The 144,179-nt window shown below is 38.7% G+C and overlaps 4 protein-coding genes across 11 annotated transcripts in view; 3 read left to right on the top strand and 1 right to left on the bottom strand.

The window, feature by feature from the left end:
• arhgap22 (Rho GTPase activating protein 22) overlaps positions 1-44,182 on the top strand; it is a 44,220-nt gene extending 38 nt beyond the window's left edge. The window contains exons 1-12 of one of the 5 annotated variants that reach the window (XM_036574155.1): positions 1-113; positions 322-484; positions 752-846; positions 8,877-9,076; positions 13,439-13,526; positions 32,854-32,982; positions 35,662-35,869; positions 37,674-37,806; positions 38,016-38,089; positions 38,218-38,339; positions 40,088-40,970; positions 42,877-44,182. The exon at positions 1-113 is cut by the window's left edge and continues 38 nt beyond it. In XM_036574155.1, coding sequence (XP_036430048.1) covers positions 8,891-9,076; positions 13,439-13,526; positions 32,854-32,982; positions 35,662-35,869; positions 37,674-37,806; positions 38,016-38,089; positions 38,218-38,339; positions 40,088-40,970; positions 42,877-43,099 — 2,046 coding nt within the window. In that variant the 5' untranslated portion in view covers positions 1-113; positions 322-484; positions 752-846; positions 8,877-8,890 and the 3' untranslated portion in view covers positions 43,100-44,182. Of the gene's footprint in view, positions 114-321; positions 485-748; positions 847-3,127; positions 3,700-8,876; positions 9,077-13,438; positions 13,527-20,002; positions 20,194-32,853; positions 32,983-35,661; positions 35,870-37,673; positions 37,807-38,015; positions 38,090-38,217; positions 38,340-40,087; positions 40,971-42,876 lie in introns of those variants that run through there. The other 4 variants (XM_036574156.1, XM_036574152.1, XM_036574153.1 and 1 more) reach the window with 4 other exon arrangements.
• A 1,489-nt stretch (positions 44,183-45,671) lies between these two features.
• mapk8a (mitogen-activated protein kinase 8a) lies at positions 45,672-57,856 on the bottom strand. 3 transcript variants are annotated; one of them, XM_036574150.1, is made up of 12 exons: positions 57,672-57,856; positions 56,022-56,200; positions 55,799-55,928; positions 55,642-55,700; positions 55,224-55,362; positions 53,609-53,774; positions 53,211-53,282; positions 51,385-51,567; positions 50,737-50,861; positions 49,481-49,544; positions 49,038-49,115; positions 45,672-48,156 (listed from the first exon to the last, which is right to left on the bottom strand). In XM_036574150.1, the coding sequence occupies exons 2-12, from the start codon at positions 56,177-56,179 to the stop codon at positions 48,011-48,013; spliced, it is 1,320 nt and encodes a 439-aa protein (XP_036430043.1). In that variant the 5' UTR covers positions 56,180-56,200; positions 57,672-57,856; the 3' UTR covers positions 45,672-48,010. The 3 variants fall into 3 exon arrangements, with proteins under 3 accessions (XP_036430043.1, XP_036430042.1, XP_036430044.1); XM_036574149.1 differs by lacking the exon at positions 53,211-53,282 and adding an exon at positions 52,231-52,302; XM_036574151.1 differs by lacking the exon at positions 53,211-53,282 and adding an exon at positions 52,231-52,302 and having other exon boundaries at positions 48,040-48,161.
• ptpn20 (protein tyrosine phosphatase non-receptor type 20) lies at positions 57,193-99,577 on the top strand. 2 transcript variants are annotated; one of them, XM_036574147.1, is made up of 48 exons: positions 57,193-57,453; positions 60,476-60,567; positions 64,198-64,345; positions 64,453-64,616; positions 66,212-66,277; positions 66,367-66,546; positions 66,646-66,721; positions 68,630-68,719; positions 69,078-69,156; positions 69,264-69,417; positions 69,554-69,625; positions 69,742-69,916; positions 70,458-70,593; positions 70,698-70,836; positions 70,966-71,118; positions 71,242-71,427; positions 71,695-71,851; positions 71,981-72,212; positions 72,465-72,562; positions 72,668-72,745; positions 73,333-73,440; positions 73,528-73,644; positions 73,949-74,148; positions 74,257-74,358; positions 74,754-74,847; positions 75,559-75,644; positions 77,917-78,106; positions 78,560-78,765; positions 79,449-79,547; positions 79,645-80,066; positions 81,135-81,468; positions 81,572-81,742; positions 82,896-83,070; positions 83,255-83,465; positions 83,968-84,005; positions 85,233-85,319; positions 86,260-86,324; positions 86,620-86,781; positions 87,972-88,146; positions 88,698-88,783; positions 89,196-89,269; positions 89,849-89,997; positions 90,406-90,554; positions 90,730-90,820; positions 94,695-95,029; positions 95,780-95,995; positions 97,570-97,632; positions 97,990-99,577. In XM_036574147.1, exons 3-48 carry the CDS (start codon positions 64,222-64,224, stop codon positions 98,083-98,085), a joined length of 6,660 nt encoding a protein of 2,219 aa, XP_036430040.1. In that variant the 5' UTR covers positions 57,193-57,453; positions 60,476-60,567; positions 64,198-64,221; the 3' UTR covers positions 98,086-99,577. The 2 variants fall into 2 exon arrangements, with proteins under 2 accessions (XP_036430040.1, XP_036430041.1); XM_036574148.1 differs by lacking the exons at positions 57,193-57,453; positions 60,476-60,567; positions 64,198-64,345; ... (31 more) ...; positions 83,968-84,005; positions 85,233-85,319 and adding an exon at positions 85,332-85,639.
• A 38,713-nt stretch (positions 99,578-138,290) lies between these two features.
• On the top strand, positions 138,291-142,440 carry gdf10a (growth differentiation factor 10a). Its single transcript, XM_036574146.1, has 3 exons — positions 138,291-138,785; positions 139,931-140,832; positions 141,195-142,440. The coding sequence occupies exons 1-3, from the start codon at positions 138,566-138,568 to the stop codon at positions 141,384-141,386; spliced, it is 1,314 nt and encodes a 437-aa protein (XP_036430039.1). The 5' UTR covers positions 138,291-138,565; the 3' UTR covers positions 141,387-142,440.
• The last annotated feature ends 1,739 nt before the right edge of the window (positions 142,441-144,179 follow it).

The raw sequence follows: 144,179 nt of genomic DNA, 5'->3' as shown, positions 1-144,179 counted from the left end.
TGGACGTCACATTCTCATATTTCACTGTCGTCAGCCCTCTGAAGCTTTTTCCCTCATGCTGATGGAATCTTGTATATCAGGACATACTCCTTGAAATCGACTGATTTGACATGGTAGGTAGTGTGAAGGTTAAACATATGGTGGCATTCTGACCTTTGTGTTTATCAGGCTCATGATTGTGGAATCTGCTCCTCACTGCCGTTCTTGTTGTGGTTTGGTGACATGTTCACATTCTTTTGTATGCTGCAGCTTACTCTAATTGTTTTTCTACATTGAAAGCTGATTCACTGAATGCTTCTTATTCAATGTCTTCCTGGGCAGAAGGAGAAGGAGTGTTCTACGTAGCTGTGATTTCTCTCCCAGTGCCTACGCAGAGACATTAGGCAGCACTTACAGTGCATGTTGAATGAACATGATGATGAACCAGTTCCAGTTATGAACAACTCAAAGTTTCTGCGGCTGGAGAGACAAAGAAGGCCATTAGGTAAAGACCATTTTTCCCCCTATCGTAGGACCTTAGCTCAATGTCTGACTATTGATTGTCTAAATTAGCAACAATCTGTTGTGTCATTATGATCCACTCTAATGCGTAATGTGTATGTATGATACATGAGTGTGATGACATTGTCAGTTTGCATTGTGGTATATTAGTCTGAATTCATGCCTTAAAAGGACAGTGTATGTCTCATATTCTCCGTTAGGTAATAGCTTGTATACTGCACTGCTTTTGTCTTGCCTTACATGTCAGTAGAGTCCAGAGACTTTGACCTCAGGCTGCTTGATCTACGACAAGCACTGAACAGTTTTACTATATGTGACAGCTCCTGGTACAGGATTCCAATTCAGGTCAGTTGAAAGAGAGTAGGACTAAAAGTTGGATGAATGATGTTGCTGCTATTAAATTTTTTTGTTTATTGTTTTATTATTATTTGTTTATTTTTTTTAACAACACTGGACCCCATTTTTTTTCAATTTTCATCATATACATCTCACTTAGTTTCAGACTTTAGCAAAATTGTGTCTTTCTACAGCTCATGCAGATGCTTGAATATATCATTACAAAACTGTTACACTTAACTGTAAAATCTTTCATGAAAATAAGTGAATATCAATTGGCTAAGTCACAAATGCCATACTGGACAACAGTCAAAGAAAAAAAAATGCCGTAGCTACAGAGACTGCTAATTAAATCTACGGTCTTATGTAAAAGTTTGACTCGAGTCAAATTACATGTTTTGTTGATTTTCTAGATTTTTTTTTATTTCTATTACTTCATTTGTATGTTTCTATAGAGTAAAGATATACCATTCTGTTTTATAATGTTTTTCTGTTATAATGAGTTTTTTAAATCTTTACATTGTAAATTAATTACAATATGAAACAAAACTACAGGGCAAATAATTCTTTACCTATTTAGAGATTTACACAGAATAGTGAACCTTAATGTCAACTGTTTTGAGTATTTCTGTGGTGATTGGGCTGTGATTGACAAAGTATTTCTGTAAGAACAGTAGTGTTGGTGTTTCGATGGAAAATGTTTGTTTTGAGTTTATTATGTGTTTGCAGTATTTTGGTCGCTGTAGAGCATTTTGAGCATAAAGTGAACTGGTGTTGCAAACTGCATTAATCTGCAGAGAGATTTGTGTGTTTTGAAAAGGTGAACTTGGCACTGAACAAAATGCTTCTTAGTGATTGTAAAAAGCTGTAATATGTTTAATATGAAGATTTATATTCCAAAATGCAGTAAATCCATTTGGAGTGATTTTGGATATAAAGAGATTTTGAAAAACATATAGATAAGGGTGATTATTAATCATAAAATAGCAGTGATATTTCTTGTATATGTAAAACCTCCTCCTAACAACGTATATCATGAACGAACGAAAAGTGCTTTAAAGTGTTCTATAATGCATTTTGGAACAAAACTCTTCATATGTGGAAAGCATGGATGGTAAAATGGATTTGATCCCCAAAACCTAGTAATGCTCAAAAAATTATTTATGATCATTAGCAGTCCTGCCAACCTTTACACACTTTGTGTAGCAGGCACTCAGTTTGAGATAAAAGTGCGCTAACACGCTTTGTCACTCAAAACTACGCAAAAACCTGGTGACACCAATGAGTTCAGTTGTGCATGTACAGTACTCAAATCTAACAGCAAAAGGCAACAGTGTCTAGCCTTCCGAAAACTAAAGAAGAAGAGTGCGACCAATCATAGCTCTGTGTTCATTCCCTGGGGATATCTAGAGACTGCAAATTGGTAGCAACACGAAATGTTTTTTTATCCCTCTCGTTCCCCCTCGTTACTCGTCTGGTTGGTTCCACAAGAGAGGATGGTGCTTTTACATCCTTTTCAAAGGTAAACAGGCTGAAGTGGATGCAGAAAGGTGAAATTGTGTGTTGAGTTAAAGCAGACCTGCCAACCTTTGGAAAATATGTAACATTAATAACGTTAGTGTAGCGTTACATTATTTGCAAGCTAGCTTACTTGTTCACCAGGCAGTTAAGTTGGCAAATTAACGTTGTTATATTGTCCGTGTGTGGAACATTGTTAAATGTGACTTTCCACAGTACTGTATTTATATTTGTTATTGCAGCCAAACCCATGATCGTAATAAGCAGATCATGCCAGGACGTAATAAAGCAGGTGCACATGCTGCAGAAATGTGCTAAGCGAAGGGGGTTTTTGTTTTTTTGTTCTTTTTAGGCGTTACACTATTGTGCTACACAAAATATTTTTTAGGTTGGCAGGTCTGCATTAGAGGTGGGCAACATGATATTTTATCATGATAAATTTTATTATCGTGATACACAATATTGTTGATATCGTCCATACTGAAAGAACACTGATTGCATCAAGTTTCTTCTTAAAGAGAGCATAATTAGTCCTGTTTAATTGATTTTAGTGCAGTTTTAGTGAAATATTAAAAAAAAAAAAGTTGTTTTTGGTAGTTTTTAAAATATGCCGCTACTAGTGCAGTGTGTCTGTTTCAAAATATCATTATACATATCATCTTTAAGTATCATGAGATGATATTTTTGCCTAATAATCATGCTGTTTTAGAATTGACATTTTCGGTTGGAAGTGCTGAGTTACTCAGATAGGTTACAAGCAGAACGAAAAAGGAGTGAGAGAAAGAGGGAAGTTGAATGGATGTGCACATGGACACACGCCCACACCCAGCTCAGCAGACGCATACACCAGCAAACATAGACCACAGAGCCAATTAAGAGGAAGGAAGGAGAGAGGAAAATGGCAGAGACCCTTCTGTTTCTGCTCCACTGAATTATTGACAGTAATCATCCAGGCCTTTAATGGCTGGGCCAGAGTGGAATTCATTTGGGTGGTAGGGGGGATAAATAATGCATCATGGGTAAGGGAGGATCTGAGTATGTGTGTGTGCATGAGGTCCCTCTCCTCCAGCTGCCTCTGCATAATGAGAGTGGGCGGGGCTTGGGAAACGAGTGGCTCAGAGCAGTGGGCTAGTGGGACATGAGTGAGAGAGGGAGGGAGAGACAGTAAGGAGGGAGGAGGGGGGGATGCTGCCCAGAGCTGAAAGATAAGGTGCAACAGGGCGAGGCAGTGGACGGGAGTGGACGAGGCAGTGGTCTAGTGGAGATCCAAACATGTGGATGGACAGGAGCGCTGTCCAGCGATGAGCACTATGCTGAGCCCCAAGATTAGACAGACGAGGAGAGGTAAGCACTGCATAGCCTCTCTCTCTCTCTCTCTCACTCTGCCTTTTTCCATCCACTCCCATCCTCAGCAGCAGCCTCTGTACTCCCTCATTGCACTCCTCCTGCACTGCTTCTGCTGAGAGTACTGCTTTTTATCTCTTAAAACAGAACACATATGCTGGATACAGTGGTCCTGCATGGCTTAGGCTGGACGGTACTGCTGTGTTGCTTGGTAACGTCTTTTTTGACTTAGTACGGGTATTGGCGTAAATGATGTCCGGCTAAGTGTCACATCTTTCATTTGCCTCGTTGAGGAAGTGGAGATGAGCTGTCCCGATGAGCTGATGTGCATGTAAGACCAGTTATGACTTAATGAGCCTGGTTAGAACAAACTACTTATGACGATGAGCAAAAGCAAGAAAAAACCCTTAGAAATATGTTCATATCAGCACCAAACCGTGTAAGTATAGTCTTTTTATGCAAGTTCTTCTGACCCAAACTTTGTAAAGATTGCCATTGCTATTTTTTTTGATAAATTGCGCTTTCAGCATCCCTGCACCCACAATAAATCATAACAGCTCATAATCAAAGTTACACTAAGACAGTAAAAAAGCCTGTGAAAAAGTGCACAGACATGAATGTGATAAACAGTTGAAGCTGATTAACGATAAAAGGATAGGAAATATCAAGATAAACCACTGTACAGGGTTTACTGTACAGTAGGTTTAGTCTACATAGACAGAGTACATGGAGTGTTTCGCTCCTGAATGCAGGTTACAGGCGTGGTTGCTTGTCTGCTTCAGCACTAATGCTTTCTGGCTGTAAAAGGCTATTTGTGGATTGATCCGCTGCCTGCTGTGGAACATAATACAGGCGAATGGAGCTGAAGCACACTGCTTTGCTGCCTCCCTCTGCCTCTGTCACCCTGCATATGGAGCATGTCACCTTTGATGAGTGTTCTGGCTTCACCTGCCATGTCAGAGGCTCCACCAAACACATTTTTAGCATGCTGAGCAGAGTGCCCAGGACACATTTCATTTGTTCTACAGTGATATATTTCAATTGGAGCTCCCCCACTCGGTAATACAGATCAGCTGTTAGACACTGCTTTTTTTCTTACTGACAAAATGTGGGTTTGTGCTGTACTGAAGAGAAGTAATGCATTGGAGTTATTGTTTTAAATGTGTATGTGATTTTCAGGTGGATAATATCTTTCATCACCACATTTTTTGCCAATAATTGTCTAGATACATTGTATTCATGTGCACATCTGAATCAATGCATCACTTTTTTTTCTGTGGACTGATGGGAAAGATGTTCACAGGAGCTTGTTTGCTAATAATTGAATACATGTTGTGATTGGAATCAGAATCACTTTATTTTGCCAAAGGAAAGAAGGTTTGAGTAAACATGCACTGTAAAATATACTCTAAAAACTATTATTTACAGCATATTACATAATGATATGATTTGTAAAAAATCGTACATTTGTGCAAACAGCAGTGGAGTCATGTTCGAGCTGTCATGTACTGCTAATGAGGCGTGACCTCCCAACCCTGTCTGCCAGCTATACTCATGACAACAGGATTTGTGGCTCAGTCAGCTAATGTAATGGGTTTACACTGTTTTTTAAGAAATTGACTGAAAAGACTGAATCTGATCCGATCCTGTAACAACTCTATCATGTAATAGCTCACAATCATATTGTGTGATGTGATGTTAGCTGTGTAGTTTTTCCTGTAGAGTGTTTGTGCAGTTTGAGCATGATAGCCTACTTTCAGATGCTCATCTTAAGTGAAGCACTTTAGTTAAAAATAGCTAATTTTAAAACTTGGTAGTTTTTAAAGATAAAATATCGGGTTAGTATTGGAAAAGTGGCATCTCTAGGAGGGTCATATTAAGTATAGGTTTGTTTGTATTTATAACAGCTGTAATACTGTGAGATCATTCATAGAAGCTTAGATCATTTTATTGATTTCTGTAGAACAACCGTGGATCAGTGCCATTACAAATAGAGACAATTCCATGTGTTGATGCACTCGATTGTGGATCTATCTGTGAACACTCACCTATATTTCTCCCTGTGGCTATTGCACGGCAGATCATGACATGAACTATCCGCTGCTTTCAGAAGGCAGATAGACATTTATGTACATGCCTGAGATGAGATTTACTACCTGCCGTGAATGTGGGACCACCTTGAGTGTCTTCACTCTTCAAGTGCTCTGCTGGAAAAAGTGCATGAGTCATGTGCATTTCCCAGCATGGCCATTCCCTTGTCTGGAATCGGAAGGTATTTGATTTGCTTCTGCATTAGACTTGCCTGCAGTAAGAACAGTGTGGACCCAGAATGAATACGAAGCTAAGAGCTAATGTTGATTGGTAGGATTCCTTGGCTCTTGGGAAGAAAGAACAACAGCAGAGCTTAGCCCAGAGCCATGCAGTATTCATTATTATGCTGTTCCTCATGCCATCCTCAAGGTGTCCTCATGAAATGATGATGAGACTTTTTCCAAACTTTTTTCTCCCATCCTCTTCTGTAATTGCACTCCCTCTGGTGGGCTATTTTAGTTTTACTGCAGGCAGAAATTAATGTTAAAATAAAATATTCATATTGCCATATTAAAGACAGTGACACACAGAAAAGATAAGAAAGAATGAATGTCCTAAAATGAGCATCAATGAAATATGCATAGGCCTAGCCAGACGTCTCTTATTTTTAGCTCATCGGCCAATGAGCAGACAAGCAGATAAATAGAAGAACATGTGATCCAGCTTCTCCATTGCAACCTGTGAATCCTTCAGCTGACTGACTAGGTGGCTGGCAGGCAGGTTTTGGCCTTAATATTTACTGCTAATGAGGAGAGACAGCACTGGGACTGTCCCTGAAGCTTGGTGTTTTAAGGAGTGAGTGATTTTAGGAGTGCCACCCCACCCCCTCCTCGCTTCCCTTGGGCAGAGAGGAGAACACTAACACTGATGAGGCTTCCATTACCCACAGTGATTAAATGAGATTCTGGCAGTGTCTGCAGTCCTTCTTCATACAAATGGACTCAGGGAAAGGAATGGCCATTATGACCGGAGACCACAAAAAGCAATTGTGACTTTGCAAATAAGAGACATAAGAAAAGAAGTACAGAGTCAGAGCGTGGCAGAGTTGGCTGGTGAGAAACGCCTGGAGAAAAGGAAACCTGATAGTGCTCTCAAATGCTGATGTCCTCAGCCTACTGCCCCCAGCTGAAAGAGATGGAATAGATGGGAAAGGGAAGATTGATTTTTTCCTCCCTCAGGCCTGCTGCTGTTCCTCTTACATATGAAATATGGCTCTCAAATGATTATATTATATCCACATTATGCCAACCTTTGTGGCTACCTACAGCTTTCACTGCGAGTTTACTTATTCATAGAGCAGCCTATGAATTGTTTTTCATATAAATCTTTTGCTTTGCTTGAATTCCTGGTCAAATACACTTGACATATCTTGTTTTTGCTAGCAGTAAGAGAAGTGCATGCACTGCTGAATGTATCACGCCAGTTCTATAAATGTTAATTGGCATAATGGTTAATTGGTTAATTGGTTAATTGGGACGCTGTGCAAAATGTAATGCAATGATGTGCAAATCATTTAAACTACATTTAATTGCAAATACTACGTAGACAACATATCAAATGTTGAAACTGAGAAATTTTATTGTTTTTTGAAAAATATATGCATATTTTGAATTTGATGCCAGCAATGCTTTTCAAAACGTTGGGACAGGGGCAACAAAAGACTGGTAAAGTTGTGTAATGCTAAAAAAACATCTGGTGATCTTTGGGCCCTCCAGCGGATTGCATTAAAAACAGACACGATTTTGTTGTGGAAATCACTGCATGGGCTCAGGAACACTTACACTTACATCACTGCATCCACAAATGCAAATTAAAACTCTACCATGCAAAGAAGAAACCGTCTATAAAATGAAACCAGAAATGCCGCTGCCTTCTCTGGGCTAGAGCTCACTTAAGATGAACTGAGGCAAAGTGGACAATTGTCCTGTGGTCCACACATGCTTTCTAGGCCGCTTATCCTGCTGGGTCATGGGGGGAGCTGGAGCTTATCCCAGCAGTCATCGGGTGGAAGGCAGGATACATCCTGGACAGGTCACCAGTCCATCGCAGGGCAGACAGACATATACATTCACACCAAGGGGCAATGTAGCATATCCAATTGGCCTGACTGCATGTCTTTGGACTGTGGGAGGACCCCTAACCCTAACCCTAACCCACACAGACATGGGGAGAATGTGCAAACTCCACACAGAAAGGACCCTGGTCGCCCAGCCGGGGAATTGAACCCAGGCCCTGGACATGGACACTGCGTCCTCCAGGCTAAAGACCACCCAGCTTGTTATCAGCGCGCAGTTCAAAAGCCAGCATCCGTGATGGTGTGGGGGTGCATTAGTGAACATGGCATGGGTGACTTGCACATCTGTGAAGGCACCATTAATACTGATAAGGGTTTTGGCAAAATGTACTGACACCCAGAAGACCTTTTTTTCAAGGGAGGCCTTGCTTATTTCAACAATACAGTGCAAAACCACATTCTGTATGTATTATAACATCATGGCTCTATAGTAAGAGTAGGGTGCTAAACTGGCCTGCCTGCAGTCCAGACCTGTCAGCCATTGAAAACATTTGGCACATTATAAAACAAATAATGCGACAAAGAAGACCTGAACTGTTGAGCAGTTGAAACACTATCAGGTAAGAATGGGAAAACATTTCACTTTCAAAATTACAGCAGTTGGTCTCCTCAGTTCCCAAACACTTACAGAGTGTTGTTCAAGGAATTGGTGATGCAACCCAGTGGTAAGCATGTCCCCATCCCAACTTTATTGGAACGTGTTGCTGGCATCAAATTCAAAATGGACAAATATTTTTAAAAAAATAATACAGTTTCTCAGTTTCAACATTTGATATGTTGTCTTTGTCTATTTTCAATTAATTATAGGGTTTATATGATTTGCATATCATTGCATTCTGTTTATATTTACATTTTGCACAGTGTCCCAACTTTTTTGGAAAGTGGGGTTGTAGATGACTCTGGAGGTTCTTGTTTGCTGAAAAACTTAAGACATTGAAGTGCATTAAACAATCCACAATTTTCTGACTGACTAATCTGTCTTTGTGTGTTCACATATGTGTGTTATATGTAGCCAGGTCCAAGAGCATGGTGATGGGGGAGTTGACGAGGGGCTCGAGCCGGCCATCCTCCCCGGGCCTCCAGGAGAGGGCAGTGAAGGCCGGCTGGCTGAAGAAACAGCGCAGCATCATGAAGAACTGGCAGCTGCGCTGGTTTGTGCTGCGCACTGACCAACTTTACTTCTACAAAGATGAAGAGGAAACCAAACCACAGGTAAATGTTAAGGGCTACAGTTTCAAAGCCTGGCTGTAGCCAGTTTGAGATATTACTGATGTAACCAAACATTGGATCATTTGAAACATCTCAAGCAATTACATACTGCCTTTTGTATTTTGCTGCAGCAAAAGTTTTGCTTAAAATAATTACTACACTAAATCAGACCTTTACCGCTGCATCTTTACACATGAGAGATGATAGACAGATGTAGATACCATTGTGTAATGTTTAATCAAGATTATATGACACATTATGTCTGTTATAGATGCCACAGATCATTACATCAGAATCAGAATGATTTATCAGCTAAGTACATTTTTACATACATGGAATTTGTTCTTGGAGTGTTCACACAAAGACATAAAGTAACAAGAACACAAAATGTCATTTATGTGAAGCACCAGCATGTGATACCCCATCAGTAATATTTTATCTTCTTGTTTTTTTTTTTTCTTTTGTTTTTTGCCAGTTGACATAACCATAACCCAGCTGTCTTATGTATGCTGGGGTAGAATAATGAGAGAAAGTGAAACTCTTCCTAAGTTAAATGTATTCTTGTATATGTCAGATGATATTTATTGTGTGTTTTTTGTGATTTTTTTATTTTTAATACTGGAGAGAAAACAAGATTCAAAAGGATAGCATAGATACAAATAACAAAGGCTCTCCCACCAATCTTCCTCCCTCCAACTCATCTACACTCAGCTGGTGCGTTGACACAACAAAGTTTACATAGAAACAAAACATAAAAACCATAAACCAAAGATAACTTAGTATATATACATGCATTGCATTTTGTAAAATGTGTTTAAAATGTTAAAATGAGCATTTATTGATGTTCAACATAGAAATATTTTTATCCAATAATAAAAGTATGTTTTTAATGTCTTCTGCTGTACTTTTGAAGAAAATACAACTCTGTCAGATCTTTCTGACTGTGGCTTTCATATGATTAGATGAGCAGTGGAAATCTTAGTCATACAGAGAGCATCATGGTCAGAGAAAAAAATTGGGCACCAGCAACACTGCTGTGTCTGATCCACATGTACCATTGGAGCACATGCTAATGTGCCACTACTATGTCAGTGCTGAGAATGATTCACCACTCAAATAATACCTGCTCTGTGGTGGTCCTGTGGGGGTCCTGACCATTGAAGAACAGGGTAAATGGGGGTGAACAAAGTATGCAGAGGGACAGATAGACTACAGTGTGTAACTGTAGAACAACTAAATGGTAGGTGGAGCTGATAAAATAGACAATGAGTGTAGATACAAGGAGGTTTACTCAATGAAGTGGCTGGTCATACATATAATAGTGGTTTACAAGTTATAATAAGCCAATGTATTTTATTGTCTCCTCCTTCCCTTCTATCATTTTGCAACATGTACGTTGCAGCTAAGTTACATGAATGCATCCTTGAGCAGATTTAGATGTAGCTTGTCCCTTGCAAAGTGTAAAATGTCACACAAGTGGGCAAATTCCTTACTGTTGGCAACTAAGCTTCCAAAAGTGCAGTATAGCTCTAGGAGAAATTTGAGATTTGAGATTAAGCGAAGTTCTGTAAATCTCAAAATGTACTGGTCTCTCCACACCTCCGCCACCCAATATAATCAAATATTTTAACTAATTGTCTTGTGTAAATATAAATACATATATACATATAAACATGTATGTACATTTTTTCCTATATTTTTTTACATCATTTCATCATGACAGCCTTCATTTTAACAGGGTATCCATTGTGTGAAAATGTAATGACTAATGGACTAATTAAAATGCTCTAAAATTACTTGGCTTAAAACTGCTCTCTATTTACTTAAAAGAATGTTTTTGCCCTTTCCTGTAGTGACCAAACCGGAGTTACGTGTTTTCTTTTGGAAAGCGAAAATATGCCTATATCACTATTATCTAATGACAAAAAACTAGATCTACAGACCCCAAAAAGTCCTGTCTTTTATAGCTTTGGTTTAGGGCTGGGCGATAAAATGATAACGATAAGTATCGCGATATAACTTTTCCTCGATAGAGCAATAAGACAGGTTCGATAAATGTTCGATATAATACACCATTCTCACACTTCCACGTTTTAGCGAAAGCCGTGGTGGCGGTTTCTACTGCAAGGAAAGCGACACTACTCTGCTGTCGCCAGGAGAGGGCACACTTCTGAGTTTTTCGACATGGTTAGAGAGGGAGGGGGCCACAAGTAAAAAAAGGGTCGCCAAATATACTTCAGCAACATCTGAAACGTGGAGTTATACAGTCCCTGTTTGAACGGAGCGACCAGTGATCTATTCTCCAGTGACCGAGTGACGAGATCAGTGACCTAACTGTACTGTCCTACGGTGAACTCACCTCTTTCCTTACATCCTAACAACTTTAGCGGTGTTAAATCACATCTGCAGCGCCGTGTTACAGCGCCAAACTGTCATATTTTAGTATTAGTGCATTCTCGAGCAACGAAAGTGAAAGAAAGAAGTGGGTTCATGTGAGTTACAGCCCTGATTTAAACGACAGTAAACGGAGGAAGCTATGAGGCGTTGGAGAGCGGGAGAGCGCTATCTTTCCAGGCTAGCTGTTTTTAGCAGCTGGCTAATTGAAGCAGCGCTCCGGCACAACATGGTGAATTGATGATACTGTAGATCAAACAAGACACAAAATCACCGCTTTTAGTTTAAACATACCTAAAAGGAGGACTCCGTTTGTCTGGTGTGAGAGATTCACACTGCAGATAATGCTTTTACACAGCAAACGTCAGATATACTGCGGTTCACCCCTTAAGCAGAGAAACCCAGTCGTCGCTAGTTGGTGTCTGAATACTGTGATATGCTCTGACATGGATGTGGTAGGAGTGACAGCAGTGACCTACTGAACCGAGTTGTCGTTGTTGAGAAACTAAAGAGTTTAGCACTGTTGTTGGCCACTTGTTTAGCATTTGTAACTGGATAGCCGAGCGCTCGTCACCAGACAGCTAAAATAATCTGTTTTCTTTCTTAAATAATGACTATTACAAAAATTGCAGCGGTGCTTTTCCAGCTGATAAAAACAGCTCAGAAACTTTCTCCCACTGTCCCAAGACAGATTTGTAAAAATGTTCCACTGTTTGTCGAGTGTTTGTCGTGTACCGACCATAAGTGTTAGTTTAAAACCACAATTAACCACCCAGGAGCAAAATCAGCCTTCAAACGTGAGAGAAGTAATGATTGACATTTATCGCGATATGTATCGATATCGAACGATATGAGTTTTGTTTATCGTGATAACGTTTTTGGCCATATCGCCCAGCTCTACTCTACTTTGGTTGTATCATGCTTCTCCGACACGTCTCTTTTACTGTATGTATTTATTGAATTGATTGATTCTGAGGGTGCGGACATGTCCGGATCACATGGGTTTAAATATCACAGCATACTGAGAGCCCTCTCATTCTGGACACTTCGTCCAGATGTCTTTGGAAAAGCTGCATGTACATGATGTGCTGTTAAGTGTGTTAAGGGCATTACCTTGTCTCCCTCTACCTCTGTGCTGGCGTGGCAGCCACACGCTCTTGGCCTGACAAGCTAATTTGGTAACAGCTTGCCCTCCTGCTCGACAGCATCGTAAGTCACTGTGTTTAGCTGATGCAGAGCGTCTGACCTTTGACCCGCAGAGGAGTAATGCTGCAGGCCGGGGGATGAGACAGCACGTCTCCATCTCCACAAACTGACCTGATGCATCCACCTCATCCATCTTGAAGCCTCTAAAATGTGTGTAATTCTCATGTGAGCCAACTCTCTCTAACCTCTAACCAAATCCAATCTCTGCTGCAGAAATTTGTCCAGCGGTTAAATGGATAAATCAGTATTTTAGCCTTATCAATGCGTACCTGCTGAAATTTCATTTAGCTGAAGCTGTATAGCAAAGAAGCAATTTGGTTTAGTAAGCATATTCTGCAGCGCAGCTCTATGGCCGTTAGGGCGGCTATGCAAAGGCTTCAATTCTGAGGATGAGTTCAGAGCCGGAGGTGCATAATTTATAATGTGAAAGTGGTTTAGTCTAATTGTGCATGACTCAGCAATGCTGATTAGAGCGTAAAATAGAGCATTGCATATAACAGGGCTAGCTGCACTCACACTGCCTTTTATCAGCCGATTATGCCAGAGGGGTAGCTCATTTAGTAATAACCACAAAAAATCAATTTTCCATTTACAATGTCTTGATGGAGAACTAATCTGTAATAATCCCTAGAGAATAACTATTAATTCCACAAATAATTAAATAGATAAAACTCCATTTCAAAGGGGGAGGTATGCACCAATGTAGATTCACACATTTTGTCCTTGAACTGGTACACATGCCCTGTATTTTGTCTTTTTTTCAAGGGCTGTATCCCATTACATGGCTGCCAAGTGAATGAGCTGACCGCCAATCCAGACGAGCCTGGACGGCACCTTTTTGAGATAGTTCCAGGTGAGTGAGAACGAAGCACTTTAGCAGCCGTCTGTGCTGTTTGAAACTCTCAGTGATCGCCCTCCAGGTCAGCTTTCATACAAGCAAGGAGGATTTGGGGGGAAACAAGCTCACAGTCAGGGCAGTGTGCTGAAAAGAGCCTGTATATTGTAGCAGATGATAGACTATTTCCTCATTACTGCTGCTATTCACTAGAGGGCACATGGTATCCTCTAGCAAGAGCCAAAAAGCTGTCTGAAGGACGTTTGTGGCTGTGGCAACATCTAAAGCTTCTCCTTAGTAACACGGACAGTTATTATCCACATAAAAAGTCCAACTAGCAGGTCTGATATGTTCCATCGTAATATATAATTCATTAAAATATGAGGTTTAATGCCCACATTTAGTTTGTTTGTGTGAATATGGTGTATTATCCACTGTTTTTGTTCTCACCAAACACACCAAATTAGAAAAAAACCCTGCAAAGTAAACATCATCCCACGTGGTCTAGCTACAGGTGCACAACAGTACTTTCCCATGGATTCACATTTGCTGAAACACACTGTTTAAGTCCTCTGGGAACTCCCACAAAGTTTGACTCATCTGCTTCACACGACGGGCACTGAATTTTGTGTGTGTGAAACCACACAAATCTATTACAACTGATCATTTATGGTAGTATGGTATTTCTCTCTTGCAGGTTGCTGTAATCAGTCATTTACAAATAAATAATAAATAGATAAAATAATTAGTACATTTCTGTAATTCAGAAATGTCTCAAATCCTGAAACTTATTTCAATGAACTAAGATGTCTCTTTCCTTATGTGTAATCTACAGTAGTGATCTATAGAGAGTAGTTTGAGCTAGCTGTTTTGTTTGGGCATAAATCTCTGACCTGACAACAATTTGATTGTCTATTCTTTGATATGATTCAGTGCATTGTGAAATCTCAAATTTTACTGCAGTTCCTTTCAGTTCAATTATTCTGATTCAGGGCGGCATTAGATGATGTGTGTATGTATGTATTCTGATTCAGAATTATTTTTAAAAATGCTCTAAATGCACAAATGTATGGAGGAACTATTTACATAGTACACACTTAAAAAAGATGCTTCGTCAGGGGTTCTTTCGTAAAGAAAATGGTTCTGTAAAGAACCATGAACATTCAGAGAACCCTTTGCATGATTAAAGGGTTATTTGCATGATGAAAGGGTTCTTCAGATTGTTGGAGAGTGGGTTTTTATATGGTTCTACTTAGAACCTTTTTGAAAAGAGTTCTATATAGCACCAAAGAGGGTTCTTCTGTTGTTATGAATTTAAGACTCCTTTTTGGTGCTATATAGAACCCTTTGTTAAAAGGTTCTATATAAAACCATCTACAGCACATTCTCCGTCAATCAGAAGAACCGTTCAATGATGCAAAGAACCCTTTAATCATGCAGTGAGTTCTCTGAGTGTTCATGGTTCTATATGGAACCATTTTCTTTACTAAAAAACCCTTGAAGAACCATCATTTTTAAGAGTGTAGTGTAATACAGACAATGAAACAATTACACCAAGCTGCTTTTTGGATTTTAACATTCTCAAAAACAAAAAGCACATATCTCTATAGCCTTTGTGCTCATCTTTCTCAGGAGCGCCAATACTTCTGGAGGGGATGGTGTGCTGATAAAGCTGATAAATGTTTTTAAAATGTTTCTGGTCAAGGTTAAATGCTGTCTTCATTCACGGCCAAAAAAAGCAATGCAGGCAGTTTTGTCTGTGACAGCCATTCTGTCTGTGATAACCTTTTACACACATAGCTATCTAACTGTAGCCACTTTACTGTATATTACTACACTGTATACTGTCATTATTGTGTCATATTGTCAGGTCTGAACTGGTCACAGTGCACTTATGTAGCTTTGCTGTGCATGCAGATCTACAGTCTCTTGCCACGGTATGTCAAAACATGCAGTGTTTTGCCTGTTTATTGGAATACTTTATTTCTGTGCCTAGCAACATGTGGATTGATGTAAAGCGCTCCCCCTTTTTGTTGTAACCTGCTGATGAGGAAATTCCTTCATTTACACCAAGTAAATATCACAAGCTGGTGCTATATCCATCAGCCTGCAGACCTAAAATACTGCTGCTACTGCTCACTTGTGGTCACACTTAGAACTGAGTGATGAGGTTTCTGAGCATTAGCCATACAGTAGACTTTAACTTCACTTCTCTACATTGATTATATGTAAGCAGGGCTCGATTTGAGGTAAGTGAATGCTGCTCCCCTGGTCAATACAAATGACACAAATCGTCCGCTTTGTAAAACACCATTCCCCTTTCCATCCTCTTCGGGTTAATGTATTATGTGATCACCTTATATGCCTATCGTTGATAATTTAATCCCATTCATATGTAGGATTTGCACCCCAAATTGCCTTTGATGTACATAATGTACCTAAGTCCTCAAAAATCAACTTAGTAGTTCAAAGTAGTTCAAAATGGGGTGTAATATCATTGTATAAAAGGCCTGATTTACTGCTGTCTAGGCAATCTAATCACAGTATAATCTGAAAAAATTTCACAGTATAATCTGGAAAAAAAATAAATAAATAAAAAAAGATGAAGTATACATACAGTTCATAACCACCACTCCACCGCCCCCTTGATTTTTCCACACTTCAACCACTAGATATACGTCTTTGTACAAAAGAATATAGCAACAAAGGTATGACAGTGTAGAAGCATAATGTCTTACAAATTAAAGCTGCACTAAGTAACATGTGGGAACTTGGAGACCTCTCTGGTGAAAATGTGTAGTTGCATGCAATTTGCAAAAGAGCATTTTGTAGCATCGGTTGTGCTTCAAACCCCCACGCATGGATGAATCTGATGTTTGCCAGTGCTTTGAGAGAGTATTCAAAGAGAACTTGGTCAAAACTTGGCGAAGGACGTGTCTTCTGAGGATGTAAATGAATGATCTACTATTGGCATCATATATCAGTATAATGTTGATTTGCATTTGAGATCTAAACATCGAGCTGGACTCTTTTGACTCTGTGTTTTGTGCTGTTAATATATAAAGATATATGATATGTTCCAAAAAAACTCCCATGAGATCTGACCCGGCACCCAATTTTAAATTATTATTTCAGACTTTACAGGGCAACTCACAGCATCACACAGACACGATATTTTGGCCTGCCGTTTTTTTTCCTCCTGACTTAATAATGCTACTTCTTTCATTTTTAACAAAAAATCTTGCATAATGCTGCTTTAATAATCAAATGACAATAATATGTTATGAAATATTCATACCTTCTATAACAAATATTTGTCACTTTACTTACCTAAACAGTTAATTTGTCTTTATTCTGTTTTATAAGGCTGTATTGCACTTACATAAGTCCTTCATAACAACCAGTATAAATATAAACATTTATAAACATTTAAACATTTTATAATACATAATACGTATCAGTTTGACTTTCCTATTGATAATAGCAGGCTTGATGGTATCAGGCAGTAGTTGGAATCAGCCTTTATAAATGTATGCTTATGTATTTTATCAGCGTTTATAAATGTGGGCTTATGTAATTCATCATGAAGGGATATGAATTGCTTACATAGGCATCATGTAGTCTTATGAACAGTGCCCTTAACTAAAGTGTTAACCAAATAATTAAACCCAGCTGCCAATACCAGTAGGTATTTTTTCTCAGTGCATGCTGTAATAGTGAAAGCTTTTGTAACTGCCTGTGCATCCAAACACAAAGCCGAGGCTGGTCCGTAAGAGGCAATTATGTTGAGTGTGAAAATCTCTCATAATAGCATGAATTTGCTGAGTCTTACACTTTATCATTATTTAGGGAAGTTTTGTCTTGTTTGAAAATTGCACTCAGGCAGCCAAGTGCTGTGTCATAGCATACAGTGACTTGTGTCTTGAGGTGGACACACAGGGGATCCTGCGCTTCTTGGTGGTCTTTTATCCTGGATTATCTAAGGCCAGATGAGCTCTTGTCTGTGTTCTCCTCCCATAAAGGGCTTTGATGCAGTAAAAGGCAAAGCAAATAGAAAGTCCAGGCAAATATGTCTCCTGAGAACAAAATGCTGGGTCTGGTTGTTGAGAATGAGTATTACTCTCTTTTTCTTTTATAGTTTTTTACTAAAATTTTACTACAGTCCAAGAGGAAAAATTGTCTTACATGCTACATGGCTTTTTGCAGTTTTACTTGCAGTTGTATTTCTTGCAATACATGTAATGGAATACTTGTAATACCTACAGTACTGTGCATAAGTCAGGGACCACCCTTCATTTACTTAATTTACAGTCAAAACAGTTAAGTATTATTATATAAGTTGTAATTTTTTAGAGTTTAGAAGAAAAGTGGAAAACATATATTTAACTGAAAGTTATACAGAAGCATTAACAACTAAATATAATATTAGATTTTTCAGAATTTAGTGTGTCCACACTTTGCCTTTATTAAAGCCTCCATTCTTTTCTGGAGACTTGCTTTTGGTTTTTCAAAGAAAGCTGCAGGGATATTTTCCACACCTCCAAAGTTCAGTCTTAGAAGTTGGTTGCATGTCCTGCTTCTCACGATCCTAAAAATCCCAATTACAAATGACTCATCAGGTCTGTAAAACCTTACTCCAAGTTTGAGGTGCTCAAATATTATGTTCTAGTGCAAATTTTCTTCTTTTTTGTCCATTTCCTTTTCTCAGTAATGGCATCTTGACAGTTAGCCATCTTTTCAGAGCCATAGCATTGAGTTGTCTCACAGTGGAAGGATGGATAGAAACACCTGTGAATTTTTTCAGATGTGAAGCAAGTGTGGATCTTGATTTTCTCCTGTCTCTCAAAGATGAAAGCTTCAAGTACTGTTTATCCAATGGTGATAGTTTTGGTGGTCTACCACGTCCTGCATGGTTGTTAGGAGTGTCATTTTCTCTATATCTTTTAATCACTTTTTGAACTTCAGTTTAGAATACTCTTTGTTTGTTTGTTTGTTTGTTTTTGATTATTTTCCCTTATTTTTACTTATTTTCCTTTGACTTTTCCCTTCCTTATGCAAGTGGATCGTGTTATATCTAACACCCTCAGAAATATCTCCTGAAAACTCCATAACATGGTACCTAATGGCCAGTTTTATTGGTGGGAAGACTCTGAATTTTGCACACTACTGCATACAAAAATGAGAAGCTGAATTAACAATTATATACCACTTCAGATATATAAAAAGAGTCCAGGTTATTTCAGCTTAATATCTGTCTGCCAGATCTGTATTGTACTGTCCATGGACAATAATTTTTATGTTTCCTTGTACTTATAAAAGAACAGAATGCATGTTGATTCAATCAGATGTCAGTGGGCAGTGGCTTGAGCATTATGTGTGTTTTAAGTCCACTGATTTTTGTCCTATTTTTAAGTACAAGGAATCTTGCTTAATGATCGACTGTATACTACAAATGAGGCAGATAGACATTAGGTTGAAAATGTTGGACTATTCCTTTAATACAGAAACATTTGCAGTTTTATTTTTTTTAATTTTGGACATCCTAAGTGGTACTGTAAAATCACAGTGATACAATGAAAAGCTGGAAAACAGCCCCGTTTAGCCCTTTAGTGTACCATCACTTTGTGTTTAAATGTCCGTCTCTTTTCACTTGGCATGCACTAGATGTCAGACACTTGAACAATGGCTCTATTTATGCCTGTTCTTGACACAAAGGCAGGAGCAGTGACTGGAGTGGGGCTGCACAGTGGAGGTCTGCACTGAGCATGTGCTTGTGGCTGACAAGTCATTTGAAGAAGGTTCATGTCTTCTCTGTAACGAGTGCTTTACTGTACATTGTGAGCTCAGAAACAACCCCCCCCCCCAGTGCTGTACAATAAAGGCATCTGTGTAACACACAATTGCCGTGTGGTCTCCAAAAATGTCTTCAAAGAGGGGTCGAGCGTAATTAATAAGCACTGGAGTTTAATAGGGGAAAAAGATCCGGGCGACATGCAGAGATACGTGCGTTAGGCTTGTGGAAAAGTTAACCCACCCCCATGTGGAGTCACGTTTTCTTCTGCTCCATACAAACACACACAGTTACGCACACACACAGATTGATTAGCTGGGTCTGTTTGTGTTTGGGGGATGTTCGCAGTGTTTGGCAAAGATGAGCTCGGTGGTGGCGTGTCTCATGAGGGTGAGTGAGGGCAAGCCAAATCTCCACTCCCAGTCTGGAGGGGCTGTGTGTGTGTGTGTCTGCTGGAGCAGGGGGGCAGGGAAAAAGAAAAGGAAGAAGAAAAAAAAGAAAAAAACAACTTCTTTTTTTGAATGAATGAATGGATGAAGCAAGTGAAAGACTTGTTTTTTGGTTTTTCTGGCTGTAATGCTACATTTTTGGGGGTTCTTTGGCACTCTCCCTCTCTTTCTTTCTCCCTGTTTCTTTCTCTCTTTCTCTGTTTATATATCTCTCTCCCTTTCTCTCTGTCTCTCTCTGTCTCTCTCTCTCTCTCTCTCTCTCTCTCTCTCTCTCTCGCCCCCCCTCTCGCTATTGAGTGTGTGCCCCTGGCACATACCTGTGTAAAGGATTCACCTTCCGGGCGGGCCATGGGTGGAACTGGCATGGCATTTGTGTAGCCGCCGTGTTCCGACATGGGGCTCAGCTGCTGCAGGCTGCAGGAGCAACACGCTGCTCAGCCCAAGGGTAAGCACACTGCTTTCTTTCCTCCTAGATCTATCCGCTATCCTACTCCTTTATCCAGGAAAGAAGAGACTGGTACAGAAGCCAGATCTTCCTTTTCGAGAAAACAGCACTTGCTGGGATTTGCAAGACTTTATGGTTAGTTGGAGTTGGAGTTGTTCATTCTACTGGAAGTCCTTTAGTTCTGGAAAGAGCTGCTGGTGGTAAAGGCTGTAACATCTGGAGCGGCAAATGCATGAAAAGAATCCAGGAAGCTGCGGCTTCAATGCGTGAGCCATTTTACATGTATTTTTGGAACACGTTGCAAGAAGCACAAGGGCTGTTGGGGAGACAGTCTTGCATGAATGTGCCCCTGTAATTTGACATGAAGTGTGCTGAAAGGTGTTTCTGCATTTCTGCTGCTCTCTGATCTGGCACTGCCACTTTAACCCTTTTCTTCCCGTTCACTTACATGCAGCCAGACAGGAAAAAGCAATGCATTAAATTTGCTTTGATGAATTTACTTTGACTTTAAAAGGCAAATGTAACAGGGCTAATGTTGCAGAAGCTTATGACTCCCACTCATGCTTAAATTACCACAAACACATCAAACTGCAGTTAAGTTGACTTGCATATGCGTTTTTTGATACTGTGTGGCATACTATTATATCTGAACATGGACAAAACTGAAGCAAACTTTAGATGCCAAGCTGATGAATTGCATTTGGAGAAGTGTGTAAACTTGACTGCTTTAATGTATGCATATGACAACACCACAATTATTGCCAAAAATAATTAAACAGAAGAAAAATTATGTTCACATATATTTCATTGACATATAAAAGAAGTACACATTTAGATCAAGTAATTCATTACCTTTTTCAATGCAGTTATAGCACCTGCTATAAACATCCCACTGATATTCAAAGTGTCTATTATTCTGTGATTTCTCTGTGACTCTTTTTGAGCCAGTTTTAAAATCCCTTAACCCTTAGAGGACCAATAATTACATAAATTATATTTTAGTTTCTTAGTGGTTCCTAAATAATATATAAGAGATACTGGTTAGTAAGGGTGATTTTCAAAATGTCCGCACAATTCAGTCACTGAGATGTAAACAAAGTCATTCAGAGAGGTTTGATGTGAGATGGTTCTTACCGATTTTTTTCCAGGGATCGGTGTCTACAATGCAAATACAGCCATTTTATTTACTATTCAAAGCTACCAGTAAACTTTAACTCGTCTTCTGAGTTTGTATATGTAATATTGAAAGATAAAATATTGGTAAATCTGAAAAAAGAAGTTTTCTTTGGGGACTATTTTGCCTTAAAATACCCTGCATGTACCTCTCTACAATGAATTGGTTTTAAAAATTATGTTTAAAGTCAGAAGCTTATCACAAAACTATCATGAAACAATATCGTAGACATCAGACAAAGTATTCATAACTGTTTCATGAAATAGCTCTCTGTGATGCAGCTTTTAGGGCACTGAACTCTTCAGACGTCTGGTTCCTATCATCACTGCTATAAACAAACCTGACTCCATACATTTCTCTAGAATAGAGCATTTCACGTCAACCCACTTTAATACACTTTGTTTACATCTTAGCCATTTCATTATGCAGAAAGTTTAAGAAATAGGCAGAATTCCTCTTTAAGATTCATAACAGACTAATAAGTGTAAAGTTTAAAAGGGTTAAAAGAATAGACTGAACATGCTAATGTGGCTAACAGAGAATGGAATCTAGTAGTAACGGATTATCATTATGCTAACTGGTGGCTGTTCATGTTCATTTACTGTTAACAACATTAGGTATTTTGACTTTATAGTGTAAATCATGCAGACAGAACCCTTGCATACATTATTGTCGCCTGAATCATGCTGTATGTAGACATGCTCACTACAGTGCTAAGCTACTTAATGTCACTAAGTTCACTGCACATTAAGTACGTAACATCAGCGATCTGTAATGTAAAGACAGGGCCCGAAGCCACTGCATGAGGGTTGGAACCATATTGGAAATAAAGTAAGTAATTGCAGTGTAGGCTATAGAGTTACGACTCTTTCCTGCGGCCTCCCTCTAAATGTTATCAGGGCTGTGATAGTGTGACTTCAAGCACTGCTGAGTTTGCATTTTTTTGTCTGGATATCGGATGATCATATTGAAAAGGGGAAGCCTCCAAAAGTAATGAAAAACAAAACAGAGACATTACTAATACTGTAAACATGAGAGAGCAAAGGTCAATGCTGTTTTTTCACTTAATAAAGTGAAAAAAAAAATGTAGTCAGTCAGACACCTTTGGTGTCTAAAGGTTGCTTTATTAGTTTTGCACAAGAACTGCAAGGCTGGTGTTCAACCCTGTTTTGAAAAAACGTTGGGATGCTGTACAAAGCGTAAATAAAAATAGAATGCAATGATATGTAAATCATGTAAACCCTATATTTAATTGAAAATAGTACAAAGACAACATATCAAATACACACAGACACACATATAATCTAAATCGCTTATCCTCCTGGGGGGAGCTGGAGCCTATCCCAGCTGTCATTGGGTGGAAGGCAGGATACACACTAGACAGGTCACCAGTCCACCGCAGGGCAGACAGACAGATGTATACACATATCAAATATTGAAACTGAAAAATTTTATTGTTTTTTGAAAAGTACATGCCCATTTTGAATTTGATGCCAGCAGTATGTTCCAAGAAAGTTGAGATAGGGCTACTGTGTTGCTTCACCTCTTCTTTAACAACACTCTGAAAGCATTTGAGAACTGAGGAGACCAATTGCTGTAGTTTTGAAAGTGAATTGTTTTTCCGTTCTTGCTTGATATGGGATTTCAGCTGCTCAACAGTTCGGGGCCTCCTTTGTCAGGGAGTTCCCTAACTCTTTTACTGTAGAGCCATGCTGTTATAATACATGCAGAATGTGGTTTTACATTGTCATGCTGAAATAAGCAAGGCCTTCCCTGAAAAAGATGTCGTTTGGATGGCAGCCAAAACCTGTATATACCATTCAGCCTTCACAGATGTGCAAGTCACCCATGCCATGTACACTAATGCACCCCTATACCATCATGAATGCTTGCTTTTGAACAGTGTGCTGGTAACAAATCGGGTGGTCTTAAGCCCAAAGGACACAGTGTCTATGATTTTCAAAAAAAATTTTCAAATTTTGATTCATGGGACCACAGGACACTTTCCCACTTCACCTCAGATCACCTCATCCTAAATGAGCTCGGGCCCAGAGAATGTGGCAACGTTTCTGGATCCTGTTTATGTATGGTTTCTTCTCTGCATGGTTGAGATTTAATTTGCATTTGTGGATGTAGTAACGAAGTGTTTTCACAGACAGTAGTTTTCGGAAGTCTTCCTGAGCCCATGTAGTGATTTCCACTACAGACTTGTGTCTGTTTTTAATGCAGTGCCACTGGAGGGCCCAAAGATCACGGCCAGCGAAAACTGTTTTTTGACCTTGTCCCTTGCATACAGAGATTTCTCTGGATTCTCTGAATCTTTTACTGGTATTGTGTACTGTAGATGGTGAAAGCCCCAATTCTTTTGCTATTTTACGTTGAGAAATGTTTTTTTTAATTGTTGCATTATTTGCCTGCGCAGTCTTTCACAGAGTGGTGAACCCCTCCCCATCTTTACCTCTAAGATACTCGGCCTCTCTTTTTATACCCAATCTTGTTACTGACCTGCTTTTAGCATTCCGCAAATTTACCAGTCTTCTGTTTTGAAACCTGTTGCTGGCATCAAATTAGAAATTGGCATATATTTTTCAATAAAAAGTAAAATTTCCGTTGAGTTGTTAAGTAATTTCACATAGACTTGCTTATCGCTGCTGTCAGAACCTTGTATCTCCAAAATGACAACTTTACTGGAGAAGGAAAAAGCATTCTTTACATTTAATGTAAGTCAATGAAACCAGACATTTTTCCAAGTAATTTTGGCCCATTTCTTTTGGTCCATTTGTCATGAAATTCACATAATGTAAAGGGCAAAATGCATTTTCAAATAATGCCAAAAACTGAAAAACGGCAAAGATGGAGATACAAGGTTTTGTTGCCAACAGCAGCGATATATAATTTCTGACTAGTTTCTGTTAAAATGGACAAAAATTAAGTACAAAAACTAAAAAAGCCAACTTCAGATACCAAATATGTCTTAGGTGATTGATTACGTGATTGTTTTTTGTGGATGACTTGTTTAGCATGTGTCGTCTGGGCTAAGGCATCTGTGCTGTCTGATGAGCGAGCCTCAATACCAGCTGTCATGAGTGACATCTGTATCTAGCATAAATTTACTGTGGCACTGAGCAGAACAGTTCTGATTGGTTGTGTGCACAAAACATGGACTCACAGCAGTATCTCACCTTGCCATGTTGCCATGGCTATTTTATTAGCCACAAGAAAATGACTGACGTGTGCTTTCTTCTAAATGGGAGGGCTGTTTTCATGGTGGTGGCACTAGGTGTGTAGGGGTGTGGCTGTGTCCTGAAATATCCTGACTTTGTAGGATTGTAGAAAAAAACGAGAAAACAGGGTAATTCTACAAGGTAAGTACCAACAAAATGGTTCTTTTTCCTTTCCTCTTTTTATTTTGTAGATGCTTACCTTGCCATTAATTTACATGCAACTAAATATTTTCCCGAACCCTACAACAGAACGCAAAATAAGTAAGGCAATCAGTTGTGTATTTGAAAGTTCATAAACTCAAAACTCAAAAAGTTTATAGGACTTACTGCTTAATATTTTTTTCCTCAATGTAATTCTTTCAATCACATGATTGACTACTTATTGCCCTAAATTGACTGAGCTGACAAATTGACAAATGGCTGCTTACTCAAAACATTTAAGCTCTCCTTCTGCGCTTAGATGTAAATACTTGAATGATAAGAGCACTGCATGAACATTGACGTCAAACAATGCTAATTAATGGACTACTCCATAAGTAACAAACAACTGGCTTCAAAACAACCAGAATTAACCATTTCAGGAGATTATTTTGATTTTGTGTGCTCTTACCAGTCTGTTTAGAAGCTGGCCACAAACATTTGTTTAGTTTTGTGTTACCAGTACAGGCTAAACTGTTAAACACTGTCATGGTTAAAAAAGATACCTGTAAAATGCATCCAAACCAAACATTTAGTATTAAGATAACATATTACAATCCAGAATGAACTTTCTTTGAAGATTACTGGGGGGAAAAAAAGAATAATATCTAACAGCAGCCAACAACACCGCTAAGAATGCTGAGAAGCACCACCTTTCAGCTTGTTTTCTATCTAGTGGGACCAAAATTCTTATTATGTATAGGTAGTTACATATACAGTGGAGTCCACAATGAAATCTGGTGTTTTTCATTTAAAACTAGAAATAAACAACAGAAATTTGTAGAATCTTAAAAAATATGAAAAAGTTATGACAATCAAAATGGAGTAGACATAATCGAAATTTCTAGGTCACTTTTCAAATTGAAGCAAATTTGTGAAATAGACCGTGTTGAAGCCTTTGAACAAAAAGGTCAGATTTTTTTTGTCCCATTCATATCTTTGAAACACAGGTTCGGTTCAGATGACTCACAGAGGGTTTGTTCTACTGATCAGAGGCTTCTGCCATTTGGTCACACGCCGTGTTTACAGCAAAAGGGGGACATACCAAATACTAAGAAATTCTGAAATTCACGTGAACATTTTGAAAATTCTACGTTTCACTCAAATTGTTATGCTGATATTATCATTTTGTAATGGAAATCTTTGTATTAAATTAGAAAGAAATGCAAAATAGAAGCATTTTCACCAGTCTTGGACTTTTGGACCCTACTGCATATAATACACATGAGTGATATTTATGACTCCACATCTCATAAATTAAAATAAATCTGTGCATGTGTGAGGGTAAAACAGAGAGAGCTGGGGGCTGTGCCACACAGGGAACTTTGATGGTAGTCAAATGCAGGAGAGGCAAGGTAGGCCAACTGATGTAATGCAAGCAGAAGTAGTAAGAACCTGGAAAGAGAGGTAGAGAGACAGACTTTTGACCACACAGTAGCTTCCATCTGCCTGCTTCTGGAGTTGCAAGAAGAAAACCCTCCAACAGTCAGGCCCTGAAGCAAAAGCTCTCCCAGATGAAAAAGATAGGGAAGGTGAACGTCTGTTCCTTTACATCAGTGAGGAATAAGGGAGTTAAGAAATAGTTTTGAAAAATGAAGGAAATCGTGAAGTTTGTGAGAAAGACTGTGGCCTAAGCTCCTTCCTTCTGCCTAATTTCCCTCCCGCATCACTTTCTGTTCTCTGTGACAAAATATTTGCACTGCATCACTTTTTCCTCTCAAACCTTTTTCTCCACAACTCCTACGCAAAACAGACGCCACTCAGAACTCAAGTCCAAGTTCTCTTGACCTCTACAGTTTCATATTCACTTCTCAAACCACTATTAATGAACTGAAGACATGGACTACACCGACATACTTGGCTTTACCAACCTGTACACTGAAAAAAAGTCATGCATTGAATTTACTTGATTAAAATCTGCACACTTTCTCTAAATGAATAAAATATGCTGAATCAACACAATTTTGTCTTTCACTTTACTTACTTTTGGCATTAATTGTGTTGATGTAATATATTGCAAGCACAAAAGTGACTCTTCAGCAGGTCAGTAGCTCAAATAGACTGCTTTGTAATTAGAACACCGGACCCCCTTGTGCAAAATACATTCACACACTGTCCCTACGCATAGCTTTGAGCTTTTGATTAATTTCATCGTGTTTTGTTCTCTCAAACGGTGCAGGGGTTTGATAAGACTTGAGGAAATTAAAATCACTCCCTTTCAAATCACTGGTTTGATCTAGATTCACATTTCTCATGTGGAAGTCTCAGGAGTGTGAGGAGGCAAAGGCAGAGTTCCACCTCTTCAAAGCCTGTGTGTCTGCGGTGAGCTGCATCTAAGATAATGCTTTTCATCTTTAAGCCTCAGGCCCAGAGTGCTGGATGTCCTCCCAGTCCACTCTCACCACTGGCCAAGCCACACCCTCCCCCTTAGGTCTCTCTCTACCTCGCTCTGTGTGAGGGGGGGTGGGGGGTATCTAGGATCTGCTGATTGAATCTTTTTACACTCCATGTAGTCGTTTACTGTAAGAATATGACATTATTATGGTGTAATGAATTAGTTGCTGCAAATGGTAATTTGCAGTAGCATTTTCTTGGTCAGTACAAGTATTGCTGTAGGTCTACACAGCCATTGAATGGAAAAATTTAACTATTGTCACTTGCCAGGTGAATGCATTCGAATGTTTTATGTTTTTACGTCACAGAATTCTTAAATAGGCTTTTGAAAAGTGAATCACTTCTTTGGTCCCTAAAGAATCTTTCAGTGGATTGTTCTGTACAGAACCGTTTTTGTAAATGAGATGTGAGAGTGTGAAGAACCTTTTTCCACATAATGTAAACCTTCAGGATCAATTAAAAGTTTTTCCTAGAACCATATGTCTAAGACAGTAACCATTTAGGAACATTAGGCTGATTATTCAGTTATTAATAGGACTCACCATCCAGTAACTATAAATTATTTGGTAACTATTGTGAAACTGATATGTAAGTTATGAGAGCGAGGAGCTGAAATGTGGACCCATATACAGGCTATTAGTATGTAAGGGGTTAACAATAGGAGTGGGCAAGATGATGGCGTGGTATTTGGGGTGTAATGATGCATCATCACACTGTGATATAACAATGCAAAACTGTGACAATTTGCATTATGGAGATGTGTCAATGCCTTGTGAACATTCTATTGATTATGGCATTTCATGCAACTTCATGGCCTGGACACCAAAATTTGCATATGATCTGGACTATATTATATTTTTGCACTATTGTCCATCTTTTTGGACTGGTGACCTGCCTTTTAGCCCAGTGATCGCTTGGATAGGCTCCAGCACCCCCCCGCAACCCAGAAGGATAAGCGGTTTAGAGAGTCTGTGTGTGTGTGTTTGTATGTGTGTGTGTGTGTGTGTCCATCTTTTTTAATAACAACAATAATAATAATAATAATAATAATAATAATCATGTCCATTAAACTGACAAGTAGCAGTGGCAAAATCTTGGCAAAACAAATGATAAATTACTACCACTACAAACATCTTATCTCAGCATTTTCATGCATTTCAAGCATTTTAACATTTCCAAGAGCACACTGTAAATATCTGATCCAGAGAGCGATCCTCCATGTTCAGATCTGTTTTGTACTCAACAATGCATCATATAATAAATAATGGGCAGAGTCTTGACATTGTTCAGTGCTCACCACCCCCGGAATGTTAAAAATGCACATCACAGCTTTGGCCTCCCCCTTATAAACAGTCCACAGCCATGACCTTCCATCACAAGGGAAAAATGCTGGCTGTCATAGTAAAAGCATTGTCCACTGAGGACGCACAATTCATGCATGCTTGCTGGGAAATTGGTGGTGTTAGCTGTTTTGGCCCAAGGCTGAGCTGTACTTATGGGCAGGCATGGCTCTCTGAAACAGAGGTAACTCCACACTGGTGCAGATATGGAGCCTGTCTGTTCTCTGGTGGGAGTGGAGAGTGATAAAGCTCAGGGTTGGCTGATCAGTGCCGCCTCAGAGACGTGAGGCCAGTGGGTTGTGTGGGCAGCGAAAATGTTGACCCAGATGGGCAGCGTTCATGACCATGCACCAAAACCCGCCGAGTATTTCTCAAGTGTTAATTGCATTAATGCACTGCATTTCTGTCTGTGCTGCATATATGCTTTGCTCAATTGAATGTATGGCTCAGGTTCATACATTGTAAACAAGATTAATAATACGTAAAGTTTTTGTGAACAGCAGTGTGCAAAAGTCACTGACCATCCTTCATTTATTTAGTTTCGAGTGAAAACCACCATTAAGTGCAAGGAATTCATTTTTCAGGATATTTCTGATGGGATTAGATATCCGATAATACACTTGCATAAGGAAGGGGAAAGTCAAAGGACAGTAAGTGAAAAACCCTGAAGTTTTAAAATGATTAAAAGATATGGAGAAAATGGGACTCCTAACAACCATGCAAGACCTGGTAGACCCCCAAAAGTGTCCCCATCACATAAACAGCACTTAAAGCTTTCATCTTTGAGAAAGGGGGGAAAATCAAGCTCCACTTTTGTTTCAGATCTGAAAAAGTTCTGTGCATCCTTCCACTGTGAGAACACAACTCAACACTATGGATCCAGAAGAATGTGTAGTTATCAAGAAGCCGTTACTGAAAAAAGGAGACAGGTTTGCACATTTAAAAAGCTGCTGATGGATTGGACGTATGGAAAAATCTCCCTGCAGATCTCTTTGAAAAACTGAAATCAAGTCTCCTGATAGGAATGGAAGCTGTGATAAAGGCAAAGTGTGGACACACTAAATACTGAAACATTTGGCTTCTGCATAGTTTTCTGCATTTTCCGTTTTTACTACATTTAACTGAATAACATGCACTTAATAACTGTTTTGTCTGGAAAATAAATAAATTAAGGGTGGTCTCTAACTGTTGTACAGTATTGTATGTGAAGAAGAAGACACTTCCATTCTTTCATTTTTCATGTTTGGTCACATTTCTCATTTTTGCTTGTCAGACATCAACCTCTGAATATTTCACACAACACACAAATGCAAGCTAACAAACTAGTACTTTCAAAGATATTTCATAGGATATGTGGATTACAAAGGTATTTCATGATGTATGTTAGCTGTTATGCAGAGAACAGAGGGACAGAATGTTTTATGTTATTGCCTTTTTTCTATTTTAATACTTTCTTTTTTCGTTTTACCATTTTACTTTCACTTTTTTTATACACCACTATTACCACTTTTTTACTGCTTTATTTAAATATATTGTGATGCACTTTGAGCTGCATTTTAATGTCTGATAGGTGCTACTTAAATAGTATTATTGTCTGTAGTAGCAGTAGGAGTAAGACTGTGTCCTACAGAGGTCATGCACACAGACTTTATGGAGTCATCCCTCAGGCTCCTGATTACGGGCATTGCAAAAAAGAAGAGGGCTGTATGCTGTAGGGCTAAAAAGCTCTGTTACTGCACCTTCCACTCTGTCTACCCCCCTTTAGTCAGCCCCTCAGACAGGGCAGGGCAGGGCAGAGCGAGGCTGCAGCGTCCTCAGGGAGCTGTATGCGCCGAATGTGTGTCATCTCACACAGCCCCATTGCTAGCTGACAATAGCCAGATTATTCAGGGGCTTTTCTTTAATAGGTACTAAAGGCACATAATGCAAGCAGCCATCCACAAAGCATGGCCTGAACATACAGTGAACAGAAAGGAGGTGTGAGGAGGGGGTCTCTCAATACAAATGGGTAAATCATAATAAATTAAAGAATGTCACAGACTGCAAGCACAGATATGTTACTATGTATGCCATCTGATGAACATATTGTCAGTATCTGAATCTGAGAGTCTCAAACTCTGGTGGTGTTAAGATCTCTTAGGCTACAAAGGACTTCCCCTTTTTCTTGTTACTAAAACTGATAGCTCAATTTTAGATGCAAGTTCTGCTTTTGTCTGATGTGCATGTCTGAGAATGGGGATGACATCATTCCTGCAACTTATGCTCCTTTTACTTTGATTCCATCTAGTGGTTGGTAACCACATTACAACCATATTGTTGAGTTCATCCAGGTCGTTTTAGCATATTCTACAGACATTAGGTGTAGCTGTGGCAACATTTAGAGGGAAAGAAGTCATTTGATTAGTGTAATGGCTGTTTATATGTAATTGTGATTTAGCTGTGTAAGTAATGTGAGTGTCTTGGCTTGGGGAATAGGGCTGAGTGTGTTCCTGCCGTTGATTGACAGAACCCTGACTCAGCTTCTTGGACAAATGGTCTCAGTTTTTCATGAACTCATTATTCATGACAGTGTGTGACTTACTGTGCGCTATCTAATCTTCTATACATTGGAGAATATACTGGTTTCAGACAGCTGTCTGTATACAGTATCACCATTATAAAATACATATTCTTTCTCCGTTTTGTTTTATGTATTACAAATAAAAGATCAAAAGTGATCATGTGAGTAATTTTAAAGTTTGTCAAATTAATGATTCACATTTTCTCACTGATAAACAAAATAAAACAACTAGCACTGATTTAATCATCTTTTTGAGCTACATTAGAGCACATCTAATAACTGATTCTTTAAAAACCATGTATGTAACAGCTATGTATTTTTTTTACTTAAGAATTAACTTAAGAATGTTCTTACATATTTAAGAATATTAAGAGAACATAGAGTTGTTCAGTTTCAGTTCTAGAGAGCTGGCGTCCAGCACAGTTTGGTGATTTCCCTGCTCAAACACACCTGATTCAACTCATCCATTAATTGCCAGGTTTAGTGGGTGTGTTTGAGCAGGGAAATCACCAAGCTGGACACCAGCCCTCCAGGACCAGGACTAAAGAACCCTGGTGAAAGAAAACAATGTTTGAACCAATCTTATTGAAGCTTAGAGTGATAGGTTGGTGAAAAAATCAGTTAACACCCCAAATGTAGTTTGCCATCTAAGACATATTTGGTGTCTGAAGTTTGCTTCTTTAGTTTTACAGTTGACCTCTGAGGTAATGTACAATTAAAGGGAGTCACCAGTTAGCATTGAGCTAAAGCATGCCTAACACACATGCTCACAACTTACTTGCCTCAAAGAAAGTTAAGTTGTTAAGTAACCTCAAAAAGATTAGCTTATGTGGTTTCTGACACTGTATGGCATTTTATTATCTATTAACATGGATAAGATGTGCACAAAATTTAGAGTTCAAGACTGCTGCTACTGCTGTCGTAAGCTGTGCTACAACAGCTATATACAGTACCCTGCAGAAGTGTAGGCACCTGAGAAAATGATATTCTAAAAAGCTATTTATCTGGGCAAAAAGCAATATTTCTTCAGGAAACACATTAGAATAAATACTAACAACATTAATGCAAAAAGTAGTCATGACAGTGTGTCAGTAGTCATGTCATTTAACCAAACCTCTTCTTGTGTCAGCCCAGTGTTTTCTGTAGTTATACCTAATTTGGCTAATCAATGCTCTCAATCAGTAAATTTAATCAGGTGTGCTGGTGATGGAATTCTACAAATGAATGTGATGGCTTTTCACTACACGTAGTTGTTTGTATTTATTCTGGTGATATATTGTGTTTTTACAGAAATAATACAATAATAGTTATGGTTGAGATAATTTAAACAGTTTGCTTAGACTTTTTCACAGTACTGTATTTGTCCATTTTTGTAGATAACTATGTTATTCAGTATGTCATGAAGTTCGTATGGATTTTGTTAATACAGCACTATAATAACAGTTAAAAAAGAACAACAGCAGTCTGATTTCTATGTGGATTTATTTCAATTATTAGCTTATTTACTTTCCATTTGAAGTGTCAGGAAGTTCTCGCTGTTATCATTATTTTGATCAATAAGTGAAAACTGAAATGGCTTACTTTAGAATTTAGAAAGGTTTAGAAATGTTTTTTACTTGAATGAGTAAGTCTCCACCTCTGTTGCTGTTTCAGTCTATCTCTAAGTCTCCCTCTTTCTTTCTCTCTCTCTCTCTCTCTCTCTCTCTCTCTCTCTCTCTCTCTCTCTCTCTTTCTCTCTTTCTCTATCTCTCTTTCTTACTCTTTCTGTAGGTGGTACGGGAGAGAAGGACAGATCAGCTCTGAGCCATGAGGCCTTCCTGCTTATGGCAAACTCCCAGAATGACATGGAGGACTGGGTCAAAGCCATCAGGCGCGTCATCTGGGCTCCTTTTGGAGGAGGTAGCACATTCAGCGGAACTACACACATACACCACATGCACGCACACACACAGTCAGAAAGTTCACCCTGCCAATTTGTCCCACCATCCAGCGTTGTTTCAGACTCCCATTTTTTCTGTTTTTGTCCCCCATGTTAATCAGTGTGAACACAGTGGAGCATGTGCCTAGTTTGCTGTTCTCACCCTGTTGAGTGATGGCTGTATCTGGCACTGTCTGCTTGAGATGAGATCATTTGCCATCAAATGCCTTCACTGATGAACAAGCACACCAAAATAATATCACAATGTACAGAGCCAAAACGTCTGTAGTGTTAGGCATGCTGTTATTAACAGTGGGGATATTTTTGATGAGACTGTAGACAAATCTCAAACAACACTATTGCTAATTAAATAAACTTATCAGTGAGCTCACACTTTCTTCCACTATTTAAGTGAAAACTATAATTGAAACAAAATATAGTCGAGCATCCAAGCCATGTTTAGTGTCTGTTGTTGGCAGTGGAGCTACATGGACATAGACTTCTATCCGTTGTTAGCTCTATTAGCCTCATAGCTCCAGTGTAAAACTAAAGAAGAAAACTTTGGACAGCAGACGTGTCTTGGTTGATCAACTAAATCTGAAATAAGGGTACATTGTGTAATTTTGATTCCTTTAACAGTGATGCATATTACATTTCAAACAAATTGTTGCAGCGCACATCCGTGAAGAGACAAGTGCTTATACTAAAAACATCACCACTTGTCACGCTCTGCCTTAATCCTTATAATCCTCAGCCATAGAGAGGAGCTGTCAACTGTGCCATTATAAGAGCATCCCATTACCATTTGGGATCACTGTTTATAATAGTACAAAACCAGTTTAGTTGCAGAGAATATATACAATTATTATATTAAGATGATACTACTCTACAACGTCATAGGGTTCAACTTATTTGTACTAGAAACTAGAAATCTTAAAATACCCTAGTGTCCTTACTAGTGTTTCAACACTGTAGAAGTTATTACTGAATAAAATAATAGCTTATAACAATTATTAATATAAAAAGTGATACCAAACTTTTGAAGACGAGTATGTGCAAACAAGCCTGACTATTTGACATGTATCATCTCTGCTTCGCAGAGTGTCAGTCTCTACTCCACGCACTCATTTGCTTTTCAAGCTTACACAGTTCACAAGGCTCTCCTTATTATCACAAATAGCACTGTCACTTATTTAGGGACTGTGTGGCTGACAGACATCCTGACCACAGCTTGTCCCTCCACTGTTTACAGTCCTTTACACCAGCTGGACCAATCACAGGCAAGATGACACCCGCCTGTCTGAGTGCCTGTGGCTCATTCTCACTCGCTCTTCCAGCTTGCATTACAGCTCGTATGGAAGAAGGCAGAACAAATACTTCTTTGTGGATTAATTGGACATCCGTAACACATCCATCTGCACACATATGCAGACTGCTGTAGGTTTCTATGTGACCTGGATGTCTGCCAGCTTGAGACACCCTAAATGGATCTGTAATGTATCTCATGCCTCAAGTTGGGGCTCTGCTGCTGTGTAGCTCCTGTCTGTTCACGCAGTCTGGGCTGTGTGTGCTTCCCCGAAGCAGAGCTATGCACCACAGTCACCACAAAGGCAGAGGTAGGATGGCAGAGTCGAAGTTAGCAATGTGCTTAAGATTACTAAGGATATTTGTGGAGGCAGGTGCATGCTGTGGAGTGTTGTTGCACTCTTAACCCCTTAAATGCTAGACTTATTATTCAGATTTATATCGATCTTAAGGCTTGTTATCGAGCACTAAACTAGTATAAACTATTCAGAAACTATGATGAAATGCGTATGTAAGTTATGTAGTTTCTATAGTAAAGAATTGAAATATAGGCCCACATGCAGGCTCTTAGGGTTTTAAAGGGTTAAAGGTAATACCACATTTGTGTGTATTTACTAGGGCTTCACACTGTGTCATATTTTTATTGTAATCGCAGTATGAGTTTCAGCAATAAACACATCGTAAAAGGGCTGTGATAACAGAACAGCTGAATTCATAAAGTCTTAAAGTTGGAAATGGGCCAGTAGCACCACTCAAATTACATTTATATGTTGTGAGTTTAGACTGATGTAGAGTATGACCAAAGAAAGGCAGAGAGCTGTGATGTGGACATATGTGAACTGCTAGCCCATGAAAATGAGTACTCCTAGGCCAAGTGCTGAAAAAACAATGGAGACTGAAAAAGTAAGTGAAAAACTACTCATTTTCACTTACTTTTTTGCACACTTATTGCACATCCAGTCAGAGACAGATCGAAGTTGTCAAAGTTGCATGTTGTCACTGTTAATCTTTAATGTCTAATTTTGATGTTTTTATTCCTAAACATTATTTCATAAATCCAGCTGCTCTTTAGGCTGTGTCAAACTTTCATGATTATAGGACCAATAAAAATGGTTAAAAATTACTTGGAACAAAATCTTGTTACATTAAATTACATTGAAAGTTAATTTTTTTTCCCTTTTTCCATAAAAATGACCATTTTGGAGAAACAAGGTTATGTTCCAACAATGACAATGTGTTAATTGCAGTTTAGCACATCTCTCTTTTCATCTATTATCATCACAATATCCAACTTTAGTACATTATTTCCATATAATATATTTCTAGTACTAATTTTTTGAATATGTGATTCCTAGGGATCTTTGGCCAGCATCTGGAGGACACGGTGCAATATGAGAGGAAGTTTGGACCCAGGCTGGCCCCTCTGCTGGTGGAGCAATGTGTGGACTTTATACGGGAACAGGGTCTGAAAGAGGAGGGCCTCTTCCGAATGCCAGGACAGGCAAACTTAGTCAAAGAGCTCCAGGACGCTTTTGACTGTGGTGATAAACCTCTGTTTGACAGGTAGGATGAGGTCTTTCAGTTATTGTCCCAAACTGATCTGTATCTGAAGGCCAAGGCTGTAACCCCTCTAAACTGCAAGTGTTCATCAACTATGTGGGCCCACATTTTTTCTCACTTAGATTATAACTACAACTACATTTTAAATTCATAGTATTTACTAAATAATTCACTGTAGTTACTGTATAATAAGTCTTAAAATCAATACCTGAAGAATACCTGAATAAGGATTAAAATCCACAATTGTAATGAATAGAAAGCTGTTCATTCTGAAGCATTATGGCATCAAAAACATTTTTAACTTTCAATGTAAGTTAATGTAACAAGATTTTATTCCAAGTAATTCCTAAGTATCAAAATATAACAAATGTTATTCTTACCAATACTCTCTTTAATTAGCATTTAACATCTTAACTTTATGCTGTGCAGTATATTTAGAAAGCTGAGATTCATGTGTATTTTAGGTAACAAAGATGGAGTTATTAACAGTAGTAACTGAATTAGTTGCATGTTAAATTTGAGTGAATAATTTATTAGAGCTTTACAAAGGTTAATGGAAATAATAGGCATACAGCATTGAGAGTGCTTTCTGAATGTGACCTGGTAAAAAAAGACCTGGTAAGAAAAGATCTAAAAGTACAATGTTAAAAATGAGAGGTCAGCTCAACTCAGAATGATAAAGTAATTGATTTCATGGCTTTTCTTAAATTGACTCAACTTGAGGATGCAAGAGTTCACACAACTCAGACTTCTTAGTTGAGTCAAAAGTTCTCTTTTTAGTTCTGCATCTCAGTTAGGTAAATAAAAAGAACGTGTTTTTTTATACTCAACCTCCCCACTAGCCAGGACTCTTTCCATCACACAACCCTACTAGACATTTTTCCTCTTGGGTATGCACTTATAGATTGCTATGGCATTGCTGGGGCTCAAACTCACAACCTCCTGTTGGGGTGACAGTTTAGTCCACTGGACCACATGAAGCAACTCAGATTTTACGACTACAAATGTTTAATACACTGGAGGAAGTATTTGTTGTTTTAACCTCAAAGCATGACATAGTCTCATGTGGTGCAACTGTCTAATAATTCGTCCCAACTTCAGGAGATTATGAGTTGGAATCCCAGCAGTACCATAGCTGTCTATATCCAAAAGGAAAATATGCCAGATGGGACTGTGTGATAGAAGGAGTGCCAGCTAGTGGGGAAACACTACTACTAGCATGCAGAAATGTTTGCAGAAACAAATCATATTTAAGTTTGATCCCTGCAGTAGATTCACGTAGAAAATCAAAAAAACATGTAATTTAATCAGGGGTATTTAAACTTCTACATACAACTGTAGTTGCTCACCAAACTGTTTGGTTTCTCAATGAGCCTGCTAGAATATAAGTTGACTTTGAGAAACCCCAGAAAAGTCTAGAGTTCTTAAAATACCCCTTTTAGACGTATACGTTCTTCTTGGAACCCCCAAAGGTGCTTGAAGGCTCACTCAACAAAAGGGTTCCCCAAGGAACCTACGTCTGAAGTGTGGTGCTTAATGGAACCCAGTGAGGTCAGGTACTTGTGCTTGTAGACTATAAAGGATTTCTACACTAACTCTGTTATATGGGAAGGCACTGATTTTTTTTTTTAGTTCTTTGAATACCTTATTAGATAATTACAGCCACAGGAATGTGTGCTTTGTAAAGGCCTTCAATATGTAGATACTGACAACAACTGTAGGCAAACGTAGGATGCAGACTGTACATAGAACAATAACTCACAGATCAGATTTTGGCCTACACTGACCTGTGTGCAATCTCTTGCAGCAACACTGATGTTCACACAGTGGCGTCTCTACTTAAGCTCTATCTCAGGGAGCTGCCTGAGCCAGTCATCCCCTTCAACAAATATGAGGACTTCCTCACCTGCGCCCAGCTGCTGCTCAAAGATGAGGAAGTGGTGAGAAATCATCATGAGTGCTGTTTTCTAACTTCTTTGATCTACCTTCCATTGTCAATTTACTGGCGCGCCTATTAGGCTGGACACAACACTGCATAAAGTGCATTAAATCCTAATTTATATTCTGAACTCAATTCTGAACCTGTCTTGTCCCTTTGTTTTTTAAATTGCTTATATAATTTTTATGTCCCCTTACATTTCTCTTGAAGGGACTCACTGAGCTTGCAAAGCAAGTTAAAACTCTTCCCCAAGCCAACTACAACCTGCTGAAGTACATTTGCAAGTAAGTCAGCATGCAGCTAGAGTGGTATTTTTATGGTTACAATACAAATCTCTATTTATTTATCTATATATTTATCTAATCATTATAAAGACTTTTTAGCTTAATAGTATTTTCACATTTTCTTTTAGATTCTTGGATGAAGTGCAGTCGCATTCAAATGAAAATAAGATGAGCGTTCAGAATCTTGCCACGGTATTTGGACCAAATATCCTTAGACCTAAAATGGAGGACCCTGTTACAATGATGGAGGGTAAGGCTTGTCAGTCACCTTTACTCTGAAGTACCTAGCCACGATGGTTAAAAAATAATACTAAATAGTTCAAGCATTAATAACAGACAAATCTGTTGTTACTGTGGAGTCAGCAAACTAAGCTAAATGTGGAAATGTACCTAAATCACCTGTCGGAAAGTGCTTTCAGTCTTATTACACTACCATGAGTTTACTATTGGAGCACGGTATATAAATAGTACTGTAAAAAGTCTAAAGGGGCCCATTTTTTCAAAGAAAGGAGTTCAAAGTATTATGAAATCATTGTCAAAGATTCACTCCCCAGCCTGCAAAAACAGCTGTCTTGAATTCACTGTGTCTGTGATGTGGTGAGAACTGACTCATTTACATCTATCCACCTATTCAGCCTATAGCAGTTTAGCCCTGCCTGTTCACACTGAGGAGAAAGGTTTTAGCTCTGAGTGCTTTTTGAATGAGGCACAATACAGCACAGCCAATCATAACAATCTATTTTGTATTAGTCTCAAAGGCAGAGTAAGAAAACCAGCATTTTTAATTCTAAAGGTAAGTTCACACTATTGTGGCAAAAAGGTTGTGCAAGTGTCTCATCCATTTAGTTTTGTTGGAATAATTTTTACTGTCCAGCTCAGAGCTACGCAGAGCAATGCAGTACGATGACGTGGCTCTCCGTGGCCAAAGTTAAAATTTTAAGAAGTTTTTTTAGTTTTTGTTGAATCATAAAATAATCCATTTAAACTTGCATTTGAGGTTTTCCTCAAAAGTTACAGTGAAGTGTGCAATGCTTGTTTGCTCTGAAAGTGTGAATGTACCATAAGGGATAAGCAAGATTTTTTTTGTTTGTTTTTTAAAAAGTTATTAATCTCTTGGTTAGAAGAATACAGTTAGAAGAATGCAGGCTTAGTTCCTGACTTCTTGATGCACTACAGTTATTGCATGTATTTGTTAAATTCCATCAGCAGCACACCTGATTAATTTAATAAAGTACTGATTAGCTGCATCAGGTACTACATGGTAACTGTAATTAATGGGTTTCCTCCAAGAGAGGCTCGGAAACAGTTAAGCATACACACTCGCACAGCTGTCCTTTATTTGCTTATTTGCATAAATTCTCATGTTTTTTTGAACAATTTAATGCTTTCTGTGTGAATAAATGTCTTTACATCTTGTTTTCTCAGAAGACTTGTGCACAGTATTGTATATATTGCACTGTTCATTTTAATGAGTAAATCTGCATGTTGCAGTAATTTCTTACTTGGACATTAAAGGGCCCATATCATAGAACACTGAATTTTCCTCTCGTTTCTGGAATAAAAGAGTTTGTCAAAATTTTTAAAGCTTCAAAATATACTGGTTAATCCCCCAATACAGCTTGTTTTGAATCACCAAAGCTATCATTTATATATGACTGCCCATTCAGCCTACAGCTGTTTAGCCTACTCACAGATGATGGGGTGGAAATTGTTGGGAAAACAATTAACTGTTATGTTGTTCCTGGCTGTTGGGAAGTAAATATATCATTGTATAGCCTTTCAGTTGATCTGAACTTAACATTTTGTTTCAGTTGTGACTACTTTTTGAATGAGGTGCAATATAAGGCAGGAAATCAAAGCAGATGTCATTTATATATATTAAGGCCCAGTAACAAAAAACAATTATTTTATTATAAGAAATAAAGAGGTTGGAAAAAGGTTACAAATACGTTATAGCTATGAGGATAATGCAAAGCTATTGCTTGTATCTCTTGTCAGGAACCTCTCAGGTACAACACCTCATGACGGTGCTGATCAGCGAGCATGATCGGCTGTACGGCAGCACAGAGTCTGATGTGTCCTCAGAGCAGAGAGAAGCTCCTCAGCGCTGCATGGTGGGCTGGATCTCGGAAGAGGAGATCCAACGCTGTCCTTCTTCCAGCCAAACCTCAAGCCTTCCTGACCACGTGGGTGGCAGCGCCACATCTCTGGACATCAACACAGGCACAGCCACTGCCATCAAGCCGGCAACTCAGGGAAAAGCCGTGGTGGCGGTCAGCCCCAGCAAGCAGGCCAAATCACTCCCTTCGTGGAAGTACTCATTTAAAAGCAGCGGGGCACGGGCTCAGACACCAAAAATCGGGGGCTCCTCCGTAGATGTGTCCAGCCTGCCCAGTACTGGGAACTGGCTGATGAATGGATTGTCCTCTCTGAGAAGCCATAGGCGTACGTCTTCAGGAGAGCGCATGGGAAAAGACTCGGCACTGTCCCATCGTCTGTCCACCTATGACAATGTGACCTCATCCAGTCTGAGTGTGCCCAGCGTGGCCAGCACACCCTGGTCCACCTCCTCATGTGAGATATCGGTGGCAGACTCAGTGGGCAGTGACCCCTCTGGACTGAACTTTGGGAAAGGAGCATGGTCAGAGACGGGCTCGGTTAGGGGGAGGGTTGAAGAGAAAGTGTCGGAGGTCACGCAAAGTAGCGAAGCACTGGAGCTGTGTGTGAGCAGCGCAGGATGCAGTGAGAATGGGAATGTGGAGGATAATGCAGATGTGTCAGGAGACCCTGATGACAGCTCGCAAGCACTTAATGGCCTGGTGTTAGAGCTGAAGGATGAGCTGAAGAAACAGAAGATTAGTTATGAATCCCGGATACGAAAGTAAGTGGGAATTTTACAGCAAGTGGAGTGTATAGGTGTCTAATTTCATAGGTGAAATCAAGCTTGCTTGAATGAATCAGCATAATTTTTTATTTTTCTACCAGGATGTAAACTTCAAACTGTCAATTCTGACAAAATGAGATTTATTTACAGGTTATGGAAATGGAACAATGCTGATATACTTGTAGGGACCACGAGGGGCAGCAGCCACCATATAATTTGTAATCTCATTTAATGGGGTCATGCAAGAGTCTTTAGCAGCAGCCGAATAAACCATAGAGAAGAGGTCAGTCAAGAGTTACAGTCTCTCTGAGGTATTTGATCCATCCAGCTTGTAGCTGGTATAGGATTGCCAGTTTCTCAGGGCAACTCATAGACACTAGTCATCTTTGGTAGATCAGGGTGTGCAGTAAAACAAAAGGTTCCTTGAAGATTGAGTGGCACCCGATTCCATTTGTTTGATCAGTTGGCCTCAGTCTTCAAACATCTGATCCTATGTGCTGCTGCTCTATTGGAATGAAAACCTGCAAATTTTATTTAATTATTTAATGATATTGTTAATTTGGTAATAGTAGTATTTTTATATGTGGGGAAATGAAAGGTTAAGTAATAAAATGTGGGCCAGTCTTTTAAACTATTTATGTTGGTAGTGAATGTGTATTTTGTATGTAATCTCTATATATAACACGTTATTGTTCTATAGATACAACAAACATCTATTCCATAAAAAGTAACAAAATTTCAAAAATGTTTTCAAAACCGTTATTGATGGCTTGTGAGCTGGTTTGAAGAATTGATGCACCCCAACCATTGCATGCATTCATTAAATTCACCCACCAGCACACCTAACAGCTTAATGAAGTACACTGGTTCAGCTGATCAGCACTAATGAAGTATTGATTAGCCCAATCAGGCACTGGATGGTGATATTGGAGAGAGGTTTGGAAATGATTACTGTAACACACTGACAAACATAAAATCCAGTTTATTGTATTAAGGTTTATTTGTATTTAGTCTAATATTGGTGTCTTTTATGAGCAAATAAACACTTATTACGTATTTAATTTGTTTTAAGTTTAATTTTCTCAGGCAGCCTAAGATCTCTGTACAGAGCTGTAATATGATACAGTCAAGACCTCCAGATGTTCTTGTTTGTGTCACTTCACCTTCATATCTATTTTTATCATCCTTACCTTGTAATGTAAGTTAAGGCAGAACGTATGGAAATCCTACATCTTGTGGACGTGTTCCAGTTATGTCGAACCATCTCTTATTTTTCCTTAACCCACGTGATGTTTTCAAGCAGTGTCAAGAACAGTTTTTAAAGCCTCTCCAGAGGTCTCTCCAGAGGTCTTTTGCAGAAAGTGACCACAGAAAATTGATATTTAGGACATCATGAGACCATGTTATGTCATACTATACATGGCACCATAGTGCTTGCTGCCTCTGACAGTATAATTTCTTAATACCTGCTGGTATTAATGTTCTTCTTGCCCTGTTTTACTAAGCTGGAAAAAACATAGGTGCTCATCAGAAATGCTATTCAGTCTGATTCTCATGCCAACATGCGAGAAAACATTTATGGAAGTGTTTTTTTTGTGTTAAATTGCTATTTTTTTGTTGTCAGCCATCATTTCTCACAGCAGGACCAGCAGCATCCTGCTTAATCTGATAACACAGTTACAGGAAAAAAAATCTTTTCCTGTCAATTTCCAGTGCGCTGGCAGAATGGCCCACTAGAGGGCCTGCAGAAAGAGCATAAGCTAAGGGCCTGCTATGTTTCATTGTACACACAGCTCCTCTGAATTTGACAATCCCATCCTGAAATGACAAAAACTTCATTCTAGGCGGAAGCTTTAAAACAACCTTATTGGGTATTAATGTTCATCTTATCGTGTTTCTCTAGGTTGGAAGAGACGAGTGCATCATTGCGTGAGCAGCTAGACAGGCTAGAGGAGGAGGTAGACCAGGAGAGGAAGAAGTACAAAATGTTGGAGATTAAACTGCGCAACTCTGAGCGGGCCCGTGAGGACGCAGAAAACAGGAACCTGCTCCTGCAGAGCGAGATGGAGGAGTTCTTCTCCACTTTAGGAGATCTAACACTGGGGACAAGGACAAGCAAAATGTGATACTTAACACAGAAAGGCTGTGTACTTACTGTGGATGGATTTTTAAATCTCTTTACTCATGTATCATGGGTACTATGAGGTAATTTTGTGCTGTTTTGTTACAGCAACTTGAGCTGTTATCCTGTGTAGCAAATCTATTTTCCTCCCTTAATCTTCTTCTCTGAAGTTTTAAGATATGTTTAAATTATTATTACCGTCACCAGATTCTCAATGGCCTCACTTCCAGTATGCACAGATGATACCAAAGCATGACTTCCCTGATTGTTTGCAGTTGATGTGATTACGGTTGCCTACTTGCAATGCTTTTCATAAGGCTGATTATTTCCATGACAGTGCCTTTTGCGTTGATGCATGGTATAGAGAAAATACTGCTTAACCACAAATGAGGCATTTAATGTTTTCTCACAATGTCAACTCTCAGCTCCACAGTTCATAGCTTCTTCACCAGTTTTTGTTGTTTAGAGTCTGTGACTTTAAACAGGCTGCAGCTGTCCAGTCTGACACTCTCCCACTCTTAAAGAAATGGATGATACAAACAGTTACAGGCTTAATTAATGACTGTTACATGCATATACTACACAAACCTCCTTTGGCAAACCCATTTATCTTCAAGTGAAAATGCAGTATGGTAAAAAAAGGCAATGGCAGTTTCAGGACAAGATTAGTGGGAACAACAACCAGTTAACTGCAGCTAATTATTTGTATAATTATGAATTTTTTAGGCCGCTGAGGTTGCTGGTTATAGGATTATTTATTGCAATTATTTTACTGTATAACTTATTTCTCAGGTGGTGTTTCTAAAAAAAAACAACAACAAAACACACTGAATAAACTTACTGTCTTTCTGGTAGATGGTGGAAATGAATATGAATGACGTTATATACTTGACCGTGAATTGTAGTAGACAGTCTATGACTATGTGATGAATTTGTGTATGCTTTAAAATGTTCTTGTGGTTATTTCCCCCTCATGAAAGTGCCAAAGTAGAGGTCTTATAAAATGGGTACTGCTTTCATATAATGGATCACTTGAAATGAAGTATAACTGCAAAAGGTAAAGTAATAAAGTTCTCATCATACAGTGTCTCAGAATTTCTCATGTTAATTTCATCTCAATCAGAATTCAATAATTAGTACTTTGATGATATTGTGATGTACGTATTTTGAAAAGTGTACACTGACATTCAAAAGTTTTTGCATTTCTCGTAATTTTAGCTCATATAATACATAAGAACAGCTTATACAAAGTATAAACTAAATAATATTTAATAATGTTGGAACAAATAGAAGTTAGACTTCAAATAGAAATTAAGTGATAATGTACTTTAACACTGCAATTATTCAGATTTGATCTCTCTTGAAATGCAAGGCATTCTAGATGTTAATTTATTCACTCAATTCACATTCAATTGTTATGGGATAATATCTATTGATATCTATTAATAATCTATTGTTCATTATCTACACCGATCATGACCACCTCCTTGTTTCTATGCTCATTGTCCATTTTATCAGCTCCACTTACTATATAGGTGCACTTTGTAGTTCTACAATTACAGACTGTAGTCCATCTGTTTCTCTGCATACTTTGGTAGCCCCCTTTTACCCTGTTCTTCAGTGGTCAGGACCCCCATGGACCCTCACAGAGCCGGTACTATTTGGGTGGTGGATCTTTCTCAGCACTGCAGTAACACTGACGTGGTGGTGGTGTGTTAGTGTGTGTTGTGCTGGTTTGAGTGGATCAGACACAGCAGTGCTGCTGGAGTTTTTAAACACCTCAGTGTCACTGCTGGACTGAGAACAGTCCACCAACCAAAAATATCCAGCCAACAGCGTCCTGTGGGCAGCGTCCTGTGACCACTGATGAAGGACTAGAGAATGACCAACACAAACTGTGCAGCAGCAGATGAGCTATCATCTCTGACTTTACAAGGTGGACTGACAAGGTAGGAGTATCTAATAGAGTGGACAGGAGTGGACACAGGGTTTAAAAACTCCAGCAGCACTGCTCTGATCCACTCATTCCAGCGCAACACACATTAACACACCACTACCACGTCAGTGTTACTGCAGTGCTGAGAATGATCCACCACCCAAATGGTACCTGCTCTGTGAGGGTCCATGGGGGTCCTGACCACTGAAGAACAGGGTAAAAGGGGGCTACCAAAGTATGCAGAGAAACAGATGGACTACAGTCTGTAATTGTAGAACTACAAAGTGCACCTATATAGCAAGTGGAGCTGATAAAATGGACAATGAGCGTAGAAACAAGGAGGTGGTCATAATGTTATGCCTGATCAAGTTCATCATTCTGGACATATCTAAAAGTTCTTTTTTTTCTTGCTAATTATTTGAGACCTGGGAAATTGTATAAGACTGGCATATTAGATTTATATATTTATCTACAATAGAATTGATAACATTGAATGCCAGTGTACTTTTTTTGTTCAAAAATTAAAAGAATATCAAATGAAGCTATAACTGGAAATATAAACACATGATGACACTCACATCATGTGCAACTGAAACAAACAAATTCGGGTTGCAAAAGTGAAATTACAACAAGCACAAACCAAATTTGACCTTTTTTATTTTCAGTGGTTACAACACTGTTGAATTGCAGCACTGTGATGGTATGGTGCTCTGTGCTGACCTTCACATACAACTGCATCAGTGGAGCATTATAAAGCCAGCATCTTCACATGATCTTCGCTATTCGTGTAGCACGTTTCTAAGAATATTTTCAGGGCTGGTGCCACTGCTGATGGACTGTTACATGGTCAGCTAAAGGAGCTACATGTAAGATTTGTATGTTTTATTATGTTTAATGATGACTTCAGGAGCTTTAGTCATCATATGAACATCATTAGTCAGTGTTAGTCACAGGTGCTCCTATTCAGTCTGACTCTCATGCCAGAATTGTCAGAATGTGAGACAATGTGGTTGTGTTTCCATTTTGAACATCACAAGCATACAAATAAATAGGAAAGTGAGATGAAGTGGGCTGAGCCATCAGCTTGCTTGAGGTTTAGACTGGATTATCAGGAAAGTAAGCAAAAGGCCTGGTGTATGTTTTGTCTTACACAGCTCCTTTAAGCTTTAACAATCTCAGACTGAAATGACAAGAATCGCATTAATTCCAGGCAGTAGCTTTAAAACAATATTGCATACAAACAAACAAAAAGTAACCACCTGGCCAATTAAAACTGAAGTACGTACACACAAAACATACAGACATACCATACACACATTCTTACAATTCATTCATGTCAGCATATACACATGAAACTAAAACACAAGCATCATTGTAACAACAACAACGCTTTTTCAAATAAATAACAAACCAACAACTATCACTGGGATGCTGCTCCTAAACTGTGGACTATAATGTGCATCAAACAAGGAGTTAAGCGTGAGGTAGTTTGAATTCTATCGAAGCTGTTCTGTTCTCTTCACTGTGTAATGTATAACAAGGGTAACAGCTTTTTAGCATACTCAAATTGAATCTAGTTGCAATGACAGCAGCTAAGAATTCCCAAAGGGTCAATTAGAATCATAATTACTGTCAATGTTAAGAGCACTTCAAATCAGAAACAACAAAATTAAAATCTGCTTGAGGGATTTTCTCACTATTTTGCCAAAAACAGGGCAAACCTTAGGTGACATTCATAACCAATCATCCTTACTTCAACATCCAACTTACAATCCCACACTTAAAAACACTGCTCTGAGAAAAAAAAAAAACACCATCTTTGGGGGGAAAAAAAATTCTAGCCCAAACATTCACCAATTAATGTACTGTAAATCAGACCTATGGACTTAATACCTCACATTTATTTACAGTACCTGCCATTACAAACTTTCTTACCTGATAAAAATATAAATAAAAACACCTTTAAAAGATATGGAAATAAATTCTTATCAATTTTGTTTCATTTCACAAAAATAAACAATTAGCTGTTGTGAACCAGTGTAGAAACAATTAGCACTTCTCATACAAAAAACGCGAATGCATTTGTTCTTGATTCGAAAAGAGGCCACTCGCCGTTCAGGATTTGATTACTCAAAGTTTCACTGAACTACTTTTCATACCATACAAAGTGTGCTGAATCTGACACATAAATGGACTATGGTGAAATTAACTAGTGTTGCAAAAGTATGTAACTCTTCTAAAACTAAAGACTTTAAAATAAAGCTGAAATACATTAGGAACCTAATGGATGTGACGCTAGAATGTACAATATGTGAGAGATATTTTTGTCACAGTCAATCACCCAAAATATTTAACAGCAGTATAAACCAAATAAACATATGCTGCCTAATAAAATTACCAGTATATATATATAAACATTTATGATGTTGTGCATGATTATTTGCTGTAACAAAACTGTACACATCAAAAATAAAAGTGTTTTGGGCAAGAATCATGGAAAACACCAACCAGAAGAAGCCATCTGGGACAGGGTTTTGCAGGAAAAACAATTAAATAGTTATACTACATTGATATCAATTTATACACTATTTTATATATTTTACATCAGTATCTGAAGCTTGTTTCTAGGTACATTCACTCAAAAACAAAAAGAAACAAAAACTAAAAACACAGACTCAAAAAATTGAAAAAAATATATTCACAATTTAGTCTTTACAAGTCATCCTTCTACAACATTACGGCAAAATGCTTTATCTGAGCTTATAAAAGAAGAACCGAGTGAGCATACCAAAAATACTCACATTTAGTAGCCAGGGGTTGGTGGAGCTTCTCATCGAAAAAATCGATTAAAAAAAAAATCTTATTTGCGGCATTTTGAGGGGAAGCAAAGAATATCACACCTGGCATTAAAAAAGCAATCTGATTGGCCTAAATCTGATACCATGCCACACACAAAGAGGCTCCAGGGGAGGGCGATAGTCATCTGCAGCAGCTCAGTGGTCCAGCGGAGGCCTCTAGGCTGCTGTCTGTGTCCGAGGCCATGGTGGGCTCTGTAGACATTGAGGACACATCGTTGATGGAGGAGGAGGATGAGGGCTGGGGGGATCCATTCACTACTGCTGCACCTGTGCTATGAGAAACACATAGATCAGTCATAATCACACAAAAAGTACTGCCTGTTTACCATTCACACTGTATGATAAGTAGATATAATGGAAGCTAATCACTAGGGATGTGCACAACAATATTAATCTTGCTATTTGTATCTGTAAGAGTTCATGAACTACAGGGAGCTATTAACTACAGGGCAGGAAAAAAAAAATTATATACATATACATATATATATATATATATATATATATATATATCTCAAAAATATTTTCTCACTGCAGTTAAACATTCCTCCAGTTTCTGGTGCACATGCTTGTGTTTGACAAAGTAATATAGAGATGTAATGATATTATAAATTGAAATATTGAATGTATGTCAAAAAGCTTTACTGAGTCAAGGCGTAACATTGTTATAAATCATTAATAATAGACAAACATTATATGCAACTTGTGTTACAGTATTAAATAATTAAAAAATAAACAAGCATTTCCCTGAATTGGTGATATTTTTCCCTGACTTCCTGTGATAACAGGACTATATATTAAGTTTTAACATCCTTTACAATTAAATTACCTGTTAAATTACCTGTTTACAATTAAATGATTCGAATTAAATTACCTGTTTTTTTTATTTTTCTATGTGAAAATAAACCAACACATCTTTTAGAACACACTTAGGGAACACACTTAAATATGCCATTTTCTGCTAATTCTAGTGCATAATTTCTACATATTTGCTAAATTTAACATAAAAGCATAAAATATAAAATGTCCACATTTTTCGCCCACATTTTTCCATACGACTCTAAGTGTGGTCAAATGCATTCTATCACTGTAACAGTACTTACCTTTATTGACTTTAGACCTTATTTATAGGAGAAATCAGTTTAACTAACCTAGAGGAGGTGGCTGGCCTCGTATCACACCATTCTTCATCCTTTCCTCCCAGTCCAGCACTTCCTTATAAATCAGTTCTGATGAATAAAGAAAGAGATAGAGGGAAGGGAGGGAGCAGGAGAGGGAGAGAGGGAGAGCATGACAGAGAGAAAGTGCAAGAGAGAGAGATGTCATGGAAGTAGGCAAGGTGCCAGTTGCCATAGCGTACGTTCCCCATGCGAGTCGAAAGAAATATCTATCTTTCTAAATTAAGTAACAAGCATAAGCCATTAAAACATGCCTGAGGGGGTCATTAACACTTTTCAGGTGACCTCATCAGACAAGCTTCTGACTACGTGTGCAAAGGGGAAAATGATATTCATACTGAACTTTTGGCTCTTTGAACTGCATCAGATTTCACACAGTAACATTGATGGTAAAAAGGAATAGAGGCTGCTACCACCTTTCCACTCCTCCACTGTATGTTCCCTCTCATCCAGCTGCTTGTCTGTGATCACTGGAGGAGGCTGGAAAGGGATGACATAGGAAAGGTACTTAAGACTTTTTTGGTGACAGATACGAATAATACATTTAAATTCTCAAACATGCAGGCAAAACACAATTTATTAACATTAATTTATTGTCATTCTCCTAATATGGTCCGTTGATGTAGCACTGTAATATAACTGATAATAAAAAACCCAGATTATAACTGATAATACAGTTACAGTGAGTTGATAGTTAAGTATTTTGAATCATAGTAACTTATTGACATTTAGTGATCTCAAACCAAAACATTACAGAGTCATGGCAGAAACTCATACTGTATGGTAAGAGATAAGGACATCTGTATACAGTACTGTGCAAAAGTCAGCAACCATCAGTCAGCAACCATTATTTAATTTCCAGTCAAAATGGTCAATAAGTACAAATTATATATTTTTCAGGAGATATTTTTGGAGAAGATTAGATAGAAGATATCCAAGTCAAATGAAAACTAGTGAAAAAACAGGAGTTTCCAAAACTGTGAAATGGGACTCCTAACAACCATGTAAGACCCGGCAGACCACCAAAACTACCACCATCACATAAACAGTACTTAAAGCTTTCATCTTTAAGAGACAGCAGAAAATCAAGTTCCACTCTTGCTTCAGATCTGAAAAAAATCCACAGGTGTTTCTGTCCATCCTTCCACTGTGAGAAGACAACTCAACACTGTGGGTCTGAAATGATCTGTAGCTATCATAGCTGTTACTGAGAAACAAAATGCACTAGAACGCCAAAACTGGACATCTGAGATGTGAAGTAAGGTTTTATGGATTAATGAGTATAAATTTATAACTGAGATTATTTGGATCATGAGAAGAAAATACAACCAACTTCCAAGACTGAACTTTGGAGGTGTTTAAAAGAACTACTGAAACATACTTCTGTAGATTTCTTTGAAAAACTGAAAGCAAATCTGTATTTTCTGCTTTATCTGTCTGATTCTAAAAAATGAATAATTTGTACCTGGTTGCCATTTTGACTGGAAATTAAATAAACTGACTTTTGCACAGTAGTATGGAATCACTGCACTGTACAGGATAATGAATGTTCAATAGCTGGGAATTTCACACAACGGCATGGGATCACATTTAGCTTCATGGTAACACTCCACTAGAGAGCAACAGCTTAATAATATTGTGTGTGTGTGTGTGTGTGTGTATATACACTTACCGCCTCTACCTCAGCTGGGTCATACCACACATTAATGTAAGGGTGCTGTAGAGCTTCCTCTACAGAGATGCGTTTGGAAGCATCTATTACCAGCATTTTGGAAAGCAGGTCTCGAGCTTGGCTCGCTAAAACACATTAACATACAATCAGTCAGTTGATTGGCTAATATACATTTTGGATGGACCTGGAATGGCTGAAAGATTTATTTCTGAATTATTGTCTGAAATGTATGTCTAGTACACTCAGAGATACACTGTATACTTCATGGTAATCTCAAATATATAGATGCAAAAATGAATCCTAAAAATCATTTTTACACAATTTTCCCTTTTCCCTAAAAGCAGTTGATCAGCCAAGACATGTTGGTTTTGCACAGGAATTGAGAGGCTAATAAAGCTATCAAGTAACATAAGTCTATGTCACCTTAAATCTGGTATATTTGCCTTGTAGCTCCACTGCAAAAGTAAAAAGGCAAACATGTTAGCCGTTCGACTGTTTGGGATGACGGGAAAATTGTGTAAATTTGATTTTTCTGTGACCCATCCCTTTATTAACAACATAGATAATGTACTTTTAACATATTCACAATGGGCGTGAAGAACACTTCGTATTTGGGCAGTAATGACACAGGTTTCAGCCACTTTGTACCTTTCAGTTTGCTGTGTTCAGAATCAGCAGGGAAGAGAACATCAGGGAAGAGCTTGTCAAAGCTGTATCCAGCATAGCGGGGCCGGTTCTCCACATAAGTCCTTACAGACTGGTTGAGTTTCATCAGGAACTCTTGGGACGGGGTTCCCAGCTGTTCGATGACTTTATTCCACTGATCAATATCTTGGGATTGCATGATTAAGAAAAGCACTGCATTGCTCACAGGCAAGAAATGAAATGTAGAAAGGGGGATTAAAAAGCATGGATCAAAGACATATACAGGCATCTACACAGAGAAATGATGTAAAGGACTGTGCAGGGCACAGTGAGTGTGACTGACAATAATTAAAAAAAAATTCGACCTGCTCTGCCATTACATGAATCCAAGCTTAATAATGCAGTCGAAAGACTCAGAATTCATACCTGATGCGTCAGCGACACAAAAGCGCAGCGTACGCAAGCAAACAATGCATCCAATCCACACTGCTTCCCACTCATTTCTGTTCTGTTCGTGATGCGTATTCTGACTGACGTAAGACCTGCATCTAGCAGAGAGAGTGTGGATTGAAACGCTGAGAGATAAAAAAAAGGAAATGTCTGTTCCGTCAGACGGATGACTAAAAATTGCTTCGGAAATGCTTTCGAGGTACACTGGCCTACAGTCACTGTGGTTTATGATAAAATCTGATGCTGTAGAGTTTCTGCGCTAATCATATCAGGCCCTGGTTTGTATCAGCATCCAGATCCACGTTTCTCTAAAATGCTAAATCTCTAGGTCACCTACAGTGTTGTGTAAAACAGGGAACGGAACAAGATGAATGAGGAAGAACAGACAGGTAAGGATACGATCAGTACCTGGAAACAACACACTACCTCTGACCATTTCGGCCATGATGCAGCCAACAGACCAGACATCAACTGAAAAAATGAAATGAAAATGAAATTAGCATGCAACACAAACATAACGAAGAACAGACAGACCTAAAACAAATGGAGAGGGAATGAGGGGGGAAAGCATGAGGGTGAAATGAACAAGCATGCAAGTGTTGCTGACGCCTCAACGTAGGCAGCCTTTTGTTTTTTGAATGACAAGGAATGGAAACAGTAACTGAACAAAAGAACACATAAAAACCTTACATAACCCACTTGCACATCCTGCCTGAATGAAAATACTAAAATAATATTTAAATAAATAAATAACAAACATTGACTCATAGCTAGTTGGACAGCTTGACTGTGTTTAAAAAAAACACTTTTATATCACTTACTCGCACTTACTTTGGCACACTTAGAATAGTGGCATAATGAGTAAACTCATATTTATGTAGTTTAAGTGTATTTGAACCAATGGTTAATTTTCCCTGATGAAACTCCTCTGTGACCTCGCTAGGTAAACATGTGAGAGGAAAAAAAGCCAGCAAAAACAGGTCTTGAATTCATCTACACCTCATCAACACTCTCTACAGAAGGGACAAGTTGGTCTACTTGACCCCCATGGAAAATGACAGATGGGAAAGAGCAGCACACGTAACAAAGTACAGCAATGGTGTCAGTGTTGTCAGCATATCATCTACTCCGCCATGTATACACCCTTATAAAAAGAAACAGAATAAATTAACTCTAGAATCTCTGCAGGTATTCTTGCTGAAATAGCAAGTAATATACAGCTCTCTTCCCTGCATGTCAGGAGAACACTATGATCATATCATTTTACAAGAAAAGCAGGGCAAAAGAGGCATATGGGTAACATGGTCCCTGCATCTTCCTCTGTCTCTAAAAATACTCCAGCATAATGCGATAAACCACCATGAGCAGCACAAGGATACAGTCCCTTCCAGGGAAAAGGATTTTGTGGCGAACCATTTCTGCCAAAATACAGCCCACAGACCAAATGTCCACTAATTGTTTGTAGCAGGAGGAAAGAGAGAAGAAGGTTAAGCAGCAAATCAGCAAGAAGCAATGCTTGTTAGTTGTTATGTAGATCATCACTCATCATTCATACATGATATTTTGATTTCATGGAATCACTGAGCCATGCAGCTCAAGCAAAATCTGCACTGAAACTGTACATCATACCAAACCCATAAAGCTGTTAGGCCAATGAAAGCAAAGGAGTGGACTATCAAAGCACGAAATGAGACGTGCAAGATGAAGATGATGTTTGCAGTTGAGCATGTGTGAGAAGTGCCAACTAGGCATTCTGTAGCTTGTCAGCAGCACTGACCATTGGCTTGATATCCCATTCCCAGGATGACTTCAGGGGCTCTGTAGTAGCGTGTCACCACATATGGTGTCATCAGTAAACCGGTCGCTGCCGTCCTGGCCAAGCCAAAGTCCAGGATCTTTAGGGTACAGTCCGACTTGACTACAATGTTACTGGGTTTCAGGTCCTGCAGGGGTAAAGTAGGACACATTGTATTTCAGGAACACAATACAAAGATACTGCATGAACGCTCAAAGTAAATTCATAAAGGAATAATGGAAATGACCGTTGTACTAATAGGTTACACATTGGACAGCATTTCTGTGTGCACTTGGACTTTTGTGTTTCCCAACTCGGCCCTCGGGGACCCCCAGACAGTCTACCTTTTTCATTCCATTTTCCATCCCTATGCATTGTGAGCTGGGTTGGAGCAAAAATGTGTACCACCTTGGGGGGTCTTGAGGACCAGTATGGGAAAAACTGGATTAGAGAGAGGGAGTTGTTAAAGGGCCCATGTCCTACATGTTTCTTGCATTTTGATTTTGTTTCCCTGAGGTTTTAACATTTGTGTGGTTTTATACAGTCAAAATTCCTTCATTCATTTTGACCATTTTCCTATTTTTATCCTCTAAAATTAAACAGGCTGTTTTGTAACTGTGCCTTTAAGATTGATACATGTAAATGATGCAAAACTGCAAGACTGGCTGTTTTTTCCAGCTTATTTTCCATATATGGACTGTGTGGACTGGGGAGTAAACGGTATACTCCGAAATGTTAGCAATGTTTACATAGTACATCAAACTATTTTATGTCAGAAAAATAAAAATAATTTGCCCCAGATTATCTAATATCAGGGCAATTAAAAAAAAACACTTTGTTCATATTAGTACTGTATTCAGTGCAAAAAGATGTGTTTGTAAGTCTGTTCGGTATTTTTATTTCATACAAAGCATTAAAAATATTCTATGTTGTGCCTGGCCTGTTATGCTTAAAGGGGATGTTTTTGAGTTTTTGCTGTTTACACTGAAATGGGTATGAAGATAGACTTGTTATTTTATGTCTGCCAGTATCTGTTTATATAATATACTATTCATTCCTTTGTACTCTGATCTCCTTTAACTAATTAATAACTGTTCTCTATGAATCCATCTGAGGCTTTCTTTTCTATTCTTAATATCTAATTAACCATAGCCAGGCTTGAAAGTCCTCTTGTTGTAAATCAATCTATTTAGTCATCAGCCTGTAAAAAGGCTGTCATTAATAAAGACAAGAGGATGACCTTGCCAGGACACATAGATCTTCCTCACACAATTCTTTTACCTATTAGAGAAATGTACTCCACTGTGCTAAAAAAAAATCGATACTGCCTCCTGATGGTGTGTGATAGATGAGAGAACTGTTTACTCTGGACTGATGACTTCCCTCCTTGATCCTCTCAGCACGTTCCTGCCTCACCAGCGCAATGCAGTCAGCAGCAGCAGCAGCAGCAGACAGGACGAGCTGGAGCTTTTTGTACTCAGCTCTGGGGATGGAGCCCCTCCCCCTCCCTCACCTTAACTGATTATTAAGCTTTTTGCCCTCAGTGCAACACCAGCTCCGTATGACAGAGTTTCCTCTAAGGCAAGCGAGCACAGACCCTGTGGATGATCCCTGCAGCGTGGAGGTGTTTAATTCCACACAGCATCTGGTACAGCAGATAGGACAACCGCTCATGGTCCAGCTCCATCTGAATGACTTGGCAGAGGTTGGCATCCATCAGCTCCATTACTAGGTAACTGTCGTCGGGTTGGTGGGGAGGGAGAGGGAGTGGCAAAAGAGGGCGTAAAAGGGGGGAGGGGGCGCAAGAGAGTAGAGAGAGGGGCGGGGGAGTGTGTGCATGTGTGGGAGAGAGAGAGAGAGAGACAGAGAGAGAGGGAGGGAGGGAGAGAGAGAGAGATGGGGGCAATTGAGCAACGGTCCTTCAGTGTACGAATTAAGAATAAGCAATTTTAGCTTCCGCTGAATATAGTATTAAGTGACTGTTGAACGATGTTAGTATTTTGCGTTATACTCACACATCTTGGAATTCGTCTAACGTTTTTTGTGGTGTGAAAACATTTAAGAGGCCAATAATCTGAAAACGTAAAGGATAAAATACTCTCACTTTAACATCAAATATGTAACAAGTAAATAACTGCATCATTATCCGTCTGATATTTCGGAAGGACTTACATTTTTATGGTTGACACACTTCATCAGCACCAGCTCTCTGTATGCTCGCTTGGCATGTGTCTGATTCTGAAAAGGCCGGCTAAGTTTCTTAATAGCCACATTTCTTTCAAGGTGGTGGTCATATGCTGAACTACAAGGGAATGAGGACAAATAGGTCAAATATGAATCCGTGTTGCACTGCAATTTAACTGCTGATGTTAGATTTCTAAGCATAATCACATACCAGACTATTCCCTGTGCTCCTGAGCCCACCGGTCTTAGATTCTGATAGCGCTTCAAAACAGTAAACGTTGAATCCCCCACATCTATACTGTAGAACTCTTTCTCCCTTTTGTTTTTATTCATGGTGAAGTCCAGGCAAATTGATGTCTTAGCATTCATCCAGTGCAGATAACTATGGACCTAGACCACAAACAATGAAACAGGGGGAAACATTATGAATCTACCGTAGCATATTAGAAAAAGAAGTGTTAAACTTAAAATATTATAGATACATCTCTAAATTAAATGACATCGGGATGAACAGCAGCCTGTTGAGGAAAGCAATATCTTTGGCAAGACCCAGCATGAAAGAAAGCAACATTTCCACTTTCCAAAGAACACCTTTTCCAAAACTTTACCAGAAAGACACCTGCAAAATGTTCCACTTCCTCGCTGTGTAGTAAACAAATACTACAGCATTTTGAATACAGCTAAAACAAGCTTAAGTTGTACTGATTTTTTAAAAGGCTGATGATCAACATGTGAACAATCACCATTTAAGACCAATGACAATGCACTAGAAGACATTCTGTTAGCATTTGGAATTGAAAATCAGACTGTGACTGATGATCTGTGCTATCTACTGCTGGACATCTCTGCTACTATGAAAAACAATTTAAATCAGAGTTAATGAACACACAGATTAGTTATACAAGAGGGTGAACACAGAAATCAATGCAGATCTTAATATTCGCAAGCCGACCAAAACAATGCTAAAAGCCATCCTAAAATGCCATTATTAGGAATGAACGACAGAACATAAATCAAATCTAAGGCTTCTGTGCTTGAACAACCTGGTCACATCTACCATTCAAAACATACAGAGCATACACAGCTCAAATCCACGTCTCAGCTATGACAGTGCTGAGGACACCCTTTTAAAAAACAAATCTAGGAACCAATACAACATTTAAGCAGCATTCACCACTGTCAGTGCCTTATTTCAGAAGGATGCCAACAAAAACATTAGGCTAGTGTTTAGTAACAACACAGCTATAGATTTACTCCTGATCCAGCAGGTGCAAAACAGCTTGGTGCCTCTTCAGTGCTATAGCTGAGCAGTCCAACAAATCAATATTAGCTGCTGTGATTGTTGGGGCATGTATGCGTAGTACTGTGCTGGAGATCAACAACCTTGACTAGAGTGTCCCGTTTAATCTCTCCTGTCAAGACTTGGATGGGGACGTAACCTATTTCGTGCTCATGTGCTGCACAGACTATATGCCACCTCTAAACTACCCAATACTGAAATACTGAATGACTAGTGACCGTGGCATCGCTACCATTCGGATATAGAGCCTGAGCACACCGTAAGACCGTAAGCTAGCGAGGGACAGCTGGATGGAAGGAACCATGAGCGGCTTGTCAATTAGCCTAGCTAGCCTGCAAACAAGGTATTGTATCTAAAGCCGCACTGAGACCGGACCTTTTGTGAATGCAGCGTTTTGTGTTAAAACAACATGTATCTCCGTTATCCAGAAGCTGAATGGCTGTTAGCTACATGATACACTCATCGGAAACAAAATCAGCTGTGTTGTAGTCTACGCTTGCCTGCACCCTCCCCCCACGGCTAAACAATACCACATTTGAACGACTTAAAGCGCTTCCTTACCTACTGTGATCTGAATTTCCACCTCTGTGTCCAGACCCTTTAGAAACGTGCGGGTGAAGCGTTCAGAGATTAATAACGTGTATTTTGTTGTTCGGCTGAAAACACCATGACCTCACCGCATACACACACTCACACACACGCACGCACACACACACACATACAGCGCTTCCTTCCACTGACAGGCCTCGCACGCGCCGCAGGCGACATGACGTTCTACGTCACATAAGCCGCACGTTTCCGCGGCATCATACGCGTCATACGCTGAGTCAGAGCCAATCACACAGAAACTCTATCTATCTATCTATCTATCTGGCTGTCTGTCTGTGTATATGTCTGTCTGTCTATCTATTTTACGTATATATATATATATATATATATATATATATATATATATATATATATATATATACTACATGGGCAAAATTATTGGGACACACCTCCTAATTACTGAGTTGAGTTCAGGTGTTTCAGCCAGATAAAATTAAGCACATAGCCTTGCAGTCTCGGTGGCAGTAGAAGTAGATGGGTCGTACTGATGAACTTTGACTTTGAACGTGGCATTGTCACAGGATTGACCTCAATCCCATCGAACACCTTTGGGATGAACTATCATATAGGTGCACTTTGTATTCTACAATTACAGAATATGGTCTGTCTACATCTGATTTGTTATCCCACTTTTTCCCATTCAATAATGGTCAGGACCCCTTCAGGACCACCACAAAGCAGGTTTTATTTGGGTGGTGGATCATTCTCAGCACTGACGTGGTGGTGGAGCGTGGTGGAGACACACATGACAACACAGGATGCTGCCCACAGGTCTCCAGCAGCACTGCTGTGTCTGATCCACTCATACCAGTGCAACACATACTAACACACCACCATGTCAGTGTCATTGCAGTGCTGAGAATGATCCACCACCCAAATAATACCTGCTCTGTGGTGGTCCTGACCATAGAAGAACAGGGTAAAAGGGGGCTAACATTAGGCTTGCAATTAGTTTTCAAACTAGAATCAGCTGAGCCAGAGTCTTTTATTTTTAGTCTAGTATTTTTAGTGGCATAGCCAGGTCTACACCAAATCTAAGAAGATGTGTTTAATTTAATTGAAGTGTCAATGAATTTGTATGATGGCAGGTAATACAAAACCCTATATGATGCTTCATGATAAAATAACAAATAAATAATTCATGAAATATTTATGAAATAGTTTCAATTTTCCAATCTATGACTCCCTTTCTCCCTTCCAAATAAATGACACACAGTGCCATTTATGCAAAGCACCCAAAGTTATTTTAGTCTTAATAGCGCCCCTTTGTGGAGAACCTTCAGCTTCATCCTGCAGCGATCATGTGTGTCTGCTAGCTAAATAACTGAAAAATACCCTGTTTAATATATATAGTTTTTTTGTTGTCACACCCCCAGTTTGGAAAGTCGGGGCTCATCTAAAAATCTGTGTTTCCGATTAGTAACTCCAACGTGTTCTTATCTCCTAAATAGGACATTTCCGACACGACTTGAAGGCAGTGTAAGAGTTGAGTGTGAGAGTGGGGAAAAAACAAGTCCAGACTACAAACAATACGGGAAAAGAATGCGAGATAATGGCTCAGAACAGTTCAGGCTATAAAGCCATTCTTTTGTAAGAAAGCTGGGTTTATCAAGCCGTTTTGACAGACGAGTCACAGATAAGCAAATCAGCTAAAACATTAATCCCAGCTAGATATGCAGGCAGATTGAGCTAATGTTAGCTAGCTAGCTAACTAAAATTCCCCTCGAAAGTACTTTTTTCATTTGTCATCAAAATGCCTTCTTCTATGCTCTGTTGCAATTACTTGAAAATCTGTCTTTGTTGAATAACGCAGTTCTTCACCCGAAGTTTAATTCATCGTAATGTTGAATTTTCAATTAGTTAGCTAGCTAGCTAGTTTGTTAGTTAGGTAGCTAGCGTTAGGTAGACACCCAGGACACCCAGGAGCAGTTAATGTTATATCAGTTAGCCCATGCCTGCTTTGTAGCTTGTTGTAAAATAATGTAACGTGAAGTAAATAAATAGACAAGTTTTTAATGCAACCAATAATAGCAATTTACTATGTACAGTGGCACCCTGGCAAGCACCAGAAGATGGTACAAGACGACACAGATTAAAAAGACATGCAAATATTAACAAAGAAAACATAGCAACACAATGAAACGTTTGTTTACTACAAAGTTATTGGCTACTTCAGAAAACAGTATTTAAAATAATATTCGTTTTATTTATTAAAATATGTATTATTAGCTAAATTACTGATTAACGCTAATACCAACAGTGACTGCTAGTTTAAAAGGACTGTTATTTACTATTATATATTTCTTTGCTATGAGTCTGCTAACTTCCTAGTATATACTGGAGCCCAGAACCTCTCTCTCTCTGTTTATCTCTCTCTGTAAAAAATAGAATGAAATAATATGAGAGGTCTCCCAAATCACACATTTCTCATACGCCCGGTAAATCTACAGTATGTCACCGAAGCAGGGGAAGACTAATGGCAGTTATCAGAAGATCAGAAATCCCTGCACGCCTCCTGGTGACTTCTTCCTTTCACCTGGAACCTTCAAACCACTCGCTGTAATCCAATTGAGTTCTTAACTCTCGAAGCTAAATATAGAGGCAATTTGAGGAAAAAGAAATTTCTCAAGCAGCACAGTCTTTGCCTATACTTCAGGATATAGACATGAATATAGCTATAAAACAACAGATTATTTTTGAACTATAGTTTTCTACAGGAGCAATGAAAGGTGATCAGTTACTGTGCTTGTTAACAGAAGCTGCAAGCTGTGATCCAGAGGATTAACGTGGCTGTGCGCATATTCTCCACACATCAGCGAGGGAACATTAACACATCGAATGCAAGAAGGTAAAAAATAATATTTGAATCGCTTAAACCTGATATAGATTAGCCTTAGTATGTACTTTTTGACTGACAATTCAGAACAAAAAATGTTTTTGGAAGTAATATGAAACTATCATGTTTCTCATCAGAATGGGCTTTAGCATTTTAGTTACACTGATCTAGCTCATACTGGTGTCTGTTGAGTTCTAATTAGTTCTAACAGTTTGAGTTGAGTTCTAACAGTTTCTAAGGGAGTAATTTTGTTTATTGGACTTAAGATTTAATTCTTGGAATGCAGTAAAGATGTAGTCGTCTCTGTTCTACATGCTGGTTTTAATCAGAATCAGACCTTGATTAAATGTTTAAACTGGAGAACTAAACCAATTGATCTTTTCAAAGTTCAGCTCCAGAAAACATCTTTGTCTTAAATGAGTTTTCCTCTCAGATGTAAATGACTTGTCTGAGCATGACTGTCATGTGTTTTTTTCTGTGTTTTATTAGGTTTAGGAGGGTTTGACAGTAAGAGGCAGATGTGTTGGAGACTATGGCTTAACTGTGTAAAATGTTTAATGGAAATCTAATTGAAATAAAAAACAACATGGCCTAGCTTATGGTCATATTAAAGCTGAATGTTCTAAGTAAAAGTGACCCTGGGTGTCTACCACTACCTGGCTTTCTTTAAAAGTATTATTTCAAGGATGGGTTTTCCTCCTCAGTTGGCACCAGTAGATGTATTATCTATTAGAGGTACATTGACTCACCAGCATTCTTCCAACAGTGGAGAAAGTGTATAAATTCAGAAAGAAAGGAAAATCCTTCTTTCACTCATGGTTAAGTGTCTTATACTATGGGTCTATGGTTAATTATGTATTACAGAGTTTTTCCTTATGCCTTAAGTCCATTAACCCCACACTTGTGCTCTTGAATGTAGTACAGTTAAGCCACGAATAGTTATATAATATTAATTTAGTGCTTCTTTTACACATACCAGTTGTTTTACATAATTTTGGCATCTTAAATTTGAGTTGAAGCCCTAGTTCACAGAATTAATCAGCCTTGTGAAGTTGCTTATTGTTTGAATGATTACAACAATTAAGATCTGCTATAGAATTCAAATGAAAATCAAAAAAAGACCTTGCTAGTTCTTGTAAAAGACAAATCATTAAGACATCACCTTTGTGCTTTATTGTATGTACTATTTGAATAGTTCCTGTTGCAACAGTGTTTGAATGTTAAAAGCACCCAAATGTACTTTTACAATTTAGCTTAGGCAAACAAAGAAAGACATCTACACTCTACACATTCAAGACATCTTATAATTGTCTACACAGATGTCTCATTACTAATTTACAATTACAGTAAGATTGAGCTGTTTGTAGTTTTTACAAAGTAACATTTAGTCCTTCTCTGAAAATTGATTTAGCATTGTTTAGGGGAATTTCAATCTAATCTGAAATCTAGTTAAATTAATCAAATGAAATTAAATTAAGCATTAGTCAGAATGTTGCGCATTTTGACATCTGTTTCAGATTTTATTTACTAGTGTTCAATTAGTCTGTTAGTTTGCTCTTTGTCTTAGAATTTCATTTGTCTAGAAAGTTTTATGGTTATATAGATACTCCTGACAGATTAGTGCTTAGGGCAGATAAACTTAGTACTCAGGCTGACCTGGCAGTTGTCCAGGTCTCTCTCTTCTGATTTTCCCCGTCAGAATACGCTATTGCCTAGTGTTTTGATTAAACATATATCTATACTCAGTATTTTCCAAATTCAACAGAAACACAGTAATATTTCAGTGAACACAAATATCAACATTTTTGAATTTTAGTATAAAACTTCAACTAAACTAAACAGTCTAATTTGATTTAGTTTAATTTAGTTTTTTATGTCATGTTGTCAGATTTAGTAGGCCTACAATTGTCTTGCTTTTGCTAAGAGCTACATGCCACAGCCTTTGCATGTCTACTTTGAAAATGCCATGTGAAAGGTATTTAGTGCTGTAACCAATGTGATTACGTTGAGCCATGACCTTTTAAACTCTGCTGGTGTATGTACCAGGTTCCTGTAAACCAGATCATTCAATAAAGCATTACTCATGTTGACAGTTTGATAATTTGATGATTGTCCTTAAAAATAGTCTAAACATAATAAAATATAATAAATTAAGTGTTTTCTGTTTTTTAATGCTCATTCCAGATTTAATGCTTTCAGCACATTCTGAAAAAGCTGGGACAGGAGCATGTTTACCACTGTGTTACATCACTTCCTTTTAACAACACTTAATACCAATTGGTCCAGTTTTTATAGCAGAATCTTATGCCACCTTTTATTATAGGAGTCTTCAACTGCAAAACCAGACAGGGCCTTAGTTTTTGTATTTTGTGCTTCATAATGCGCCACACGTTTTCAATGGGAGATCAGTCTAGCACCTGCACTCTCTGATATTGCAACAGCCATGCTGTCGTAATACATGCCGAATGTGGTTTAGTGTTGTTTTGTTGAAATAACCATGGATGTCCCTGAAAAGGATACTGTCTAGAAGGCAGCATATGTTGCTCCAAAATGTGCATATATCTTTCAGCATTAAAAGTATCTTTGCAGATGTGCAGGTTACCCATGCCATGGGCACTAGAATACCCCCATATGCCCATAATAGAATAATTAAATAATTCAACCAGTATGCATTGTGGTCCATGTAGTTACTGAATAATAAGCCTTAGTATGTAATAAGCCTGGAATTTTAAAGGGGTGACATTCCGGATGGTCCTTAATTTTTTTGGCCATTTTTTGGTCATTATTTCCAAGTTGACTTGTCAGGCCACCGTACATATTTCTGCTGTGCATCAGTCCATTTCAGATGATTTCAAGTCCAGAGAAGTTGGTGGTGTTTAAAGATGTTATTGACATATGGCTTCTGCTGTGCATAGTGCAGTCTTGCATTTGTGGAAGCAGTGACGAATGCTGTTTATTGACACAGAATCATGCTGGTTTTTAATGCATTTTTTAAATCTGTGTAATCAAAGGCATTCAGTTGTGGCTTTTTGACCTTGTCCTTTACACACAGAGATTTCTCCAGATTCTCTGAATATTTGACAATATTGTGTGCTGTAGATGGAGAAATACATAAATTCCTTGCAATCGCTCATTGACGTATGTTGTCCTTAAACTGTTGATTTATTAGTGAGCCTCGACCCATCCTTGCTTATAAAGGACTAGGCCTTTACTGGATGCTCCCTTTATACTCAAGCATGATTGCATCACCTGTTTAAGATGTTTTCTGAATATATCACAAAGTTCCTACTCTTAAATTTCCTGTCGCCACATTTTTATAATGTGTTCCAGGCATCACTTTTAGGATGAGGCAAAACGTTAAATATGTGGTCTTTATACTGTTTTCATTTGAATTCGGGTCAAAAATTATTTACAAATCACTGCTGTCTGTTGTTATTTGCATTTCACACACTGTCCCAACTTTTTAAAATTGAGCTGTTGAGTATTTGAAGTACTTTCTGCACAGATGTGTTGGTGGTCTGGTGATTATCACCGTATTTCATTCACATCTGCGATGCTCAGCCTCCTTTATTCTATCATCACCTTCCATATCCCCACCTGTCTGTGTTCAGTGTGCTAGTTTCCATATGCCTTCTCCCTCAGCAATCTCTCCAGTGAGTCTGCAGGATGAGCAGCACATATGTGACCCTAGCTGAGGTGCTGGAGGCTAGGGGAGGGCCTCTAGAGGAGGATGAGGTCTGGTCCCTGCTGCTGGGCTCTGCTGAAACGCTGCTGGATCTCTCCTATAAAGGTAAAGCTGATAGCCTAGCACTGAGCCAAGCAGTAGATTCTTTATGATAATAAACCTGGCCCATGTCGTAGTATATTTAGTTTTTTATGAGTGTCCATATTTTCTAGGTCACAACAACATCTGCAGCATCATCAGTCCTGCGTCACTGCTCCTGTCTGCAACTGGCACGCTAGCGTTTAAGAACTGTGCGATGACAGATGAGGCATGTGCCTTCACTGCACCAGAGATGCTGCAAGGCCGTGCCATCACCACTAAACTGGCCATGGAGAAGGTTAGTATCTCTTTTATTACAGCAGCGGAATCCCTGTAATATAAAACCCTACGATAATAATACTATAGTAGTATTACTACTGTAGGGTCCTATGTTAATAGTGGAGTACTGCATCAAAATAGTAATTCTCTCAATCTAAACACTTCTTATTCTTTGTGAACAGTGATTCATTCTTCTTAACACTAGGCTGAAAGTAAATAAAACTGTTGTTTTATGTACTGTGCTTTATTTTTGTTTCAGTGTATCTTGTGGATGTTTTGAGTACAGAGGATTAACAGGCCTAATTTGGGTTTGCCATGTGGCTCTAGGTGGATTGTGGTGGGATAGGGAAAGAGCAGAGGGGGAAAATAATGAATTAATTTCATTTATCAGGTACATTAGAATGGTATTAGAAGAAACAGAAACACAGATATGCCTTAAACAGAATGTATGAAGCATGTAGTCTGCCATCTAGTGGTAGTAAAGAGCAACATGCGGCTTTCTACCATTCCAGATGAAACAGATCACCATTAGTTCAAGTGCTGTTTTGATAAATATTAATTGCATAGTGTAAATCTCAGAGAGAGATATAGAGGAAAAGCCACCAATAAGCCCACATAGCCAATGAGCACGCTTTTAATATGAGATATGTATATATTCTTTTTTTCAAATGAGATACTTAAAATGTGCTCTCATACAGTAAACATTGTCTGTTAATTTGAGCCAAATAATTCTTTTATATTTGTGTGAATGTGGAGTGACTGTCCTGAAAACATGGCAAAGCCGTCATGAAAGCTTTGCTTTAAACAGTCTTCCTGGAAGGAAACATTTTTTAGAATTCTCTGGGACAAACAAGATAAATCTTAATAATATAAATAAAATATAGAAATTAATGGGGTAGCAGCTAAAGTCACATGACCAATAGCAGTCTGGGCAGTTACTAGATAGGCTGCTACATTCCAGTTCTATATTTGCCAAATACTAACACTAATACTAACATTTTTTTCATGTTAGCAATTATTTAAACAGTAAGCTTAAAGTGTGCAAACTTCAATTTCTGAAAACACCTACAGCACTGTACAAATATTCACATGACTAAAGTAAAAAAATAAATACCTAAATACATATATGCAAATGATAGACTGACCAACCACGCTGTGGTTGATTAGAGAACTAGTTGGCTTAGACAGGACAGCTCTAGCATGAATGCATGAAATGTTGACCATTTTTAATAACAGTGGTTCCCAGTTTAAATGTTTGTATCAACATAAGCCAGTTTTTAATAAAATGTATTATTATGATTATTGGAATGATTGGGAACGCCGGTGCACGTGGCATCGTCATCACAAGAAATTACATCACAACACACTTTTGTACTATTTTTTTCCCAGTTGTTGATTTCTTCCATTGTTTCTTATTAAACACTGAATTAAAAAAAAATCTGGGTTTCTTAGCTAATCTCTAAGATAAACTAAAAAAAAGCGAGGGCTATGTAATACATTGTGTTTGGTTAAAACGTCATGTATCATGCTATTATATTTTTACCACACTGACAACCACTAAGTATAGTTAGAAATGTATTCTGAATGCCTTTAATATGCTGCCTACTATTTCAGATGATTGTGTACTCTCTTGGCATGACTCTCTATTGGTCAGTGGACTATCACCTTCCTCAAAACCAGGTAAGGATCTTAATTACTGAATCATGCATGTCAGTGAAGCATTTGGACTGCTGTTACCACCAAACTGTAAATGTCCTGTTTTAATGCAGCCAGTTCAGCTGAGTGATTCTCTGAACTGCCTTCTGTTGAGCATGTGTGAGGACATGGCTCATCGGCGAGTGAACCTCAACGCCATCCTGGAGGCGTGTGAATCACACCATAAAGCCTCACTCCTGCTCCCACCTGATAAAGTTATCAAGCAGCTGGTAGAAGACGTCTTCCATGAATCTGTATGCTTCAAATAAAGTCTTCAATATAAAGAATAAAGCAGCTTTGACCAGTTTTCATTGATTCATGTATTAATGGAATGACTTTTTGTACATATTCAGGGTGACCGGTCCACTCTTTCAGAGAACACAGTGCAGCTTAGTGGCAGAAGCCAGATGATCAGAGAAAGGCTTCATGGTAAGAGTGCTTATTTATATAAAAACCCATTACAGTGGGTTAGTGACACCATTCCATGTATTTATTCAAACTGTATTTATTGCTTTCCATTTATTGACTCGAGATAAGGAGGATTTGTAATTGTATTTTGTTGCTTTTGCTTTTGAAATAATATTTTTTATCATATGTAAAGCCAGTCAGTGAATACCTAACACACTTAAATACGCAATTTTTCTAAATTTGTAAATTAGTGCACAATTTCTATTTCATTGCTGAGTTTAACATATTGGAAAAAATAAAACAAAATCTAAAATGTGCCATAATTTTTACACAGGCCACATTTTGTGTTTTATTTTATTTCCAATATGTTAAATTCAACAAATAAAAATTAATTGTGCATTAAAATGGGAAGTATTTTCTTTGTAGAGGATGTATTTTTTTTTTGTTTTGTTTTACTTGGAAATCAACAAAACATTTACTTTGACAAGAGGCATCCAAACTTTTGTATATGTCTGTATGTCATTAAGCCATCCCACATGGATGGTTCTGCCTGGCAGAGCACATTTATCTACCCATGCTGGGCAGTTTGTAAGTGTTCTGTGCTGAACCTTGTCCATATGAAGCAGCTATAGGAACAGTTACTTTGGTTACCTAGAAACATTTGGCCCCAGTGGATCAAAGGCAAAAGAAACAGGAAAATAAAAGAGACATTTACCTTCTACAGCATACCGTACATTTTGAAGTATTCTCTGTTAACTACAGTATAGTTTCTTATTCCTTACACATACGTATAGATATGAGTCATTTCAAATTTCATTACTGACAAATTGAAGATGATAAGATGTACCAAAAATGGCTTTCAACTTGTACTAAGCAAGCATCATAGTGTAGGTGATGTAACCATTTATTCCAAACTGTAGACACTGTGTGTCTTCATTCAAATAAATGCCTGAATAGCCTTAATAACACCTCTAGATAATGTCTTTGGTTTTGTTAACACAACTTGGCTTAAATGACTGACAAGTTACTCTGACTCTGTTTGCTGTGAGTTGCTAGTTTATTAGGCACTCAAATTCATTGGCCATTTTATTACATACATCTACCCTATAGATGCATGTTGTAGGTTTACAGTTACTGACTGTAGTTCAGCTCTTGCTGCACAATTTATCAGCCAACGTCTAACCTGTCCAACAGTGGAAAGAACAAATTGGGGTGGTGCTGGCCAATGGTGGTCTTTTTCCATTAGTGGACAGGCTAGAATTTGATTGATAAACTGAGCAGCAACAGCAGGGCTACAGTCTGTTATTTGTGTTCATACAAAGTGCACCTGTATCATAAGTGTATCTGATAAAAATGACCAATCAAATGACGAATGACCAAACGTAAAGTGTAAAGTAAGATGTCAGTGTAAAATAAAATGTGCTCGTGAAACAAAGAATGCTTGAATAGTAATTATAAGGAACGGTATGTGCCCACCCAGTGTTGCTTAATTAATTAATTAATTATCCATGAAATACTGACGTCACCTTCTTTACGGCTCACTAAGCTGAAATGATGCTTTGCTGGCTGTGTTAATGGTAATCCATGCACACATTCCTAAGATTTGGGTTCCTTTAAAACTCACCTGGTAAATTAGAGGCTTTGACCAACCTGTGCATAAGGGACCATCACAGTGTATGGCAGTAGAATAGTATGGCACCCATAATAGGATTAAAGGTTTAACCCAAACTGAACACAGATTACAACCCTCTGAAAACTTATAATCAGCCTATGAGCGAAGATGCTTACAAGTAAACCCTAGTGTAGTGCTCTTAAGTTTGAACACAGACTGGCAAGCTTGCACGGTGTCACCCTGTGTGCTATGTCACGCTCTGGCAGCTTGTGTAGGAGCTCTCTAAGTAATAATCTGTTGTACTCCTGACTTGACAGGGAAGCAGGGAGCATACCCCGGCTACACTGAAGGAAGCGGAGCTGCAGCAGATAGGCGCAGACTGTCACTGGATTCAGAGTCCAAGCAGGGTAAGCAGAGTTTTTTCCAGCTGTTTTGTTTTGCAGTGATGGGATAAAATTAAAATGAATATTTCAAGTTGCATTTTAAATTTTTAATTGGCAGTTTATCTATTTATGCATCAAAGATTACTATTAATATTTTACCAATCAATAATTGTTAGGCATCTGCCATTATTGGTTATTTCAAAAACTACTGAAAATATTTTTATCTAGTTCCCAATTAAATTTTTTGTTTAATTGTTTTGTTTAAACTTTTATTCCTTTTTCTTTCTGTTTTATTGTTTTGCTTTTGAAATGGTCGCTCTATCTGTTTGTGGCATAGCTTGCGATATATTTTTGAGATAATGCATTAATGTTTGTTTTCCAGGAGGTTTACGTCATCAGAAAACCTGGTCCCTCAAAAATAAACCGTCACAGATGCCTATGTACCAGAGCCCTCAGAGCAGGTAAGCAGCTCTGATGTGTGATTTAACTGTGCAGTAGCTGATGTTATTCTGAGACCCCAGACGAATGTCATTTTCTGATGGGAAGAACTTCTACTTTGGCATGCCAGAATTCTACAGGGAGCCCATCACAGCAGCCGTAATAGCAGCTGGCTGTCCCAGAGTCCATACCTTCACGTTCCCCACAAGGGCGAACAAAGACCTCCAAGCTCCAGTGTTACCATCAGCGAGTCTACTGTCAGCCTCTCCCACAGGAAGGCTAAGGTACTGTGCTTTTGTTTTTTCATATTGTGTTTTGCAGCTGCAAATCATAGTATTTGATGTTGTTGTGAGAGTTTTTTTTTCATAGACAGAATCATCTCCTTGTATTTACTGTAATCACTTTGTGTATGGATTTCAGAGTCTAGGACCTGAGTTTGCAAGAATGGTTGATGAGCCTCAAATCATTTTAGAGCTGCCTGGATCTATAGTGGTAAGTTTTATACTGTTTAGTATAAGTCAAAGGACATTATTAGATTCAGGTAGAGTTACTCTGCCTCTGTCTTACCTCTTTCTTGCCACCTTTTCTCTGTTTGTTGATTGATACAGTCAAAGAAAGGGAAGTCCTGCTTATCACAAAGAGAAGTTAGTGTTGTGATGCCAAACGAGCAGTGTGTGACAGTGAGGTGTGACATCAAGTCCAGAGGGAGAGATATCTTCGACATGGTTGTGGCTCACGCTAACCTTGTGGAGCACTTTTACTTTGGCCTCGCCTTCATTGATGGTAATGTAAATTTCTTTAAAAAGAGGAATTTCACCAATTTTACAAAATTTTTGACTTGAGTCATTTAGAGTGGTTTGTTGTGAAATGTTACAACTTAGAGAAGCTTACCCAGTTAGAATTGTTCACAGTGGTGGTGATAGGAACAAGGTATCTGAAGCATTTAAAGCTATATCATTACATATTATTGCATTAAATTGTTGCAGATGTTTTGCTGGACATGTGACATTGTTGGATAGTAAAACAAATTGCTGTATTTGCATTGTAGACATTGTGACCCTCGGTTCGTGTCACAGCCATTAAAATCCAAGTTGGTAAATTTCACTGGAGTTTCACATCAAATCATTCTGAATTACTTTGTTTACATCTCAAAGATTGAATAATGCCGAAATTTTGAAACAAGAAGAATTCCCCTCTACGGTCTTGTTGTGGTACAAAATTGCAAACTACATTGTATTATGCACTGTTCTGTTGTGGTTTTGCTTTTAAATGTTAGATTAGAATCATTTTTGCCTAATAGCCTTACATGATTTCTCTTCTCTAGATGATGAATTCTTCTTTTTGGACCATGAGACAAAAATCTCAAAAGTTGCTCCAGACTCTTGGAAGAAACTAGCAGCTTCCACATTCAGCCTTTTTCTCCGCGTCAAATTTTTTGCTGATGACATCTCCTTCATATTGTAAGAGATTATACTGCTTTTCCTCTTATGATAGCATTCATGAGGACAGTTAATGCTAAAGGTTATAGAGAGGCCAATGATATCCTGTTGTGTGATTTTGAAAGGCACAGACTAACTCGTCACCAGTACTATCTCCAACTGAGGAGAGATATTCTGGAGGATAGAGTGCACTGTAATGAGGATACTGCTGTATTTCTTGCTGCTCTGGCCCTGCAGGCTGAGTTTGGAGACTACATGCCTGAGGTAAATCACCTACTGTAATATTTAAGGTGATTTGTGCATTCAGTGGATTGGAAGGTTATCCAGACATCCATTACTTTTCCTCTACTACTGTATAAAGTGTCTTCTAGTGATGTTATGGATTTTGTCCAGGTGTATGGAAAGAACTATTTTCAAACAGAGCAGTACATACCAAAAAGAGTGATGGAAAAAATCGCCTTGCCCTGTTTGAGGGAAGAGTTGCCAAGATTACATGCCAATAATGCCCAGATGCTTCCGGAAGAGGCTGAGACGGAATTTTTAAAGGTAATTAATTTGGTTTACAGCCACTTTCACAAAGTAAATTCCAGTTTTTTAGAATCAACTATGTAAACAACTTTGGGTTAAAATGCATATGGTATTCTGTTCCATTCTCGCACACGTACATAGATTGCACAGCAGCTACCAGAATACGGGGTGTTGTTTCACCGAGTGGCTCGTGAAAAGAAGCCTGTTATTGGAGAGCTGACTCTGGGAATTTGTGCCAAAGGCATAATGGTTTATGAAGTCAAAAACAACTCTCGGATATTAATCCGCAGATTTCAGTGGTCTGAAACTGATAGTATCTCAACAAGTGTAAGTAAAACACCGTAGAAATTATGTCTAACTTACACAGAAAAAGTAATAGATTAAATTAACTTGATTTTAGTGCGTACAGTATTTCTACGTGAATAAATTGTATTACATTAACACAGTGTTGTTTTAACTTTGCTTACATTAAGCAATAATTGTGTCAATATACGTATAACATACATATTGATATATTGCTAAATCAATATATGATATAATGTTGAAAATTAAGTCTTAAATGACTAAATTACTGCTCTACTCTCTTTCTTGTAGCGGCGAAAGTTCACTATAGAATGTGGCCCCAGTGGGAAAAAGCATTCCTTTCTAACCGAGAGCTCCAAGATTGCTCAGTATCTCCTGAACCTCTGCTCTGCCCAGCATAAATTCCACAGTGAGATGACCTCACGACAGCTGACTAGTTTAGCCTCAGGTACAGCAAACTTTCACTGTTGTTTTTGCTACATCCCTCTTAACTACATTCATTTCGAAAAGTTACAAAAAGAAGAGATTATTATGCCTAACCTGAATCTATTCCAATGTCCTAGATTGAGTGTCTAAGATGACAATATAGCAAAACATTCTTCAATATATCGTGCTCGACACAACCAGATGAAGAGGCTGTCATGTTCGGAGGTGGTGCTCAATAATGTTGGTCTGAGCACGCTGCCCATGGACTCCATAAGCAAGTCATGTGATGACCTGTCAGCTAAGATTCAGCTGCAAAGAGAAACAAATGACATTCCTGAACCACGAGCACTGAGTGAGCTGAAGAAACCCACTGAAAGCTGCAGGTATTAGGAGCACGTGCCATGATCACATGACATGTGAATACTTTACACTGATAAAACCAATGCAATACATCATTTCTACATTAATAATATATATTACTTCAACATATTTATTGCCAAAAGTAAGTAAATGAAAGACATAACTGTGTTGACATAATTTATTTTATTAACGTGAACTTTTTCAGTGTATCTTTATACATTGCTTCGGCATTCATCATTACCTCAACAATGTACTTTTACTTTGTGTTCTCTCAGCCCTCCGGAACCCTTTAGTTCTCCAGTTTATCGGATCATGTCCAATGTGTCTCTGCATAAGCAGGACTCAGAGTCTTACTCCATCTCTTCTGTGAGAGGTAAAGAGCAATTTTAATACTTGCAGATATCTGATGAACTGATTCTGATAAAAAATGGTACGGTTCTTAAACAAAATTAATGAATTTATTTTTCTTTTTTAACAGTTGACACTCCTGTTAGAACTCCACCAGAAAGAGAAATCATCTGTGTGACACTGAAGAAGGATCCTAAGCTCGGCTTTGGTAAGCCAAGAATGGGATTTCACACAATGGTAGCACGTTATAAATAGTTTTTAATTGAATGGTTTGTGTTACATCCCTTAATGTTCCAGGCCTCATTATCTGTTTCCAACCTGGAAAAATAGATTATCTGCTCATTAAGGCCCCACATCAAATGCAGGTGCCTTGGGCTAATCTCTAATTTTTGTCTCTCTGCCTGTATGTCCAAAAAAATTATTTTTGTTCTGTAAGACACTTTTTCAGCAATCAAACTACACTAGGATATAAATATAGACCATCTAATTATAGAGAACCTCTGACAACTTTGGGAGTGTTATAAGCTACAGGAGTTTACCCAGGGGTGTGTAAGTTTATAGCTCACAAGAAGGTCTTAAAAGAGTTCACAGTTTGAACTGCCCATTTTCTCTGATTACAGTGAAGGTCTGCATATGAATGTACCTGTCTGTAGGTTAATTGCTGTCCAGGGGATTTATCAGAAATAATCTCTAAAAAAAAAAACATCTAATTTTGATCATTTATTTACTGGCACCACATTTTCTGTGGGACACTTATGTTATAGTTTGTAATGTCTCATCCTCTTCTTTTGACAGGTTTTATAATAGTTGGAGAAGACAACACAGGAAAGTTAGATCTGGGAATCTTTATTGCGTCCATTGTACCTGATGGACCAGCTGATAAAGATGGCAGAATCAGGCCAGGTAGTAGAAAATACCTTTTACCTTTTCCACTCCCAGAGGGTACACTCTGTCTTTTTCCTGTCCATTCAGTGTTTATTTTTCATTTAGGTGGCCGATTAATCTCTCTTAATAAGACCAGTTTGGAGGGAGTGACATTCAGCGCAGCTGCTGCCATCTTACAGAACAGCCCAGATGAAGTGGAGCTTATAGTGTCTCAACCAAAACGTATGTTTGTATAATCTCTGAAATACTGTACACATCATAATTATGCATTGTAGTATCACATTTTTAAATGGTTTTTAATGTTTTACTCACTACAGTTTAGAGGTTTAGAATCACTGTACAAAAGTTTAAGATCACCGGGCCTTATTCGTAAACCATTCTTAAGAAAAGTTACCATGTAAAGTTACCTCCTGTAAAGTTACCATTTTGGAGATACAGGTTTTTGTTGCAGTGACGATATGTTTAATATATGTTATGCATATACAGTATTTTCATTGTTTAATGCTTTTTTCTTTCATTTGAACAGAAGAGCTTGGAGACAGTAAAACCTCTTTGACTGCTGGTAACCTGAGCATGATGCTGGAGAGAGGCTTTGACTCTCAGACAACCCTGAATGCAGAGTACCGGCCAGTAATGGAGGAGCTGGAGGAGGCCCTGTCCAACATCCTGACCCCCAAAACGGGAAGAAGGCTGCACATCCCTGTTGTTCGAATTCTAGATTCGCAGGCATGACTTCAGCAAGTCTTTCAGATCATCTGCTCAATAGTGTTCATTTGTGTAATCTTATTGTCTATGTGTGAAACAGAATGACGTATTTATTTCTGCTCTTTGCAGGATACATTCTCTAGATCCTCCTCCAGCTCTAGTCTCAGACCAGGTGAACTGCTATGCATGGAGCTCAAGAAAGTCAATGGCAGTCTAGGCATCAGTGTTGCTGTAAGTTTATGTTTGGAAATCATCAATGTGTAAAAAAAAAACGTTGTAACTTCTTTTTTTTAGTTTTTAAAATTTTATTTTGGTTATTTTTAAAATGTCAGCTGCCCGTTACATTGAATAAATATTTCATGATGAATGAAGTAAGAGTGTTTTCTCTTTCACCTATAAATAAGATCATTTATGATTTATCATGATTACTTAGTTTATTATCTTATAAATTTACAGATACAAGATTTGGTTGTATTAGTGACACGATGAGTAAATAGTGAAAAAGGCAAGACTGTTTCATGTATTACCATGTTGTTGTCTATTATGCTGGTAATTTCACCATGCCAAAAAAAAGTGTTAACCTATCCACACCATTGATGAGCTCTTGAAACCACACTCATTTTCAGGGAGGGATCAACACCAGTGTACGCTACGGGGGGATCTATATCAAAAGCCTGATTCTAGGAGGAGCTGCTGATCAGGATGGTCGAATACAGATTGGTACGTATGCTAAAACCCTGCATACCTGTACTTGCAATAGTGCAATATGTGTGAAATGTATCAGTATATGTTGGGCTTGTGATAAATATCAGTAGGTGTTGTTTATCTTAAAGAGATGTGGACTCAAGTCACTTGACTTGATGACTTGGACTTTGTCTTACGACTGCCAAAGTTACTGAGACCTTCCACAAGCCCAAAGCAGCTCATGTCAGATCAAGGCTTTTTAGGCACATGTGGCAGACACCTGTCCTGGTGGGCTAAAACACTACTATACTACTTCATCATTGCTCATCATTTAACACACGTCCTCTGTTGAATTCAGATAGAAAACACTAATCTCTACAGGTTGTGGCCTGGAAGGACCCCAGTTTGCCATCTCTGGTTTATAGTAAGACTAGAAAGTTAAGCTCCATTTATCAATATCAGATAGCAACAAGATAAATTCACATTAAGTTGCACTTCCTTGTATACCAATGTGTCTAACACAAATGTAACGTTTAGATTCAGTAAGGAAATGCATTCTGACATGATTAAGACTAGTTAGGACATAACTTGGTATTTGAATGCCAAGACTTGGGACTTGCAACTCAGTGACTGATCTTACACTAATGCTCTGCTAAGTCACGCATAAGAGTTACACAGTGATTAGCTATGATACACTGGAGAGGTAATACCAGCTTGATAATAGTGTGTGTGGGGGGTGTGTGACAGGTGACAGGCTGCTGGAAGTAGATGGCTATAACCTGAGAGGAGTCACCCACGGGCAGGCTGTGGAGTGCCTGAAGAAAACTGGAGAGGTATTCAACTGTCTTTTCTTTTTAAATGTCCCAGGGAACAGTGTAAAATATGAAAAATGTATGATACTAAAGCTGAGTGTTACACTAAACATCCAGCAAATTTAAAATAAAAGAACTAAATAGAAATATAATAAACCACTACCTAAAAGCCACTGATCAGACAGATCTGAGAACTGTCTGGGCTTGATTCTAAAACCGTGGGGAACATTTAAAGCTGTGTGAGTAGAACATGCCACATCAGCTTTCTGATTGGTGAGGGTGCTGCTTACAAGAATTTTAGTCAAATTCATTGGCCATTTATTGGGCCCAGGAAAGTTATTCTCGGGCGTACTCTGTACATGTATATTATGTTCTCACAAGAGCAAGTTTAGCCTGTCTAAATAGAAAACAAGGATTTCCCACATACTTAATTCTACTGAAAAAAATAGTATTGTTAATTTACTGAAAATATTTTAGCTCATTTTAAGGTTTTAATGTCTTTTTTCTGATAAGAATTCAAAAACAGAATCAAAATATTTTGAAGAATCAGAAAGAAAATTAGAAAAAACACTTTACTCACCAATACGTGATGTACGCTACACAAGCATAGTTACATAGAATAAGCATCAAAAACACTGCTGGCATTAATTACTATTGCATTTTATGTTGTGGTGACAACGCATCGCTGTTAAAAATAAAAAATAAACATGTATGTGCATTTTCCATTGTTATTTTCCTACATCATTTGAGCACAGCAGCTGTCCTTTACATTGTGTCAGAAATTCATGATGAATGGACCAAGAGAAATGATCTAAAATTACTTGGAAAAGAGTCTCATTACATTATCTTACATTAAAAGTAAAGAATGTTTTTGGCCTCTCCTGTACAGTTACCATTTTGAAAATACTTATGTTTTTTTGGATAGCAACAATATGCTGACTTTACTTTGTTTGAATAAATGGAAATTGCATAACTAAAGTTCATACAACATTATTGCTATTTTGATTTTGCAAAATTGGTCAGAATCCAGAGGTGAAGACTTGCACACCACAAAATCTCTAATACCACACCCGCTAGTGCTTCACATGTGTTGCAAAAGGAGCTTTGTACACTGTGATCTGCTGCTATCAGTAAAAGCATAGTATTTTAATTGTAACATCTGGTGTCATCTTGAGAAGTGTCAGCCTCAGTTCTTGGCTCCAACAGAAGGGAAAACCAAAGGTCAGTGTCTCTCTGTAGGGACTCTGATTCTGTCTGTGTGGCGATCAACTCCTTTACGAAAGCATAAACAGTGCCAGCAGGTATTGTGTCCATAGGCCCCAGATGTCTCCTATAAAAGAGAGAGACGAGCTGGGATTGAAAGTAACGAAGGGGGAGAAGCTTATGTTTACATTTGTCTTTATTTTTGTCCATGCTAATAAGCTTTTCTGAAGCCAAAGGGGGCTGAGGCTGAAGTGTGCGTAGTCACACTGACACAGAATGCCACTTTAAGCTGGTTTGTCCCAACTGCTAATCTATAGTTAGGTAACTTTACCTGCATTTACTAGAACATTTCCACTGGACCCTGACAAGAACCAGTGTAGCACTGGAGTCATGAATCAGAAAAGACAAATTCCTGTACTCTACTTGTACAGTACATGCTCCAACATGGTCCTTCTTAGAAAAGAGCACCCATCATGTTAATTGAATCTCATACAAATTCCGAGACATGCTTATGCTGTCTGTGTTAGTCTAAAATACATCCTTCTGAAAAAGTAATCAAGTAATTAACATTTACAAATGTCTACATCACAAGTCTTATGCAAAAGTTTGGGTATTTAGTGGATTTTGAAGTGTAAATAACACAACCTCTACAGAGAACACATTTCTCCACTCTTTAATGTACAATTACTGTTTACTTACTGAATTAAACATATTGGAAAAAAAACATAAAATGTGGCCTGTGCAAAAGTTATAGCACATTTTAAATATTATGTTTTATTTTTTTCCAATATGTTAAACTCAGCAAATAAATTGAGCACTAAAATGCAAAAAAATGCCATATTTAAGTTTGTTTTATGTAGAGAATGTGTTAACTTATTTTCACTTGTAAAATTAACAAAACATAATTTGACTGGGGTTCTCAAACTTTTGCATATGACTGCATATGGGCGACGGTGCAAATATTAGAGATTGTATTAAATTAAAGGAGTCAAGTCTGGACCTGCTGGCAAGTCCAAGAACATTAAAAATGAAGTAGAAATGTTTATCCAGTCTAATGGCAGATGATAATGGTGAGATTGCCTTTTTTCAGGTGGTGACTCTGCTCATAGAGAGAGAGCCCCCTGTGGTGTTGGAAACCTCAAGCTCCTCATCCACTATGGAAAGACAGAAATCTCCCTCACCCTTCAGTGCACAGAGCACCGCCACCCCCCTCAGGAGAGACGTTGCCATGGAAACGTCCTTGTCTGTCAGGACCAAGGACTACAGCTTTGTGTCAGACGGTAAGACACACGCAGAGCGGAGAGAATCAGTACAGTGAGACATTTCAAATGAATCTGACAGCATCGTTGTGGTAGCTGCCTTGGCTGTCCTACGGATGTAGCTTTGAATAAGTGTCAGGTGGAATAGTATATTCTCATCATGTACAACATGGACAAATTTCACTTTTTAGAACTTGTTCTCATCTATATAGGCATTAACCCCTTAATGTTTGTATTTCTTGTGTCATTACTTTGGTATACTACATATTTTATTAATTAAAATGTAAGTCGTTGGCATTGAACATAACATTTGGTTTAAACTTCTTTCTCAAGAAAACGGTACACTATTAAAATGAGATGCAGTCAGTCTTCAAAAGAGATGTGCTAATATCATATGATCAAGCATCACTTGCGCTGGTTACATTCTGTGTGCAGTCAATGTGGACATATACTCTTGATTTTTGGGGATTCTAGAGAACACACTGGAGGTGACTCTAAAGAAGAATCTCAGTGGTTTGGGCTTTAGCTTCCTCATCTGTGACCTGAGAGATGAAGGAGGCAGTGTGGTGCGCATTAGGAGACTGTTCCCTGGCCAGCCTGCTGAACAGTGCGGCCTGCTGCGAAAGGGAGATGTCATCCTCGCGGTTAACGGAAAGCCCCTCAGAGGCCTCTCCTATCAGGTAAAGTGTTTGTGGCATAATTTACATGTAATTTCAAAGCTGAACCTGCTTTGTATTAAGATTAGTATACTTTCTCTGTTGAAGATTTATTTCATCATGTATTGTCTGGCAGAGGAGCAGGATTAACATGATTTGAAAGACCTCTTTCAGGCACAGTAAGGCTAGGCATTGCTACGTTACTGTTAAACCTTTAATCCACAGAAAATAGCTCTTTTTGCCTAATACTGCAGAATACCACATGTTAGATTATTATTATAATTATTATATTATAATTATATTATATTATTACAATACCCAATATATAATATAATAAACATGTATTTATTTATTTCAATAGGTAAGTCACAATGCAATTGATAAATTCAATGGAGACCAACAATTACTACTACTACTACTGCTAATTATTATTATTATTAATTTATTTTTTATTATCATTATGGAGCATTTTTATACAGTGGCTCAAAGTGCTTTACAAATGCAATGGTGAGTTTTAAAAAAAAGGCAAAAACTGACAAGATAGTAATGAAATCAAATAAAAATAAGTTAAATAATAAAGAAGATAAAGAAGAAGAGAAAAGTCAAATTAAATTATTTACTGTATTTGCATATTTTACTGTCACAATTACCAAAACGATGGTCAATTTTCTGGCGCTTGGTGCTAAATATGTTTGTGTCACCAACAGAAAGTATTGCAGCTTCTGCAGGGAGCACTGTCTGAGGTAAGGCTGTCAATCTGCAGACCTTCACCGGGCCAGCTTCCAGAGATACACACCAACTCACTGGTGAGGATACACCAATGAATTTTATCCCATTTGGAAATTGTAGCCATTAAAATCTTCCATAAAGATCTAATACAAAGTATTTTTCTGCCTTTGGCAGAGTGCTTCCCCACTGCACACTAAAGAGCAGAGGTCACGGTCTTTAGACCTGCGGGTGGGATCTATTTCTCCGGACTTCAATGACCTGCTCCAGCAGAAGGCTATGGCACTAAGCCAGAGGACAGACTGGGCTTTAGACAAACCCCAAGCTGTCCACGTGACCCAGCAGGGCCAGGACAGTGAACAGGACAAGACGCCGTCAACTCCATCATCTCCACCCTCACCTCCATCTCCAGCTCCAGAGGAGAGTTTGGCTGTTCAGGAGAAAGTTCTCATTACCACTGCTCCTCCTCCAACTCCAGCCATGACAACCACTGACCCTGCACCAGATACGACCAAGGACTCTACCACTCTTCAAGTCTCACAGCCAGAGCTGAAAGAGGAGGTTCCCTCCAAAATAAACCAGAGCTCTGCCTATATTAGGTACCAGCCCAAACTTGCTGTCCTTTCTAGATCAGCGGTCCCCAGCCCTGCTTCTAGAGATCTCCTGTCCTAAAGAGTTTGGCTCCAACTCCAATTTACTGTACCTGATTCTGTTAATTATTGTCTTCAGAAGTCCTTGGTTAGCTGAAGGAGATGTGTTAGATTTATACTGTAGGTGAATGGTAGATTTCTGGTAGGAGGGTTGATGACCGCTGTTCTAGATGTAGATTAGTCTTTCTCAGTTAAGTTCTGACGAAATTGCCAGGTAGTCACTTTTCTTCTACCTCAGATCCCAACACACCTGAACCAATCTGGTGGATCATATATGACTGACACAAGGTGATCTTGAAAGTCACTATGCATGGCCTGGCCCTAAACATACTAAGTAGGCTTGTCACAATACCAGAATTTTGATTTTGATACCAATACCAAGTGTCACATCACAATACCAAAACTATACTATGAAAAAAATGAAAACATTTGTGGTTAAGTTATTGCACTCAGAGAAATATCCACATTGTTACAGCTGAATTAATATCTCTGATTTTTTAGTAATCATCAAGTCTTTTTTCAGACATTATTAGACATTTTCAGACTTCTTTATCCACATTTTGTCTAAAAATGTTAAATAAATCAAAAAGTAGCTTAAAGCAATAAACATGACCTCATATAATATGTTCTAAAGGAAAGTTTGGAAGTGAAAAAAGGGCATCCAATATAGCTTAAGTCATCCCACTATGCTTAAAACAAATGTATTATAAAATTATGTGTATTGCTTCTAGTAGCATGAAGTCACATATGCTACTGAAAAGAACTCTTTAGCTGTCTGTTTTAGATATGCTAATGAATGTAACTCTGCCCGTCCCAGTCAAATTAGAATGCAATTTTATTTGCCTATAGGCCTAATACAATGTTTTGTTAGCCTATTGAAAACTGAAGGTATCAAAGGTTACAGTATTGAATTGTTTGATCCATTGTAGTTTTAAAATAGCACCCAACGTTTGGCACATTGTGCAAAATAATACTGTGTTCCCTGGGGAGTAACTTAATAATTGCTGGTGATTACAGTGACCTCACTGAGGACCTGGATGGGAGTAGGGCAAACTTCATGGCTAATGGGCTGGCTATCTTAGCTGATGAGGAATACCTGACCATCACCACCACTGCAGCCAGTCCACCCAGCTGCAGCACTGCCTCTACCAGAGTTCTGACTCCTCCTGCACCTCTCACATTGCCTCCACCTCTTCTTCCACTTCTTCCACCACCTCACAGCCCACCTCAACCCCCTCCAGCCACAGAACAATTACCTGCTTCCCCAGCCCAGCCTACTCCAGACCCTCCAACAAGCACCAACAATGGCTGGGATGATGATGAGGAAGAAGATGATGAAGACCCCAGAAAGGTATTAGTGATGTAGTCTGCATGCGCACTATAAGAAGTGCCAATAGGTGTACATACAGGTGTGGGTTTTATGTATTCAGTGTTTTTTTTATTTTTGAAAACAGGATGTGTTAAAGGAGTTTGAGCTCACAGTGACACTCAGTAAATCGTGGAGTGGCAGTTTTGGGTTCACCATCACCAGGAGTAAACTAGATGGCTGCTATTACATTCAGGATATCCTGGATAATCCGGCCAAAGCGGATGGGCGGCTCAGACCAGGGGACAGACTTATCATGGTAATTAATTACATATCATAGCTTAACATGGCCTATTTTCCAGTCATGGATAAAATATGCCAATTCCTATTGAGGAAAAAGCTAGGACAGCCTACACCCTTAATAGCTGGTATTAGCTGAAATAACCTCAATTAGATGTTTCCTGTAACCATCTACCAGCCTCTGACATTGACTAAGAGAAATTCTTCCCACTCCTCCCTGCAGAATTCTTTCAGCTGTGTGATGTTTGATAGGTTTCATGCATGCACAGCCCATTTTAAATCACCTCACAACATCTCAATAGGATTAAAACCTGGGCTTTGATTTGGCAATTCCAAAACTCTCCATTTCTTACTTTTGAGCCATTCCTTGGTGGATTTACTGGAATGTTTTGGATCATTGTCATGTTGCATGGCCCATCTCTGCTTCAGGTTCAGTTTTTGGACAGATGATGTCAACTTTTCCTCAGGCACCCTCTGATACAATACAGAATTCATAGTTGATTCTATGATGCAGAGCTTGCCAGGCCCTGCTGCAGCAAATCAGCCCCAAACCATGACACTTCCACCTCTATGCTTCACAGATGGTGTATGGTTCTTGTGCTCAAATGCAGTGTGACCTGGCCATGTTGTCCGCTGTTTTAAATGTTCGCCATTTGAAAATTATTTTCCAGACAGTGGAATGGCTGATTTGTAATTGTTTTGAGATCTTTTTAAATCCCGTCCCAGACTCATATGCATCTACAACCTTCTTTCTGGATGCGTCAGAGAGCTCTTTGGATCTAGTCCTGGTGATTCCACTCACTTCAACAATCAGAAGCAAACCAAACTAAATGTCTGAGGTCTTCTAAAATCCTCTCTACCAAGGTTCTAATCCTTTGTAGTTGATGTGGTGCCCCTGATTCTGATCTTAGGCATTTTAAGTAGTAATAATTGTGGGGGTGTCCTAACTTTTACCTCACAAGAAAACTGCATCTTTATTAATTACATTTTACAAATTATTTCATTTCTTCATTTCGTCAGTTTTGTTTAGTCATCTTACCTCCATCTCCCAATGTGGTTAAAATGAAGATCAAATGTCCATATGTTAAAAAAGACAAAGATTTTCATGGGGTTAAAGGTTTCAATGACTATATATCAATCAGGTTTGACTGACACGATCCATCACATTTTAGGTGAATGGTCATAATGTAACCAATGTGACAGATGAAGTGGCCATGAGAATTCTGAGGTACTCTTCTAAAAGACTCCACATGGTGCTGGGCAGAGCTGTGCAGAACCTGTTGCCCCCTCCACCACCAGACAGCCTTCAAGACATCATCATATACAAGACCCCCTCTGGACAAATGGGTGAGGCATTACACTTCTATAAGTATTCAGATGTTGATATTCAGATGTCAGTTACTTAATGCGAAATTGATTGACTAGATTTGTACCATGCTAACTATTGCATACCTGAAGTTTTGTCTGTAAAGAACCATGGAGATCTCATAATTCTCCAATTTAAATGTGCTTATTTGATTTTGCTACACAGGTATAAAGCTGACAGGGGGAATTGGCAGCAAGTGGCAGGGCATTTATGTTCAGGAAGTGGTGCCAAATTCTCCCGCCAGTGAGGAGGGCAGCATTCAGCCCAATGACAGAATTGTCTACATCAGTGGCAAGTGTACCCTTGGCATGACTCTGGAGGATGCTGTGAAGGCCTGTGAGAATGCCTCACGCAAAGTCAAACTCAAAGCCATGAGGTGAGGATTTGTACACTATAATAAAGTTAGGCTAGCTTGAAATTTTAAGTCAGCCTTCTGCATATTTCTTTTATACTTATACTTTTATACTTGCTTTAGTCAAAAGTCAAAAACAGTTTAAGTTGACTTTAACAGTAAATTAGAAGTATATTAAATGTTTGAACCAGATTTAGTGCTTTTCTGAGTAGTCAACTTAAACTGCATTTTGTAGTCCTAACTAAAGTTGTATGTGAAAGGTTGAATTAAAATTTCAAGTTGACGTGATTTTTATTTGGTTACAGTGTAAGCTAATAGTATCAGAAAGTTTTTACTGAGCATTGGAACGCTAGTCACTGAAGGTATTGCAGCACATTTCGTAAACCAGAAATGACATTGTTTGTACTCAAAAGGTTCACTTGTTTACAGATTATATATAATAAATACCAGCAATAATTAACATAATCAAAGAGACTTTATTTATCTTGGCTGGTCATTTTTTTGCTTCTTTGTTTATTTGCTGCAGAGATGATCAACCTGTGACACCCAAAGGCAAATGGAATGGTAGGAATTTTAACTGAACCATTTTAACTGTGGGTTTGTATGTGCTCTTCTGGAATCTCTTAAATGAACTCCATCAAGGACCCTCGTTTTATTGATGTATTCTCTGTGTCCACACCAAAAGTGTGTTATGAGTCAGACTGTTCAGTATATAATATATAACCTTCCCCTGGGCTGGCAGGCTGCTCCGGCTGAATGTGTTTGTGTATGTGTGTGTGCTCTCTGTTGCTGTGGGCGCGTGAGGCTGCAGCAGGCAGAGTCATGGCCGACATATCTCACTCTAGTCTGAAGTGACAGAAGTGAGACAGTGAGCTGCTCCGGTGGCTGCCACCGTGGCCCAGGCTTCACTGAACGCTTCGGTGACCACAGCGACATTTTGAGTGCAGTGTCAGCTCAGATTAGAGGGGGGGCACTTACACCTGACTATGTTTGATTCTGTTCAGTTAAGTTGGATTAAATTTGCAGGGTTTTCATTTTGCATAAATTTATCTCCTCTAGCATAAATTATTTTGGCCAGTGGAAGTACAGCAACAAAGTCTGCGATGATTTTTTATTAATCCTGATAACTCATTTAAAAAATCACGAATCATTGAAATCACCCTTCTTGATGAATCATCAGTTTGCATGAATTTGTTTTGTGTAATAATTTACACAACTTTAAATTCCCCTACTTGTCTCTCTGTAAGACGATATGCCCATTTATTAGCATTTTTGCTACACAGTGCTTTATTAACTGTTTTATAAACAGTTAATTTTTTTCTAGTAAAATATTCTGGACATTTTTATAAAGCATCTGTGTATTTTGTTATTGTTCAGTCCATTTTTTGTACTTTTTTTATGAAAATTACTTTTTACTTGATTAATTGTCAAAATAAGTGAGAATCCTTCATTAATAATTGGTAGTGATAGCCCTATATAGCACTGAGTACTGAATGAAAATGCATATGCTTGGGCCGTATTAATCCCTTAAACCTAGGCTTACTGGTCAGTTATTAGTCTTGTACGGTATTAATCATTAAATAATAGAATTTTTTCTGCAACTACTATGAAGCTAACATTGTTGCAGTCTAAAATAAACATATCTCTAAAGTCAGTACTTTTATAGGAGAAGGCAAACATGTTCTTAACTTTCAATGTAAGTTAATGCAAAGAGATTTTATTACATGTAATTTTGCAAATGATGTAGAAAAAAGCCAAATGGAGGTTCATTCTCATCTGCTTTATCTCTAGGTTTGTTTGAGTGGAAGAAAGAGAAGAAGTTCCTCCCTCGCTTTGAGGAGTCCAGCTCATGTGAAGTGGAGGCAGTATCTGACGATGGTAAGGTTTCCTGTGTCTCTATATCCAGAGTGCAGTAGCATTAGCTCCATGCTGACAGATAAAGCTTGTCCGGCTCAAAGGGCATGCGGTGCAGGATTAATTATTAGCGAGGGCCTTGGCCTCCTCCGGACGATCACACAGCATTTTTGTCGTGCCTGATGGACCCATCTCAGCTGATCTAGTGGGCACCCAGGTTGCTCGGGCAACAGCTAGCCGGGGGGTCCAGCAGTGCCTGAAAAGGCCAGTGCTTCTCACCTTTCGGAGCATTGCACCAGTCAGGACATCTCCCCTTGGGATGGCCACAGAGGAGGGAGACTGCCGTGAGTTTGGAAACTGTCATATCACCTGTTTTTTAAAGTTTTGCAGATTTGATGTTTATTTTGATGTTTTTATTTTTCTGTTTAGTAAAAATGTGAAATTGGTTTATTGCCATATGCTGTATGTACTGTCTGTGTACTGTATATCTGCAGAGATATAAGCAAAAACTACTCTTATGTAATCTGTTCATTTTTGTGAAAATTATAGATACAAAAGTTTAACCTCTTAAACTCGATTAAATATTCAGCTATTTATTCAAAGATTTATTATTAGTAGTAAGTATTACAAAACTAATATAGAAGTCGTAAACTGTAAAAAAGACTCAATAGTTTAACTTAAAAAGTAAATAACGTAAAGTTGCCTTAAAATTTTGATTTTAAGGCAACTTCAAGCTAACAGAATGTAAAACATTGTTATTCTGTTTATTCTGTTTACTATTAGAATTCAACAAACTCCAGATTTTAAGTCAACCAGGTCACTAACCCTTTTAAAGTTAAAACATCAAATAATTTTTTATACTGTAGTTATGACTTAAGATGAGTGATTTGAATGTATTAGTCTGTCTCAAAGTCTCTCTCTCATTGTCCCTTTCTCTACCTCTTTCTTTTTTCTGTTTTTGCAGTTAAAGCTCTGTGTGAAAATGCAGTGAGATTAAGGCAGAGGCCGTCTGTAACCTTGGAACAGGAGGTAACTTTTCCGTGTGCTCTGTATCTTAATGATGACACTGAAACCTGAGTCCAGCCCTGTAATCCCTCTTTCCATTCACCGTTAGCTGCCTTTGTCACAACCCCCTGCCCTTGATTCGTGTATTAATATTTTACTGTACAAACAGTTCTTGTTCTTTCCTTTTGTGGGATCACAGTGTGGACTCTGCAGCTTCTCTGATTAATGGGCTCCTCATAAGCCTGTAGGCCTGTTAATGATATTTTGGTCACATTAAGTCACATTTTTATCATGTCATTTTTCTCTGTCTCTCTTTTAGAGCTGTATTGTTCAGGTAGAGTTTACTAAACCTGAGAGAGGGGGGCTGGGCTTTTCTCTGGCGGGCGGTACCAACGGGAGCAATCTGCGAGTCAGGGACATCTGCTGTGGGAGTGTAGCTGAACAGGATGGACGGCTGCGTGTGGGAGATATCCTCTTGGAGGTGACTGTCAGTGAAGAGGCATTCAATTTTTGTAGCCATTTACATGCTACAAATTTAACTCTAGCGGTTTCTTGAACAGAAATGTTTGACTGTAATCATTTATAGTTTTAGATGATGTTGGACCTGAACTATATTTATGACTGAGCGAACCCACCTGTAAAATAATAATCAGTTAGATCTTGTATGCTCTATGACAGGGCTGAATGATTATATTTTAGGTCTTCATATATTTTAGGTTTTTTGCAATAATTATTGCGATATTTTAAAAACAAGTGAGTCAAAGATTTGCCCAAATAACCTCCTTCCAAATGGAGTTAATTATTACTCAAGGCAGTGTTTAGAGTGAAAATTAAAAAGGGGAACTCAAAATTTCTGCCTTAATAAGTCCTTTAAGTCTTAATAAGTGAAATGCTTCATTCTAGAGAAACTTGAAGAGTCAAGATTATTCACAGCAGAGGTGATGGGAACAAGATGTGTGATGAGGCAAAATAGTACCAAAACTATCTATTTCAGATTTGCCGTCATTTTACTAATATTAACATTATCAACTCAGAGGCCACATGGCGGTTTTAAACAGTAAATAAAATGGCTATATTTGTGCATCATAGACATCACAACCACTGGTCTTATCACCACCAATGTAAAGAAAATTCTGGTCTGTATGTTTCTCTATAATGCATCACTTCACATCAAACTACTGCCAAACTTTGGTTAAATTTCAGTGATTGAATAATGCAGAAATTTAAAAAAATCGGTGGAATTTCCCTTTAAGGAACTTTACCACTTTAAGGTCTACTTTACTGCAGTAGACCTTCCAACTGAAAACATACAAGTGACCTCTTCATTTAACATGGTTAATAATTGACCTGTATTATTTTTGATCAAAATTATTTATATTAGTTGGAATGTACGTGCTTTGATTTGTCCGGAAACCGAAAGAACATATGTGATTGGCTGCTCATAGAACAATAAAACAGTGATTGGACAGTAGCTCATTTACATATTGCATGCTTCTGAAATAGCAGTATTGTAAAGGCTAATGACAAATTAATTACTGAACAATATGCAGCTCTAGTTGATGGCATTGAAAGAATGCCTCTTCACTCCTCTTTTACTTTAGGTGCTGAAGACCAAAATAATCAAAACTCAAACCGTATAAAGCGTGTCAACTAATCACTAACTGTGTACAGGTGAATGGAGTGATCGTCTCAGGATTGAGCCACAGTAAAGTGGTGGATATTCTGCGGAAAGCAGAGGGCACCGTTCAACTCACAGTGTGCAGAGACATCGTGCCTGTCACTACCTGCTCTGGCTCTAGCTCCTCCACTGAGGCCCTTCAGGAACACAGTGCATCCATTACCACAAGTCAGTCATCTCCCCATGTCTGGCTACTCATCTCATTCAAATTCAATAGCATTTTATTGTCATTGTCAGAGCAAGACCTTGTATCTCCATTTTTTTTACAGAATTTGAAAATATCAGCCTTATATAATGTTTTAAAACTTCTTGGTGAATGGAGCAATAGAGATGCTCCAGAACTATTAATAAATCTTTCTCTTTTAACTTCTAATTTAAGAGTTTTTTTCTTTCTCCTGAAAAGTTACCAGTTTGGAAATAAAAATTTCATAATAAATGGAGCAACAGAGATGCTTCAGTATTATTGATAAAGTCCTGTTGTATTACATTCTAATTTAAGAATGTTTTTCCTTCCACTATAAAGTTACCATTTTGGAGATGGCAAGTTCTACCGTGACAGTGAAGATATACAGTTAAAATAATGTACACATAATATGCCTGTATGTACTGTCTATGCTGTAAGTAAATACTGTAAGTGCTTACACTCTCAGAAACTGCCTCAACAGCTCACTGAGCATGTTTGATTAAGGTTAAGTGTGTGGTGTTATTTTGTGTGGTAGGAGTAACCTCAGACCCACAGGTGCAGGAGGATCATTTGTCTTTCCAGCCATCAGAGTGTCATAGGATAAGGATGGAAACTGAGCAGGTACACCAAAACAGCCCCACTTTTACAGCCTGCTCACCAGAAAACCGTGGAGAGCATTGTTTATTTATTCCAGCATGTATCTTTCAGAATTGTCTGTTTATAACCAAAATGGGTGTGTTTGTTTTCATATTCGGAACTCACATTTTGAATAAATTAATTCAAATACATAGTACTACAATGTATTTAGTTTGTTCTTCAATGTCCATTTCTTCTCCATATTATCATATGTATGTCTCTGAGGTGGTGCGCTCAGCTTTGGTTCTATAAAATTAATTAGCATGCCGCCTCATATTTCTCTTAGCGGAAGAGACTGACACTCAGGTGACAACATAGGTGCCTCAGAGTGGCCATAATGGCCACTACACTCGCCCAATAACTCTTTCTCTGCCTTTCCCCTCCCCTCTCTCTGCAGGATAGCCGAAACACTACACCTACCTTTCAGAGGTGTTGCCCGTCTCTGGGTGTTACAGACATGCTTCAGGGCAGGTAAGTGTCATTTCTTTCTCTGTCCAGTGAGGTCTTTGCTCTTATTTTCACTGACATCAAAAAGTTTAAAGCTAGTGATTTCTCATACAGAAGCCTTTGACGGTTCAGAATTTTATATATTAGTACAAAGAGTTTTGTGCAGCACCTTGAAATTGACCTGTAAGCCTCTGTCACACTGACTGTGACTCAGCGAACCCATCTGTAAAACAGTGGTCAGTTGGGTTACTCAGCCTAAACTGTATGACCTGAGTTGCAATATATGGCTCATCAAGCCAAAGCTGAAGACACTGAACTGCGCAGTTGTTCTCTGTGTTGTTCTTAATGATATGTAACACAAGGGGGCACCAAAGAGTTATGAATGCAACCAAGGACCAACTTGCCAACATTGTTGACAGTCCTTTGGCTGGTAGCCTTGTGTAGCCTAGTGTATCTTGTAGCACACAGCAGTTGCAATTAGCAGCTTTTTTACATTTTAGGTGGAAAAATCGCAGGAAAATCAGCCTTGCATGATAACAGCCCCCCCGGAACATAGCAATGTGGTCAAGGTCTCTGCTCATACCTGCCCCGTACCCCCTTCAGGACAGACCCCCAGAAGCAGCATTTAGAAAATTCTACCACGAACATGGAGCAAAGCCACTCAGACGGCTGGAGCAGTGATGATGATGATGATGATGAGGACGATGATGACACCGCTCGACCCTCCCCTCTAGAAACAATACCTCACACAGGTAAAAAATACTGAATACTTGACAGTAGTTATATTCCATATGCGTGGAATCCAGGTTTTTGGACTATCCTGAGGTTTAAGCTTCTGAAATGGGCCTTGAATTGGACATATTGTTCTTTTAATTAGTATAAAACCTTTACATTACGTAACTTGCAAAAGGTTCTTCACATTCACACTTTTACTGAGATTTATTCTTATCCTTATGCAAGTGTTACACTTTCTTAGTCTACAGTGCTCTTATTTTTTTTAAAGCCAGGGTCCAGAGTACTGTCACTGTAGCCCTATAGATTAAATGTGAACATTTAGTGTTAAAATTGTCACAAAAATGTTTAAAATGTAAAGAAAGAAACATTGTTTTAAATATGTATAAACTAAATAAGAGCTGCAGTTGTCCTCTGGTTTCTTTAAGATCGACCTATCGTGACAGAAGAGGAGCTGACCAGTCTTGCACTTATAAGCCCACCTAAGAACAGCCAGTACTCAGGGGCCAGACTCAAAGCCCTGATTCAGATCCTCCAGAATCAGCTGGATCAGCAAGAGCTGGTGAAAGAGTTTATGGTATGCCCTTTGGCTTTTGTGTTCAGCAACCACATACCTATTCTTGGTTTTCCCAGGACTCTGTGGGTTCACAAAGCTCATAAATATACATCAAAACAGTCCCAATACTTTTCTTTCATTTCACTACTAAATAAAACATTCTAAAGAAGAGAAAATATATCCCTTTTTGCTGCAGGCCCTGGAACATTTGAAGCCCTCAGACAACTGCCTGGTTGGAAAAGCACCAGAGAACCGGGAGAAGAACAGATACAGAGATATCCTGCCCTGTAAGCCCTCCTCCAAAGCACATAATCTGAACTAGACGATGCCACAGCTAAAAACATTCCTTCATTCATAACACAAATTCATTCAGTAGTTCCCTTATTAAAGGCTTTTATCACCATATTGCCACACTTTAGCCTTTATACCCATAAAAGAAACATTTAAACCATAGCCTTTATGCTGTTTAAACTTTTGCACGTGTGAGAAAATATAAGGGGCTGAAGGGCAGGCTTTTAGTGCTGACAGTGGGTGGAAAGAGAAGAATAGCCTTGTATATTTTTGCCATAGATAGATAGAAACCTCTGCTCGACATGACACTGTAATTAAATGAAATGCAGCCACTCCGAGGTGGTTTGCTGCCGGGTGTCTCACCATTAAAGGGTGTCAGTTTACGTGACCAGCATATGTGTGTGTGCATGTGTTTTTGTACTCTGTCCAATCCCTTTATGCGGTTTTGCTGCCTTCTTCACCTAACCTGTGTGACTTTCGTATTTTATCATGTTTGATGGTAGCTGAGGAAGGGTTTGCCTTTAGCTTGCTTGGGTGTGTATGTGTGTGTGTGTGTCTGAGGGTTTCCGACATTGTCCACTCCCTTAGTGTGGTTTTGCAGCCCTGTTCATGTACACTGGAAAATAAAGATTTTTAAATGGTTCTTTGCTTAGACATACAGGAAAAACTTTTAATTTGATGTATAGAGGGGGGAAACAGGTATTCAGACAGTTTTGTTTTTTTGTAATTTAATGTGCATTTATCTGTTTCAGATTTACACAGTGTTTTTTTTACATTATACTTATAGATATGAGCAAAAAAGTATTTATTTTAAAAAATGAAATTGACAGGGAAAGAAGTATTCAGACCCCACAAATGATGACAGCAGTACTTTGTTGAAAAGCTGTTGTTACCAGTTACAGCTTTGAGAAGTCTATTGTGAGAAGTAATTAGCTTTTTTGCTGCATTGTCGTTTCATTTTGGCTCATTCCTCTTGGCAGACCATTTTTAATTCCCTAAGGTTATGAGGGTCCCTCTGTTGGACATTTCAGTGCCCTTCATAAAGTTGTCATAGGATTCAAGACAGAAAGAGAAATCACTCCTGTGTTATTTTGGCTGTCTGTTTGGGGTGGTTGTCTTGCTGAAACATCCATCTTCTCCACAGATTTAGTTTCTTGGCCGATAAAATTAAATTTTCCTCTAAAATCTCCCATTATCTCACTTCATTCATGTTTCCTTCGGTGATGTGTACTACCTAGAATATACCTAACCCTGTACAGTTTTGATTTGTCCAAATCTTTGTTCACAAATTTTAGATGCATGTCTCTGTGCATCTAAGTTTTTCAAGGAGTGAACAATTGAGATGATTGAGGTGCACTTCATTTGCTTATTGTTCACTGTGTAACTTGTTATCACTGCTGCTTTCAAGTCATTCTGCAACTCTTTTCAAGTGACCCCTGGCTTTTCTCTTACTTTCGTTATCATTAGCCTGAGAGAAATCATGCATGGCGCACGTGTCCGGGGATGATTAGTTGTATTTGCATGAACTTTCTAGTAGCATATTATTGAACCATTTTGTCTGACAGGGATGTTTAAAGCCTTTGCTAGGGCTGTGTAGCTTTTTCCATTCGAGTGTTGTTGAAAAATGTTTGTCCCTAAGAACTTTTGGACGCTCCTTCACCTTACTATGATTGCGAGTTATTGTGTGAAATCTTCCCAACTAATGGTCATATCTTTTCTTTCTTTTTTTCTGCAGCATTAATATGTACAAGTTGATTTATTCTTATTTTTAATTTCATCCTTTTCTTGTGTAATAACTGTGTTAAAAAATTCCTTGCAAATTTTCCTCTCAAACTCCTGCTGTCAGGTACTTTAGAAAACAAAAATAGTTCTTCTATTGCATCCTGGTTGGTTGTTTATTTTTATTTGATGTTTTATGTGTTTCGTTCCTCCAGTTTTTGCTGTTGTTTCAAAAAGGTTTGATTTTAAAACATCTTCAACATCTATCGAAAGACAATCCAGAACAAGAAGTGTCTGGCAGCTCTTCTTTCATTGTTATGGTAATCAGCCTCCTCACTTGTGGTCATGTGAAGGGTCAGGCTGTAAGTCTGTGATTTCTGAACCTCAGGGCTGGTGCTGTTTGTGGGGAGGGCTGCGCGGAGCCCCTGAAGAGCAGATACAGGGGTGTATGTGTGTGCTGAAAGGCAGGCAGCCAGGCACAATGCAGCGCTTCATGTGGCGGCGGGAGGCAGACTGGCCCTGGCCCGGCTTGGAGTGTTTGTTTATTATCGTGCCTGCTCACTGGGCTTCTGTTCCCCAAATAAAAGGGCCCAGCATTGCAAAGTGTGAGGCCCCTGGGACTTAACTGCTGTTTTTGCTGGAAGCAGTTCAAGGGCTTCGGCCTTCTACAGGAAGCCTGATGCCACCCATTGTGAGGACGGCTCCGCACGCATTTACCTACTCTCCACTTCCCCCTGCGTACCCCTTTCTTTGTTTTTCTCTTTCACTCTTTTACTTGAACCCCACTCCTTTCCTTCCCCCATGGCTGTTGAACATGTTTTTACAGGCAGGCCCCTTGTAGAGTGTTACATGTAGGCCCAGAACAGTCAGCAAGCTAACAGGGAAATATAGTGAGAACTACATTACCAACCCCCCGACAAACCCCAGAGACACCTCAACAACCCCTACACCCCCACCGTCTATGTTCCAACCAAACATGGCTGTATCAACCAACATGGCTACCATGGGAATAGTCTAGGGGAACATTCCTCTCTGCACACTCATATCACACCTCTCCTCCTGTGCTCACCCGTGGCCTGTTTTTCCTGCTCGAATGACCCAGCAGCCAGCTTGTTTTATTTATTTGGCTTTATTTATTGCACCATGGGACACTCTGTTCCTTCCTTTCTTCACATTTTGTATTTATAGACAGTAGATTAATATGATTGCTAGCTTTCATAGCCAACAGCACTCATTTTGTTGATGAACTGCATTGGCCACATATCAAACTTTGACCTGGCTTTCTGATTAAAATGCAAACAGTACACATTTTGCTTTGTTTTTTTGGGACCATGGTTTCACACTAGACTATGAGAGCCCAGGGAATGTATATTGAGAATGAAAATGAGAATACAACTTTAGCCTCATGAAGCGCCTTCACGCTTACCTTTGGAGATGGAGTAGTCTGTTAAAAGAAAGCTGAAACAGTTTTTATTGTCCCATGATACTCATGAATACATTGAAATATTAGCACTGGGCAATCCAGATGAACATAACGTTGTGTTTCGTCAATAACTTTAGCAATCTATTATTAAACCAGAACTAACTATCTGTCCCCCTTATCCCCCCCTCCCCCCTCCCCCTCTCTTTCCCTGAGCTGAGCGGCTACCCGTCCTAAGAGGGTCTGACGTGACTGATGCGGCAGGCGCACTGCACAGAGGTGTAAAACTGTATCCACTTATACTGTTTTGTGTCTGTGCTGTTATCCGGTGTCGACCAGAGGAGGATGGGTTCCCCTTTTGAGTCTGGTTCCTCTCGAGGTTTCTTCCTCCTGTTGAGGGAGTTTTTCCTTGCCACTGTCGCCAAGGCTTGCTCACTGGGGGCTCACCCGGATTCTCTGTAAAGCTGCTTTGTGACAACATCTGTTGTAAAAGGCGCCATATAAATAAATTTGACTTGACTTGACTTCAGTATTAACAACATGCATTCTAACTTACTGCACAAAATGGACCTGATCTCACATTCAGAGGTTTTATATGGGGCTTAACCTATAGCAATATGTGTTACATATGCAGTCGCACTGCAGTTTAAAGTAATGCAAATGGCAGCATTAAAACAGATATGAAGCTAAAACATGAATTAATTTGGTCTCTCTTATCTCCATGCACACAGATGATGAGACACGTGTTCCAGTGGGAGAGACACAGGATTACATCAATGCCAGCTACATCCGGATGAAAGTAGGCACAGAGGAGTTTTTCTACATCTCGTCACAGGGCCCGCTGCCTAGCACTCAGGACTGTTTCTGGCAGATGGTCTGGGAGAACAAGTCCAACGTCATCGCCATGATGACCCAGGAAGTGGAGCGTGGTAGAGTCAAATGCCACAAGTACTGGCCTGAGAAGCTGAATGTTCCTCTGGAAACTGGCCGCTACCAGCTGATCCTGGACAACTACCAGATCCAGGACTACTTCCACATCAAGATTATCAAGATGGTAGAGAAAGAGGTGAGACATCTTTACAAGACAGCTAGTGTTCAGTGCTTGTCTACTAAGTTAATTTTTTTTTATTTTAAGTGGTCATGTTAAGAGGTCAAACAAAATTACATTCGAACATTTTCTTTTTTTTTTAAAAAAAACCTACATACCACTACTAGAGATGAAAACGGTATGAAAATTTAATATCATGGTTATAGTGACCAAAATCATCATGATTATCATATTATTGTTGACCTCTCTACAGTTGTTTAGTATAGTGGGAAATATCGCTGCTCTTCACATAGCAAACTGGTGTTTGATTCCCTGCCTGGACTAACACCCCATGCTTTATCAATAAGAATCCTTGGGCAAGACTCCTAAAGCTGCATTCACCTAGCTCTGTAACATGAATAAATTGTGAGTCTCTCTGGATTAGAATGTGTGCTATAAAAATGCTACAAGGTTTGTTTACATTCACACTTATTTGTTTGAAAAAATTGTCAGTTCAACTCTCCAAAAGGGAAACACATTTGGTATGAACCCCAGTGTTTTTTGACCTAATCTGTATTTGCAGCACGCATAGCATTATCACGCATATCATTGATTGCCATGTAAACGATTAAAATAATCTAATAATTATATTACAATAATTTTAACACACTTCTTTGTACTTTGTAGAAGAACAGAAAAACTGTTGTCTCAAAACATATTTATAGTGGAAGAATGGGAAAGTGCTTTGGCACTGGTTTTATTATAATTGTGTCCTGTGCTCAATTCTAGACTGGAGCCACTCACTTTGTGACACATCTGAAATTTACCACGTGGCCAGACCATGGCACTCCGCGCTCATCCAAGCAGCTGGTGCGCTTTATCCGCTACATGCGGGCGGTGCACTCCAAAGGGCCCATCACTGTGCACTGCAGTGCTGGCATCGGCCGGGCTGGCGTCCTCATCTGCATTGACGTCATTCTCAGTCTCATCGAGAAGGACTTAACTGTGAGTGTGCCTGGCCATAACAAAATAAAATTACATTCTTTCACTTTATGAGTGTTATTTAAAAAAAACCTACATATCACTACTAGAGATGAAACACTATGAAAATGTAACATTATAATTGTAGTGACCAAAATGATACCATTATTAGTATTATCACAGTATAATTAAAATGTGCTGAAAGTGTTCAAAAACTACGGATACACAAACTGAGAGCGTTCAAACAATTTATTGTGTTTTTAATGTTAATTCACTACAGACTCAGCTCAACGTTACTTCTTACTTAAGCTATCAAAATATCCTACCTGGAGTTTTATGTACGGAGCTACCTATAAATACATGGTACGATAGGATGCTTCGACAAGGATGCACAATTCATCGAACACCTTCACTAAAGTAATGGCTGGACGCCATGAAGATCAATCTTAAGATTTGAAGTGTTGCCCTCTTTCGTGATTTTCTTTCTGTAAGCTCTGCAGACAGGGTGACAGACAGGGTGATCATTTTATCAAGTTTCCCTCTGCACTCTAATAAAAACCAAAATATGACCATTCTTCAGACTGCTGTCACTGACAAAAAACAAACCCATGTTGCGTGCTTGCGTCTGGGAGATGTTAGAGCTTCTAAGTTTAGTTGATGCTGGAGAATATAATATTAAAAATGTTTTTTGAGGTAACTGACCATGGTTTTAATGATAATTCAGATTTGAAGCAGTAATACTAACCGCCTGGAATTTGACCATGATGTACCCTGAAACTGGTAACCATTTCATCAACTACTACATAATGATCCACATCTGTGGTGGGAAAAAAACCTGTCCCAGCTTCTCAGTCATCATCATCAGCATAATTATCTTCATGCTTCCACAAAATAAGAGTGTATTTTACCAGATTTTGAGTATATTATCAGTAGAAATGGATAGCCATCATGTATTTCATCAAAAAGGGCCAGTGTGACTGTGCGTGTAAAATTGCTTTTTTGGTACACATTTCTATCACTTCACAAGGGCCAGCAAAAGGGGGTCATTTAATGGAGCAGTGCCTCACTAGCCAGTCATCATGCCACACTAAACCCACTATATTTTGTGCATGCTTCTATAGTGGCAGATGGCAAAAAACAAAGTGATAATAAACTTTGTGTGTGCTGCCTCTGCTTCCACATGTTCCACATGCCTGCTATAGAAGGCTACAGTGATGGAAAGATAGCAGATGCTCAAAAAAATCATTAAATACTGTGGCTTTCATGTGTTTAACTATAATGCACAAGCTTGAATATTTGTTTAAGCAGTTTTCTTAGAAACAGATAGAAATTAGTGAAGAATGAAAAAATAGGCATGACAACCTGCAGCAATGCAGGTTTAGTTAAAAGACTGTAACTTAGATGTTTATTTATAACTGTAAATGCAAAGTCTGTACAGTTTAAATGATGTAAAATGCATTATGTCTTAAAAAGCAAGACATTTTGTTTGTCTCACATCTTTTCTGTTGTTTTTGAAAAAAAGCAATTACATGTGATGAAGATGCATGACCTGTTTCCACAAGCTCATAACACACACACACCTGCATCTACTCTTTCAGATTAATGTAAGTGAGCTTGTGAGGGAGATGCGGCTGCAGCGCTATGGGATGATTCAGACCAAGGTCAGTAAGCCGACACTCTTGTGAAGAGAACATTCTCTCTGTCAAACAGGCTGCTGTAAGGTGAAGTGTATAAAATCGCACTGTGAATTATTACTTTTCCAAACCCCTCCTAATTAGAGTGCCTGCAGGTCAGTCTAGAGTCGGGAGATCTGTCAGACTCGAACCAATCCCTGATAACTGCTCTGATTTAAACAGCCTTTAATTATCTGTCTAAATGGAATGTCCTGCAGTTTCAAGAAGATGGGACGTAGTTGATACTTTGAAATATGACTTATGGACACTGATACGAAAATTGCACAGGCAGTGTGTCATTAATGAAGTTGAGTATATGGATTTGCTATTTCTCTCTGGTTTCAGGAACAGTACCTCTTCTGTTACGAAGTGTGGCTGGAAGTATTGCAGAGCATCTTGCTTCTTCAAGGTAACCAGTGGCAATCAGAAACCCCCTCATGAACGAGCTCTGGCTTCTTTCCACCTTAAGTTATTCCACAGTTTCCTCAGCACGGCGGCCGTACTCGTCTGTTTGGAGTGGTGTTGAAATGCTGCCGCACGAGTTATCTGATGTTAATCATGTGGACTGAGTCTGAGTTGCAGTGCTGTTCTGATCATTTGCTGCACTCCTGTAGTATTAAATATGGCACAGGAAGTACACTAGACATTTTCATCAACTGTGTTATGTCCTTGTATGATTGGATTTATATTTTAATGTACCATGTATGACTTAGAGCACTGATTTCATAGCCTTCAGGGGCTCTTACTCATTTTGCCTTGAATGTGTAGCCGGTTAAAAAGTGAAATATTATACTTATGAGTCATTTATTCATACTTGTTTTTTTAATGCTTGTAATATTTCAAGCATTTTGCACAAGTTCAAGCTTTAAGAAGTCCAATGCGTTATAATATGGTATCTGTGGAAATTTGTCTATGAATAAGTAAGCAAAGCCTAAAATGTTTGTTTATTTACTGTTATAATTGTTGTTGTTGTTACTGTTTAAGTAAACTAGGCGGTGCACATTAACAAGAAGCAATGATACATCAACAACAAAAGCACAGAAGCAAAAGCAACAACCAACCAATAAAAATGTATAATCAAAAGCAACAAAACACCTAGAAATGATAATGACAGCATTACGAGATGCAAGTTGTTCTTAATTTGAAATGCTGTTAATCATTCTTAAGGACCAGCTTTAAGACAGACACTCTGAGCTGAAAACCTTGACTAAAGTGCCTTTTTAGTTTGTCCTGGTGGGCAGCTTTAACGGTCTTCTCCTTAACTGAAGTAAGCTACCTTGGCTGCAAGCCGCCGATGTGGCAGAAACAGTTAACCCAAAGAAACATGGGTAAATATATGAGATTACCAACCAGAGCCTTCTTTAGACTTTATTCAGCAGACATTATTCCACTGATAGCCCTTAAATGAATCAGAACCATAGAATACAATAAGCCTGGGCCCAAAAGGCTATTAGAGAAATCTTTTAGAGCAGTAAATATACTGCCAGTATTCCAAAATCACTGAATAGGAGCTGCAGAATTATATAGCACAGCTTTTATTTTTTTTTATTCTTTTATGTTTTAGAATCACACGTCTGGGGTGATTTTACTGCACTGTAAGAAATATTACCATGATGCATTCTGGTCAACTGGTCAACTCAAATCTTTGTTTTAAAAAGATAAGAAGCTGAAACAGATGTAATTTACATGCTGCTATAGTAAAACACATCAAAGCTGATATTTACCCACTAATTGTATTGCTATGATTTTTTTTTATTGTTTCAAGTGTGTATAGATGTGCTGCTGTTATTTACGTACATTATTATACCTACAAACTGTACATTTGAAATCCTCCTCAGTGAATGTTATTACATTTAGAGATGTTTCATAATCTCAATAATGCAAAACTCTGATATTATAGTCATTTTTGCAAATTAAAAATACCAGTTCCTCATATGTTGATGTGGTTCTTTCAGGTCAAACATTTAATTTGTTCGTCTTTAAGTTGAACATCTGCTGACTAAAAGACTAACCCTTAAAACAGATTAGAGCAAGCTGCTTACTCTAAAGAGGATGCGCAGCTACATGTGCTGTCCTTGTGCAGGTCTGTCCACAGTTATGGTTCTTGCTGTAGCCGCACTGTCGCTGATGCGCTTTAGGGGCGAAACGTAAACAGGGTTTGGCAGCCAAAGCCACGGCACATGGAGCGGTGCGCTCCCACTCAGCTTTTACTGCAGAATAAATACAGCCTCTCCCAGGGACCTTTGTGACAGCATGGAAAGCCCTAGAAAGCCCTGCTTAAGAGTGGGAAAATCTTAAAAGCCAGAACGCTGGCGAAACCAAAACCAGCAACTTTCACTAATGTGTTCTTCTAGGTCTTGTTATTCTTTCAGTGGTGGCAGTGGTGTTTTTTCTTTTTTCTTTTTTGGGGTATGGGGGGAGGGGTTGCTACAACACAAGTTGTTAAAAAGATAGAAAATATGGTTATATGAAAAGTTTGAACACTCCTGGTCAGTTGTTTTTCTAATTGAAAATAAGTTAACACATCCTCCAAATATGGCATTTTTTGCAAATTTTAGTTTTATTAGTTTTATTTGCTGACTAACAGACTGAAAAAAATAACTTTTGCACAGGCCACATTTTGTAATATGTTAAATCCAGCAAATAAACAGTAATTGTGCATTAAAATATGCACAAGTGTGTTCTATGCGGATGTTGTGTTAACTTATTTTCACTTCAAAAATCAACAAAACGTGACCAGAGGCACCCAAACTTTTGCATACAACCATAGACAGTGTTATTACCTAGAAGATAGAATTGGTTTTCGCCATATAGGCCACCTATTATTAATGTATTAATGTAGTTTATCTCACATGTATTCAGACACATTCTGCTGGAACCCCATGGACTCATCTGGAATTCATTGTTGCTTCTGTTTCCAGTAAAACAAAGTTCACATGTTCTCAATTAGGTTGTACCAATAACACCACTGTGGAATTAAAACAATGCACATTGTTTGCAACTGAAGTGCAGTTTTTTTAGTTCAGCTTATAATGTATTGGTTTACTGTGAGTCCTGTTAGTATTAATAGTTATTGTTTCATGACATATTTAACAACCATACAGTGATGATACAAAACACGTGAAAGTAAGTGTAAATATCAACAAAATCCACACAGACCAATGGAAGAAGGCCCAAGCAAAGGTGCTCAGTGTGCTCTACTGTCACCCACTGACAAGAACCCAATCTGCTGCCACTACTGAGCAGTAGAATGCAAGAGGACAGTGCACACCCTCATGTCTGTGTGAAGTATGGAGGAGTGGGTGTGCTGCAGCGGTAAAGTCATTTGGAACTGTGCATATTGAAACAGCCAGTGATTTACAAGCCCGTGGAAAGTGTAGAAATGATCTCACAGCCTCCTTGTAAATCCACCGACTGCTGGGTTCACTGCACAGGGCAGACATTACTTTTTTGTTAGAAATGTAAAAGTAGAATCAGCATAATGAGCTTCAACCAAACCTGTCCCCACCCCGTTCTAGCTTCAGTGAAATCAGACATGCCTCCAGCGCAAGTACATGGAGCGCTAATTAATTTTATTACTAAGTCCTTTAAACCCAAGGGGTTGTTCACCATGGTATTCACCTCAGTTCATTAATAAAAAAAGCCAGAACAATGTGTTAACTGTTGTTTACTGTTAAAAGCCCAAAGGATTCAAGTTCCTCAGTCACAAGCCAAATGAAGTTTTTCTTTGGACTGTAACAGGCATGTAGAAAGCTGTGTTCAGTCTAATGGCCCACCATCTGATTTTTGAGAGCAACCAGAGACCTCCATGCAGACAGAGGAGGTGTCAGATACAAGCAGCTGGAGCTTCACTTACGCAGCGTTGAGCTCTAAAGCCGGAGGAGATGAGGAGAGAGGCTGATGGAGGAAGCAGAAGAATGTGTTAGCAGGTTTCTCTCTGCGGGTGTAGGTTCACAGCTCTGGGGCAGGTGCTGACTGAGAGGCTGGTGGGTAAATGATGGCGTTCCACCTGCCCTGTGTGTGTGTTGGGACCCGCTGTTTAAGAACGACTCATTGGGATCATGTCAGCACATACCACATGTCATCAAGACGTTTCATAATAGTGACTAACAGTGGGAAGCGACATCTTTGAGAGCATGCTACAAAATGTATCCAGAATGAATCAAAATGAATCTAGAAAAAAATGACGGTACATGTTGGATGCTTCTTTGCCAAAGGGGTTGAAGCCAAAGGAACTTGAAGCAGTAGCATAACTACCGGTAGAGCAGGCGGCAATCACACTTTTATATTGGACCCCTTACATCTTAGCGTGCACAATTTATACCAATAACTCAGAAGTAAGTACAATAACTTGCAATTTTCCATCTATCTCATACATATTTGATCGACCAAGGTACATTTCCAAAGCTAACATACCAAACAAGTAATGGAAGTCTGTGTGAACCCATATCTTCTTTCAGCGACAGACTTCCAGTAGCTACGTTAGCCTCAGTTCTCCAGCGCAAAACTAAAGAAGAGAAGTTTGGCGCTAAACATGTCTGATTGATTTGGGGTAAGGTGGGTTAAGAAAGGAAAACTTACTCCTTTGATAACATACTTCAACTACCATTAGCCTAAAATAAAGCAAAAAAAAAACACTGGACCTCATTCACCAACAATTCTTAAGAAGTTTTCACGAAGATTCTCACATTCACCAATGTTTTCTTACTTGGGATTTGTTCTTACGTAAGAATAGAGAGCGCTTGCGAACTTAGGACCTTTCTCAAGAACAAATTTAAGAAAAACTTAGGAAGATATTAGTCAATGAGGCCCATTGCTCTATTGCTTACCAACTTTCACAAAATTATGTTAGTTGAGACATATTTTTTTTGTTCAGTAAAGGTCTGGTTTGCACTTGAGGCCCATTTATTTATTTGTTTGTTTGTTCAATTCTTTGTTTACACAATTTTATTCATTCATTAATTTATTTATTTAAAGCAGCATCATGCGAGAATTGGTATTTTTTGCTGCTGGGGTCCCCCTACAGTGGCAGGGTATAATTCACTATACACCACTGTCATATATACAAATCGTGCTTTGAACCTTTCGCATGGACAAAACGTCGAGTAAGTGCAACAACACAAGACAAATAAGCCAGCTAACAAGTTATTACTTACTAGTCCAACAGGAAGGAGGCCTGCTTGGCATCTGTCTTGCATCCTTTTATCTCTTTTAACAAGTTAAAGCCAGTCTGAGATTACTTTTTTCCGGTCTCTTGCTCTGTCACTTCTGTTTTCTCTTCCTTGTTTGCTTTTGTTCAGTGTCTTCCTTAATCTCTTCATAGCCTCTGCCATGATGTCCATGCTGGGAATACTGAGCTAGCCCCTTCTTATAGCCAGCTGAAAACCCATAGTTGGTGTGTGATGTGGTGCCATAAAGAATAACACAGTTCTTGTGCACGCTCCCTCGAAGCTACATAGCGCTATAGTAGGCACTCCAGGCAGAGACACCATTCTCCGTATTATAAGTCAGTGCACCATCAAAATGATTTGGAAGCTGTTGTTTTAAGGTAAAAGGTTTTAAGGTTTTGTTACAAAATGTTGCTTTGATTATTTTTGCATCATTAGTCTTTACACCACTCACTTGCAAACTTTTGTTAATCATAGTAGTAGATTCCCACATTCCAAACATAAGGTAATACTGAATGGTTAACAAGTTTCTCAAGAAAAAAATCTAACTGAACTTAAGACACTCTAACAGATCAGCTCCAACCCTGTGGAGGGTTCAGGCAATTATTCGCTCATCAAAAGGCCTGTAGTCAGTTAGCAACAAGGCTGTGAGTGAGGGCTCTCAGCATTTACCTCTGAAAGGTGCTCTAGTGAATAGGAGCAAGCGGAAGATCTGTCCATCTGAGCCAGTGTGGTGCAGCTGGCCGCAGTACTTGTGCGCTTGTTTTTGACGTTGGCCATTGTATAAGTACACCCCCTCGGCGTCTCTCTGGTGACAGAGTGGTGACGCACAGAAGAGCCATTCATTGCTAGCCTGAAAAGAGCTTCACTTGGGCTTTGCCAAATCACAGCGATGAGAAAGACACTAAAGCAAAGTCAAGAAAAGCCAATTATGACGAGCCAGTCTTGTAGGCTTGGTTGTAATTATCTGGTGTTTGTAAGAGACCTGGAGGTGGCTTTTATCCTCTGTCTTGTGCTACATTGTTGACTTTGAATTTCAGCCAAAAGCACCTTGTTTAGAGAACTGTGTTCTGGAAGGCTAGTGGTTTGTGTTGTAGAAGGCATTCTGTATTTGAGCTGCACTTTCTTTCTGTCCAAAGAAAGAGAAGTGTGCATTCATGACTGGTGCATAAAAATGTATTTTGTTATGATGCATATTGTAATCATTTAAAGAGTAGGGATGCTCCGATATGGGAATGCTGATATCTGATATTTTTCTTGTACATGTCTGCTGATGTGGATACACAAACCTTTTGAAAATGTAGAAATTGAGACCTGAAATAGCATTACAGAGAAATAGGTTTACAAATGCAGTAAAAAGAATAAACTGCAGATATTTTAGCACAGTAACTGAACATTACCTAAACAGCCTTCTTTACACGGTATAAAGGGCAGTGGCTTAGCTCAAACAATGTAGAAAAATCAAAAATCAACAAAAATTCTGATGTTTTTCTTTGGACAGCAACAATATAAAAACTGACATGAGACTGACATGTAACTGACATGAGACTGTGTGTAAAACAATGACATTTATTTTTTGTCTTTCACATCAGTAAAATATGGAACATTACTTCTTAATAACTACAGCTTTACCAAATATAATGTCATTTTCATTAATGTACTTATTTAAAACCATAAAGTAGAAGAAAATCCTTGTTTTCAGATGTTTCCTTTTTTCATTTTAAAATCTGGATAAATATATGGAACAAAAAGATAAAACTTACTTTAGTTGTCTGTGTTTACTGAAGGTGGCTTAGTTGTAATGCCATGTAACAACTAACCCTGCAGTGTGGAGGCCGTACTTAAGTCTAGCTAGCACTTGCTGTAAGCTTGACATGCTTCAAAACAGTGCTACAATGTAGGCAACAAGATGGTGATTACAGTAACGTAAGGTTGGATTTTGTGATTTTACACAAAAAGCTCAGTAACTGAAAAAAAACTTGCCTTGAAAAAACTTTCTTACGTGCTCTGAAAACACTCTTTTGGCACAGATTTCTTTAAAATGCTGATGAATCGCTCTGAATTTTTGTGGGAGACCATGGCTAGAAAATGTAGTAATGTGGCCAGAAGCACACGCTGCTTGACCTTGTATAACAACATAAAAGTCTGTGTTAAATCATGCCCTGTGTTAGGTTGTTTCCTGTACTCTGCTGCAATAAATGTCATCAAATATTGCTTTAAAATATCTGCTAAATCTAAATACCTGTCCAGTGCTGATTATTTTTAAAGCAAATATCTGCCGATACCAATATGACTCAGATATTATCGTCCATCCCTTCCGAAGAGTTTAGCATCTCTCTTTTTTGCTTGATGGGTCTCCATCCTCCATCCATTATCCATATGTTTTAGGCTAAGGGACTCAAACACATTGCAATACGTAATGCTGCAATCTTGCTCACAGGCTTTGCTCAATGAAAGATGTAGCACATACGAGCCCTTGGACCCCCACTGGGTAATTCAATCCCCATATATATTACGATATGCCAAGCGTCCAATAAGTGCAAGCAGACATCACCAATTCGATGAGTTGAGAGGTAAACTGAGGCATACATCTGGGAGCCAAGTCTTATCTGCGTCCTATTAAAGAGTTCAGTGCTCCTCCAAGGGCATGTAAAGTCAATGGAATAACCAAAAATGATTCTGAAAAGCACTTACTGAAGGACCTCTTTTATGTCATTCAGCGAGAATCTGCTCTGAAGACAAAAGCGGGTGTCTGTAGGCTGAGAGCAGGAGCATTTCGAGTTGGAGTTATTTTTCACGATTAAGCGTGCCAGCAGAGATGAGGCCAAGCTTGTGAAACGTGAATGGTGCTGCAGCTGTGGGAATCGGCCTTGGTTCTGAGAGAATTATACAGTCTACTGTGTGCTCTCCCGCAAGCTAGTCTGTCTGTTGACTAGCAGACTTTATAAACCATAGATATGCACTCAACCCACAAATTCCCACATTCCCAAGACATGTTCTGTACGTTCCCGCATGTCCAAACCGCCAACAATGCAGCCTCTCTAACAGAGCCTGCCGTGGTGCTAGGCTGAATAAAAACACCTCTAAGCCTTCATCCCTCCAAATCCAGTCATTATAATGAAATAAAAGCAAATAGGAGCTTTTTCAGTCACAAAAACAAATCATAAACCTGAGTGGAGAAAATGATTCATCCATTTTCGGGCCTGCTGGGCAGACCTCAAGTCTCAGCCCATCTTCAGAACTCGAATTTTCCACGACATTAGAGCAATTATCATGAGTTCTTCCAGGGAGGGGGAGACATTGAGTGAGTGCCCGTCATTAACATGACTGTGGGTTGGCGCTGTGTTCGCAAAAGCGTGTCTTGTTAAAATGAACACCTTCATTCAAAGAAGGATAACGTTCTGTTGCTCTGCTGAATTGCACAGTTAGCCATTTAGAAACATCACATCGCTCACGCTTACATGTAGCCCAGACCTGTGAGCCTTCAAATGCCCTGTGTAGTGATGATTAAGCTGAAGTAATTCCCCGCTGTGCCTCAGATGAACACTGGGGTTGCGTGCCTTAGGATTATTAATCAGACTTACAACTCATTGTTTAATGCAGCCGTGTTTAAACAATTTTACTTTTGAAATCAACAGACTCAGTGCAGCACTTTCTTTCCTCGCTCTGTTGTATATTTTGAGGCAGTCAATCATTTTCCCAGTGAATGAAGAATAAAAATTAGGATTCCATAAGTGATACAATGATAAAGAACACTGTTTTCCCTGCTATGCATACCAAAAAGCATTGAATGCATTGAATTGATTCAAATGTGAATGATTTCCACATGAATAAAAATGTTACAAGAAAAACCACAATGTTGTCTTTCACTTATATTTGCCAATAATTGTGTAATGTCTTTCATTAATGTGGAAAAGATGAGCACATTTGAATCAAGTCAATTCAGCGCATTACTGTTTTTTTGTGCAGAACGCAGCAAAGGCCAAAGCCAGCTTGAATCCTTTGCTGACAGATTTGAGTAGTTAGCAATGAAAACCAGGCATGTGGCGACAATTGACAACAGAACACTTTGCTTTTAGGGCACAGGAAACATGTCAGATGGCGAAGGCCCCGACCTCACGTCTTAAAACACCAGACAGGAGATTCATCCAAAGATGCCCAAGAAGCAATAGCCTGGGTTTGACTTTTATGGAGAAAACTTGATGACATGATGTTAATTAGCGTTTAATTGCTATGTGTTGAAAATAGGCACACTAATCAGGATACAGGCTTCTATTTGTTAACTTTCTAGCCCAATCAAAGACATAATTAGCACCTGTTTTCAATTATATTACTGCGGTGTCAAGCTGGAGATACAAATAGATAAATCATGTCTTGCATCAGAGAAAATGGGCCTAAATTAGAAAACTGTTATAGTGAGGTAGCAGACACGCAGTCTGTCCACGAAGATCGTTTATCTTCATCAAAGAGGGCTATCCTTGAGAAACTCAGCAGGGGCATGTAATTGAAAAATGCAGAGAAATGTGATTGTTGCGAGCGATAATAATTCATTACCCTGAGCATGGGGAGCCCAGGGAGCCATTTGTTTTCATTAATGTAAATTCAAATTACGTCTGTGATTAAAATGTGACTTTGACAGGCAGCGGGGCCTCAATCGGGCAGACAGGGCTGATGAGACCTCTAATCCGGGTCACTCGTTTCCAGCATATGAGCAGCGTGAGAGAAGCTCGTTTCCTTACCTCCTTCATTTTGTGCTTGATTTGCTTCTGAGACTTTCAAATTGATGGCCACAGCACAGCAAGCACATCACTCTGGCTAGCAAAGAGACAGCAGTCACAGTTTGGCTAATGAGTCACGAAGACACTGTGACAAATCACTGTTTTACTGAATTCAAGGAATCTCCATTCAGAATCTCAGTGACATTTGAAAGCTAAGAAGTAGGTCACTGTCATAAAGATAACATCAAATGATGCTGAGCTCTCCCTGCTTCTCTTGTCTGTTAAGAGATCAGCAGCAGAGAAGCAACATAAAATGCTCTGATGGCCTAGCCTGGTGCGTGAGGGCTAACTCATCCTGGCACGGTGGAAAGTGAGTAACTTTATCAGATGTGAACTGCCATAGGTCATTTGATCAGCAGGCTGACGTAACAAATTCACTCCTTCTGTCTTCATCAGAGACTAGAGGACAAAAGCTTAGTCTAATGGGACTTGCCTCAGCATGTGAGAGGGGATGCAGTTACACAGTCCTCAGACAGACGTAGTGAAGAAGGAGTGGGCGTTGGCCCTGATGAAAAATACATTCGCTCTTTGACATCCAACCTCCAGTTAGTCTGGGATTCTGATACATCCATAAAGACAGCAATCGTGCATCTTATTTAGGTGTGGATGTACAAATGAAGTGTGTCTAATCCTATTCTAATGGTGAGTAGAACATTAAAGCTGAAGGTTAGACGGCAATACGATATTGACTGTGCCACTTCATTTTATATGTCAAAGGATGTTGCCACCTCAAATTCACAGGCAAAGCTTTAGATGCAGAAACCAACACTCAGTCATAATGGGGTAAAAAGTGACTCTGAGCTATTTAGATCTTAGAAATTTAGCTAAGGGCTGCTAAATGGTTCTTTGCTAGAAAAAAAAACTTTAATTGATATTAAAAACTTTAATTGAACATTTACGTCATGTAGAGGTTCTTTAAAATTTTAAAAGGTTCTTTCTACTCACATATCTATTTACAAAATGTAGTTCTTTAAAGAACCATCTATTGAAAGGCCCCTTAGGGAGCCAAAAGTGGTTCTTCACTGGCTCCGAAACCCATTTTGGCAGCACAGTTGGAATACCTTATCTGAAAATGCACAGCTAACAACAAACATGAACATTAGCAGTACTTGTTCACACTTATTTTGGGAGTCTCCTCTTGGTTTCTTTCACTCTCAGCAATAAAAGCGGGCCCTTAGAAAGACACTGCAATCAAGTGGCCGAAAAACAAGTAAAACATCACACAAAGGGGAACAATTCATTTGGTAATTGTGCTGGTTAGTTTACAGTGTGTTTGGAACAGTTGTACACTGCTGGCGTGCTATGCTACAGTGCCTCTTATCACCTGCTGTAATATATAGGTTCCTGAAGCCGTAATGAAAGGCTCTTTGTTTGGGTCAAGACACTGCTGCCGATGACATCATCAGCTAGAAGGATGGAAACAGAGAGATTGCCATCATCACTGAGGTTAAAAAAGGACCTAGTCTGGGTGTTGATTTATTAAGACTGTACAGGAAACAGGTAAGACACCAGAGAAACACATTTACTGTAAAACTGCCTTAAATATTAAAGTGTCCTTCACATGTAATGCAGTCACTGAGCACAAAGTACCAAAATGTTGAATCTACCAGCAGGTGGCACAAGAGGCTTCATTGGTATCCAAAGAAGATTTTGAAGATCCAGTTGATAATATAATATAATATAATATAATATAATATAATATAATATAATGCTTATCAGTTATCTTCTTAGATCTGAAACATGCTTGGCTAATCATGTAAGATTATCTTGGCTAATTGTTAAAACTATACTTTCAGTTAGCAATGACAAGACCACCACAGCAGATCAATGCTTTGCATGTTCACATAGATACAAAATAGATGACCATGTAGCATGTAACAATATTGAAACATAAACAAGAGTGTTTTATTTGTGTAAGACTGAAGCACACTTTATAAGGCTGGTATAAATTTAAGTCAAGTCACAGATAACCAACACTCTAAAAATAACACTGCCTAAAGAGCTCTTTGGAAAACCCACCTTTGGTGCCCTAAAGACTCTTTCAATGGATGTGATGTTTGAGTATGAAGAACCATTTTAAAGTTTTTCCATAAAGTCCATTTATAACATTTGTATGGATTAATGTACCAAACGCATTATTCTTTCATTTTACAACCTCTCTGTATCTGTAATCCTTAATTGTTACTGTATACATAAGATGTTTAAATTGCTGCTTTGTATTGTGCATCATTCAAAAAGCATTCAGGGCTGAAACACTCCTTACAACTTAGGTGTGAATGGGTGGAGGTAAACCTCTGTAGACTGAACAGGCAGATATATGTAAACAAGTCACTTTTTGTGACAACACAAAAACAATGAACTTAAAATGGGCTGTTTTTGCAGTTTAGTTTCTAAACTGTCGTTGTCCTAAAATTATAAATATATATAAAAAATACATTTTTCTACATCATTTGAACAGAGCAGCTGCCCAATACATTGTGTGAAACTTTCATAATGAATGGACTAATAGAAAGGCTCCAATGCTCCAAAATGCTTGGAATAAAATCTTTTTACATTGACTTTCACTGAAAAGTAAAAAAAAACGCTCTTTCCTTATGTAAAATTACCATTTTAGAGATACTTTTTTTTATGTATAGCAACAATACGGACTGTATGTCCTGGGGATTGAATAGTGCATTTGGAAACTTTTATCAGTGTATACATACTACATCGAAGTTTTAAAGAAGTGAGGAAGAATCAGTTTTCCATGATATGGCCTGTTTAAAGAACCTCCATGTAAAAGTTCTACACCAGTGAAAGGTTTTTTTTGTTTTTATGAAAAATATAAAAGTGGTTTTTAACACTCATAAATCCTATTTACAAATATAGTTATTTAAAGAACAATCCACTGAAATGTTTCTTTAGGGAACCAAAAGCGATTATTTAATGGCTCCAAAGAACACTTTTGTCACCTTTTTTGTACTAGTAGTTGTAGTAAACTCTATTAAATTAAATTGACTTAAACTCTATAATATTAAATATCCCAAATAACCAGTTACTCAGTTAGTATTTCACAAGGCTATTGAACATTACATTTTATTAGATGAAAAACTAAGTAAAAGTGAGGAGAAAAAAAGTGAGAAAAAGCAAGCAAGTTTCACAGCATTGAATTCCCTGAACCACATCCAAAATAGTGCTGAGAGGGCAAGATTCTGACTCTTTGTCTGTATTGTTAATGACACCTATAGACAAGTTCTGTGTGTGTATGTAAGCGTGTGTGTGACCTTGCAGCTGTGTGTGGAAGATGTAGGACACAACAGGCATCTTGCTTACTCCACCTCATTCTATAGCAGGTAACAGACATTTGCAAACACGCTGCTCAAGTGTTTTAGTCTGCAGCAACATTACACCACTGTTAGAGAGACACGCGGACAAAGACAATGGGACATGAGAGCTCTCGTATCCTCACACAGAACAAACACACGCACACACACACAGGCCTTTCTCACACAGGAGCAAAATCAGCTCAAATTACTGCACTTCCACACAATTCATCACAGGACAAATCAAAAGGAGGAGCTGTCGCCCCCAGTCTGCAGCTCCAGTTTCATCCAAATATTAGTCAATAATCATCAGTATCATCAGCCTCAGTGATCTCAGAGGGCACCAGGGTTGTTTGGAAAGAGAGCCAAGGGAAAGAACATCAAACACTGAGGGAGCAGGTAGGAAGGCCACAGTGTTTGTATATTTCACCAGCTATTTAACTGTGTAACAACTTAATTGATTCATAACATCTTGGTTAAATTTCACACTTTTTAGTCCAAGTCCAAAAACAGCAGCAATTAGAGCATTAGGAAAGAAGGGGGGGAGAGGTGACGAAGGAAGCCCAGGTGATGTATTTTCACATATGGAATCCCTATGAATCTCTAATGACCAGGCTGTTATATTTTTCAAGCTTCTAAAAGCAACACTCACTTGATATATGTCACTGCCTTTAACTGTAAAGCACTATTCATGGAGGGTAAGAGAGTGAAAGGGTTTCCAGCATCAGCTTTACCAATGTATTTCCATATGCATTTACAACCCCATTTCCCAAAAAGTTGGGACGTTGTGCAGAATGTAAATAAAATGGAATGCAAAGATATGCAAATCATGTAAACCATGTTTTTTAAAGGAAAATACTACAAAGACAACATACCAAATGTTGAAACGGAGAAATTTTTGTAAGTGTTTGGGAACTGAGGAGACCGACTGCTATAGTTTTGAAAGTGAAATGTTTTCCCGTTCTTGTTTGATATAGAATTTCAGCTTCTCAACAGTTCAGGATCTCTTTTGTTGTATTTTTCATTTCATAACCCTCCAAATGTTATCAGTGGGTGACAGATCTGGACTGTAGGCAGGCCAGTTTAGCACCAGAACTCTTTTAAAATGCTGCCATGCTGTTGTAATACATGCAGGATGTGGTTTGACATTGTCTTGCTGAAATATGCAAGGCCTTCCCTGAAAAAGACGTTGTCTGGATGGCAGCATAGGTTGCCACAACCTGTATATATCGTTCAGCAATAATGGTGCCTTCACAGATGTGCACATCACCCATGACATGTGCACTAATGCACCCCTATACCATCATAAATACTTGCTTTTGAATTGTGCACTGAAAACAAGCTGAGTGGGCACAGTGTCCATGATTTCCAAAAAGAATTTCAAATTTTGATTTGTCAGACCACAGGACACTTTTCCACTTCTCCTTAGTCCATTTTAAATGAGCTCAGGCCCAGAGAAGTTGGCAGGATTTCTGGATCCTGTTTATATCTGGTTTCCTCTTTGTGTTTTAGAGTTTAACTTGCATTTGTGGGTTCAGCGATGAACTGTTTTCACAGACACTGGTTTTCAGAAGTGTTTCTGAGCCCATGCAGAATCATGTCTGTTTTAAATACAGTGCCACCTGAGAGCCTGAAGATCATGGCCAGCAAGTACTGTTTTTTGTCCCTTGCATACAGAGATTTCTCCAGATTTTTAACCTTTTAATGTTATTTTGTACCATAAATGATGAAAAGCAAAAGTTCTTTGCTATTTTATGATGAGAAATGATATTCTTGAATTGTTGCACTATTTGATTGTGCAGTCTTTCACAGAGGGGTGAACCCCTCCTCATCTTTACTTCTGAAAGACTCAGCCTGTCTGGGATGCTTTTTTATACCCATATCATGTTACTGACCTGTTGCCAATTAACCACCAGGTGTTTTTTCAGCATTACACAATTTTAGCAGCCTTTTGTTGCCCCCCGTCCCAACTTTTTTGGAATGTGTTGTTGGCATCAAATTCAAAATGGGCATGTATTTTTCAAAAAACAATAAAGCTTCTCTGTTTCAACATTGGATATGATGTCTTTGTACTAAATTCAATTAAATATAGAGTTTAAATGATTTGCACATCATTGCATTTTGTTTTTATTTACATTTTGAGCAGCGTCCCAACTTTTTGGGAAATGGGGTTGTATTTTTCCTGTTGTAGCATTGTACAATAGTTGATTAATAAACAGATTAAAGCTTCACAATGTAAGATGTTTTTGTTAGAACTGAAAGAAGTAGCATTACTGAATTAGGAGGAAAAGGGAGGCTAAATCAACATATTGATGAAGATATGCTGACAATAGTAGATAATTCACTTATATCCTTAGTAGACATGTCTTTCACCAAGTTTTGACTGAGTTCTTTTTGAATACTCTTTCAACGCACTTGCATTCATCATATCCTTCTCCTTGTAGAGGTCTGAAGCACAACGTCTTCCACACATTGCGTGCAATTACACATTTCTACCAGAGAGGCCTCCAAATCCCCATATCTTACATAGTGTAGCTTAAATTAGCATTAATTTTAAAAAAACCTTAACAAGAGTTTTACTGGCAAGAGAGTTTGTGTATTTATAGCATTATTAACTTGTAGCATTGCTAGTAATGCATTTTTTTACATAGTAATTGGAATAAATCAATAAAATTAGAAGTCCCAAAAAGCCTACCTGTAAAATGGACTGAGCCATCTAAAACAGTGGGGTTGACATGAAATACTGCTATAGGAAAATAGAATGTCTGCATTCTCTGAGAGCGCAGACTTTAACTCCTGTGTGAATGAAAGCACCCCTGCTTTTTTACTGCTGCCTCATAAGGTCACTGGCTTTGTGGTTCCACTGTGGGTTCAAAGCCATGATTAATGTCGTGCAACAATGAACTCTTGCTAGCCTTTGTTTTGAAGTGTGAAGATCACAAATTGTTAGCCAGTGTTGAAATATTAAGTTTCCCATCTCCACCCATATAACATCCCAAAAGGAGCAGTGGAAGTAAGGGCATAGGTGTCAAAGGCAAGGCCCAGCCATCTGCTGTGCTCTTTGTAAAAGGATGGCAATATTTTCACTCTTTGGGACTAAAAATTTGCTAGCATGGCAAGAGTAAAGTGTCAGTGGGAGCACTAAGGTGGCTGCCTAGGCACACCTTTCCTGATCAGCCCCTCACACCTCAGGCCATTTTACTTTAAAATTACAAATGTTGGAATGATGAAATAATAAATTTAAAATAATCATTTAGTGATGGTTAATATGTTTTATTCAGGCATTCAGTGGCTGTTTTGAGGTTTTCTAAAATGAAAAATATCATAGTATCAGAACCTATTAACCAGGGATATTCAACCATGCTCTATCATACAATAAAGTACTGCAAAGACATACATAACTATGGCGCTATAATTATTCACAAAGCTTTTGTAAAGATCCAAGGGCTTAGAGGCCAACATTCTATTTTAAACGCCTTTTCATGTCACACTAATTTTCAGCTTTCCTACTATAATCACTGCTAATCTGTTCGACCATTGGTCTTTAAAGCCTCCCAAGGTCTCTGTCATGCCTCAGTCTGAGAAAGAAGCCGTTTTACAAATGTTATACGCTCCTTTGTTTCCCCGCCTGATTTAATCAAGCCCAAAGTTCCTTCAGGACTAAAGTTGGCATTCATCTTAAACCTAGCAGTGTAGATGTAACCTCTAGATCTACACTGCAGTCAAAGATGTACTCATTTCCATCTGAGCAACTTTTAGCACCTTTTACCGAATGATCATGATAAAGATTTCTGACATGCATTGTGTGCAAGGGAGCATTTAAAATGCGAGCCTTTGCTCTTACCTACAGTGAGTCACAACCACAGCCCTCAGTGGGCGAGTGTGACTAATTAGGTATAGAATGCTATTTATACATGACAGGGCCTTTAGCAATTTAAGCTCATGGGTGGCACAGCGGGGAGAAACGGCAGGCATTGTATATGGACCATCAGACTCGCTATGTCTTATTCAGCCCTAAAGCAGAGGCTGCCACTTTAAAGACTTCAAACATCTTAGCAGGTTAGTAAAAACAAACAACAGCTGCCGTTATGGGAAAACTACCTATTCTGTTCACTTTACTCAAATCCACAAACTAAATAATCTCTAGAGGAAATGAGAGATTAGTATACATCAAGAGCAGTACTTTGTATGGTTATATACAAACCCTATTTCCCAAAAAAGTTGGGACGCTGTGCAACATGTAAAAAAAAACAGAATTTGATGCCAGCAACACACTTCAAAAAGGTTGGGACGGGGGCCATGTTTACCACTGTGTTGCATCACCTCTTCTTTTAATAACACTCCGTAAGTGTTTGGGAACTGAGGAGACCAACTGCTGTAGTTCTAAAAGTGACATGTCTTACCATTCTTGTTTGATATAGGATTTCAGCTACTCAACAGTTTGGGGTCTCATCTGTTGTATTTTTCATACTGGGTGACAGGTCTGGACTGCAGGCAGGCCACTTTAGCACCTGGACTCTTTACTATAGAGGCATGCTGTTGTAATACATGCAGAATGTGGTTTGACATTGTCTTGCTGAAATAAGCATGACCTTCCCTGAAAAAAACGTCATCTGGATGGCAGCATGTGTTGCTCCAAAACCTGTATATATCATTCAGCATTAATGGTGCCTTCACAGATGTGCAAGTCATGCCATGCTCACTAATGCACCCCCAGACCATCACGGATGCTGGCTTTTGAACTGTGTGCTTATAACACGCTGGATGGTCCCTCTCCTCTTGGGCTGCTCTTTTTATACCCAATCATGTTAATGACCTGTTGCCATTAACCTAATTAGCTGTGAGATGTTCCACCAGGGTTTTTTTTAGCAATACATAATTTACCAGTCTTTTGTTGTCCCATCCCAACTTTTTTTTATGTTGCTGGCATCAAATTAAAAATGGCCATTTATTTTTTAAAAAACAGTTTCATCATTTGATATGTTGTCTTTATACTATTGTCAATTGAATATAGGGTTCAAATGAGTAGCACATCATTGCATTCTGTTTTTATTTACATTTTGCACACCATCCCAACTTTTTTGGAAATTGGGTTGTAGTTACAGAAACTTGACCATGTAGCATGCACCAATGTTGAAAGATACACAATACTGCATTTTTGAAGCACACTTAAAAGATGGAATAAAATTAGTCAAAGAATTAAGTCAAAATTAGAAATAATCTTGTTACTATTAGTAGTGCTTCAAATGAAAATTGCTTTTTTATGATTTAGCTATTAACTGATTAGTATATCGTACTTTGCTAATATATCTTAGATTTTTAGAAATCAAATCATTAAATGAGAATGCGAAAACAAGCAAGAAGCTAAACAAGCAAACAAATAAATCTAACATCATAGACCAGAACATGAAATTCTGTGACAAAGCCCAAAATCTCACATTTCACCAAGATTTGACTTAATTTGATCATCGTCAAATTACTTTTAAAAATACACTGAATGCACAAATGTGACTAGAGGAACTATTTACACAGTAAATATAAATAATAAATTAAAACAAATATAGGCATTACATTTGTAAGAAAATACATTACTGTGCAAAAGTCATAGATCACCCTTTCGTTTATAACATTTCCGTTCAAAACAGCCGTTAAGTACAAGTTTTTCATTTTTCAGAATCAGGAAAAAAACACATATTTAACAGAAAATTACACAGAAGCCTCAACAACTAAATACCACAGAACTGAAACGATAACGTCTTGTTTTTCAATATTTAATGTATCCAACATTTGCCCTTTGTTACAACTTTTATTCTTTTTTGGAAGACTTGCTTTCAATTTTTCAAAGACATCTGCACGCTTCTTGTAAACACCTATAAAGTTCAGTCTTAGAAGTTGGTTACATTTTCTGCTTCTCACGATCCAGTAATCCCAGTTACAAATTTAGTCCATAAAACATTACTTCACATTTCAAATGTCCAGTCATGGCGTTCTAGTGTATATCTTCTTTTCTCAGTAAGGGCTTCTTGACAGCTACACATCCTTTCAAACTCATAGTGTTGAGTTGTCTTCTCACAGTGGAAGGATGGACAGAAACACCTGTGGATTTTTTCAGATCTGAAGGGAGAGTGGAACTTGATTTTCTCTACAGAATGAAAGTGTGAAGTACTGTTTTTCTGATGGTGACAGTTTTGATCATCTTGGGAATTCCATTTCTATATCTTTCATCAAATTCTGAACTCCAGTTTGGAAACATTTGCTTTCCACTTACTTTTCTTTGACTTTACATTTTCTTTATGCAAGTGGATTATCTTAGATCATCTCTGAAATATCTACTGGCTGGAAATTAATAAAACAAAAAGAGTGCAAACTTTCATATCATTGTGACTGATTATAATACTAGATTGTAACATTCCAAAGTTAATTTCCCCAGTTGTGGGACTAGTAAAGAATTATCTTATCTTATCTTATCTTATCTTAATGTAGCTGAATCACCACCTTCAATATCAACATACTGAGCCATATTTACACTCTTAGACATTACCGAGTGTCCAATACTGAACCCAAACCAGCACAAAGTGAAAGACGAGATCTTGAAAATTATACAAAAACAAACTTTTGGAAGGTTAAGTGTTGTAAAGGTTAGGCCCTGAAAATGTTCGAAAACAAATAGTCTGATTGTACAAAATGATCTTGTTGGGCTGTACTTTAGGTAAGTAATAGAAAAGATTACACTGTATGGAGGTGCAGACAAACACACACACACACACACACACACACACACACACACACACACACACACACGTGTTCAGGCAGGACAGAAGAAATGTGAGGTTTTGCCGGGTTACTGAGAACAGACCCCTGTCCAGTGACAGACTGCTGCTGGTGCAGTGGGCAGCCCCAGGCTTTTATGAAAGGTGTAAAAATATCAGCCTGCTCCAAGATAAACTCTCTCTCTGGAGTCCTGACATTTACCCTGGCTGAGGCCGGAGGGCTTGCTCTTTACCTGGAGAAAAGCCTCATTGATGCGAACTGCCGAGGCTTCCGGCCCTGTTTGAAGTGCGCTGGGCCTGCGGGTCACGGGGAAACACTGGCTTTTTTCCGCACTGGCCAGTGTGTTGGGGGCTACCCCTGTTTACACAGGAACGTGGAAAAGCCTTTAGGGAGCGTGTGCTTATTCATGCGCAAATTAGAGGGGAAATCTGTTTTCAAATGAGGTTTTCTGACACGAAAAGGTTTTTTTTAGCCACCAATGGAAACCCTTGCTGTAAATGTAATGGTCATAGTTTGCCCTTTTACGTTATAGTGAGATGTTTATGTGCAGCTTGGGGTTTACACTGAAAAAACAAAATCAGAATACTGTATTATGACTATTTAATGTATTTTTTAATCAAATTTATGCCACGACATGAAAAAGCAGCACTGTCACTTTCAGCTGTCATTTGCAACATTCATTTTTTGCATTCTGCCTCCTCAGCACGTGTTGCATAAGCCATTGTCTCACCGTGTTTCTGCACTGAGTAGAAAGCCAGTTGAGGATTTATTTTGGGGTCCTGTGTTTTTTTAGGAGCAGAGCTTTTGGTGGTTAACACCAGCATTGAGAAAACCAGCAGCACAAGAACAGAGCTGCACACAACAAAAAAACGGCTCCTGTGCAGAGATTTCTTTGGCACCTTTAGCTTCAGTCACTGATGATTTTATCTCCAATTTCTGTATTTACTTTTAATTAGAGATGACACAATCCTGTTTGTTCTTTTCTGATACTGATACCAATGTTGAAATCTCAAGTATCACCCAATATCAACACTTATCCCATGTTTTTTTCTCTAAAAACTCTGTACTACGTTTTAAAATGAGCTACTGCTGGAGGTGTTGTTCACTCAGTACAGACCCTCAGAGAGCCCTGAATGGAGATCTAAACAGAAACTTCAGCAAGGCAAGACCTAAGCTAAATTTGCTGCACAGTTAGTGAGTCTATTTTGTATGTGAAAAATGAAAGAAGGGGCCACTGGAATCAGTAAACACTTGTTTATGTTGTGTGTTTTCTACAGTAATTCTTTGTGCCAAAATATGTCTCCATCTTTAGGTTGCACTGGATGAAAGAAAAATATTAACCTTGTCACAGGTGCTACTAAATAGGTGTATTTCTTCTTCTTCTGCATCTTCTTTACATGATTTCAGTGTTAAATAAAAAGTGCATTGGACTTTATGTGAAGGTTTCAGTGTGTTACATCCATAAAAAGATGATTTGGTCAACCCTCTAAACCAAGGGTTCCCCACCCAGTTTTCAGGGCCCCCTAGACAGTCCACATTTTTCTTTCATCCCTATGTTGGGTTAGAGTAAAATCATGGATGGTCTGTGGGGCCCTGAGGACCCCTTACAAAAAAGTTACATATATTTCACAAGTGAAGGGTGCAAAAAAACCCAAGAGTTTACAAGAAAATGTAGCATGTGTGATCACATGTGACAAGAAACAGCATATATGAACATTTTTTCACACGACATTCTGAAAAATAACGTAAAGTGTGCAAGATGTGTTTATTCAACATCATCATCATCACCATCACCTTTAACCGCTTAGTCCAGATAGGGTGGCAGTGATGTGTTTATTCACGTGAAAATTCATGTGTTTTTCTGTAAGGGCCAGCGTAAGAACCACTGCTCTAAATGTTAAGGAACCCCACACTCTTAAAAAAGTTGTTCTTTCAAAGGTTATTTAGTAAAGGGAATGGTTCTATTTAGAACCACGAGTTCTATATAGAACCATTTCTTGCTTAAATGGTTCAATTTCATGCTTAAATTAAAATAGTTCTTCAGATTGATATGGAATGTGTTGTATATGGTTCTATATGGAACCTTTTTGAAAATGGTTGTATATTGCACCCAGAAGGATTCTTCTGTCATTACAATGTCAAGCTTATAACAACAGGAGAACCCTTTTGGTGCTATATTAAACTGTGACATGTTCTCTATCTGAAGAACCATTTCACTACGCAAAGAACCATTTAAACATGAAATGGTTCTACATAGAAATAATGGTTCCAAGCAGAACCATTTATGGACGTGTAACATCCATAAAAAATGACTTGATGTGAAAAGACTTCAAGACAGCTAGACATCAAACTATGTGAATGAGCAATATGCTGTTTCTAATGTGTTCTCCCTGTACCAGCACACCAGTGTAGCATTCAGAGTGTTTAAAGTATATTCAAACTGGGATTGCAGTGTCAAATAGCAGACCGACATGCACAACTCTCATGTATTTAAATCGGAAAGAAAAAGTAAATTCTACTTATCAATAACGATCCATAAAATGAGAAGTGGCTCAGCCCTATATATCCCTACATAACTTACATATTATAAGATTAATGACTGAATAGTAAACTGAGGATTTATAATTTCTATTCCACTTCAGTCTTGCAGTTGTATGAAAACTATGTCTGTTGTCCCAAAGAAACCCTATAAATAGTAACCCTGTAAAATAGTAACTTTTGTAAGAGAAGAAAAAACTTTCATAACTTTAATGTACGTCAATGTAAGAAGATTTAATTCCAAGTAAATCTGGACCATTTCTTTTGGGTCTGTTCATCGTGAATTTTGAAGGTTGACGTTAACAGGGAAGCTATTCAAATTGGCAGCAAACTTTTTGGTTCTTCAGCAACAAATGACACTGAAATAACTCAACTCTAGCAGCTCTTGAGGACTTTGGTGCTGTTTCAGCACTTCCTAGCTGAAGCTTTAACAAAGACTGCGTCTGAGAGATGAAAAAAAAATCAGCTCTGAGTTTGCAGTACATCCCACACCTGCTGCTGGACTACATACTGACTCAGCTGACATCAGTTACTTCCTCTATCAAAACACCACGCCATTAACCTGACACACAAAGTCTACCAAAGATGGCGGCTGACTCATCAATCTCCTGCTGTCACTGGACTACTAGACCTTCCAGCACTGTGGCAAAGAGCTGTCAAAATCTCAAAAGCCCTAAACTGACAGGCAAGCCACTGGTTCACATGCACAGGCCACCATCGAGGTGAATTTATTACTCTTTCCCTCTCAACGTCTTATGTGTTCATTTGTCATTAAATAATATATGAAACCCATTTTTGGATTTCTACATGTGCCCTCTCCTTCCATTCATTTTGCTTTGCTTGGAGACAAAACGCTCACAGTTACATAAGTCTTTCAAAAGTCCAGAAGGTGCTGCAGGACACGCTAGTTTTGCTCTATTTGCTTTAAGACCCCCTCGGCCCACTGTGCCTGTTGATTCTACCTCTCGTGAGGAGGAGCCCACAATAAGCGGGAAGGTTTCCTACATTAATATAGCGCGTTCCTCTCCGCTCTGAGGCCTGTCACTATGATAAGGCCTGGCCAGCACTCGAGCGTGGCTGTGATTGTGCTGGCAGAGGCCTCAGGCTCCTCTGTTTTCACAGAGGCCGTCACTTTCCCAGATCCTCACCCCGTGGATGTGTTTTCAGCATGCCCAGCAGGTCCCTCATCCTCCACAATGGCAGCTTCATTCACAGGCTGAGAAGGCCAGCTGGTGTGAGAGCTAGCAAAATAATGGCTTTATCTGCTCCAGCCCACTGACCTGCAGTGGAAGCACACGTGACACCCCGCAAACCTGAAGCAAGGATCTGTGGGGGGAAAGAAAAAAGTACTGGGAAAAAAAATACAGGGCCATTTGAGGGACTATAAAAGGGTATTATGACCAGGCCTCAGGAGAAGAGTGAGAGGAACTCTTGAAATGGTTCAACAGCACACAACCACAAGAACCAAAGCCAGCACATTTCAGTGCAAAATTCACTTCCAGTAAGCGTTTACTCTGGTGCCACTTTGTTAAAGATGAAAATCATCACCAGCACTGAGTCTAAAACTGGCGGTCATGCTCTTGGCTATATTACATGTTAAAATAAAACCTGTCTATTCATACTGTGAGGTCTTTTTATAACTACATTTTGCTTTTCAATTCATTTCAGACCAGACCAGTGAAATATGCCCTACCAAAATAATTGTCATTGCTAGTATGACCTTTTGTGAGTTTAGCTTGGTACGAGTTTAACGTCTCTCTGTTGTTTCACATTTTGCACTTGAGTGCTCATTTCACTCTTTAGTCTTGACGCAAGTCAAAATATATCAGTGGTTTCAGCCATCACCCATTATCTGCACTTCCTGCAGCATTTTGCATCACAGCTACGGAGTTGATGTTTACTTCATGTTTGTGTGTGAGTCTTTGAAACCCGAGTACACACTCAGAACTGCACTCACACTGTCAGATCAAAGAGCATGGGTCACTGTATTGCATACTCCTCAAAACTTATTCCCCTCTTTTGATTTCATTTGATTTAGGGAAGGCCATTCAACGCTAGAGATTGTTTACACCATCAGCAATGCTCCGAGCTCAGGGAGAGGTTAACAGACAGGGGAAAGCAGGGCATTCGGGTCAAGGCAAACATGCACAGAGAGCAACAAGGCCTCATCCAACTTTCAACATGAGTACTAAATTACACTGGCCTTTCACCTTGGTTAGTGCTAGATTAATGTGAGGCATTATCTACAACAATACTCACTCAATCATTCCTCTGAGAGGACAGACCCAGCTGTCCCTGATTATTCACTGTTTGTGTAGAGACAATCCAAAACACTGAAAGTGCCGGTGTTGTTGTCTTGTGTATGAAAATATGTTACATTAAAAGGCCCATATTCTACATTTTTTTGTAATTTCTTTTCCCTGAAGGCAACTGTTTAATGCAGCAAAGTTCATTTTTATGAGTTAATATTCTCACCTCTCCTTGTTGCTTAGACTTAAACAGACTGTTTTTGTTACTGTGCCTTTAAAACTAACTAAGCTGTGTTCCAATTGGCTTCCTTGTGTTGTACTTCATTCAAAAAACACTCCTTATCTCTTTTGTGTGAATGAGTGAATCTTCTCTCCTGTAGGCTGAATAGGCAGACATATGTAAACGTATTGCTTTTTTGTGAAATCACAAAAGCAAAGAGTTCAAAATGGTCTGTTTTGCTGCTTAGTTTTCATATATGGACTGGAGTACTAACAGTATGTTTTAAACTTTCACTGTGTCTACATTTTTCTGTGATATTATGTTACATCATATGTTACATTGTCAGCTTCATTAAATCACACATTGATATGTTACATGAATATATGTCACATCACGAGTCTTGTTTAATTGTGAATTCATATACTGTGCATATTTACCAGTAAGTAATTGAATAAAATTCTCACTATATTTGTATAACTACTACATATGAAGCAAGGATGGAAGGCAGAATAAAACATACAAATGACATAACTGACATATTACAGATCTGAGCAGCTTGACGAAACAATCCTGGACAAATTCTTTCTCTTGTCTAGATAACTCCCCAGCAGGAAAGACCTGTACTGTCTCTTTCTTTCAGACACCTTACTGACCACTCTCTGATTTGGCTGTAAATGAATGAGAGGCACATTAGAAATTAAACCAGTGCACTATTCCCGTTTGTTGGAATATTACTTCTTGTGGGCTATTTTTTCTGTTTTTTTCTTCTCCTTTTACTCACAGTATGACACAGCAATCCTAGAAAATGTTTATTGTTGAGTTTTCCTTTTGGAAACTGGAACATGCTGCCTTTTCTTCATTTTTACAGAGCGACTGAGGAAGGTGGTGGTATGAGATTTTGTGTACAGTATGAATGTGTATTCCTTAAATGAAGGTCTGGAGGCTGCTTCTGGAAAACATCCTGACATAACACCTTGCTAAAGCTTCTTGTCCAAACTGCCTCTGGCCCTGGGTCTCCAACATGGTGGTCTAGACTGTGGGCCTACACTCTGCTGGAAACTGAAATATCACTGGAGACACATGGCCATAATCTCTTCTTCTGCTGGGCACTCGAAATATGCAGCGTAATGCATGTTCATCACAGAATGAGGCCAACATAAACTGTTCTAATACAAGAATAGATCTACAGAACCAAAGCAGCATCTGCTCACAAGGCTGAAAGAATTTCTGCCTCAAGACTTAAAGCAACAGTTCAGGTTTGCGGTAACATTCAATGATTTTTAATCTCAGCGAGCCTTTGGTAGAGTTTTCTGCCTGATTCTTTAGTGGTCTGCAGTGTCAGGGGGTAATGGGGTACAAAGTAAGATGTTACAGTAATGTTTTCCTTTTTTCCTGTAATGAGGTGGTGTAACACATTACAGCTTACATTCTTGTAAATCATGTTACAGTTACGGACTTGATTAGAATTATGTTACTTTCTTTATGTCTCATTACACATGATGCACTTAAAATATGAATTATTTCTATATGCTTGTCCTTGTGTGTGATTTTGCAATCTGCTTGACTTTGAACATGAGCAGCACCAGCACCAGCACTTTAGGTACTGTGAAACATTGTTCAGTGCATCTAATCATGTTAATATGAAACTGAAGGATAAAAACCCCAGTGCTGAGGAAGAGAAAGACGAAACCTCGCTTAAACAGACTTGATGCGTTTTTAGTTCAGATACAGTTCTGCAAGCTTTATATCCATAGATTCAAGATTGTACTTTTAGGCAGCAGTTTTTGGACTGTTGATTCTGGCCTGTTTCTTTCTTAAACAGCATCTGTCATTTTTAATTTTAATTAGCATGGCTAGCTGCAGGAATACGGACTGGCCTTTTACAGGATTTTTACTGTGATTGGATGTTTCTTTCTAAATACATTACTGAAAAGAACTTTTCCTGTGGATTTTCGCTTTTCAGTTGGTACACATGCGTATGGGTGTTCCAGAGTTACATAAAGGTAATGAGTAATTAGATTACTTGTTCAAGAAATATAAGTGAAGTAAGCCCACTGCAGTTTAAAACAAGTAACTGGTAATTTGTACACTCACACAATCATTTCTTTGCTGAACGGAATTGAATTATAAAAAGTATTTACACACAATTAAATGTCTTTCCCTCAAAATATGTTGAAAACAAGCTAAACTTAATCTGCTGTCACATTTCCATCTCAAATCATTACAGTTCACTGAACCTAATTTACCGGTGTTGATTTAACTTACATTGGTCCAACTTATCTCACAACAGCTGATTTAGAAGTGGACGCTGTAGTGGCCAGCCAGTTTAGAACCACACTCAACAATAGAGAAAGTGGAAACACCAACAAGAGAAGACGGACTAGGAGGAAAGGCAACACAGACATGGTGAGTAAAACAAGGGAAAAGACACACTCAATATGCAAATAGATGGGACAGGAGCTAATAAAATCTTTGAACACAAGAAATAATCAAAAACATCCCCCTAATTCAACATAGTAATGCAGAAAATATCCTATTTTAAGAACAACAGACTTAATTCATTTGGGTTTGTGTCTAATGATAGCAGTGGGAAATACCATGAGAAAAACACAGTTCATTCTCTTTTGTTTGACTTGATTGAATTTGGTTGATGTAATGTTTGGCATAATTACATTTTTTCAACACTATTTCTTTAAGAACATTTTAAAAATGGGTTACGTCAAGTAACATCAACTTTTTTTTTCTTAACATATACAAGAACCAGTTTTTTGAGTATAATGGATTAACATTTTTGAGCAACTGGTGTAACTGAAGGCTTGCTATGACGTGCAGAAGGCATTTCTCTTTTATTTATATGTGGAATACACTGTATAATAATACATATAATAATATGTTTTATTTTCATAGGCATCACCTGGGATTGTAAAATGACTGCTGTAGGTTCTCTAGTTTATGTGAATTTTACTGAGCCAGTAACGGCTGTCATAGAAGTAGCGGAAGGAAGGGCAACAGCTGAGCTAGAATACTAAAGCATTTTTTATTTTTATGAATAATCAACATTGTCCTGCTGTTAAGGATTTTTATGGCCCTCACATGTGCGTTCTATTATCACATCCTTTTCCAGAATTTTGGCACGCTGTTATTGTAGCTGTAAATATGATCCCGTCTTCATCACGCTGGCCACATTTGAGCTGATCCAGTCAGGAGCCTGTAAGCTGGAGCTTGGAGCACAGACATGCACAACTGCCCCAGTGCCAGAACGGGTGATTGTGTGGTGGTGGGGGTGACTTTCTGACCTGTTCACATGGCTAATAAAACATTCATAGAGGGAGAGGAATTCCACTGTATAGTTTTCCCCTGTCTCTGATGTTTGGAATCCTGTGGTGACCCCATAGAGAGCGCCATTCTGTCTGCAAACAAAGGCCTGCTGTTCCCCTCCGTATCATCATGGGCTAGACCAACACCGCCAACTGCTCGCCGCTAAGCTAATCAAATATTTTTCTTCCTTCACAGAATTTGTCTCAATAAGTAGTTTTTTTGTGTGATTTTTTTCCCCCCACCAAATTCACCATGTTCGGCATTGTACCACAGTTCATGCAGGTGGCCAAGAGTTTTGTGAGGCCTCTTGTGTTAATGGAGGGGGAAAGATTGACTTCAATTGCTCTTGTGATTGCCTGCCTTTGCCCCGATTGCCTGGCTGGAGTATGTGGAAAAATGCCCTTAAAACCACCACAGCAGCCCTCTCTGTTATTATTTAGTTTTTAATTGGTTTGTGACACTGTAATGTTTCACTTTAATTGCGTTCCACCTCCGTCCACAAAAGCCAGAGACTGTTAAAACAATAAAGGCTCTCTCTGTGTATTATCCCTGAGAACGATTTGAGATAGCTGCAGACAACAGCTTCATACTGAAAGAGCATTTTGAAGTGTGCTTAAGTTTAATTGCTCGGCGCAAGGGCCTGTTCCAGAAAATAAACAATGGAAGTCGGTCGTGTTCCCGCAGAAGTGATGTCTGTTTACATTTCTGACACCAAAGCTGAAGGTCTGTGTTATTTCTCTCAATAGACACTTTATGTTGAGGAGAGCCATCAATGTTTTGTTTTCTATTAACTATGATGGCTGATCATTTTTTTGTGGCCTGTGTTTAAGAAAAGTCATTCAGTGGCTCCGGCTCTTAACGTTTCCCAGCAATGAGAAAAGAAAGGGCTTCTCAACAGCCCCAAAATATAAAAGACTTGATTTCTGGGGGAGTAACATAATCCCTTTGGAATATGAGCTACTTCTGTTTGCAGTGCGAGCAGTGGGTTTTGGGGGTCCTTGAATGCATCACCCCCTTGTGTGAAACCATAGCTGTCCACTGATATGTGTTTGCAAATAGGAAAATTCAACAAGGCAGCTTCCAAAGCCACAGGCTTGGTGTTGTATTTACATCGACACAGTTATATTCATTAAAGTCTATACTGTGAGCTGCTGTTTCCTGAACATGTCCCAGAGGCCCATGACCTTCACCTTCACAAAAAGCCCTTAGCCCCCCGAGGAGCCAGCTAATGGCGAGACGGAAATTTCACTCATAAGACTGGACGCTAAATCGTTTAATTGTTCCTCTTTTTGCAGAAGCGTTATTTGTTCATGGGATTTCCATTTTGTTGTGATATACATCATGAAAGAATGCAAATTACTGTACATTGTTTAGCATCTAGTGCACACTCTTGAAACAGGTTCATCTCCCCATTAACCACATGCACTGATTAATATCCTTATGACTTACATAATGTTTGACACAGTAACCGTGCCACCTGATGGACTCTAGTGTTACATTAGTCAGAGAAAAATCATTTTTAATTTCCTCTCACCAAATCCTTTGGTTCTTTCATGCTTTTCTGAGCTGGTTTCAGGAGCAGAATCATGAGAAATATTCAAACAACTTCAACACAGTATCCTGTGACATTTTTACAAAAGTCTGATTCTTTTTAGTGGACGAAAAGAGCAAATTCACGGTCTGTGATTGGAATCATTGGCAGATACTTTTTTATAATACAAGATCATTTTGAATGACCGTAATGCTAAGTTGCCTTCGTGGCCAACACTTAACTGGAAACATATGAGGAAATGTCCAAGTAAAACTTTTCTTGTAGTAGAACAATTGTAAAATGCCTGTTCACATTTTGAACTAAGAAAATAAACTGTTACGCTAACAACTTGGATCATACAGAAGCCATAACATTCTGAAAAAAGTACCAACAAACTAACTAAAAGCAGAAAAGGGAAAGTTGGAATGTTTGAGTATTTCCTCAGTAAGCAAAGCTATAGCCATGGGCAAGTCTACTTAGATTGATCACAGGCAGACCTAACCAAATGGAGACACAATACTTCTCAAGCTGCAGTTAAGATAATGAAATTTGATTTGTGTTCTGAGAGTGCTGTTATTATATCAATTAAATTATTTTGCACTCTGCTAAGCTCCACCTTATTTTCACTGCCCTTCAATCACTGTCTAATGACCATTGTTATCCACCATTGCCTTGAGCCTTTAGTTATTTATCAGTGCACCAGAGTTTGACGTTCCTATTGTAATGAAAAGATGTTCCTCAGGGACCTGTTAAAGTGAGGCTCCATCCCAGTAAAATAGATCATGTTGTTTTCTACCCATCCAAAGCAAAAAAAAAACAATTACTATTATTACCACACAAGCTGATATGGGGTTTGTCAAAATGTCAAATCAAACGTCTACTTAAATGCATTGAATCATCAAAGGTGAGACATAAAGGGCCTGAAAACATTCTTCATGCCCATCATGGCAGTATGCTTTAGCCTAGGATGATTTGGTTTAGGTTTAAGAATGCTGTGTTGTTTCTCCTCATTTTTGTACATCTCAGCTGTCTGATTTCTCTCCATTGGGCAAAAGTTGTGCCTGTCTTGAGTGGACACATTATTTATAGTATATGCGAAACCAGTATTTTAGCTGATTACAGTTGTTAGGGCAGATGCATTGGAATAGGTAGGGTGGTCACTACACTGCTTTCATTAAAAGGCTATAACTTAATGTTACGACATTGCGCTACATTGCGCGTTTGGAAATTTTATCTACCAAGCTGGCCTTGTCACTTTTTCACAGGCCTACCCAACAATGTACTTTTTAGCTAAGCACAGTTTTTTGTTGACTGCCCTGAACAAATAAATATCACCCTCATAAAACAGTTTTCATACTGCAACCAAGAAAACCTTCTAAAAGGTCAACCAGTTCCTGCAACCAATGTGGATTTTTTTCATTCCTTTTCATGTGGAGGACTCGGCTGCAGCCTCTCTGACGCTGGTTTGCTGATCCATTTGGGAATATCAGGTGTAACTTAAGTCTAATGTTCACCATTACATAGCAATTTACTCAAATAGCCTCGGATCTCATGCTCAGTGACGTCCCTTTGATTAACCCTACTGCTCAACAGCTGAACTGAGTGTTACTGTGAGACTGAAGCTTGCTCAATTATTCACTTCAATCCGTGATTCCTCAAAAAAGACAGATTTCTTGCTAACGAAAAGGGCTTTCGTTTACATCCTGCTTTGAGATGAATGACCGCACCTAATCCAGTCTGTTATTTTCACTGTATGGAGGGAGGTCATATCATAACTGTGTTTAGGTACTTTGGAGACCTGTGGGTTTGACTGATATGATATCAGCATGAACTGTGCTAAGACCTCTATATGAGACATGTCTTCCAGGGATACAATCATCTTCCCACTCTGTTAGAGCCATCAGCTGTGGTGTTCAAGGCATAAAACGTGATCTCCCCTGACATGCAGAAGCCTGAGAATACGTATCGGATGTAGGATAATAAAAGAAATGAACTGGCATACATTTTTACACAGTCATAAATAACAAACAGTGGGACTGGTAAAAGAGGTCCAGCGTCTTTGCTTGTATCGCCATATCCCCATGATAGCACTTATCAGATTTATCTCCTGCTATGAGTCTTCTTGTAGCGGCCTATATTTTACAGACTCAATGAATCTGAATACCCAAAGGTAGCGTTACCCTTTCTCCCCCTCTCTGTAACCCTGGCAGTCTATATATTTTTATTGGCAAGTCTTTTAAACAGCCCTACTTAAAAAAAATAGACAGGTAAAGAAACGTGTTGAATGTGTCTAGACGTTTGAGGTTGGGTTGGTTAGTGAAGTTGTTTTGATCTGCATGCAGGGTATGATCAGGCGTCTTTTGTGGTGTATTGGTAAGGAATGCTTTTTAGAGGGTTTGAATTGAAGTACTGCAAAGTGTGTTTTGATGGTTTGCTTATTAGTGAGTATGAGGCCACATGAACTTGAACTAACAGCAAAGGCAGTTATCATGAGGTTCTTTTCTGTGGCATGGTTTGCTGTGGGGGTTTCATAAATTACAGAGAAACTATTTGTTAGCAAAAGTGTGTAGGGTGTAAAGTCATAGCAAAGTCATTTGGCATGATGATTCACTGTCTGGGAGTACATAGGCACCCTGATTTTGTGGGGAAGCTGCATCAGATCCTTAACGTCAGCTCATCTCATCTCATCCACTTTTATTCAAAACAGAACAGCTTGGCAATGTAGATATGCACCCTACAGTTATACATGGGCTTCTGTGACTGGCAGTTCCTGAGAACATAACACACCATATTTTTATTGTAAGCCAATCAGGATTCACTAAGTCTTCTCGTAAGTGTTCTCCTCTAAGTGCATTGAAACAGAAGCTCAGATGACAGTTGTGTCCTGGTTTCCGTTCTGATGGTCTGATGGTTCTGCGGTGCATTAGGAAAAGACCTACTACCTACAACTACAACTGCAACTACTGCTACTACTATTAATAGTAATAATTTTAGCAAGAATAATTGTGCAAAGAGCTTGAAGCGCTTTACGCAAATCAAAAAATACAAACAATATAAAATAGATCATGTTGTTTTCTACCCATCCAAAGCAAAAAAAAACACAATTACTATTATTACCACACAAGCTGATATGGGGTTTGTCAAAATGTCAAATCAAACGTCTACTTAAATGCATTGAATCATCAAAGGTGAGACATAAAGGGCCTGAAAACATTCTTCATGCCCATCATAGCCGTATGCTTTAGCCTAGGATGATTTGGTTTAGGTTTAAGAATCCTGTGTTGTTTCTCCTCATCTTTTTACATCTCAGCTGTCTGATTTCTCTTCACTGGGCATACGTTGTGCCTGTCATGAGTGGACAAATGTTTTAAAGTTTATTCTAATTGGTTACTATTGTTTTGTATCACTGTAGGGCAGAAGCATTGGAATAGGTAGGGTGATGACTACAGTGTTTTTTTAAAAGGCTATAACTTAATGTTATGACATTATTCCCCATGATTTCATGGGGAAGCTGCATCAGATCCTTAACGTCAGCTCATCTCATCCACTTTTATTCAAAACAGAACAGCTTGGCAATGTAGATATGCACCCTACAGTTATACATGGGCTTCTGTGACTGGCAGTTCCTGAGAACATAACACACCATATTTTTATTGTAAGCCAATCAGGATTCAAACAATATAAAGATAAATGTGAATATCCATAGTAAAAAGTGCTTTCAAACACACATACTGTTGTATGCAAGTTTGGGCATCCCTGAATTTTTAAGTGAAAAGAAGTAATTGCAACCACTGCAACAAACTATTTTTAAAAATAATATTTTTCTGTAACTGTTAATGCATGGTTAATTTATGTTTGCTACACTTAAAAATGGAAAAATAAAACTAAACAGCTAAACAGCAAAAATAAAAAGTAATTATTCAAAAATTTAGACACGTTTCCATTCAAAAAGTCTCGTATCTCAGTTTAGCCATTAGGCTTTAATTGACTCGTTAGTGACTAGATTGGCTGGTCAAGAACTGACATAAGGAATTGTCAGTGGAAGACAAAGAAAAATCTGGAAGACCAAGAAAATCCTCTGATAGAACTGTTCATTTGTTGGACAAAAAGGCAAAGCAAAACCTCCATATAACAGCTAAGGTCTTGCAGGAAGGTTTAGCTAACAAAGGAGTGGTGGTGCACCATTCTACTTTGCAGCAATGCTTGAACAAACATAATCCGAATGGGTTCATCAGAAGGCAACCTTACCTGGGACTTCATTACAACAGCCAACATCTGAAACAAGTGGACTGCTGAAGTGGCACAGGAAACAATGCACAAGTAGATGGTAGAATGGGTTTCACTAAATATCAGCAACTTCTGGAAGCAAATGTAACACAGTCAGTCAAGAAACTGAAGCTGAAAAGGAGGAGGCTTCTACCCCAGAACAATGATCCAAAATATACCTTAAACTTCACCATGAACTGCTTTGAAACTTTTGGAATGGACCTCACAGTCCCCTGAGTAGGATTGCATTGAAGATCTATGGGTAGATCTTAAACCATGATGTTCATGCAGGATGACCAAAGAATATTTGCACAACTCGAAGTGTTCAGCTGGGAAGAGTGCGTGAAATTCCTGGTGAATTCCTAAAACAGGAATGGAAAGTCTCTTAGCTGGCTATAAAAAGCGATAGCAAGGTATATCTGCCAAAGGGAGTGTTACCAAGTCCTAACTAAGTAGGGTGATGAAACTTTTGCATGTCACAATTACTATTTATGTTAAAGTTAATTAAATATAAAGTAACTGTGCATTAAAATTTGCAAAAAAAAAAAAAAAAATTTTTACTTTTTTAATTTTTTAAAAAAGTTTTCTTCTCATTTTTTTCTGCAGCAGTTGTCTTTAATTCTTTCACTTCACAAATAAGCAAAACATTTAATTTTGCCCAGTGGTGCCCAAACTGTTGTGTATGATTGTAATTCAAACTATCAAACAACAATATCCATCCCTAAAAATTTTAAGAACAGACTTCAAATTGCCTGCTGCTCAGATCCTACAGTGGGAATCAAGCAGGACTAAAGGAAAAAACAAGAGAGACTAAAAAATTGTGCCATAACAAAAGTAGGTAAATTCCTTTACATAAGCTTTCATTAAGGGTCTTGTATTTACAATCCTTAATGAAGAAAAAAAAAAAAACAATAACATTTTAGGGATTGTGGACAGGTCAGACTTGTGTGAATGGTGTGGTAGAAATTTTGGTGCCCCAATGAAATGACATGTATTGTTGGTTTTCTAAGTGAAAATACATACACTTTCTCTTTAAAGAACACACTTCTGCATATTTAATACACAATTACTGTTTACTTGCTGAATTTGACAAATAGGGAAAATATAAAATATAAAATCTGACCTGTGCAAAAGTACTTTACATTTTATGCTTTTTTCAATATACAAGAAATTGTGCACTAAAAATGTCAGACAAATGTCGTATTTATGTCTCTAGTCCCGTAGAGGATGTGTTGGCTCATTTTCACCTAGAAAATCAAAACATGTAATTTGACTGTGAGTATTCCAACCTTTCCATCCAATTGTGTTATATTAGTCAAAACTAACCCAGAATCCAAAAAATGAAAAAGAACTGTTTTAAAAAGCCTTCATACTCACTATTAGAATTAAAATCAATAAAAAGCTTTTGAATAGCAGGATTGGACAGTCCTACACTTCAAAAACATTTCAGTTATGTTTATAATAACCTAAACAATCTAATAACTTTGGTTTACTCAATGAATTGAACTGTTTGTAGACAAAAGCAAATTTTCTTTTTCCTAACAGACACTAAACATTCAAAACTTTTGAGTGTGTTCAAACGTCTCCACTTGCTGAAAGGATCAACTTGAAATTTAGAGTTTCACATTTGTTTTCTTTAGCATGTGAAATGCAGATATTTGTCAGCAGTGATTGTGCTTACCAAAACCCTTCATGCTCCAATTGGCCTATAAATGGAACCTCCAGTTCCACTTAACTCTCTCACTCTGATTCGCAAGACATGATCCGAAATGAATGGGCTTCCTCTGAAACAGTCGAGATGTGGGATCAAATATCTTTATGACTGAATGGCTTTTACTAACCTCTGCAGACCTGAACACAAATACTTCAATCTAAACTCAATCTCCAGCATGTGCACCATTAATGAACGGTAATGAAAGGCAAGGCGCATTTGATGTAGACAAAATAACAGATGGAAGTGCAGAGCTGGAGAACTATGACATCGTTTTTTGGCACTTGGAAAAGCCCAAGGCAAGAACAATATTAATTCTTTAGACGTCACTGATTGATTTAACTGCAAAACTGTGAATTTCCAATTCTGCCGGAAAAAGGGGCTGAGGAAAAAAATGTTTAGTGAAGTTAGTGAAATTTCCTCAGTGCGTGGTTCTTGCTGAGAACGATTAACCTAGATTTAAGCCGAGAAATCTGAGGAACACTGATGAATAGCATAAGAAAATTTACTTAAACCATGTATTTCAATATCTTGAAAGACAAAGTTGTCCTCTAAGCATATCAATATAAACATAGGCTGGATTTGGAACCATTACATGGTTTGAATGTATGGTCTTTTGTCCGGAGTTTCTTACAAGTGGAGCCTAGGGGTCAGCACCAAAATGGCTTAGCTGTCATTTACCTCATTCAGAATGTCAACTTGTCACAGAGTCATCATCATCATCATCCCAGAATCCAGCCTACTGCTGCCGCCAAAATCACACACATACACGTACGAGCGACCCCTACCTACTATGATGTCCACGGATGTATAGAAATGCAGCTTGTATTGAGCTGCATATCTATAATGACAGTGAAAGGTTTGGCTCGCGGATGAGTAAAGCTGACATATGGTTGCCGAGAAATACCAACCTCATAGTGCGGCTTCTTTCATGAAGACATTCAGCAAGCACAAAGCAGGGTTTGTTCTGAGGCCGGACTCTACATGGAGCAAGGAGGGGTCGGTATTGAAGGATAACTAATTCTGATTGACAGGGAGCCAAAGATCAAAGCCAGGCTGGTGCAGGAAGCCCCGCGATCACAGTAGCGAGGGGTGAAATCATGTTAGCCACCACGCAGCAGAGTTTTATTACCTCTGGACCAGGACAATGGGGCACACTGCGTCTCCCCCGCGCAGCCAAATTATCTCATCCCCTCTGCTGCTGGGCCACTGGCCTTAACCGAACAGACAGAAGGGAAGCGGCCATGTTAACGGAATTCTCCCAAGGATTTGTGGGCACATCAAGGACATGCAGTCACTTTTTGGATCAGATGTATGTCTGTCTGTGCTGAAACTGATCTGTTTTATGTTGTTCTGTATTGAGGGGAGAGAAGAAAAACATACTGTTTTATCACAAGGAGAACAGGAGAAACCACTTGGCGAGACAGCAGCGTACTCTGTTTATGCTTTTGGCTTCTTTCTTTCTTTCTTTGTGTATTTTTAATCTTTACTTTTGTTTTTACTTTATTTTTTTTACTGTTTTTACATTTATTGTATTCTTATCATTGGTTTTTTTTATAGTATTTATTTTCATCTTATTTGTACATTTTCATAAACAAGTTATTATATTATCTACTAGTTAATTCTTTATAATTCTCATAGAGTTGCATGTATGTATGCATAGAAGTAGATCTATAAAACTCAGCATGTCATTTGTCAAAAAACCCTTTATATGACATTGCTTTGTACAGCATTTTGCATCAACTATTTATAGGACGATAAATTTAAATATCTGTAACCAAGAAACAGAATTTCACTGACCAACAAATGTCACTTTCCAACATTTTCAATCTGGGGTTCCACTTGCGTGCTGAAAGAAACTATAGGGAGAGCGAAACAATGAGAGTGGATACACACAGCCATTCAGACGTATGCCTAGTGTTGCGTTTGAAACTGTTCCATTGATTGCATGATGGACTAAAAGGCCCAGCATTTTGAGAATGAAGTGATTGATGAACAGCCGGATAGAGTAAAGCACTCCAGGGCTAATTGTGTTTCCCTCACATTGCCATATAGCCAATACAAACTGGGAAGGGCAAAGACAAACAGAAGGGGCAGCCAATAATTTACTTGCTCCCTTTCAGAATGGCTTGCAGTTTCTGACATTTACAGATGACTGTTTAATATATATTTGCACCAGTGCCACGCTCAATGTGCAGTCCCAATATAAAACTGGGAAAGCATGTCATTATCAGGAACAACCACATGCTCACTGTGCTCGCTAAAGGAAACATGTGAACAGGGGTAATCAAATTATATGGAGACGCTAGAGTGACTAAATCAGGGCAATTATGTATTATGAGCAGAGCATGTATGAGCTTTACAAGCAAATGATGGCCGTGGTTTAGGGGTTTAGTGGAACTCCCAGCCCAACGGGATTCTCAGTAATTGGAATGAGGGCCTTTTCTTACACTGAATGTGAAAATGAATATTTGTGTCACTGTGTGAGAGGATGTTTGAATCCATATCATCCACGTCTTTCAATAATAAGACCAATGGGTGTATTGTAATTCAGTCATAATGACGAAGTTCTGTCATTAAAAAAAACAAAAAAAACAAAACAAAAACTTTGGTCATTACCACAAAGTAAAAATACATTTTTGTGTCTTATGAACACACTGCATTAAAAGAAAGCCTCAGAAAACTGAACACTCCTTTTACAATTACCATGCAAACCACAGTGACCATTTCAAAGGCCCCTGCTCAGAGTCTGAACAATACCAAGTGCTCCTGAATCCCTTCTCTAAACAACATTCTTTTAATTATGAGTGGTTCACCACATAGCAAATGACTAAACATTTAAAAAACCAGATGGAACATACACACACTGCACTTCAAACTTCCACTTACACTGATGTGATTGTTTGTTAAGCAACCAGTGTTGTAAATCAAAAGGAAGTAATATTTTTCTAATTACGCAAAATGATTTAAGTAGTGATTTCTTCAGAACAACACTGTTTATAGACCTGGTGAGTACTTGAGTGAAGCAAAGCTTACACTTTCAACATAAATATGAAATAATTCAGATAAGTAGTAAATAATTCCATGTCTTCATTGCGTTTAAACCACTGACAGAAATGATTCTTCTACAGCAAACTCACCACTCGGTCTATGAATGGATGGGAGGCCAGCATCCAAACAGAAATAATAGAACAGTTTACAAGACCATGGGGCCTCTAGCTGTTTGGTAATAAACAACAAACATATTAAAAGCATGATTCCCACTGAGACGTCTTCTCAGCCAAGAACGTCAGCTATTTATTAACATCACTTCTTGGCAAGAGGCTTAATTAAGAAACCATTCACATTAATAAGAATAAAACAGCATGCCAAAACTTTCCTAGGTACTGATCAGCTACATTCAAGAATGGAAGCTCGTCCATGACCTGGAGTTCATTTGAATTCCTTCACCCTTGTACTCTTTTTTTTCCTTGTGTTTAAAGGAGGTGCAGTATTCTGAAGCTTAATGGCTCAGCCTACCCACAGTTCGACAATAAAAAGCTGTGAGGAAATACAGCAGAAGGAGTGCTAGTTCTCCCCACATGATTTATTCTCTGATTCACTCAGTAACAGTGTCCTAGTGGGCAAGGTCTCCAGAGTTTTACTGCAGATTTAAGACACATTCAAGTGTGAAGTGAAAGGGAATCTCCAGTGGGGTCCCCGAGGGCCAGAGGAGGTGTTTAATGGTGCACTGCCACTGAAATGGCCAGGCTTGTTACAGCCTCTCCACTGGAGCCCAGAGCTTTCACAGAACCGCATTGTTGGCATGGCGCTGCAGACGCGCCAAAGGAAAATAAATAATAAATAAATAAAAGCAGAGGTGACTGGGCCATTCTCCTGGTGGGGTGTCACGGACTGAATGCCATCAATGAAATTAGACAAAGAGAATCCAATATATTTTACAATAAAGCATCACATACACTGAAGCTAAAACTGGAAATACGCTACACAAAATGATTCGTGTATCTTCATTAGAGTCAATTCATTTCTTTTTGCTATACTACCTTAAATATAAGATGACAAATTAGTTTCTTTGGAGCAATGCCATAAAACCGGATGCTTCATTTCCAGTTCTGGAGGACTGAAGGGCCTGTGCACTTTGGTGATTTCTCTGCTCAAGCACACCCATTTAATCTGCTAGCAGATTAACTGAATTAGAATTCAATGTTTGAGTAGGAAAATCAGCTGTGCTGGTCACTGATTTGAGGAATCTTATCATAGAAGAGCTACTTTTCGTTCACTAAAGGGCCTCTCTTTGGAGTGTGAAGAATATTTTTAAAATTTTAAGAAAATCCACCAGAAATAAAGGTTGTATACCAATTTAAGCCCCTCCAACCCCCACCCAATAACCCCACATCCAAAACAAGAACGCAATTAGTAACCTTTATTTTCCAGTGAAGTGTACCGGAAAAAAGACTAAATTAGTCCTATTGGGATTGAAGGTAGAAGCCTCACTGTGTGAAGGGTCTGTAGAAATGAGATATTGTAGGTTTCTAACTCTGACTGGCTGAAACAGCATCTGAATCTGAGCAGTGTTCCTGTTCACTCTCAGCGTTGTAGACCCCTCTGAGCTCAGCGTCATTACTGAGCTTCAGGTTTCACATGTGGGCCAGAGTTTCTTCTGGAGGCCCATCAGCCTGTGGGGTGTGCTGCGGCCCCCTGAATCTCTCTCCACCTATTATTGGCTGACAGGCGCTGACGTCACCCTCTCCTCCAGCATATGGCCCGTCCCACACTGTGTGGCGCTCAGAAGAAACAAGTGCAAATTCAACAGGTTGACTGAGATGCGGAGGAATTCGCGTTTGGGAAGCACAGATACTTTTTTCAGCTTCTGAGCGTCACTGAAAGGAAGACAAAAGAGCTGAATCGGAAGCTGAATAAATGGAAAATACTTCTTGGACGAGGTTCACTGCGCATGGGCAAACTACTGACTGTTTTAAAGACCTTTAGTTGTTCCAGACGCTCGTGCTGTTTATCTGAAAACCCCGCTCCGTTCTTGGCCTCGTGGTGCTGTATTTATTTGGGCTGCTATGGCGCTGAAACGCGTCTTTCTGCTGCACCTGCTGGTTTCTTCGGTCCGATCTGCGTCAGACTCGGTGTTGAGAGCAGCGTTTGGTGCTGATGAGCGCACTGACAGCGCGACCACGGACATGGTGGCGCAACACATGTTCAAACTGTACGAGAGGTACAGCAGAGAACTGCACGGACCTAAAGAGGGAAACACTGTGAGAAGTTTTAAAGCAAGGCCTGGTGAGTAGCTTTCTTTCCAGTTCAGTTTCATTGGTGGTATGAAGATGCAGGTTTGGTGCCAAGGATGCGTTCTCGGTGGCACAGACCTACTCTTATGTGCTGTGGAGGAGTGAGCAGCACTTCAGTTAATATTTAGCTGGGATAGATAGATAGATAGATAGATAGATAGATAGATAGATAGATAGATAGATAGATCTTTATTGTCATTGTTCAAAAACAATGAAAACCGTTTAGCAGTTCTAGAATTGACAGCAAGGACATAACTTTTGGGTAAAGATAGGCTTGTGGTATAGCTCATGGGTAAAGACAGGCTTGCAATTGGCTTTGGTCTCACAAGCAACAGGACTCTAGAAAGATATACACTAGAATGCCATTGATCCAAAAACTGCAACTATAGGTAGTAAACATCACATGCACATCATTTATAAATGACAATTAAGAATGTAATTCGTCCCAACTTGTACCAAAAATGGTCATAATTTTTTACATGACCATTTTCTGACCTCTCTTTAACCCTCAGAATTAATCAGGCTGTTTCTGTTACCATGCCTTTAAGACTGGTATATGTAAATGAGCTCTTATGTGATTGGCTGCTATGTGTTGTGCTTCATTCAAAAAGCACTCAGAGCTGAAACACTCATAACCTCAGCATGAATAGGTGAATATATATAAATGAGCTGGTTCTTGAGACTGTTTTTGCAGCTTAATTTCCATGTGGATCGTGTGAACCGGGCAGTGACTTGTATGTTGTGAAACAGTGTTTACATATGACTTCAAACTCATTTATTTATTTAATTATTCAGACATTGTTTCTGTAAGTGCAGGCTGTTGAGATGATACATTACTAAGAAATAGATGATTTCAGATCATTTAATTTTAATTTTTTTTTTAAAATAATGTTTCTGTTTGCAAACATACTAGTTAGGAACATGATAATGAGATCATATTATTATGAGATTCTATAGAGGCTCATAAAGGAAACTTTAATAACCATGTCCATATGGTTCTAGTTGCTCCAGGAGTAACATATCACCTCACTACTTTGTGCTTCCTCAGAAACCAGCAATCTGAACAAGAAGCCTGTTGTTCAAATGCATTTTCATAATGCATATGTAACTCAGCAGTTGCTCTCCATTTCCCTACAGAAAACGTGGAGCAAAGAGTTTTGTACCAGTTGAATCTAACTTCCCTCCAAGAGTCTGAGGAGATTCTCATGACCACACTCCATTTCTTCTTTGATAAGCGCCCCCGCCAGAGGTCCTGGTTCTGCAAACGCATCAAGAACCCTTCCTGCCGTGTCCAGAATCTTCACCAGCTGCCTTCATTTCATCTTCTTTTCAGAGGTCCTTCCTCTGGTTCTTCTCTGGGGTCTTTGCTTGGGAACATCACCTTATACCCTCACAGAAGGGGAATATGGCAGACCAAGGATGTGTCTCACATCATACGGGAGGCTAGATCTAGGAATCAGCTTGTAATAACACTGGAGTTTGATTATGGAGAAAAGTATCAGAGATATCAGGACCAGCTCTCAGCATTCAGCCTGCCATACATACTGGTGTATGCCAATGACCTTGCCATATCAGAGCCCAACAGTGTGGCCATGAGCTTACAGAGGTATGACCCTTTCCCTGCAGATGAGCAGACTGCTCAGTCTCCAAATTCTTCACCTGATATGCGCGTCAAGCGGGACTTATATTTTCCTGACCCCATCCAGAACAATGAACTCCCTGAGGTGGAGTATGACAGTTTTAAGCAGCACGATATGTGGGAAAGCACTTATCAAGCACTGAAGCCAAAGCCCTCCAAGAAAGAACGGAGAAAGAAAGTTCGAGAGCACGCTGATGGAGTGAATAAGTCTCAGGTTCTCAGCTTTGATGAGAAAACCATGAAGAAAGCACGCAAGAGACAATGGAAAGAGCCTCGCAGCTGCTCCAGGAGGTACCTGAAGGTGGACTTTGCAGACATTGGCTGGAGCGAGTGGATCTTATCCCCAAAGTCCTTTGATGCCTACTACTGCGCTGGAACGTGTGAATTCCCCATACCTAAGGTCAGAAAGTCCCACGATGCTCTGGTCACAAGGACCTCACATATGTCAGAGTGAATAGTTCAGACATATTGAAGTATTTAAAAATGACTTTTGTAGCCAGGAACTCTGAACAAAGAATCCCTTCAGAGGCTATTCAGTTCCAGCATAACTGAAGCGCACACGCTTTATGTGCAATTACATTCACATAATTTTAACTTTAATGGGTGTTTTAGACGTTTTCTTGAAATAGAGCAGTTTTTGAGAAATGGGGGGCATATGACATTGTTTCCTGTAACTCACTGACAAATTAATTTAGGTAAGACTTTCAAAATGCTTAAACAGTATCAGACCTTTTTACATTCTGAATCTATTTGTCCTTGTAGGTTGTTCGGCCTTCCAACCACGCAACTATCCAGAGTATAGTGAAGACTGTTGGTATCATTCCAGGCATCCCAGAGCCCTGCTGTGTACCTGAGAAAATGAACGCCCTCAGCGTGCTGTTCCTGGACGAGTCCAAAAACATTGTTTTAAAGATCTACCCCAACATGTCTGTGGAGACGTGTGCTTGTCGATAGGCCGGACGGTCAGTGTAGCAGTTCTTACATTGACAGGTGTTGGGGTTACAACACCGAAACTAAACGTGAAGAGGCATATTGTCTGTAGCTCACACTTATTGAACAATGCACACTGCAAGGTTACGTTGTTTAAGGGTCGTGCACCCTTCCAGTTTCCTAAATCAAAAGTTTCTTTTTGTCTGTAATGTGTGTTTCATTTTGGTGAACTTTTTCCACAAGAGAACAACGTGTGTAAAATTAGTTGAAGACATGGTTTAGATGTTCACCAGTTATTGCATTGCTGCTTCCTTTGTATATAAAACAGTGAGCCATTATTTTAAGGTGGTTCTTGATCATACAGATTGTTCTTGAGCTATATTCTAACATAGAATATATTCTAGTACAACAGTGAAAGGTTTGTTTAGCACCATGTAGGAATTTCGTGGAGGAAGAAGAGTTTATGTAAATAGTTTGGAATGTAAATCTGTGTCCATATAAATCACACTCAATGCTATAAGTTTAAGTAACCAAAGTACTTGGTTTGAGTTACTTTAAATAGTATCATATTTAAATCACCTTCAAGCTCCTAAACCAGCTGAGCTTTCATGTCCAGCATGTATCAGATAGCACTGGCAGAGCTCTAAACATTATCTGCCGATTCAGCCTCAGAAATAATAAAGAGGCTTTGAAACCAGTCTTTGGTTTCATTGAACTAACAATATTCGACTCATATTCAAAAGTTATATTTGGAATATTTCCAAGTGGCTGTGTGTCATAAGTAGACTACTCACCAAGGTCACTGATGCGCTAAATCCTCTGAGAGTTTGTCTTACTTTTAGAGATGTAATACAAGAAATTCAAGTCTCCATGGTGGATTATGAGGAGAATGTTTGCTATTTTATCTCCCTATTCATTTCTATATAATAGTATTTAATAAGTGAGTTATGTATGAAATATTTTGAGTGTGTCTGTATGTAAAACATATGATGACCTTTGATTCACTATGATATATTTTAGAGGATGTATTTTTGTACGTGTGTGTGTTAAATTATGAAATGAGATTAGCCATATGTATAGTAAAAATGTAGAATAAAAATACAAGCTGTGTTACTAAAAGCCTTATTTTTTACTAGCATGCTGTCCTGGTGTGCACCTAACACAAAAGCGTTCATTAAAAAGCCTTTCTTATAAAGATCACTGAACAGCACATGCAGAGGCGCATCTACTGCTCCCTGAAAGAAAGCAGCATTCTCCACTTGAACATCAAAGGTAAGTCCTCACTTCCTTCAGTCCCCACTTCAAGGACCAGACTCCGAGAGCAGGATGTTGACATTCTCCCCCAACAAATGATGTCACTCATTTTAAGCACTCTTTGACTCAAGACACAGCAAACCAGAATGACTGGAGATCCATTTGAATGTTGGGCAGTTCCTCTGTGCTAGGAGAAGTGATAGCACAACACTTGAACATGACAGCTCAGGAAGAGCAGTGAGCTTTTTCATTACTCTGTGGAACTTACAGGTCTTTTACTGAGCTGTAGTTGCATGCTGATTTCATAATTCAATACCCGAATGCTTATTAGTAAGGTCACCACATACTAATTAGTTCGTTATTGTTTAATCTACACTTTTAAAAATAAAGGTACCAGAAGAGGTTCTGTGAAGCAATGCTTTGGAAGAAGAATGTCTGGAATCTGTCAATGAATAAAACCATTTCTGTAAATAAGATATGAGAATGTGAACATTCATATGTAAAGTTTAAAGGACCTCCACATAATGTAAAGGTTCAGCACTAATTACAGGTTTGTCCCAAATATATTGCTGATGTCGGAACAAAACCTCATATCTCCATTTTTGACGTTTTTCAGGTTTTGACATAATTTGATAGCACCTGTTGCCCTTTACATTATATGTAAATTTTGTGATGAATGAACCAAATGAAATGACCCAAAATGACTTGGAAAAAAGTCTGTTTCCATTGACTTACATTAAAAATACAGAGGGTTTTTTTCCTTCTCCTGTAAAGTTACCATTTTGGAGATATGAGGTTTTGTTTTGATAACAGCGATACATATGTATATATATATATATATATATAATATATATATATATATATATATATATATATATACACACACACACACACGATCAGGCATAACATTATGACCACCTGCTTGTTTCTATGCTCATTGTCCATTTTATCAGCTCCACTTACTATACAGGTGCACTTTGTAGTTCTACAATTACAGACTGTAGTCCATCTATTTCTCTGCATACTTTGTTAGCCCCCTTTTACCCTGTTCTTCGGTTGGCAGGACCCCCATGGACCCTCACAGAGCAGTACTCACAGGTACTATTTGGATGGTGGATCATTCTCAGCACTGCGGTGACACTGATATGGTGGTGGTGTGCTAGTGTGTGTTGTGCTGGTCTGAGTGGATCAGACACAGCAGTGCTGCTGGAGTTTTTAAACACCTCAGTGTCACTGCTGGACTGAGAATAGTCCACCAACCAAAAATATCCAGCCAACAGCGTCCTGTGACCACTAATGAAGGACTAGAGGATGGCCAACACAAACTGTGCAGCAGCAGAGGAGCCATTGTCTCTGACTTTACATCTACAAGGTGGACTGACCAAGGTAGGAGTGTCTAATAGAGTGGACAGTGAGTGGACACAGGGTTTAAAAACTCCAGCAGCACTGCTGTGTCTGATCCACTCAGACCAGTGCAACACACCCTCACACACCACCACCACGTCAGTGTTACTGCAGTGCTGAGAATGATCCACCATCCAAATAGTACCTGCTCTGTGAGGG

The sequence above is a fragment of the Colossoma macropomum genome, unplaced genomic scaffold, assembly GCF_904425465.1.
Source record: "Colossoma macropomum unplaced genomic scaffold, Colossoma_macropomum, whole genome shotgun sequence".
NCBI classification, from domain to species: domain Eukaryota; kingdom Metazoa; phylum Chordata; class Actinopteri; order Characiformes; family Serrasalmidae; genus Colossoma; species Colossoma macropomum.
Note: the sequence above shows the minus strand (reverse complement) of the source record. Positions and strands in the feature narration are given on the sequence as shown.

Excerpts from the sequence above, each read along its gene's own strand:
- gdf10a (XM_036574146.1), top strand. The coding sequence starts at position 138,566 with ATGGCGCTGAAACGCGTCTTTCTGCTGCACCTGCTGGTTTCTTCGGTC. Across the intron at positions 138,786-139,930 it reads AAGTTTTAAAGCAAGGCCTG|AAAACGTGGAGCAAAGAGTT; the intron begins GTGAGTAGCTTT and ends ATTTCCCTACAG. Across the intron at positions 140,833-141,194 it reads GTGAATTCCCCATACCTAAG|GTTGTTCGGCCTTCCAACCA; the intron begins GTCAGAAAGTCC and ends TTGTCCTTGTAG.
- ptpn20 (XM_036574147.1), top strand. The coding sequence starts at position 64,222 with ATGAGCAGCACATATGTGACCCTAGCTGAGGTGCTGGAGGCTAGGGGA. Across the intron at positions 71,428-71,694 it reads CTGATAGTATCTCAACAAGT|CGGCGAAAGTTCACTATAGA; the intron begins GTAAGTAAAACA and ends TCTTTCTTGTAG. Across the intron at positions 95,996-97,569 it reads TCATCGAGAAGGACTTAACT|ATTAATGTAAGTGAGCTTGT; the intron begins GTGAGTGTGCCT and ends CTACTCTTTCAG.
- mapk8a (XM_036574150.1), bottom strand. The coding sequence starts at position 56,179 with ATGAATGCTAAGACATCAATTTGCCTGGACTTCACCATGAATAAAAAC. Across the intron at positions 55,701-55,798 it reads AGTGTGTCAACCATAAAAAT|ATTATTGGCCTCTTAAATGT; the intron begins GTAAGTCCTTCC and ends TTACGTTTTCAG. Across the intron at positions 53,283-53,608 it reads AATGGGATATCAAGCCAATG|TGGACATTTGGTCTGTGGGC; the intron begins GTCAGTGCTGCT and ends ACAAACAATTAG.